The sequence below is a fragment of the Rhinoraja longicauda genome, chromosome 23 (genome assembly GCF_053455715.1).
Source record: "Rhinoraja longicauda isolate Sanriku21f chromosome 23, sRhiLon1.1, whole genome shotgun sequence".
NCBI lineage: Eukaryota > Metazoa > Chordata > Chondrichthyes > Rajiformes > Arhynchobatidae > Rhinoraja > Rhinoraja longicauda.
In genome coordinates this window covers 32,311,118-32,455,296 of record NC_135975.1, presented here as the reverse complement: position 1 = coordinate 32,455,296, position 144,179 = coordinate 32,311,118, and the positions used below count along the sequence as shown (strand labels likewise).

The following is a 144,179-nucleotide window of genomic DNA, read 5'->3' as shown; positions in this document are numbered from 1 at the left end:
GGAGTGGATGAGAAAGTGGGAGGGAATACATTCAATGAGTGTGAGTGGGTGATCGATGGTCGGCGTGGACGCGGTTTGTACGTTCCTTAGGGCAGCACAGTCGCACGGCGGATGTGCCACAGTGCCAGAGATTGGGGTTGTGAATGCTAAACTGAGGTGCTGTCTGCGTGTGTGGGGTTTGCATGTTCCCCCTTTGACCGCGTGGGTTTCCTCCGGGTGCTCCGGTTTCCTCACACATCCCAAAGACGTGCGGACCTGCAGGTTAATTGGCCCTCTGTAAGTTGCCCCTAGTGTGCAGGGAGTGGATGAGAAAGTGGGATAACACAGAACTAGTGTGAACGGGTGATCGATTGTCTGCATGGACTCGGTGGGCTGAAGGGCCTGTTTCCATGCTGCATCTCTAAATTTAAAAGAGAGTCAGAGCTCTGGGGGCTAGTGGAATCAAGGGATATGGGAAGAAGGCAGGCACAGGTTACTGATTGTGGATGACCAGCCATGATCACGATGAATGGCGGTGCTGGCTCGAAGGGCCAAATGGCCTCCTCCGGCACCTATTTTCTATGTTTCTATTTTTCTATGTAAAGCTAACCTCGGTTAGATCACAGGTAGACACACAATACTGGAATAACTCAGCGGGTCTGCTAGCATCTCGGGAGAGAAGGAATGACCCGAAACGTCGTGACCCGAAACGTTACCCATTCCTTCTCTCCCGAGATGCTGCCTGACCCGCTGAGTTACTCCAGCATTGTGTGTCTACCTTCGATTTTAACCAGCATCTGCAGTTTTTTTTCCTACTGTATCAGATCACCCCAGGCCCTATAGCTGTGTAGACCCAGTCTGCTCAATCTTTAGATTTTAGATTTAGAGATACAGCGCAGAAACAGGCCCTTCGGCCCACCGGGTCCGCGCCGCCCAGCGATCCCCGCACACTAACACTATCCTACACACACTAGGGACAATTTTTACATTTGCCCAGCCAATTAACCTACATACCTGTACGTCTTTGGAGTGTGGGAGGAAACCGAAGATCTCGGAGAAAACCCACGCAGGTCACGGGGAGAACGTACAAACTCCGTACAGACAGCGCCCGTAGTCAGGATCGAACCCGGGTCTCTGGCGCTGCATTCACTGTAAGGCAGCAACTCTACCGCTGGGCCACACGTGCCGCATCCCAGAGCCGTGCAAACAGCAGCAGAGGAAATGCTTTACCTCTCTGTTGCACATCACAGATGTAGAAGATGGTGTCCATCAAATCCTCCTCGCAGAGCAGACTTGCATCCTCTGTATCGTCCATTCTGTTCAGCACCGCAGGCTTGCTTACTTTAGGGGGGGTAAGCAGAGAGGCTGAAGTTATCAGAGTTTTCACACAGTGTCCACATCTCAGACATAGCCAGTAAGATATTTACCTCCCTCGTTACCAGTTCCCAAGTATTCCACCGCCCGCAATGCTAAAGGTTTTGATTGAATTGAAAGATACAGCTTGGAAACAGGCCGACAGTGACCATTGATGGACCGCTCATGCTAATTCAATGCAGCGATACTTTAGTCAAGTCAAGTCAATTTTATTTGTATAGCACATTTAAAAACAACCCACGTTGACCAAAGTGCTGTACATCAGTTCAGGTACTAAGAAAACGAACATACAATGGCACACAAACATAACAGCACATACATAAACAGTTCACAGCGCCCCCTCAGAGGGCCTCAAACGCTAGGGAGTTGAAATAGGTTTTGAGCCTGGACTTAAAGGAGTGGATGGAGGGGGCAGTTCTGATGGGGAGAGGGATGCTGTTCCACAGTCTAGGAGCTGCAACCGCAAAAGCGCGGTCACCCCTGAGCTTAAGCCTAGACCGCGGGATAGTGAGTAGCCCCAAGTCGGCCGACCTGAGGGACCTGGAGATAGAGTGGTGGGTTGGAAGATTTTTGATATGGGGGGGGCAAGCCCATTTAGGGCTTTGTATGTGAATAGGAGGAGCTTGAAGTTGATTCTGTACTGTACTGGGAGCCAGTAGAGAGAGGCCAGAATCGGGGTGATGTGGTCCCTTTTACGGGTACCCGTCAGGAGTCTCGCTGCGGCGTTTTGGACCAATTGCAGGTGGGACAGGGATGATTGGCTGATCCCAGTGTATAGGGAGTTGCAGTAGTCTATTTTGTAGTTTACTTTATTGTACCTCTGTCTGTCTCTGTCCCTCTCTATCCCCGCCCGCTTCCCAGTTCTCCCACTTGTCTTCCAGTCTCCTGCTGTATCCTATCTTTGACCCGCCCCACCCCTGACATCAGTCTGAAGAAGGGTCTCGACCCGAAACGGCGCCCATTCCTTCTCTCCAGAGAGATGCCGCCTGTCCCGCTGAGTCGCTCCAGCTTTTTGTGTCGATCTTCAGTCACGGGGGGGGGGGGGGGGGGGAAGAACGTACAAACTCCACACAGACAGCACCCGAGGTCAGGATGGAACCCGGGCCTCCGGCGCAGTGAGGCAGCGGCTCTATCACTTGCACCACTGTTGTAGCCCGTTCCATCATCTTGACTGGAAACTTTGCACTGGGGAGAATCTCACACACAATCAAGGCAATATCAAGCACAATAGATAGAACAAAGGGGAAGATACAAAATACAGAATATAGTTGCTGGCATTGTGGCACCACCCTGCTAACACTACTTGTTTTGCTTAGATCAGACCACCATAACAGGCTAACGTTTCACTTGCATGGGCCACAGCTGGAGCTGCTGCTGCTGCAAGGCCCCGGAAACTCCTTAACAACCAAGCTGGCCAACAAAATACAATGTATAATCATTCCCATTGTGTCTACCGAAAGGAAGCACTCACAGGGCGACACGGTGGCGCAGCGGTGGCGCAGCGGTGGAGTTGCTGCCTAACAGCGCCAGAGACCCCGGATCGATCCCGACTACGGGCGCTGCCTGAACAAAGTTTGTACGTTCTCCCTGTGACTGCATCGATTTTTTTCCAGGTGCTCCAGTTTCCTCCCACACTCAAAGTACGTACAACTTTGTAGGCTCATTTTTTTAGATTTAGAGATACAGCGCAGAAACAGGCCCTTCAGCCCACCGAGTCCGCACCGCCCAGCGATCCCCGCACATTAACAGTATCCTACACACATTAGGGACAATTTCTACATTTTACCCAGTCAATTAACCTACAAACCTGCACGTCTTTGGAGTGTGGGAGGAAACCGAAGATCTCGGAGAAAACCCACGCAGGTCACGGGGAGAACGAACAAACTCCGTACAGACGGCGCCCGTAGTCAGGATCGAACCTGAGTCTCCGGCGCTGCATTCGCTATAAGGCAGCAACTCTACCGCTGCGCCACCGAGCCACCATTGGCCTCTGTGCATTGTAAATTGCCCCTAGAGTGTAGGATGGTGCTAGTGTGTGGGGTGATCTCTGGTCGGGGTGGACTCGGTGGGCTGCAAGGCCCGTTTCCATGCCTTATCTCCAAAGTTTAAATTTCCATTATATTCAATTTAGATCATCACTTAAATGAATGAATATTAGTCCATTAAAATGATCACATCAGTCAAAGTATTTTTACCTGTAAACTCAGCTCGCAAGTACACAATACTCTGCACCATAGTGAACTATATCCTCATGCTGGTGCTAATTTCCCCAACTCCATACCCAGGCTAAAAAGCCACCCATCGAGACCATGTCGGATGACAAAGCTATCCCTGTGGCTCACTCTCCCAACATTCGTCTCAACTCAAAGTGCCGGAGTGACTCATTGGGTCAGGCTGCATCTCTGGAGGACATGGATAGATGGATAATGTCTCGGGCTAGGATCATTCTTCAGACTGACAGGGCGGGACAAAGTCTAAGAATAAAGGGGAGGCCATTTAAAACTGAGATGAAAAAAAAAACTTTTTCACCCAGAGAGTTGTGGATTTGTGGAACTCTCTGCCACAGAGGGCAGCGGAGGCCAATTCACTGTGTGAATTTAAAAGAGAGTTAGATAGAGCTCTATGGGCTAGCGGAATCAAGGGATATGGGGAGAAGGCAGGCACGGGTTACTGATTGTGGACGATCAGCCATGATCACAATGAATGGCGGTGCTGGCTCGAAGGGCCAAATGGCCTCCTCCTGCACCTATTTTCTATGTTTCTATGAGGAAGGGTCCTGACCCAAAACATTGCCTCTCCATGGACTCGAGACGCTTCTCTACACACCGAGTTACTCCAGCACCTGATTTTCTATACAAGATTCCAGCAACTGAACCATCCTACCAACAACTAGAGGGCAGTCCTAATCTACCATCTACCTCATTGGAAACCCGTGGACTATCTTAGACCAGACTTTACTGGACTTTACCTTGCACTAAACGTTATTCACATTATTCCCATTAACATGTGTCTGTGCACTGTGGACGGCTCGATTGTAGTCACGCATTGTCTTTCCGCTGACTGGTTAGCACCCAATAAGTGCTTTTTAATGTACATCAGTACATGTGACAACAGACTGAACTAAACATCGCACTTAGCTACGCACCAGAGACCATTTACACAAAGCTGCTAGTCAATGGAGGAAACTGGAGCACCAAACAAGCCACGTGGTCTCGGGGACAACAAACAAACTCAGAGACAGCACCCGAGGTCACTGGAATTTAGAAGGATGTGAGGGGATCTTATCGAAACGTATAAGATTATTAAGGGGTTGAATACGTTAGAGGCAGGAAACATGTTCCCAATGTTGGGGGAGTCCAGAACAAGGGTCCACAGTTTAAGAATAAGGGGTAGGCCATTTAGAACTGAGATGAGGAAAAATGTTTTCAGTCAGAGAGTTGTGAATCTGTGGAATTCTCTGCCTCAGAAGGCAGTGGAGGCCAATTCTCTGAATGCATTCAAGAGAGAGCTAGATAGAGCTCTTCAGGATAGCGGAGTCAGGGGGTATGGGGCGAGGGCAGGAACGGGGTGCTGATTGAGAATGATCAGCCATGATCACATTGAGTGGCGGTGCTGGCTCGAAGGGCCGAATGGCCTACTCCTGCACCTATTGTCTGTTGTCTATTGTCAGGATTGAACCTGAATAGTTGGAGTTGGAAGGCAGCAGGTCTACAAGATGCGCCATGGTGCCAATGATACAAGAATAGGTGGCAGGCCGTTATGATAAGGATATCCATTCTGCAACAGGATGTAGAGAGGGAAATTGGGCAAAAATGGATAGGCAACGACCTGACCCAAAATGTTGCCTGTCCATTCCCTCCACAGATGCTGCCTGACCCGTTGAGTTACTCCGGCATCTTGTTTTCCTCAAGATCTCAATGAGGTGTGGCACGGTGGCGCAGCGGTAGAGTAGCTGCCTTGCAGCGCCAGAGACCCGGGTTCCATCCTGACTACGGGTGCTGTCTGTACGGAGTTTGTACGTTCTCCCCGTGACCTGCGTGGGTTTTCTCCGGGTGCTCCAGTTTCCTCCCACACTCCAAAGACGTACAGGTTTGTAGGTTAATTGGCTTTGATAAAAAATGTAAATTGTCGCTAGTATGTAGTGTACGCTAGTGTAGTGGGGACCACTGGTCGGCGCAGACTGGATGGGCCGATGGGTCTGTTTCCGCGCTGTATCTCTAAAATGCACAGTGCACACCTCAAAATCGTTAATGTAAATAATTCTGTGCCACACAGTGCCCACCGCCAAAGCTGCTGGTCAGGCCACATTTGGAGTATTGAGAGCAATTTGGGGCCCCTATATCTGAGGGTCTAGAGGAGATTTACGAAAATGATCCCAGGAATGAGTGGGTTAACAGACGATGAGCGTTTGTCGGCACTGGACCTGTACTCGCTGGAGTTTAGAAGGATGAGGGGGGGACGTCATTGAAACTTACCAAATAGTGAAAGGCCTGGATAGAGTGGACGTGGAAAGGATGTTTCCAATATTGGGAGAGTCTAGGACCAGAGGGCACAGCCTCAGCATTAAAGGATGTTCCTTTAGGAAGATCAGGAGGAATTTCATTAGTCAGAGGGTGGTGAATCTGTGGAATTCTTTGCCACACAAGGCCGTGGAGGCCGACAATGGATATTTTAAAGTCAGAAATAGATAGATTCGTGATTAGTAAGGGTGTCAGGGGTTATGGGGAGAAGGCAGGAGAATGGGGTTAGGAGGGAGAGTTAGATCAGCCATGTTTGAATGGTGGAGTCGACTAGGCCTAACTCTGCTCCTTTCACTTTCACTTATGACCTTATTAATGTAAATAATTGTGTGCCAGACGGTACACAACTCCAAATCATTCGTGTAAATAGTTGTGTGGCACGCCCTAGGGAACCTCCATCCAGCTTAAACTGAACAACACGTATTCCCACTGTTTATGAGACTGCCAGTTTACAGTGGTTTCTGATACTTCCTCCTACACCTCAAGGGCGGTCACGGTGGTGCAGCGGTAGAGTTGCTGCCTTACAGCGAATGCAGCGCCAGAGACCCGGGTTCCATCCTGACTATGGGTGCTGTCTGTATGGAGTTTGTACGTTCTGTATGGAGTTTTCCCCAGGTGCTCCAGTTTCCTCCTGCACTCCAAAGACGTACAGGTGAGAAGGTTAATTAGTTTGGTAAATGTAAAATTTGTCCCTCGAGTGTGTAGGATAGTGTTAATATGCAGCATTCACTGGTCGGCACGGACTAGGTGGGCCGAAAGGCCTTATTCTGCTCTGTATCTCTAAACTAAATTAAACCTTGGACTTTTAATTTATCCGCCAGCCTCTTATGTGGCATTTTGCCGAATGCCTTTTGGAAAAAATTAAATATACTACATCCGCAGGGTCCCCCTATAATCTTCCTTTTGATTTCTCAAAGACTCCAAGCAAAGTTGTCAAATGTGATTTATCTTTCAATAAAACTATGTTGACTATATATAATTACAGTATATTCAACCTCCCTGAACAATTTGTGATTTCCTCTTTAAGTACTGATTTTAGCATGTTGCCAATAATAACTTAAATGAACAGATAAGTCGCTCCTGCCTTGCGCCTTGTTTTTGAATGGGGAAGTTGCATTGGCTGATCTCCAGTTTCCTCCCAACGTTTAGCGAGTTATGAACATTTTCAACTAATGAGATGACACCTGTAGTCAGCATCGGGTCTCGGGCACTGTAAGGCAGCAACTCTACCGCTTGCCCCGCACCCGTTCACACTAGTTCTACGTTATCCCACTTAATCATCTCCTCCCTATACACTAGGTACAATTTACCAGAGGGCCAGTTAACCCTCTTTGGGATTTTAGTTTAGTTTAAAGATGCAGCGCGGAAACAGGCCCTTCGGCCCACCGGGTTCTCGCCGCCCAGCGATCCCCGCACATTAACACTATCCTACACACACTAGGGACAATTTTTACATTCACCAAGCCAATTAACCTACAAACTTGCACGTCTTTGGAGTGTGGGAGGAAACCGAAGATCTCGGAGAAAACCCACGGGGAGAACGTACAAACTCCGTACAGGCAGCACCTGTAGTCGGGATGGAACCCGGGTCTCCGGCGCTGCATTCGCTGTAAGGCAGCAACTCTACCGCTGCGCCACCGAGCTGCCCGGAGCACCCATGGGAACCCCAACCAGTCACAGGGAGAACGTGCGGACTCCACACAGACAGCAGCTGAGGTCGGGATTGAACCTGGGTCTGACTCTGTGAGGCAGCTGCTCTACAAGCTGGGCCACTTTTGAGCTTTGTAGTCTTGTGTAGCCGAAAAAGGTCCCAGTCCCCTGGTCTACCACCAGCCCTTGCCACTTTGTGTAGTTTAGAGATACAGCGCGGAAACAGGCCCTTCGACCCACAGAGTCCAGACCCTTCGTGTCGAGACCCTTCGTGTCGAGACCCTTCTTCAGGGTTAGGGTTAGGGTCATGGGAAAGGGAAACAAGAGATGGAGAAGACAAAGAAGAGTCTGAAGGAGGGTCTCGACCCGAAACGTCACCCATTCCTTCTATCCAGAGATGCTGCCTGACCTGCTGAGTAACTGCAGCATTTTGTGTCTACCATCACACCTTAAAGCACTGCCCTCTAGACTCTCGGCCCTCCCGACCCCAAACGTCACCCATTCCTTCTATCCAGAGATGCTGCCTGACCCGCTGAGTTACTCCAGCATTTTGTGACACCTCCAATCAATGTATAAGTGAACACGGCGGTACATTTAGTCAACTTACCACCGGTCTTGTCTGAAGCGAGCGTGTTGGATGCAGGAGATGCTGGCGGCCTGTGCAAGTGGGTGCAGAAGGTGACGTTGGTGGAGTTGAGCGGGCTGCACACACAGGTGCAGTCTGCGCCGGTCAGAAAGCGGTGCTCAATGTTAATGATGGCCGAGTGGGAGCGGCCCAGCACCACGTCGCTCCGCCCCGCCTCCGCCTCCGCCAGCGGCGTGGAGCAGGTTCGATTCCCGCAGCAGGGCAGAGGCCTGGAGGCTGCACCTCCTGCGGAGGGAGTCCAGCCTTCCCTGCCGGCCTGGCCCGAGGTGACCAGCCTGATCTCGGGCGACAGCGCTGGTCTGGGAATGGCGATCTCCTGCTCTGCCCCTTGACTCTTCACCGTCCTGTTCTTCAGAATCACCTCCATGTTCTTCTTCAGGCTGGACTGGGGGCTGTCAAAGCTTCTCGAGCAGAACTTGGGAATCTGCAGCGTCGGGTTCGATACCTGGTCCCGCATCTGTATGGTCTTGAGTTTTCTGCAAATGCTCTCCACAGGATTGTGCCTCTTATAACTCATTGTTTGGCCTTGGATTTCTTTGATTAAATCCTCTTCGTCGAAGTGTCTGCAAGTAACGGGGAAAAAAAAAGAAATTCCAATATACCATTCACTGGACGTATTCAAGAGAAAGTTAGATATAGCTCTCAGGGCCAACGGAATCATGGGATATGGGGGGAAAGCAGGAACAGGGCACTGATTCTGGACGGAAGACAGACACAAAATGCTGGAGTAACTCAGCGGGACAGGCAGCATCTCGGGAGAGACGTTTTGGGTTGAGACCCTTCTTCAGACTGATTCTGGATGATCAGCCACGATCGCATTGAATTTCGGTGCTGGCTCAAATGGCCTACTCCGGCACCTATTTTTTATGTTTCTAAATAGCAATCTTTACTGCATGAAGTCCCGATGAGGTCGAGATCGGCTGCCTCATCCAGCCTAGGCACCATATTTTCAGGGGACTTTCGAGGGAGGATTTTGTGCAGCGTCGGTTTACTAGGTTAATTCCCAGAATGGCGGGACTGTCATATGTTGAAATTCTGGTGCGACTAGGCTTGTATACACTGGAATTTAGAAGGATGAGAGGAGATCTTATCGAAACGTATAAGATTATTAAGGGGTTGGACACGTTAGAGGCAGGAAACATGTTCCCAATGTTGGGGGAGTCCAGAACAAGGGGCCACAGTTTAAGAATAAGGGGTAGGCCATTTAGAACTGAGATGAGGAAAAACTTTTTCAGTCAGAGAGTTGTGAATCTGTGAAATTCTCTGCCTCAGAAGGCAGTGGAGGCCAATTCTCTGAATGCATTCAAGAGAGAGCTGGATAGAGCTCTTAAGGATAGCGGACTCAGGGGGTATGGGGAGAAGGCAGGAACGGGGTACTGATTAAGAATGATCAGCCATGATCACATTGAATGGCGGTGCCGGCTCGAAGGGCCGAATGGCCTCCTCCTGCACCTATTGTCTATTGTCTATTGTCTGGATTAAAGTTGCCAGAACATCAGTGATGGACCTGTGCTTACTTAATGAATAATTACATCATGGAACCAGGTCCTTCAGCCGACCAAGTCCATGCCAACTATCAATCACCCATTCACACTCGTTCTATGTTGTCCCACTTTCTCATCCACTCCCTACACACCAGGGGCAATTTACAGCGGGCTGAATAACCAACAAACCCGCACGTCTTTGGGATGTGGGGGAAAACCGGAGCACCCGGAGGGAAACCCACAAGGTAAACGTGCAAACTCCACACACAGACAGCACCCGAGGTCAGGATCAAACTTGGGTCTCTGGCGCTGTGAGGCAGCGGCCCTACCATCTGTGCCACCCTGACAAAGTGTGAGCAGGTGAACAGCGTTTCCATAGGAGGGGAGCAAAGCTAGAAGCCCTCAAAAGGGCGGCACGGTGGCACAGCGGAGGAGTTGCTGCCTTACAGCGCCAGGAACCCGGGTTTGATCCCAACTACAGGTGCTGTCTGTACGGAGTTTGTGCGTGACCTGCGTGGGTTTTCCCCGGGTGCTCCGGTTTCCTCCAACACTCCAAAGACGTACAGATTTGTAGTTTCATTGGCTTGGTGAAATTGTAAACTGTCCCTAGTGCATGTAGTGTAGTGTTAACGTGCGGGAATTGGTCAGTATGGACTCGGTGGGCAGAAGGGCCTGTTTCCGCACTGTATCTTTAGAACTGAGATGAGGAAAAACTTTTTCAGTCAGAGAGTTATAAATCTGTGGAATTCTCTGCCTCAGAAGGCAGTGGAGGCCAATTCACTGGATGCTTTCAAGAGAGCGCTAGATAGAGCTCTTAAAGATAGCGGAGTCAGGGGGTATGGGGAGAAGGCAGGAACGGGGTACTGATTGTGAATGATCAGCCATGATCACATTGAATGGCGGTGCTGGCTCGAAGGGCCAATTGTCTATTGTCTATTTCTGAACTAAACAGGCACATGGAAGTGCAGGGAATGGTGGGAAGGGTCACATGCAGGCATATGTGATTAGTTTAATTTGGCATTATGTTCGGCACAAACATTCTGGGCCATAGGACCAGTTCCTGTGCTGGACTGTCCAATGATCCATGTTCTAATGTATTCGTGGAGAAGGTAGGGAAGATAGCCAACATCAAGTAGCTACAAGAAGATTATATTTGTTGCGGAGATGTCACAGAGGAAGAGCTAACAAAGCAGGAACCAGCACCAGTTGAGAAATCTGGAATTGTAACAACGATAAACGTTATGTTGAAATTTGGACATAAATTTGGAAATAAAACAAGAACAGCCTTGCATAATAATCCAACTTATACACGACAGCCCAACTTTTGTACTCAATTCCCCAACTGATGAAGGCCAGCAATGTCAAATGCCATCTTCTCCACCCCATCTCCCCGTGTGGCCACTTTCAGGAAATTGTGTACCTGTACTCCTTGATCTCTCTGTTCTACGCCACTCCCCTGTCACATTCACTGTGAACGTCTTGCCCCGGGTTGACTCCACAAAATACAAAACCTCACACTTATCTGCATTAAACTAAATTTGCCATTCCTCGGCCCACTTGGCCAGCTGATCAAGATACAGCTGCGGGTAGACACAAAATGCTGGAGTAACTCAGCGGGTCAGGCAGCATCTCAGGAGAGAAGGAATGGGTGACGTTTCGGGACGAGGACCCTTCTTCAGACTGATGTCAGCGGAGGGGGTGGGACAAAGATAGGATGTAGTAGGAGACAGGAAGACAGTGGGAGAACTGGGAAGAGGGAGGGGAAAGAGAGGGACAGAGGAACTATCTGAAGTTGGAGAAGTCAATGTTCATACCGCTGGGGTGCAAGCTGTCCAAGCGAAATATGAGGAGCTGTTCCTCCAATTTGCGGTGGGCCTCACTATGACAATGGAGAAGGCCCATGACAGAAAGGTCAGACTGGGAGGGGGAGTTGAAGTGCTGAGCCATTGGGAGATCAGGTTGTTAAGGCGGTCTGAGCGAAGGTGTTGAGCGATACGATCGCTGAGCCTGCGTTTGGTCTCGCCGATGTAGAGAAGTTGACATTTGGAACAGCGGATACAATAGTTGAGGTTGGAGGAGGTGTAGGTGAACCTCTGCCTCACCTGGAAAGACTGTTTGGGTCCTTGGATGGAGTCGAGGGGGGAGGTAAAGGGACAGGTGTTGCATCTCCTGCGGTTGCAGGGGAAAGTACCTGGGGAGGGGGTGGTTTGGGTGGGAAGGGACGAGTGGACCAGGGAGCTACGGAGGGAACGGTCTCTGTAATTCTTGATAACAACCATCACCGTCTATGAAACCACCCACTTAAAGTGTTGTATGCAAACTTACTTATCATTCTCATCCAAATGAGTACACTGTCACCCAAATCGTTGATGCAGATGACAAACGGCTGTGGAAGCTGCAGGATGAGAGATTAGGATAGCTGTACAGCACAACAACCTTTAGGCATTCATTGGTGCACATCAATGTTCCTGACAGATAATCATTGACGTACCCCAATGTTTGGCGATGGGTAATCTTAGGCACACACCACAAGGTTCTTGGTATTGAAAATTAAATAAAGGATTAGATAGCATGTAGGTACTAGTGTTATTGCATTTGTATATTAATGTCTTGAGAATGTATTGTTCTTGATGATAAGAAATTCTAAAGTGAGCACAATTTCAAGGGTCAAAAAGTGTAGTATTCATTGTGGAAAGGTCACAGGAAAAATGGTTAACATTTCCTCAACCAGCAACTGCTGAGAAATCTGGAATTGTAACACTGGTAAAGGTAAATGTTGGAAATTGGATAGAGGAAGCCAGTCTGAAGAAGGGTCTCGACCCGAAGGGTCTCGACCCGAAACGTCACCCATTCCTTCTGTCCTGAGATGCTGCCTGACCTGCTGAGTTACTCCAGCATTTTGTGAATAAACACCTTCGATTTGTACCAGCATCTGCAGTTATTTTCTTATCAAATCCTCACCAAGTTCCCAACAGATTAGTCGAACTAGAAAAAAAACATATTTCAACCATTTTCGAGAGGGGGAGGCAAGACACAAACTAATAGCAAATTCTACTTAAGCAATAAGTAGAGAATTCTTCCTCAGAACTCAACAGAAGTCTCAACAGGTGTGAAGGGGAATCTCAATTTCCAATTGAATTAAAACCCTGGGCAGACCTCTTTGGCAATGTGCGTCAGGGTTAGTCTAGTTTAGTTTAGAGATACAGCGCGGAAACAGGCCCTTCGTTCCACCGAGTCCCCACCAACCAGCAATCCCTGCACACTATCCTACACACACTAGACAATTTTACACTTACACCAAGCCAACTAACCTACAAACCTGTGCGTCTTTGGGGTGTGGGAGGAAACCGGAGCACCTGGAGAAAACCCACGCAGTCACGGGGAGAACGTACAAACTCCGTACAGACAGCACCCATGGTCAGGATCAAACCTGGGTCACTGGCGCTGCAAGGCAGCAACTCTACCGCTGTACCACCGTGCCACCTAGGTGCTTAAAAAAAACGATACTAAAATTACAAGATTTGATTTATAATGTTTCACATGCTCAAATGTATGCCCCCAAAACCTATTTCATAATTTCTTGAATGGGGGCAATCTGTAATCAACATCATGACAAAATGATTATTGGGATGTTTAAACTGGGAGCATAGCCTTCAAACAAATATAGTGTGGTAAAGCCCACAGAGGTACAGAGAATCCTATCAACGCAGTAATATTGGCCTAGCTGACGGCTGTACTGAACCCAGGTTTAACAGAGACCGAGTGAGAAAACCGATTCCCACTCAACACAGAATGTATCCTGAGTGTGTGCACACACACACACACACTTAAACACACACACTCAAACACACACACACTCAAACACACACACTTAAACACACACACACTCAAACACACACATTCAAACACACACACTCAAACACACACTCAAACACACACACTCAAACACACACACACTCAAACACACACACACTCAAACACGCACACACTCAAACACGCACACACTCAAACACGCACACACTCAAACACACACACACTCAAACACACACACACTCAAACACACACACACTCAAACACACACACACTCAAACACACACACACTCAAACACACACACACAAACACACACAGTGCTGGAGGAACTCAGCGGGTCAGGCAGCATCTGTGGAGGGAAATGTACAGAGAGGAAGACCTTGCTTGGTCTTTGCAGACACAGGGAGTAAGAATGGCCATCAATGTTGAATCCTGCTACCAGCCACACCCACCACACCAGCCATTGCACACAGAGTTTAACCTCCCCTGACCGAGGAGCCTAATGTTCAACTGCACGCTTTAAAACACACACAAACAACCCAGTAACTTGTTTGGGTGGATTCCGATAAAGAATAAATATTTTAAAAAGTGGAGACATTAATGTTTTGATACATTGTGGAGTTACTGGAATCCAGCCAGCAGACCAGGCTTGGACTAACCTGTTGTTCAGAGAGCCACTCGTTCAGCGTTAAACAGGGTCTCTCTGTGCATTAGTGACCTGTCGGGTTTCTACTTTTATCCGGTAAAATAATGCTCCCTCGGGCCGTGAAGATGCAGCTCCCAATCCACCGGGGGGGGGGGGGGGGCTGCTAGACAAGGTGCCCCGTGATTTACACTGACCCACACTCAACCTCACCTGGCCTCAACCTCACCTCACCTGGCCTCACCTCACCTGGCCTCAACCTCACCTCACCTGGCCTCAACCTCACCTCACCTGGCCTCAGCCTCACCTAGCCTCACTCAGCCTCACCTAGCCTCACCTAGCCTCAGCCTCACCTAGCCTCACCTAGCCTCAGCCTCACCTAGCCTCACCTAGCCTCACCTAGCCTCACCTAGCCTCACCTAGCCTCAGCCTCACCTAGCCTCACCTAGCCTCACCTAGCCTCAGCCTCACCTAGCCTCACCTAGCCTCACCTAGCCTCACCTAGCCTCACCTAGCCTCACCTAGCCTCAGCCTCACCTAGCCTCACCTAGCCTCAACCTAGCCTCAGCCTCACCTAAGCCTCACCTAGCCTCACCTAGCCTCGCACCGCACACATAGAGATAGAGAGAGAGAGAGTGTGGCATTAAAGGCACACCGACCACAGATTTAAACAGCGCGCCACATTGACTCGTCACCGCCCCTCGCCTCCTTGCTAGAGGGAGAGGGAGGGAGGAAGAGAGGGAGGGAGGAAGAGAGGGAGGGAGAAAGAGAGGGAGGGAGAAAGAGAGGGAGGGAGAGGGAGAGGGGGGAGAGGGAGGGGGGGAGAGGGAGGGGGGGAGAGGGAGGGGGGGAGAGGGAGGGGGGGAGAGGGAGGGGGGAGAGAGGGAGGGAGAGGGAGAGGGAGGGAGAGGGAGGGGGAGAGGGAGGGGGGAGAGAGGGAGGGAGAGGGAGGGAGGGGGAGAGGGAGAGGGAGGGGGGGAGAGGGAGGGAGGGAGGGAGGGGGGGAGGGAGGGAGGGAGGGGGGGAGAGAGGGGGGAGAGGGAGGGGGGAGAGAGGGAGGGAGAGGGAGAGGGGGGAGAGGGAGGGGGAGAGGGAGGGGGGAGAGAGGGAGGGAGAGGGAGGGGGGGAGAGGGAGGGAGAGGGAGGGGGGGAGAGGGAGAGGGAGGGAGGGAGGGGGAGAGGGAGAGGGAGGGGGGGAGAGGGAGGGAGGGAGGGGGGGAGAGAGGGGGGGAGAGGGAGGGAGGGAGGGAGGAGGCGAGGGAGAGGGGAGAAGGAGAGGGAGAGGGGGGAGGGATAGAGGAGAAGAGAGAGGAGAAGAGAGAGGAGAAGAGAGAGGAGAAGAGAGAGGGAGGGGGGAGAGGAGTAGGGAGGGAGAGAGTGAGTGAATGGGACAGAGGGGGGAGGGAGAGGGAGGAGAAGAGAGGAGGAGAAGAGAGGGAGGGGAAGAGAGGGAGGGGAGAGAGGAGGGGGAGGGAGAGGGAGGAGAAGAGAGGGAGGGAGAGAGGGAGTGAATGGGACAGAGGAGGGGAGGGAGAGGGAGGAGAAGAGAGGGAGGGGGGGGGAGAGAGTGAGTGTGTGTGAGTGAGTAGCAAGGAGTGGATCTGCTAGTCGAGATACCCTTTAGAGTGAGAGGGTGTGTTAAATGATATCCTGAATTGATAACACATCCAGGATTTTTAAAAAAAGGTGTAGGAAGGAACTGCAGATGCAGGTCAACACCAAAGATAGACACAAAATGCTGGAGTAACTCAGCTGGTCAGGCAGCATGTCTGGAGAAAGATTATGGGTGATGATTTGGATCGGGACTCTTTTTCAGACTGAAGAGGGAGAGCGAGGGGGGCTGGATCTATTACAAACCTACTGGCTTGGGTCTTTTCCTACCTTCAGTCTCCCCACCCCTCCCCTCCCCGCCCCTCTACTGTTAGTCTGAAGAAGGGTCCCCACCCTAAATATCACCTGTCTCTTTTTCTCCAGAGATGCTGCCTGAGCCACTGAGTTACTCCAGCATTTTGTGTCTGTCTTCCAGGAAAATATGCTCGGTCTTCGTTCATCCTTTCTCGCCCTCAAGACACTGGAGCAGGCCATTCAGCCCACAATGTCCTTGCTGGCAAGAATGCTAAATTAAACTAATCCCCCCTGCCTGCTCGTGATCCATATCCTCTCCCTCCTCTCCCTCTCTCCCATTCCCTTCAGGTACCTATCCAAACGCCTCTTAAATACCACTGTGTATCTTACCACCACCCCTACCAGGCACCCACCACCCTCTGTGTATAAAACCTGCCATTGCCCTCTGTGTGTTCTTTAAATATTGAATCTCTCACCTTAAACCTATGCTCTCTTTGACTTTTCTATCCTATCTTTCCGAACTATGACTCATGATTTTATAGACTTTTATCAAATCTCCCTTCCACTTCCAGCGTTACAGTGAAAGCAATCTTGACCAACACCTCTTTATAGCTAATCCTCCCTGATCCAGCAGCATTCCAGCAAACCTGTAATGCATCCTCTCCAAATCCTCCACATCCTTCTCGTAACATACAGTCATAGGGTTGCACAGCATGGAAACGGGCCCATTGGCTTACCATGTCTAGGCTGACCAATATCCATATACTAAAACTCTCGTTTGTTTGTTCCTGAACTACAGCCAAAACGGTACACGATAGCGCAACAATTTTAGGCCCACCTTACTCACCGTTGTCCCTTTGGGTCAAATGAAAGAAGTTTCATTGAAATCGGTGTTATATTTTTAAAGTTATTCACATTTTAAAGTTTAAATCTATCTCCGAGGGAGGGAGGGTGGGAGGGTGAGGGAGGGGGTGGTGGAGGGAGGGAGGGTGGGAGGGTGAGGGAGGGGGTGAGGGAGGGGGTGGTGGAGGGAGGGAGGGAGGAGGTGGTGGAGGGAGGGAGGAGGTGGTGGAGGGAGGGAGGGAATGGGTGGTGGAGGGAGGGAGGGGGGGTGAGAGAGGGGGTGGTGGAAAGAGGGAGGGAGGGTGGTGGAGGGAGGGAGGGTGGTGGAGGGAGGGAGGGAGGGGTGGAGGGAGGGGGGTGGAGAGAGGGAGGGAGGGTGGAGGGAGGGAGGGTGGAGGGAGGGAGGGAAGGGGGTGGAGGGAGGGGGTAGTGGAGAGAGGGAGGGAGAGAGGGGGTGGTGGAGGGAGGGAGGGGGTGGTGGTGGAGGGAGGGAGGGGGTGGTGGTGGAGGGATGGAGGGGGTGGTGGTGGAGGGATGGAGGGAGAGGGGGTGGAGGGAGGGAGGGGTGGAGAGAGAGGGGAGGGGGGTGGAGGGAGGGAGGGAGGGAGGGGGAGGAGGGAGGGAGGATGGAGGGAGGGAGGGTGGGGGGTGGAGGGAGGGAGGGTGGGGGGTGGAGGGAGGGAGGGAGGGAGGCAGGGGGGAGGAGGGAGGGGGGAGGAGGGAGGGGGGAGGAGGGAGGGGGGAGGGGGTGGGGGGAGGGACTGGGTGGAGGGAATAGTACCTGCCTCAACTACCTCCTCCGGCAGCTTGTTCCATACAGTCACCATCTTTTGTGTGCTGCCTTATCCAAAATCTAACCAAGAATCTGTCAATCTCCCCCATAGATTTTCCACAGATTCACCACCCTCTGACGAAAGAAATTCCTCCTCATCTTCTTTCCAAAGGTGCGCCCTTTTAATCTGAAGCTGTGCCCTCTGGTCCTAGACTCTCTCATCAGTGGAAACATCCTCTCCACATCCACTCTATCCCAGGCCTTTCACTATTGGGTAAGTTTCAATGAGGACCCCCCTCCTCATCCTTCTAAACTCCAGCGAGTACAGGCCCAGTGCCGTCAAACGCTCATCATGTGTCAACCCACTCATCTAACATCCTCATACACAAGTACCAAAATAACATTGACAGAACCCAAGCCAAGTTTGGGTGTCAGGAGCTGTGGGGAGAAGGAAGTCTTTGACAGGTGGAAGGGGGGAAGAGAAGCATTATGAGGATGTTGCCAGGATTAGAGGGTCTGAGCTCTAGGGAGTTGAGTAGGCTGGGACTCTATTTCTTGGAGCGCAGGAGGATGAGGGGTGATCTTATAGAGGTGTATAAAATTATGAGAGGAATAGATCGAGTAGATGCACAGAGTCTCTCGATTGTAGACGAATCAAGGACCAGAGGACATACTATAGGTTTAAGGTGATGGGGAAAAGATTTAGTAGGCACCTGGGGGGTAACTTTTTCACATAGTTTTTAGTTTTAGAGATACAGCGTGGAAACAGGGCCTTTCGGCCCACCGGGTCCGCGCCGCCCAGGTCAAAGGGAGAACGTACAAACTCCGTACAGACAGCACCCGTAGTCGGGATGGAACCCGGGTCTCCGGCGCTGCATTCGCTGTAAGGCAGCAACTCTACCGCTGCGTCACCGTGCCGCCCTATGTGTGGTGGGTGTGTGGAACAAGCTGCCAGAGGAGTTAATGTAGTTGAGGCTGGGACTATCCCAACGTTTAAGAAACATTTGGACAGGTACATGGATAGGACAGGTTTGGAGGGATATGGACCAAACGGGCAGGTGGGACTAGTGTAGATGGGTCATGTTGGTCAGCGCAGGCATGTTGGGCCGAAGGGCCTGTTTCCACAAGGTATGACTCTAAGACTCTATGATACCCAAGAAGAAGAGTTTCCTGGACGTGACTGAGGTGAGAAGGGGAAAGTTTAAAGGAGACGTGCGGGGAGATATTTTCAGATAGAGTGGCAGGTGCCTTGATCCCACTGCCCGGGGTGGTGGTGGAGGCAGATACAATGGGGATGTTTAAGAGGTTTTTAGACAGGCACATGGATATGCAGGGAATGGAAGGATGTGGATCATGTGCAGGAAGATGAGGTTAATTATCCTCGCATCATGTACGTCATAGACATTTTGGGTTAAAGGGACTATTCCTGTTTAGTTTAGCTTAGAGATACAGCACGGAAAGAGGCCCTCTGGCCCACCAAGTCGGCGCCGACCAGCGGTCCCTGCTCACTAACACAATCCTACACGCAATGGGGAACCATTTACAATTTTGCCGAAGCCAATTTATCTCTAAACCCGAACGTCTTTGGAGTGTGGGAGGAAACCGGAGCACCCATGCAGGTCACGGGGAGAACGTACAAACGCCGTACCGACAGCACCCGTAGTCTGGGTGGAGCCCGGGTCTCTGGCGCTGTGAGGCGGCAACTCTACCGCTGCGCCACCGTGCCGCCCCAATGTTCTATATAAATGATGGCATGCTGTGAGAAGTCTTTCTGCATTACTTTATCCTCTTTGCAGGTGACTGTGACCTTGCAGCGACAGTTGTTCTACTCGTGGAAGTAGTTTTAAGTAAATCGCATGACTGCAACCTAGCGATTTATTGTGCAACATGACCTGACTCAGCCCAGCAACGCGGTATTTCACCAGATTGATTAATTTCAGGATTGCCAGTATTTTCTTCCAGCAATTGGACACTATTTTAAAGGTTTCACGAACCCAACACTGAGTCATCATGAGGAAATGGCTGATTGCAAGGTAGATGTGAAAGACATTGAAAGCCATTGAGAGGGGGCAAAGTTTAAAGGAGTTTTTTTTCCACACAGAGGGTGGTGGGTGCCAGGAACTCGCTGCTAGGGGTGGTGGTGGAGGCAGATCAATACGACTGTGGCGTTTAAGATGCTTTTGGATGGGCGCCTGGAGATGCAGAGAAAGGAGGGATATGGATCAAGTGCAGGCAGAGGAGATTAGTTTAACCTGCCATTTTGTTCGGCATGGACATTGTGAGTCAACGAGCCTGACCTTGTGTTTGGAGTTTAGTCTGAGTCCACGCCGACCAGCGATCCCCATTACAGTAGCACACATTACACACTAGGGACAATTCACAGTTTTTACTGAAGCCAATGAACCTACACACCTGTACGTCTTTGGAGTGTGGGAGGAGACCGGAGCACCTGGGTTAGACCCACATGGTCACAGGGAAAACGTACAAACTCCGTACAGACAGTACCCGTAGTCAAGATCGAACCCGGGTCTCTGGCGCTGTAAGGCAGCCACTCTACCGCTGTGCCACCGTGCCGCAGAACGCTGTGGTTACTAGGTTAATTCCCGGAATGGCGGGACTGTCATATGTTGAAAGACTGGAGCGACCGGGCTTGTATACACTGGAATTTAGAAGAATGAGAGGGGATCTTATCGAAAAGTATAAGATTATTAAGGGGTTGGACACGTTAGAGGCAGGAAACATGTTCCCAATGTTGGGGGAGTCCAGAACCAGGGGCCACAGTTTAAGAATAAGGGGTAGGCCATTTAGAACGGAGATGAGGAAAAACTTTTTCAGTCAGAGAGTTGTGAATCTGTGGGATTCTCTGCCTCAGAAGGCAGTGGAGGCCAATTCTCTGAATGCATTCAAGAGAGAGCTAGATAGAGTTCTTAATAATAGCGGAGTCAGGGGGTATGGGGAGAAGGCAGGAACCGGGTACTGATTGAGAATGATCAGCCATGATCACATTGAATGGCGGTGCTGGCTCGAAGGGCTGTATGGCCTACTCCTGCACCTGTTGTCTATTGTCTATTGTCTATTGTCTATTGTCTATTGTCTATGTCTATGTTCTATTTCAAATAGGTCAGGTCTGTGTGAAAATACAGTAGCAGGCGCTCCAAGGAACAGAGCCGATGCTCAACCTCTCCCTATAGCTCAGACCCTGTCATCCTTGTAAAACTTTCCATCTTGACAACATATTTCCTATAACATGGTGGCCAGATCTGAACATAATACTCTAAATGTGGCCTCCCTGATGTCTTGTAGAACTGCAATATGATCTCCCAACTTCCTTACTCAATACCTCAATAGCCTCCTTGATCACCCTATCTACCTGTGACGCCACCTTCAAGGAACCATGTACCTGATACTGTTCTTGACACTAATGAGCTGTGTAGTATTTCCTAACAAGGTTTCTCATTGTACAACACCCATTTATCATCGTGCGCGTGTTCACAAGCTGAGGAGAACCTTGAATAAACCATATATATTTTTCGGAATCATAGTCACACTGAAAAAGGCCGCTCGGCCCACTTTGAGCTTGATGTTCCCATAGTAGGGTGACCAAAACTGAACACAATATCCAAATGCTGACTTATATAAAATCTTGTACAACTGTAACCTAACGGCCCAAATGCCGGAGACATGGGAATGAGATAGAGGAATGGGAATGAGATGAGATAGGAGGTAGAGGAATGGGGAGGAGTCACTGTGGTGGGTGTTCATGTTGGGGGGATGGGGAATCCTTTTTCAATCTCTTACCTTGCCGGAGACGCGATTATTTTGCGGATCGTATCTCCGGTCGCTCTGCGGCCTAACAGCGTGGAGCTGGCGGCCTTGCTCGAGACTGACTTTGAGCTCCACCGCGGGGCCGTGGACTTACCATCGGAGCCTGCGGTCACTTGCCTGGGATCAACGCTCCAACCGCGGCCTGAGGACTTCAACATCGGGGAGCTCGCAGTCTCGGGTAGAGAGTGATGTCGGGAAGCTCAAAGCCGCAAAAGGTTCGACCTGCCCCGACCTGGGGACCGATCGCCCGGCGCGGGCCTGAGACATCAGCCCCTCCCCCCCCCCCCCCCGATGCGGGAGCTTGATCGCCCCGATGCGCGGACCCGATCGCCGGCTAAGGGAGTGAGATTGCCCCGTCAATGGAAGGCTCGAGGCCCAAAGAAGGGAAGAAATAAAACTTTTTTTCACCTTCCATCACAGTGAGGAATGTGGAGGAGTCACTGTGGTGGATGTTCATGTTAAAATGTATTTTGTGCGGCCTGTTGCTTTTTATTGGTATGACTGTCTGGCAAATGAAGTTCCTCGAATGTTGCAAAACATGTGGATAAATGTGAGGTTATCCACTTTGGCGGCAAGAACAGGAAAGCAGAGTATTACCTGAATGGTGACCGATTGGGAGAAGGGGAGATGCAACGTGACCTGGGTGTCATGGTGCACCAGTCATTGAAAGCAAGCATGCAGGTGCAGCAGGCAGTGAAGAAAGCGAATGGTATGTTGGCATTCATAGCAAGAGGATTTGAGTTTAGGAGCAGGGAGGTTCTGCTGCAGTTGTACAGGGCCTTGGTGAGACCGCACCTGGAGTATTGTGTGCAGTTTTGGTCCCCTAACCTGAGGAAAGACGTTCTTGCCTTAGAGGGAGTACAGAGAAGGTTCACCAGATTGATCCCTGGGATGGCGGGACTTACATATGAGGAAAGACTGGATAGACTGGGCTTGTACTCGCTGGAATTTAGAAGACTGAGGGGGGATCTTATAGAAACATATAAAATTCTTAAGGGGTTGGAGAGGCTAGATGCGGGAAGATTGTTCCCGATGTTGGGGGAGTCCAGAACCAGGGGTCACAGCTTAAGGATAAGGGGGAAGTCTTTTGGGACCGAGATGAGAAAACATTTCTTCACACAGAGAGTGGTGAGTCTGTGGAATTCTCTGCCACAGAAGGTAGTTGAGGCCAGTTCATTGGCTATATTTAAGAGGGAGTTAGATGTGGCCCTTTTTGCTAAAGGGATCAGGGGGTATGGAGAGAAGGCAGGTACAGGCTACTGAGCTGAATGATCAGCCATGATCATATTGAATGGCGGTGCAGGCTCGAAGGGCCGAATGGCCTACTCCTGCACCTATTTTCTATGTTTCTATGTTTCTATACTTGGCTAATAAAGTATGATTATGATTATGATTGTGAAATTGTGTCTTTTTTGTAAAGCAGCATCTGCAGTTCTATGTTCCCATCTTCTAAGCACAAGTTCCTGATTGATGAAGGCCAATGTGCCAAAAGCCTTCTTCACTGCTCTGTCTACCTGTGACGCCTGTCTCAGGTAATTATGTATTTATAATTTGTCTGGATCATTGAATTGACAGGGTGTCAACTTAATGCTGTGTCATCTTCTTAATTTAGTTCACATTACAAGCGAAAGAAATGATATGTCTTTGCAAGACTACGCCTATTTTTAAATTTTAGCTTGGAGACGCAGCTTGTAAAGAGGCCCTTCGGCCCACAGAGTCCACACAGGGTACGGAGCGAGGAGGGTCGATCGGGAGGGAGAGATCTCCCTGTCGGTTTGCTCCTGGGCCTGGTCAAGATGGCAATCCGTGGGTCCAGGCAGCGGGCAGCCGATGGTCGCACCAAAGTCAGCTGCCTACCCCTCTCTTCCGGGCCTACGTCCGTGCCCACGTGTCCTTGGAGAGGGAATATGTGGTGTCCTTGGCGACCATGGAGGCCTTCTGTGAACGCTGGTCGCCACGGGGGGTGGGGGGGGAGGGGGAGGTCGAGTGTATTGCAGTTAAGGATGGTACTGTTGTATCATGACTGAATGATGTAATATAACTGTTGAAAGTCTCAGTACTTCCTGGTATACTATAAAGTGTAAACAATGAATAAAGCTCTGAAGAAGGGTCTCGACCCGAAACGTCACCCATTCCTTCACTCCAGAGGTGCTGCCTTTCCCGCTGAGTCACTCCAGCTTTTTGTGTCTATCTTTGGTTTAAACCAGCATCTACAGTTCCTTCATACACAATAAACCTCGTTAAGAAGAAAGAGACAGAGTCCACACTGGCCGTTGAATACCCGTTTGCACTAGTTCCACATTATTCCACTTTCACGTCCACTCTCTACAAATGTGGGGGCAATTTGCTTAGAGGCCATTCAATCTATAAACCCGCTCAATTTTGGGGGTTGTGGAAGGAAGCCGGAGCAACCGAGAGGGAGAAAGCAACAGTGAGAACGTGCAGACCCCACACAGACAGCACCCGAGGTCAGGATCTAACCTGGGTCTGTGGCGCTGTGAGGCAGTGGCTCTACCAGCTATGCCACTGTGCCACCCTTGTACAACTGCATGGCTCGGTAGTAAATTCACAGAGAGCGGTGTGGCAGAGTGGGTCAGCTCGTGGACCTGGTTTCAATCCTGACCTCTCACACTGTGTGTGGAGTTGGCATGTTCATTCCCGTACCTTAAATTTGATCTAGTTTGAAAATCTTCCGCTTTACAGAAGCACCTCATTGGTTAGAAATCACGTTGAGCAGCAGATTACAAATCTTTCTTCTTTCATTCCTTGTTTTTCTGTCAAAATTGACAGTTTTATGCACCTTCGTACCAGAACAACAACTGCCTCACAGCGCCAGAGATCCGGGATCGATCCTGACTCTGTGGGGGCTGTCGGTGTGGAGTTTGCACGTTCTCCACGTGACCGCATGGGTTTTCTCCGGGTGCTCTGGTTTCCTCCCACACTCCAAAGGCGTAGCCTCAGAATTAAAGGGTGCTCTTTTAGAAAGGAGGTGAGGAGGAACTTCTTTAGTCAGAGGGTAGTTAATCTGTGGAACTCACTGCCACAGAGGGCTGCGGAGGCCAAGTCAGTGGATATTTTAAAAACAGAGATAGACAAATTCTTGATTAGAACGGGTGTCAAGGGTTCTGGGGAGAAGGCAGGAAAATGGGATTAGGAGGCAGAGATCAGCCATGATTGAATGGCGGAGTGTACTCGATGGGCCGAATGGCCTAATTCTACTCCGATAACTTGTGAACTGGTGAACTAAACTAAACTAAACTAAACTAGGTTGAAATCAGTACCCAAAAATGTAGGGTGTGAGAAAATCTAAAATGGAGAAACAAGGAACTAGCGATGCTGGAATCTTGAGCCCTACACCACATGCTGGAGTGCAGTTTGGTTCAGTTCAGTTTAGTTGAGTTTAGTCTATTGTCGCTTGTACCGAGGTACAGTGAAAAGCTTTAGTTGCGTGCTAACCAGTCAGCGGAAAGACAAAACGTGATTACAATCGAGCCATTTGCAGTGTACAGATACATGATGAAGGGGATAACCTTTAGTGCAAGGGAAATCCAGCAAAGTCCGATCAAGGATAGGCCAAGTTGTGTAGGAAAATAACTGCAGATGCTGGTACAAATCAAAGGTATCACAAAATGCTGGAGTAACTCAGCGGGTCAGGCAGCATGTAAGAGAGAGGGAATGGGTGGCGTTTCGGGTCGAGACCCTTCTTTAGACTGATGTCAGTGGGGCGGGACAAAGATAGGCCAAGGGTCACCAATGAGGTAGATAGTAGTTCAGCACTGCTCTCTGGTTGTGGTAGGATGGTTCAGTTGCCTAATAGCTGGAGTAACTGAAAAGCATCTCTGGAGGGAATGGATGGGTGATGTTTAGGGCCAGAACTAAACTCCACTTGGCAGGCAATATTTGCATTGATTATTCAGGCCGACAGTACATTTCTGATGCCTTTTGTGTTACCATTATAGTTTTCAAGCATGTTCCGCCTGATCTTTGATTGAGTGTGTTTGTGTTTGTGTATTTGCCATTACAGATTGACTTAGTGTTAACTCCAGCAGCTTGTGGTTCCAAGTCTCACCTCCCATGTTGAGAGCTTTTGTTCTTATCCCCGATACCTCGCCCAGAGACGGCTTCTGAAAGAGGGCATCAGCTCAAGATTTGTAGGAAAAAATGCAGATGCTGGCTTAGGCACAAAAGGCTGGAGTAACTCAGCGGGTCAGGCAGCATCTCTGGAGAGAAGGAATGGGTGAAGAAGTGTCTCGACCCGAAACGTCACCCATTCCTTGGAATCAGGAGTAAAATCTTCTCCGTTTGCACGGCACGGATTTCAAATCGCTTGGGGCTTTTTAATCTTGCGTAATGTGAGCTGGATATCATTAATGATTGCGAAACTCAGTGGGAAGCTTTTAATAAACAGTTACCAAATAAGCAAGTCATACTGACAGGGCAACTATTTGTTTGATTAACTGGAATGAGAAGGAAGGGTTTTATATCACAGGGGTTTGTTATGCAGCTACCTTTGTGTGGACAGATCTGATTAGATATACCTGATTAGATTGACTCAGAGCAGTGGAACCAACTGACCCAGTAGATCCAGTAGATCCCAATAGCTTGTGTGAACAGGTGATCAGTGTGAAGAAGGGTCCCGACCCAAAACGTCACCTATCTATGTTCTCCAGAGATGTGTGGGAACGAACTGCAGATGCTGGTTTAAATCGAAGAGAGACACAAAATGCTGGAGTAACTCAGCGGGACAGGCAGCATCTCCGGAAAGAATGAATGGGTGACGTTTCGGGTCAATTCTAGCTATTGAAGGCGTGCAGCGTAGGTTTACTAGGTTAATTCCCGGAATGGCGGGACTATCATATGTTGAAAGACTGGAGCGACTAGGTTTGTATACACTGGAATTTAGAAGGATGAGAGGAGATCTTATCGAAACGTATAAGATTATTAAGGGGTTGGACACGTTAGAGGCAGGAAACATGTTCCCAATGTTGGGGGAGTCCAGAACAAGGGGCCACAGTTTAAGAATAAGGGGTAGGCCATTTAGAACTGAGATGAGGAAAAACTTTTTCAGTCAGAGAGTTGTGAATCTGTGGAATTCTCTGCCTTAGAAGGCAGTGGAAGCCAATTCTCTGAATGCATTTAAGAAAGAGCTAGATAGAGCTGTTAAGGATAGCGGAGTCAGGGGGTATGGGGAGAAGGCAGGAACGGGGTACTGATTGGGAATGATCAGCCATGATCACATTGAATGGCGGTGCTGGCTCGAAGGGCCGAATGGCCTCCTCCTGCACCTATTGTCTATTGTCTATTGTCTATTGTCTATTGAGACCCTTCTTCAGACGGCTCCCCAGAGATGCTGCCTGACCCGCTGAGTTACTCCAGTGCTTTCTATCTTTTTTACTGTAAACCAGCATCTGCAGTCCCTTGGGTCCCTGTCTTCATCGATGGTCGGTTTGGACTGGGAGGGCCGAAGGGCCACCTTCCTTGCTGTATCTCTAAAACAAAACTAAATACGTTCTGGCCAAGAAAATAATGGCTCCTCTCACTGTTCAACCCTTCAGTGGTGCTGTTGATTTAATGGCCCTGACCCAACTTTACATCCAAGTGATCCAAGTGGTGCCGCGGTAGAGTTGCTGCCTTACAGCGCCACAGACATGGGTTCAATCCTAACTATGGGTGCTGTCTGTACGGAGTTTGTACGTTCACCCCGTGACCGTATGGCTTTTCTCTGAGTGCTTCAGTTTCCTCTCATACTCCAAAGAGGTTAATTGGCTTCGGTAAGAAAACTGGTAAATTGTCCCTAGGATAGTGCTAGTGTACAGGGTGATCGCTGGTCAGTGTGGACTCGATGGACTGAAGGGCCTGTTTCCGCGCTGTATGGCGGGACTGTCGTATGTTGAAAGGCTGGAGCGATTGGGCTTGTATACACTGGAATTTAGAAGGATGAGGGGGGATCTTATTGAAACATATAAGATAATTAGGGGATTGGACACATTAGAGGCAGATAACATGTTCCCAATGTTGGTGGAGTCCAGAACAAGGGGCCACAGTTTGAGAATAAGGGGTAGGCCATTTAGAACGGAGATGAGGAAGAACTTTTTCAGTCAGAGGGTGGTGAAGGTGTGGAATTCTCTGCCTCAGAAGGCAGTGGAGGCCAGTTCGTTGGATGCTTTCAAGAGAGAGCTGGATAGAGCTCTTAAGGATAGCGGAGTGAGGGGGTATGGGGAGAAGGCAGGAACGGGGTACTGATTGATAGTGATCAGCCATGATCGCATTGAATGGCGGTGCTGGCTCGAAGGGCTGAATGGCCTACTCCTGCACCTATTGTCTATTGTCTATTGTCTATTGTCTAAACCAAACCAAACTAATCATTATTCTTTTAATTCCATGAATTCTCTTTCTACAGGTGAGTTTATTACATATAAAGACAGAAAGTGCAGGAGTAACTGTGAGTTAAGTAGCATCTCTGGAGAATCAGTTTATTACACTAAATGACACAAAGTGCTGGAGTAACCCAACGGGTCAGGCAGCATCTCCGGCGAACATAGATAGGTGACGTTTCACAGAGTGCTGGAGTAACCCAACGGGTCAGGCAGCATCTCCGGCGAACATAGATAGGTGACGTTTCACAGAGTGCTGGAGTAACTCAGCGGGTCAGGCAGCATCTGTGGAGAACATGGATAGGTGACGTTTCACAGAGTGCTGGAGTAACTCAGCGGGTCAGGTAGCATCTGTGGAGAACATGGATAGGTGACGTTTCACAGAGTGCTGGAGTAACTCAGCGGGTCAGGCAGCATCTCTGGAGAACATGGATAGGTGACGTTTCACAGAGTGCTGGAGTAACTCAGTGGTTCAGGCAGCATCTCTGGAGAACATGGATAGGTGACGTTTCAGGTCAGGAAACTTCTTCAGACTGATTGCCTCGACAAATCTAAAAACCCATCAACTAACTTTGTTACTTCACCAAAAAGCTCAATCCAATTTGTCCAACGTAAACTAACTTCTGAAAAAATCCATGTTGATATTCTCTCCTTAGTTCATGTTTGCTTAAGTAAATTAAATCTTGATTATTGGCACGCTAATCACACGCAATGTGGAAACATTGCCGATATCTGCTCTGCTTGTCATTCTTTGCTTTTATTAAACAGGGGCACAACATTTACAATCTTCTTGCAGCCATCGATCAAATATGTTTTTGCAGGACCTCCCGTTTGGTATACACGCTGCAGGCACATTGAAGTAGCACCGACGTGGTCTGGTGGTGATAAGGACTAGCTACTGAAAGCAAACCTACACGTGCTTTCCAACAAGATTCCACCACCATACCTACAATCAGTCCCATTTATTCCCCTTTCAATACGTTGGAGAGTTTGCTACTTTCACAACTCCCTGGTGTGCCTTTCAATCCCCGCCTGCTACCCCATCCTGCAAAGCCCCTCCCCTTACACCATAAGGCCACCAGCATAATCATAATCATCAGTACATCATCAGGATGTACATCATCATAAGCACATGATGATAAGTACATCATCAGCGTAATCAAGGACGAGCCGCACCCTGGTCACTCCCTCTTCCTGCCTCTCCCATCGGGCAAGAAACATCGCCCATTCCTTCTCTCCTGAGATGCTGCCTGACCTGCTGAGTTACTCCAGCATTTTGAATAAATACCTTCGATTTGTACCAGCATCTGCAGTTATTTTCTTACACTACCCACAACTAGAGAGCAGTCCTGAGCTTCTATCTACCTTATTGGAGACCCCTGGACTATCTTTGACCGAACATTACTGGACTTTACCTTGTACTAAACGTTATTCCCGTTATTCCCTTTATCGTGTATCTGCACACTGTGAATGGCTCGTTTGTAATCATGTATTGTCTTTCCGCTGACTGGTTAGCACGCAACAAAAGCTTTTCACTGTACCTCGGTACACGTGACAATAAACTCAACTCAACTAAACTAAACTAAACATCACTCTTCCCCCCTGCCATTCACTGCCCCAGCAGCCTGTCCAGCAGAAGCAATGAATCACCTGCATGTCTACAGTCTGATGCACTGCCCTTGGTGCTCACAGTGTGGTCTACTCCTCATTGGAGTCACCAAGATACTGCCCGGTCCATCACAGGTACCGATCTCCCCACCACCGAAAGAATTGTATACACTGGAATTTAGAAGGATGAGAGGAGATCTTATCGAAACGTATAAGATTATTAAGGGGTTGGACATGTTAGAGGCAGGAAACATGTTCCCAATGTTGGGGGAGTCCAGAACAAGGGGCCACAGTTTAAGAATAAGGGGTCGGCCATTTAGAACTGAGATGACGAAAAACTTTTTCAGTCAGAGAGTTGTGAATCTGTGGAATTCTCTGCCTCAGAAGGCAGTGGAGGCCAATTCTCTGAATGCATTCAAGAGAGAGCTAGATAGAGCTCTTAAGGATAGCGGAGTCAGGGGGTATGGGGAGAAGGCAAGAACGGGGTACTGATTGAGAATGATCAGCCATGATCACATTGAATGGCGGTGCTGGCTCGAAGGGCCGAATGGCCTCCTCCTGCACCTATTGTCTATTGTCTATTGTCTATAACCCCAACCCTAACCCTATTGAGGTCCTGCCTCAGAAAGGCAGTCAATATCATCAAAGATTTTATTTACTTCTCTTTTGCTTTATCTCTCTTTCACCAATACCTCCTTCCTGATTTTTCTTCTGCCTCTGGGCCAAGCACTTGCATGTCCCTTTACTGATGAGCTACCTGTGGCCAATTCTCAAATAATATTCAAGTCCACTGGGCGGCACGGTGGCGCAGCGGTAGAGTTGCTGCCTCACTGCGCCAGAGACCCGGGTGCTGTCTGTGCGGAGTTTGTACGTTCTACCCATGACCCGCGTGGGTTTTCCCCGGGTGCTCCGGTTTCCTCCCACACTCCAAAGACGCACAAGTTTGTAGGTTAATTGGCTTTGGTAAGTTGTAAAATTGTCCCTAATATGTAGGATAGGGTGAGTGTTTGGGGTTTCTGCTGGTCTGTGCAGACTCGGTGGTCCTATGGGCCTGTTTCTGTGCTGTAGGTAACGTCTAAAAGTCCAAAGTCACAGGTAGCAGATTAGATTCAGCTTTGAAGTCAACACCTCTTCATATCATATCATATCATATATATACAGCCGGAAACAGGCCTTTTCGGCCCACCAAGTCCGTGCCGCCCAGCGATCCCCGTACATTAACACTATCCTACACCCACTAGGGACAATTTTTACATTTTACCCAGCCAATTAACCTACATACATACCTGTACGTCTTTGGAGTGTGGGAGGAAACCGAAGATCTCGGAGAAAACCCACGCAGGTCACGGGGAGAACGTACAAACTCCTTACAGTGCAGCACCCGTAGTCAGGATCGAACCTGAGTCTCCGGCGCTGCATTCGCTGTAAAGCAGCAACTCTACCGCTGCGCTACCGTGCCGCCCTCTTGATTAAGTTGTTATCCTTCTCACGCTAAACTTAAATGGTTGTTTAAGATGTTAAAAGCAATTTGTGATAAAAGTAATTCCAAGCTGTTATATTTCCACTTTGGTGTGCCATTGGGAATCTAGGTTCAAATTTTGCTTGAGCTAATAATACACTTTGTCTTGTACTTCAGTTACTTCCCTGCTAACAAACACCAAATATTTCATGAACCAGTGTATTCAGTGTCACAGAATTGAACGGATGTTAAGCATAGAATTGAATCTGCCTGGGCCCCCAGCACAATAACTCAGTCACAAAGAGAGTTCACTAATGCGTCTGATTCATCCGAAGATTGAGTCGGTGAATACTCTATCGAATCTCCACAGGTGTGTGGTGGAAAGTATTCCTTGTCCAGGAACAAAGGCGTCTGCAAAGAATGGTAGACAATGCTTAGTTTAGTTTTATTGTAGTTTGTTAGTATCACGCGCACTAAGGTATGGTGAAAAGCTTTTTGTTGCATGCTGTCTAGTCAGCAGAAAGACTATACAAGAATATAATTAAACCGTCCACATACAGGATAAAGGGTATAACAATTAGTGCAAGAAAAACTCCAATAAAGTCCAATTAAAGTTAGTTCAAATATCTCCAATGAGGTAGATGGAAGGTCTGGACTGCTGGTGAGAGGATGGTTCAGTTGCCTGATAACAGCTGGGAAGAAATCGTCCTTGAATCTGGAGGTATGCTTTTTCAAACTTCTGTACCTCTTGCCTGATGGGAGAGGGGAGAAGACGGAGTGACCGGGGATGATACTGGTCCTTAATTATGCTGGTGGCCTTGCCGAGGCAGCGTGAATGGTCTGGGCTACATCCGAAACCATGCCGTGATGCTTCCCGATGCAATGCTTTCTACGGTGCATCTGTCGAAGTTGGTGAGGGTGGTTGGGGACAAGCCGAACATCCTAAGCCTTGGAAGGAAGTGGAGGCGTTGCTTTGCTTTCATGGCCATTGGCACAGGCACAAAGCTTCCTTAACAGTACACCACTTCAGTGTTGGGCTTTATTACAATACAATACAATATATCTTTATTGTCATTGTACAGGAGTACAACGAGATTGGGAATGCGCCTCCCATACGCTGCAATAAATTAATTAGCTAAATTTATACAACCCAGTGAAACTAAATTAGAAACAGTTTTAAAACAGAATAAAGTGCAAGTAGATCTGTGCCGGTTCACTGTGCGATGTGACCATCCGGCTCAGCAGGACCGGTTCATAGCAGCTGTGGCCCTGGGGATGAAGCTGTTCCTGAGTCTGGAGGTGCGGGCGTAGAAGGCCTTGTATCGTCTGCCCGATGGTAGAAGTTCGAACAGACTGTTGCAGGGGTGTGAGGAGTCTTCGTGGATGCTGGTAGCTTTTCTGAGGCATCGTGTGTTGTAGATGCCCTCCAAGGCTGGTAGCTGTGTTCCGATAGTCTTCTGAGCTCTATGGACTACCCGCTGAAGTAAATGAATGTTTAGCCACAGAGAGATACAGCACATAAACAGACCCTAAAGCCCACTGTGTAGGAAAGAACTGCAGATGCTGGTTTAAATCGAAGGTAGACACAGAATGCTGGAGTAACTCAGCAGGACAGGCAGCATCTCTGGAGAGAAGGAATGGGTGACGTTTCGGGTCGAAACCCTTCAGACTGATGTCAGGGGAGGGGGTGGGACAAAGATAGGATGTAGTTGGAGACAGTAAGACTAGTGGGAGAACTGGGAAGGGGGAACTGGGAAGGGGGAACTGGGAAGTTGGAAGGGATGGAGAGAGAGGGAAAGCAAGGGCTATTTGAAGTTAGAGAAGTCAATGTTCATACCGCTGGGGTGTAAACTACCCAAGCGAAATATGAGGTGCTGTTCCTCCAATGTGTGCAGTACCTCACTCTGACAATGGAGGAGGCCCAGGCCAGAAAGGTCAGACTGGGAGTGGGAGGGGGTAGTTAAAATGCTGAGCCACCGGGAGATAGGTTAAAGTGGACTGAGAGGAGGTGTTTCGCGAAACGATCGCCGGGCCTGCACTTGTTCTCGTCGATGTACAGGAGCTGTCATCTGGAACAGCGGATACAGTAGATGAGGTTATAGGAGGTGCAAATGAACCTCTGCCTCACCTGGAAAGACTGTTGGGGTCCTTGGATGGGGATGGAGTCGAGGGGGGAGGTAAAGGGACAGGTGTTGCATCTCCTGCGGTTGCAGGGGAAAGTACCTGGGGAGGGGGGTGGATTAGAGTGGGAAGGGACGAGTTGACCAGGGAGTTACGGAGGGAACGGTCTCAGCGGAACGCAGAAAGGGGTGGAGATGGGAAGATGTGGCCAGTAGTGGGGTGCCGTTGGAGGTGGTGAAAATGTTGGAGGATTATATGCAGTATGGGGTGGAAGGTGAGGACAAGGGGGACTCTGTCCTTGTTAGGGAAGGGGGTGCAAGAGCGGAGCTGCGGGATATCGAGGAGACCCTGGTGAGAACCTCATCTATAATGGAAGAGGGGAACCCCTGTTTCCTAAAGAATGAGGACATCTCCGATGCCCTGCTATGGAACACCTCATCCTGGGCGCAGATAGACGGAGGAATTGGGAGATGGGGATAGAGTCTTTACAGGAAGCAGGGTGTGAAGGAGTATAGTCTAGATAGCTATGGGAGTCAGTGGGTTTATAATAGATGTTGGTCAATAGTCTGTCGCCTGTGATGGAGACGGTGAGATCCAGAAACGGTAGGGAGATGTTAGAGATGGTCCAAGTGATTTTTGAGTGCAGGATGGAAATTGGTCGTGAAGTTGATTTCATAATTTTCGCTCATTTCCATCAAATTCACCTGGACCATCTCCGGATCAGCCTCAGCACTTTGAGGTGGCACGGTGGCGCAGCGATAGAGTTATTGCATTATAGCGCCGGAGCCCCGGGTTCGATCCTGACTCAGGGTGCTGTCTGTACAGAGTTTTTACGTTCTCCCCGTGAACTGCGTTGGTTTTATCCGGGTGCTCCGGTTCCCTCCCGCTCTCCAATAACATATAGGTTTGTAGGATAATTACCTTTGGTAAAAAAAAAAATTAATTGCCCCTAGTGTGTAGGATAGACAACAGACAGGTGCAGTAGGAGGCCATTCGGCCCTTCGAGCCAGCACCGCCATTCAATGTGATCATGGCTGATCATTCTCAATCAGTACCCCGTTCCTGCCTTCTCCCCATACCCCCTGACTCCGCTATCCTTAAGAGCTCTATCTAGCTCTCTCTTGAAAGCATTCAGAGAATTGGCCTCCACTGCCTTCTGAGGCAGAGAATTCCACAGATTCACAACTCTCTGACTGAATTTTTTTTTCCTCATCTCCGTTCTAAATGGCCTACCACTTATTCTTAAACTGTGGCCCCTGGTTCTGGACTCCCCCAACATTGGGAACATGTTTGCTGCCTCTAACGTGTCCAACCCATTAATAATCTTATACGTTTCGATAAGATCCCCTCTCATCCTTCTAAAATGCTAGTGTTCGGGGTGAGCGATGGTCGGCATGGACGGTGTGCTGAATGGCCTGTTTCTGTGCTGAATCTCTAAAGGTTAATAAAAGTGTAAAGTAAAGTGGTGACGCTTGGAGCTACTGTTGATAGAGTTCACACCCTTCCTTGTATTTTCATGGACTATACTTACTGTTGCCTAAGGAGCATTAAGTCAATTTTTTAATGGAAAATACACAAATGCAAATACACTCGATCCAAGATAAGGAGGACCATGCTCGATAACTATGATGATAACACAAACAGTATTAGAATGTATTATGGGAACATTTAAGCAATGCAAATATTGACCCAGGCAAGAGGCGTTGGAGCCACAAACTACGCTGTTTTTCAATGGAAGTTAGAGTTGTGAATTCTTTCTTTTCCCAGTGTGGGAACAAACAGGAGCACCTAGAAACATAGAGACATATAAAATAGGTGCAGGAGGAGGCCATTTGCCCCTCCGAGCCAGCACCACCATTCATTGTGATCATGGCTGATCATCTACAATCAGTAACCCATGCCTGCCTTCTCCCCATATCCCTTGATTCCACTAGCCCCTAGAGCTCGATCTTTCTTGGAGAAAACCCATGGGCTCACTGGGAGAACGTATGTACATCCTCCCCAAAGACACTTTGGCTTCTGATTTCAACCTTGCCCTTGAATGAAGGCACATTGCAATGAGTCTAATTGAAAAGATAAAACTGGAATGAAGCCATGCTATCTGCTACCAAGTTTTCTCAACGTGATCTCCAACCAATAAGATAAATCTGAAACCAGACGATTTTCAAAAATTGATATATTTCAGGTCTCGAGAAAGACAAGAGGAGGTGTCATCAAAGGGCAGGTCATTTCCTTATCTTTGAATATGCACTAAATGTATCGTGACGTTATTAGTGCTGGCTTTGTGTGAGTCACTGGGCCTTAGTCAGAACACAAAACAGGGGACAGCACAGCATAGGCCCGTCTTCACACCCATCCCGAAACGTCACCTATTCCTTCTCTCCAGAGATGCTGCCTGACCCGCTGAGTTACTCCAGCATTGTGTGTCTATCTTTGGTGTAAACCAGCATCTGCAGTTCCATCCTATACACAGGGAAATAAGGTTTGACACTTAAATGCATGTGAGTCCAACATCAGTGGTTGGGAGGTTATTGGGAAAAGTTCTCAATGTATTGGTATTTGTTTATTACTGTCACCTGTACCGAGTGTGATGACGTGGTTCCCTTTAAGATCCGCTCCTCTCCCGGCCACAGGCAAACCGGCCACAGCCAAGTCCAATTAACGGTGAAGGTAGACACAAGACGCTGGAGTAACTCAGCGGGACAGGCTGCACCTCTGGAGAGAAGGAATGGGCAACATTTCGGGTCGAGACCCTTCCTCAGGCTGAGGGAGTCAGGGGAGGGGGAGTCTTGAGCTATGGAAGTGTGAAAACAACAGATCAAAGCAGACAATGAACAAGGAAACGTAGAATGGTTCCTTGGTGGCTGAGGGGAAGGTGACAATGAGGCATACAACCAGTAAAATTAACCAGGAGGACCGTGAAACTCGTTGGAGAACTAGGGTGGGGGAGGAATGGAAAGAGGGAATGCACGCCACCTCGTTTCCTGAAGTCATTAACAGTCTTGCTGACTGTGAGGGACAGGTTACAGCCTTGATTACTGAGCTCTCTAGCCCATTACCCTAGTACACAGTAAATGGAGTGAGAGCAGAATTTGGCCACCTAGTCGTGAATGTACAGGGTGTTTAGTATATAATATAGAACGTATATTCGGCAGAATTAATAATCATTTGGAAAGACGGGAACTAATTTGAGACAGCCATCTCGGTTTTGTCGAGGATGGAGACCCGGGTTTGATCCTGATCTCGGGGGCTGTCCGTGTGGAGTTTGCCTTTCTAACTGTGACCCCCCCCCCAGGTGATCCGATTTCCTCCCTCATCCCAAAGATGTGGGTTTGTGGTGTTCATTAGCCTTCTGTAAATCAGCTTCAAGTGTGTAGGGAGCGGACGCAAAAGTGGGACAACGTGGAACTGGGTGTGAACGAGTGGTCGGAGCAGACTGGGGCGGCCGAAGGCTGTGTCGCTGAACTAAATTAAACACCGGCAGAACAGGAGTGGGTAAAATGGCACTGGCTCTGTGACACAGGGTTCTCTCTACACACGATAAAACCAGAAAACTCTGTCAAATGCTCCTGAGAGCTTTATAGGTCCAATATGATGTTCTAAACACCACAGAATTTTGGCCCATTGTAGCCCTCCTCTCCATTTAAGGTAGATTCCATGCAGGCATCAGTCTACACTGCACTCAATGAACTTTTAAAGAAAAGTATATGCTCGGCCCAAAATTACCCACTGGAGTTCCTGTAATGACACATCAAAGGCTATATTGTTGCAGCAAGACTTATTATTATATTCCACATCCCTTGCAACGTCAGCAGTCAGTTTGAAAAGCTACAGCTGCAGATTAAATTTCATTTTAAAAAAAAGACACAAAGTACTGGAGTAACTGAGCGGGTCAGGCACCATCTCCGGAGAACATGGACAGGTGACGTTTAGGGTCGGGATAGGTGACGTTCAGTGTTTAGCTTCACAATTCTCACCTCGTATTCTTTTATCTTTTGTCTCTTGATCACGGCCTTTGTCCAAACGTCAACCTATTGAAGCCTCCACTCACCTGTATCCACCTATAAGGGCTGCCTTACAGCGCCGGAGACCCGGGTTCGATCCCGACTACGGGCGCTGTCTGTACGGAGTTTGTACTTTCTCCCCGTGACCTGTGTGGGTCTTCTCCGAGATCTTCGGTTTCCCCCAACACTCCAAAGACGTACAGGTTAATTGGCTTGGTATAAATGTCCCTAGTATGTGCAGGATAGTGTTAATCTGTGGGGATTGTTGGTCAGTACAGACTTGTTAATTTGTGGGGATTGTTGGTCAGTACAAACTCGCCAGGCTTTATCCTGCCCCTCCTATCTTCTAGCTTTCTTCCATCACCCCCAAACCACAATCAGTCTGAAGAAGGGTCTCGATTCAAAACGTCACCTAGCCATGTTCTCCATAGATGCTGGCCCACTGAGTTACTCCAGCACTTTGAAAACCAGCATCTGCAGCTCCTTGTTTCTACGTATTAAATGTTGTTGCTTTGCTTGAAAAGGCATTCATAACCCTGAACATTATAAAAGTCACTGTGCCAGCCTAATGCCTTGGGACGTTCAGCACCACCTCGACTGGACAACCTGAGTCTGTGCTGAACATGATGCCAAGATATAAGTGGATGCTGCCAACACTCGATATCTAGGGATATCTTGAGCAGGCTGGGTCACTATTCCTTGGAGCGCAGGAGGATGAGGGGGGATCTTATAGAGGTGTACAAAATCATGAGTGGAATAGATCGGGTAGATGCACAGTCTCTTGCCCAGAGTAGGGGAATTGAGTACCAGAGGACATAGGTTCAAGGTGAAGAGGAAAAGATTTAATAGGAATCTGAGGCGTAACTTTTTCACACAAAGGGCGGTGGGTGTATGGAACAAGCTGCCAGAGGAGGTAGTTGAGGCTGGGACTATCCCAACGTTTAACAAACAGTTAGACAAGTACATGGATAAGACAGGTTTGGAGTGATATGGACCAATCGCAGGTAGGTGGGACCAGTGTAGCTGGGATATGTTGGCCAGTGTGGGCAAGTTGGGCTGAAGGGCCTGTTTCCACGCTGTATCACTCTATGACTCTATAAACCAATCTCCTCTGCCTGCATGTGAGCCATATCCCTCCATTCCCTGCATATCCAGGTGCCTATTTAAAAGCCGCTTAAACCCTCCTGAACTATCTGCCTCCCCTGGCAATGCATTCCACACACTCTGTGTAAAAATCTTGCCCCGCACATTTTGTTTAAACTTTGCCTCTCTCACCTTAATGCTATGCCCTCTGGTCTTTCCAAAGCATTTCACTGTACCTTGTTACATGCTAGATAGAGCTCTTAAGGATGGCGGAGTCAGGGGGTATGGGGAGAAGGCAGGAATGGGGTACTGATTGAAAATGATCAGCCATGATCACATTGAATGGCGGTGCTGACTCGAAGGGCCGAATGGCCTCCCCCTGCACCTATTGTCTATTGTCTATTGTCTATTGACAATAATATGGTTAATAAACATAAACCTAACTTAAACCTTTGACACGCTGTATCATAGAGTGATACCGCGTGGAAACAGGCCCCTTGGCTCAACTTGCTCACACCGGCCAACATGTCCCATCTACACTACTTGCATTTGTCCCATATCCTGCTAAACCTGTCCTATCCAGGTACCTCCGCTATCCTTAAGAGCTCAATCTAGCTCTTTCTTGAATGCATTCAGAGAACTGGCCTCCACTGCCTTCTGAGGCAGAGAATTCCACAGATTTACAACTCTCTGACTGAAAAAGTTTTTCCTCATCTCCGTTCTAAATGGCCTGCCCCTTATTCTTAAACTGTGGCCCCTGGTTCTGGAGTCCCCCAACATTGGGAACATGTTTCCTGCCTTTAACGTGTCCAACCCCTTAATAATCTTATATGTTTCGATAAGATCCCTTCTCATCCTTTTACATTCCAGTGTATACAAGCCTAGTCGCTCCAGTCTTTCAGCGTATGACAGTCCCGCCATTCCGGGAATTAACCTAGTAAACCTACGCTGCACGCCCTCATTAGCAAGAATATCCTTCCTCAAATTTGGAGACCAAACCTGCACACAGTACTCCAGGTGCGGCCTCACTAAGGCCCTGTACAACTGCAGAAGGACCTCTTTGCTCCTATGCTCAACTCCTCTTGTTATGAATGCCAACATACCATTGGCTTTCTTCACTGCTTGCTGGTTCTCTGGTTCTCGATTCCACAGTAAGGCAAGGAAGGCTGTCGGATAATATAGAAACAGGAAACTACAGATGCTGGTTTGCAAAAAAAGACCCAGAGTGCTGGAGTAACTCTGCTGGTCGGGCAGACTCTCTGGAGAACATGGATAGGTGACGTTTCTGGTCGGGACCCTTCTTCGCCTGACCCGAAATGTCACCCATCCATGTTCTCCAGAGGCTGCTGCCTGACCAGCAGAGTTACTCCAGCACTTTGGGTCTATCAAATAGTATAATGGTTTCACCGGGTTTTGGAGGCAGAACCTTGCACATTGTTCGAGATATAAATATGAATTAAACTTGTTTGGTTTGGCTATTTTTTAATTTCGTTGTACTCGTTGCAATGACAATAAATGAATATTATTATTATTATTATTATTATTATTATAACCGGTTATGTTGGGCTTGGCTCAGGGAGTTAGCATTTCTATCTAATGCCCGCATAATCTTCTTGCTTAGTTTAGTTTAGAGATATAATCATCATAATCATAATCATACTTTACTAGCCAAGTATGTTTTGCAACATTCGAGGAATTTCATTTGCCAGACAGTCATACCAATAAAAAGCAACAGGCCGCACAAAATACATTTTAACATGAACATCCACCACAGTTACTCCTCATATCGGGAGCTCCGGCAGCGGCAGCGTGTTCGCCCGCCCCGGGTCGCGGGGTTTGGGTCGCGGACATTTCACCGTCCGGCGCGGCCTAAAATAGGCCGCGGGATTTTTCTCTGCTGGGCGGGGGCTTCAATGTCGGGAGCCACGACTGCCCCGACGTGCAGCAACAGCGGCAGCGGTAGCGTGTTCGCCCGCCCCGGATCGCGGGGCTTGGGTCGGCCCGCTGCGGACCGTCCGGCGCGGCCTGGAACCACAACAGCCTGACCGCGGGAGAAGACGGCAGGGGAAGGGAAAAGATATTGTGGCCTTCCATCACAGTGAGGAGAGGACTGGAGGAGACTCACTGTGATGGATGTTTCTTTTTTTGTGTGTTTTTGGGGTTGTGTAATTTGCCTATTTTAATGCTTTATTGTGTAATCTGCCTATTTTAGTGCTTTTATTGTTGGACTGTGGGTGACTGAATTTCGTCCAAAAAACTTTTTTGGATGACAAATAAAGCTATCTTGAATCTTGAATCTAGAACTGGCATGGAATAACTTTGCAAAGTACGTCAGCAATTGCTTACTACTATTACACATGATGAGCGTTTATCGGCACTGGGCCTGTACTCGCTGGAGTTTAGAAGGATGAGGGGGGACCTCATTGAAACTTACCAAATAATGAAAGGCCTGGATAGAGTGGATGTGGAGAGGATATTTCCACTTGTGGGAGAGCCCAAGAACAGAGGCCTTTGTCTCAGAATAAAAGGACGTACCTTTAGAAGGGAGTTAGCATTTCTATCTAATGCCCGCATAATCTTTTTGCTTAGTTTAGTTTAGAGATATAATCATCATAATCATAATCATACTTTACTAGCCAAGTATGTTTTGCAACATTCGAGGAATTTCATTTGCCAGACAGTCATACCAATAAAAAGCAACAGGCCGCACAAAATACATTTTAACATGAACATCCACCACAGTGACTGCTCATATCATATCATATATATACAGCCGGAAACAGGCCTTTTCGGCCCACCAAGTCCGTGCCGCCCAGTGATCCCCGCACATTAACACTATCCTACACCCACTAGGGACAATTTTTTTACATTTACCCAGCCAATTAACCTACATACCTGTACGTCTTTGGAGTATGGGAGGAAACCGAAGATCTCGGAGAAAACCCACGCAGGTCACGGGGAGAACGTACAAACTCCTTACAGTGCAGCACCCATAGTCAGGATCGAACCTGAGTCTCCGGCGCTGCATTCGCTGTAAAGCAGCAACTCTACCGCTGCGCTACCGTGCCGCCCTCCACATTCCTCACTGTGATGGAAGGTGAAAAAAAGTTCAATCTCTCCCTTCTTGGGCCTCGAGCCTTCCGTTGACGGGGCAATCTTACTCCCGTAGCGGCGGTCGCTCCTCGCGTTGGGGCGATCAAGCTCCCGCATCGGGGGGGGGGGGGGGGGAGGGGCTGATATCTCAGGCCCGCGCCGGGCGATCGGTCCCCAGGTTGGGGCTGGTCGAACCTTCTGCGGCTTTGAGCTTCCCGACATCACTCTCTACCCGAGACTGCGAGCTCCCCGATGTTGAAGTCCTCAGGCCGCGGTTGGAGCGTTGATCCCAGGCAAGTGACCGCAGGCTCCGATGGTAAGTCCACGGCCCCGCGGTGGGGCTCAAAGTCAGTCTCGAGCAAGGCCGCCAGCTCCATGCTGTTAGGCCGCAGAGCGACCGGAGATACGATCTGTAAAACAATCGCATCTCCGGCAAGGTAAGAGATTGAAAAAAGATTCCCCCAACCTCCACATAAAACAAAGCAGAGAACATTAACACAAACTTTTAAATCACACTAAAAATAACAAAAAGACAAAAAGACAGAAAGACCGTTGGCGAGGCTGCCAGAAATGGGTGTGGAAACAGGCCCTTCGGCCCACCAGGTCCACGCCGACCAGCGATCCCCGTACATTAACACTACCCTACACACACTAGGGACAATTTACACTTATACCAATTATACAAACCCAAGCCAATTAACCTACAAACCTGTCCATCTTTGGAGTGTGGAAGGAAACCGAAGATCTTGGAGAAAACACATGCGGTCACGGGGAGAACGTACAAACTCCGTACAGACAGCACCCGTAGTCGGGATCGAACCCGGGTCTCTGGCGCTGCAAGCGCTGTAAGACAGCAACTCTATCGCTGCGCCCTAAAATCTTAAAAACTTCTGACGGATCACCTCTCAACCTGCGCAACCAAGCAAACTGGTGGAGGAACTTAAACCTTTGACTGTGATCCTGGGAAAATAGTTCTCTCTACCCTACCTACGCCTAAAGAGTGCATAATTAATAAAATGCAGAGGTGTTCACTAACTATTGCATGTCAAGTTTTACAAAAGAAAGTGGAATCTCGATTGTCGATTATTTAGAATGTCGTCCAAATTGCATCATTTGGAATGAGGATTCAACAGGAAACTATAAAGACAAATGATAACTGATTTTCAGTGGAATCATAGAGTGATACAGCGTGGAAACAGGCCCTTTGGCTCAACTTGCCCACACCGGCCAACATGTCCCATCTGCACTAGTCCCACCTGCCTGCATTTGTCCCATATCCTGCTAAACCTGTCCTATCCAGGTATATGTCCAACTGTTTCTTAAACATTGCAATAGTCCCTGCCTCGACTACCTCCTAGGGCAGCTTGTTCCATAACTGACTCTCTCTTGACTCTTGTCTTGATGGAGTATTTTACAAATTATGAAAGGTTATGTGAGTGGTGTGAGAATATAAACTGATACAGCACAGAAACGGGTCCTTCAGCCCACCAGGTCCGCGCCGACCAGCTACCCCCCTACATGAGTACAATTATTATCAAAGTCAAATTCACCTCCACACCTGTAGATGTTGGAGGAAACCGGAGCACCCAGAGAAAATCCACGTGGTACAAACTCCATAATGACAGCACCTGTAGTCAGGATGGAACCCAGGACTCTGGCGCTGTAAGGCAGCAACTCTACCGCTGCGCCACCGTGCCGCCCTTAGTGTGTTGTATAATCTTGTGACTCTCTGGTTAGTGACATAGTTAAGAGTTGCTGCCTCACAGTGCCAGAGACCCGGGTTCAGTCCCGACTACGGGTGCTGTCTGTACGGAGTTTGCACGTTCGCCCCGTGACCTGCGTGGGCTTTCTCCGGGTGCTCCGGTTTCCTCCCACACTCCAAAGACGTGCAGGTTTGTAGGTTGATTGTATTAATATTGCGCCTTCCGTGATCTCATGCATAATACAGCACTTTACTAATGCAGTTGTAATGCCTCCAGACCAGCGAATTTACATGTGGCAAGATCTTATAAACGGCAGAGAGGTAACGTAATCTGCTGATGATATCAGCTGAGGGAAGAAGGTCAGAAGATCCTTGCTCCTTTGCAAATTGTACCACGGGATACTTTGAATCCAGTAGGTAGCGCTGCCATAGCAGCTGCGGCTTACCTGCGGTCCATTTGTCTTTGTGTTTTGTTGTTTTTTTGTGTCTTAATTGTAGTTGTGATGTGGTGTTTTTGTGTTTGTGTACTATGTGTGTATGTGGGGGGGAGGGGGGGAACTGTAAAATTGTAAATATGTGTCCCTTCCGAACGGAGACCCGACCTTTGTTTTCTGGGTGTTGTCTCCGTTCCTGCTGCGGCCGACCATCGGCCCAACTCCTGGAGCTGGCGGCCTCCAGGGCTCTGGTTCGCAGAGCCCGCGGATCGGACTTACCATCAGCGGAGCCGGCCGTCTTCGGAGGCTGCGGGAGCGGCTGCGACTCGCCTTAGGCTCAGGCCGCGTGGATGCCGACATCGGGAGCTCCGGCAGCGGCAGCGTGTTCGCCCGCCCCAGGTCGCGGGGTTTGGGTCGCGGACATTTCACCGTCCGGCGCGGCCTAAAATAGGCCGCGGGATTTTTCTCTGCTGGGCGGGGGCTTCAATGTCGGGAGCCACGACCGCCCCGACGTGCAGCAACAGCGGCAGCGGCAGCGTGTTCGCCCGCCCCGGATCGCGGGGCTTGGGTCGGCCCGCTGCGGACCGTCCGGCGCGGCCTGGAACCACAACAGCCTGACCGCGGGAGAAGACGGCAGGGGAAGGGAAAAGACATTGTGGCCTTCCATCACAGTGAGGAGAGGACTGGAGGAGACTCACTGTGATGGATGTTTCTTTTTTTGTGTGTTTTTGGGGTTGTGTAATTTGCCTATTTTAATGCTTTATTGTGTAATCTGCCTATTTTAGTGCTTTTATTGTTGGACTGTGGGTGACTGAATTTCGTCCAAAAAACTTTTTTGGATGACAAATAAAGCTATCTTGAATCTTGAATCTAGAACTGGCATGGAATAACTTTGCAAAGTACGTCAGCAATTGCTTACTACTATTACACATGATGAGCGTTTATCGGCACTGGGCCTGTACTCGCTGGAGTTTAGAAGGATGAGGGGGGACCTCATTGAAACTTACCAAATAATGAAAGGCCTGGATAGAGTGGATGTGGAGAGGATATTTCCACTTGTGGGAGAGCCCAAGAACAGAGGCCTTTGTCTCAGAATAAAAGGACGTACCTTTAGAAGGGAGTTAGCATTTCTATCTAATGCCCGCATAATCTTTTTGCTTAGTTTAGTTTAGAGATATAATCATCATAATCATAATCATACTTTACTAGCCAAGTATGTTTTGCAACATTCGAGGAATTTCATTTGCCAGACAGTCATACCAATAAAAAGCAACAGGCCGCACAAAATACATTTTAACATGAACATCCACCACAGTGACTGCTCATATCATCATCATATATATACAGCCGGAAACAGGCCTTTTCAGCCCACCGGGTCCGTGCCGCCCAGTGATCCCCGCACATTAACACTATCCTACACCCACTAGGGACAATTTTTTTACATTTACCCAGCCAATTAACCTACATACCTGTACGTCTTTGGAGTATGGGAGGAAACCGAAGATCTCGGAGAAAACCCACGCAGGTCACGGGGAGAACGTACAAACTCCTTACAGTGCAGCACCCATAGTCAGGATCGAACCTGAGTCTCCGGCGCTGCATTCGCTGTAAAGCAGCAACTCTACCGCTGCGCTACCGTGCCGCCCTCCACATTCCTCACTGTGATGGAAGGTGAAAAAAAGTTCAATCTCTCCCTTCTTGGGCCTCAAGCCTTCCGTTGACGGGGCAATCTTACTCCCGTAGCGGCGGTCGCTCCTCGCGTTGGGGCGATCAAGCTCCCGCATCGGGGGGGGGGGGGGGGGAGGGGCTGATATCTCAGGCCCGCGCCGGGCGATCGGTCCCCAGGTTGGGGCTGGTCGAACCTTCTGCGGCTTTGAGCTTCCCGACATCACTCTCTACCCGAGACTGCGAGCTCCCCGATGTTGAAGTCCTCAGGCCGCGGTTGGAGCGTTGATCCCAGGCAAGTGACCGCAGGCTCCGATGGTAAGTCCACGGCCCCGCGGTGGGGCTCAAAGTCAGTCTCGAGCAAGGCCGCCAGCTCCATGCTGTTAGGCCGCAGAGCGACCGGAGATACGATCTGTAAAACAATCGCATCTCCAGCAAGGTAAGAGATTGAAAAAAGATTCCCCCAACCTCCACATAAAACAAAGCAGAGAACATTAACACAAACTTTTAAATCACACTAAAAATAACAAAAAGACAAAAAGACAGAAAGACCGTTGGCGAGGCTGCCAGAAATGGGTGTGGAAACAGGCCCTTCGGCCCACCAGGTCCACGCCGACCAGCGATCCCCGTACATTAACACTACCCTACACACACTAGGGACAATTTACACTTATACCAAGTATACAAACCCAAGCCAATTAACCTACAAACCTGTACATCTTTGGAGTGTGGAAGGAAACCGAAGATCTTGGAGAAAACACTTGCGGTCACGGGGAGAACGTACAAACTCCGTACAGACAGCACCCGTAGTCGGGATCGAACCCGGGTCTCTGGCGCTGCAAGCGCTGTAAGACAGCAACTCTATCGCTGCGCCCTAAAATCTTAAAAACTTCTGACGGATCACCTCTCAACCTGCGCAACCAAGCAAACTGGTGGAGGAACTTAAACCTTTGACTGTGATCCTGGGAAAATAGTTCTCTCTACCCTACCTACGCCTAAAGAGTGCATAATTAATAAAATGCAGAGGTGTTCACTAACTATTGCATGTCAAGTTTTACAAAAGAAAGTGGAATCTCGATTGTCGATTATTTAGAATGTCGTCCAAATTGCATCATTTGGAATGAGGATTCAACAGGAAACTATAAAGACAAATGATAACTGATTTTCAGTGGAATCATAGAGTGATACAGCGTGGAAACAGGCCCTTTGGCTCAACTTGCCCACACCGGCCAACATGTCCCATCTGCACTAGTCCCACCTGCCTGCATTTGTCCCATATCCTGCTAAACCTGTCCTATCCAGGTATATGTCCAACTGTTTCTTAAACATTGCAATAGTCCCTGCCTCGACTACCTCCTAGGGCAGCTTGTTCCATAACTGACTCTCTCTTGACTCTTGTCTTGATGGAGTATTTTACAAATTATGAAAGGTTATGTGAGTGGTGTGAGAATATAAACTGATACAGCACAGAAACGGGTCCTTCAGCCCACCAGGTCCGCGCCGACCAGCTACCCCCCTACATGAGTACAATTATTATCAAAGTCAAATTCACCTCCACACCTGTAGATGTTGGAGGAAACCGGAGCACCCAGAGAAAATCCACGCGGTACAAACTCCATAATGACAGCACCTGTAGTCAGGATGGAACCCAGGACTCTGGCGCTGTAAGGCAGCAACTCTACCGCTGCGCCACCGTGCCGCCCTTAGTGTGTTGTATAATCTTGTGACTCTCTGGTTAGTGACATAGTTAAGAGTTGCTGCCTCACAGTGCCAGAGACCCGGGTTCAGTCCCGACTACGGGTGCTGTCTGTACGGAGTTTGCACGTTCGCCCCGTGACCTGCGTGGGCTTTCTCCGGGTGCTCCGGTTTCCTCCCACACTCCAAAGACGTGCAGGTTTGTAGGTTGATTGTATTAATATTGCGCCTTCCGTGATCTCATGCATAATACAGCACTTTACTAATGCAGTTGTAATGCCTCCAGACCAGCGAATTTACATGTGGCAAGATCTTATAAACGGCAGAGAGGTAACGTAATCTGCTGATGATATCAGCTGAGGGAAGAAGGTCAGAAGATCCTTGCTCCTTTGCAAATTGTACCACGGGATACTTTGAATCCAGTAGGTAGCGCTGCCATAGCAGCTGCGGCTTACCTGCGGTCCATTTGTCTTTGTGTTTTGTTGTTTTTTTGTGTCTTAATTGTAGTTGTGATGTGGTGTTTTTGTGTTTGTGTACTATGTGTGTATGTGGGGGGGAGGGGGGGAACTGTAAAATTGTAAATATGTGTCCCTTCCGAACGGAGACCCGACCTTTGTTTTCTGGGTGTTGTCTCCGTTCCTGCTGCGGCCGACCATCGGCCCAACTCCTGGAGCTGGCGGCCTCCAGGGCTCTGGTTCGCAGAGCCCGCGGATCGGACTTACCATCAGCGGAGCCGGCCGTCTTCGGAGGCTGCGGGAGCGGCTGCGACTCGCCTTAGGCTCGGGCCGCGTGGATGCCGACATCGGGAGCTCCGGCAGCGGCAGCGTGTTCGCCCGCCCCGGGTCGCGGGGTTTGGGTCGCGGACATTTCACCGTCCGGCGCGGCCTAAAATAGGCCGCGGGATTTTTCTCTGCTGGGCGGGGGCTTCAATGTCGGGAGCCACGACCGCCCCGACGTGCAGCAACAGCGGCAGCGGCAGCGTGTTCGCCCGCCCCGGATCGCGGGGCTTGGGTCGGCCCGCTGCGGACCGTCCGGCGCGGCCTGGAACCACAACAGCCTGACCGCGGGAGAAGACGGCAGGGGAAGGGAAAAGACATTGTGGCCTTCCATCACAGTGAGGAGAGGACTGGAGGAGACTCACTGTGATGGATGTTTCTTTTTTTGTGTGTTTTTGGGGTTGTGTAATTTGCCTATTTTAATGCTTTATTGTGTAATCTGCCTATTTTAGTGCTTTTATTGTTGGACTGTGGGTGACTGAATTTCGTCCAAAAAACTTTTTTGGATGACAAATAAAGCTATCTTGAATCTTGAATCTAGAACTGGCATGGAATAACTTTGCAAAGTACGTCAGCAATTGCTTACTACTATTACACATGATGAGCGTTTGTCGGCACTGGGCCTGTACTCGCTGGAGTTTAGAAGGATGAGGGGGGACCTCATTGAAACTTGCCAAATAATGAAAGGCCTGGATAGAGTGGATGTGGAGAGGATATTTCCACTTGTGGGAGAGCCCAAGAACAGAGGCCTTTGTCTCAGAATAAAAGGACGTACCTTTAGAAGGGAGACGAGGATGGATTTCTTTAGTCAGAGGGTGGTGAATCTATGGAATTCATTGCCACTGACGGCCGTGGAGGCCAAGTCGATGGATTTTTTTAAGGCAGAGATTGACAGATTCTTGATTAGTACGAGTGTCAGGGGTAATGGGGAGAAGGCAGGAGAATGGGGTTAGGAGGGAGAGATAGATCAGCCATGATTTGATTTTTGATTTAGAGTTACAGCGCGGAAACAGGCCCTTCGGCCCACCGGGTCCGCGCCGCCCAGCGATCCCCGCACATTAACACTATCCTACACACACTAGGGACAATTTTTACATTTTTAAATTAACCCAGCCAATTAACCTACATACCTGTACGTCTTTGGAGTGAGGGAGGAAACCGAAGATCTCAGAGAAAACCCACGCAGGTCACGGGGAGAACGTACAAACTCCGTACAGACGGCGCCCATGGTCAGGATTGAACCTGAGTCTCCGGCGCTGCATTCGCTGTAAGGCAGCAACTCTACCGCTGTGCCACCATGCCGTGATTGAATGGCGGAGTAGAGCTGATGGCATAATTCTGCTCCTACAACTTATGAACTTATGAACCTACTCTTGAGCTGGAGTCTCTTGTTACATTTAGCCCTCAGCTTCCTAGATATGGATGTAACTGGGAGGCAAGAGTGTTTCCACTTAGGTCAAGAATAAAACATTTAGTTCGTTGAAAGTTTACTGAAGATGTTCCTCACCAGAGTCTAAAAATTGCCAACCGTAGAAAACGTCCTTGATTCCGACGTCAAGAGAAATATTTTCACAAAAGTTGTCACTTGGTAAATATAGAAACATAGAAAATAGGTGCAGGAGGAGGCCATTTGGCCCTTCGAGCCTGTATGCACCGCCATTCATTGTGACCATGGCTGATCAGAAAACCCACGCGGTCACGGGGAGAACGTACAAACTCTGTACAGGCAAGCACCCGTAGTCGGGATTGAACCCGGGACTGTGGTGCTGCAATTCTACGGCTGCAGCACCATGCGCCTAAACACGTAGATACGTGGTACTTCCATGTATCTACGAGCTGTGGGAGCCTTTATGGCACATTAGGTCTTTTACGCCCTCTGATAAAAACAAGGACTTGTGTTTGTACTGTGCCTTTCACAACTGCGTCATGTCCCAAGGGAGCAATCCAGGTCACATTCACATTTTGTGTTGTGGTATATTGTCCATGGCAGGTCGCTTGTGCATGAGAGAGTGCTGGAAATGAGTCTTGAGAAATAAGTCATAAGATAGACGGGAATATAGCCCCAGCCTCTTATTCTGGCCAAGTCCACCGATCCTCGTGAATCCTTTCCGAGTCCTTTCCAGCTTACCGACATTCTTCCCATAGCTGTGTGACCAGAAGATGGTTAAGGCGGCAATGTGGCTGCAGCGGGTAGAGCAGCTGCCTCACAGCGCCAGAGACCCGGGTTCAATCCAGTGCTATGAAAACACTACATACCTCAAATACATGGACTATTATTATTATTGCACTGTTATTGTTTTTTGTGTGTGTACGTATGTGTGTATATACATATACATGATCTGTATACATGTGTATTTGTGAGTATGTGTGTTTACACACACACTGAACTTTTTTTTTCTCTCTCGTTTATTATATAGTTTACAGTGTATGATGTTTACATATTCTGTTGTGCTGCTTTCACTCTTCTATCTGGGACATCTGTGTACTAAAACTCTCGTTTGTTTGTTTGTTTGTTCCTGAACTACAGCGCAAACGGTACACGATAGCACAACAATTTTAGGCCCACCTTACTCACCGTCGTCCCTTTGGTGCTAATGGAAGACGTTTCATTGAAATCGGTGTTATGTTCTGAAAGTTATTCACATTTTAAAGTTTAAATCTACCTCCTAGGGAGGGAGGGGGAGGAGGAGGGGGAGGGAGGGAGGGAGGGGGGAGGGAGGGAGAGGGAGGGAGGGGGAGGAGGGAGGATAAGGGGGGTTGAGGGGGATGGAGTGGGGGGAGGGGAGGGGGAGGAGGGGAGGGGAGCGGAGGGAGTGGGAGAGGAGGGAGGAGGGAGGGGGAGGGGAGGGAGGAGGGAGGGGGAGGGTGGGAGGAGAGGGTGCTGCACCAATGCAGGACAGGTTTGGGCCCAACGGGTCCACTTGGTCTAGTATTACAATAAACCATTCTTGATTCTTGAATCTTGACCGTGTGGGTTCCAGGGAGCTATAGATGCTGCAATCCTGGGCAAAACACAAACCGTTGGAGGAACTCGACTGGTCAGGCAGCATGTGTGGAGCCCACATGGCCCTCGGGAGAACGTGCAAACTCCACACACAGACAGCACCCGAGGTTCAGGACAGAACCCGGGTCTCTGGCGCTGTGAGGCAGCAGCTCTACCCGCTGCACCTCCGCGCCGCCTGAAACTGTCTCCTGGTCACACACAGAGAAGGACGTCACTAAGCTGGAAAGGACTCAGAAAAGATTCACGAAGATGTTACCAGGACTGGAGGACTTGGCTTGAATCAAAAGCTGGGACTATGTTCAATGATTCAACTCAATGATACTTATTGTCACGTGTACCTAGGTGCAATGAAATGCTGGAGGACAAAGAAGGGAGAGATTGAACCTTCCATCACAGTGAGGAATGTGGAGGAGTCACTGTGGTGGATGTTCATGTTGAGATGTATTTTGTGTGTCCTGTTGCTTTTTATTGGTATGACTGTACGGCCATGATCGCATTGAATGGCGGTGCTGGCTCGAAGGGCTGAATGGCCTACTCTTGCACCTATTGTCTATTGTCTATTGTCTAAATGAAGTTCCTCGTATGTTGCAAAACATACTTGGCTAATAAAGTATGATTATGATTGTGATTATGATTATGAATGTTTAAAATACATGGAGACAGGTACTCGGGTGGGATGTGGAGCAAATGCAGATAAATGTGACTAGCACAGGTGGGCATTACAGCTATTTGTCGTGGCTGAGTTGAGTTGCAGAACCTGTTTCTGTGCTGTACAACTCTATGACTCTGTCTCTTCATGCCTCTTCAAATTCTTCTGCTATCTTCAGCGATTCCATAAAATGTTGAGATAACTCAGCGGGTCAGGCAGCATCTATGGAGAAAAGGGGAATAGGTAACGTTTTGGGTCGGAACACTTCTTCAGACCCCCATCTCAACCCCGATCTCCTGCCTTCTCCCCTATGACCCCTGACACCCGTACTGATCAAGAATCTGCCTATCTCCGCCTTAATAATATCCATTGACTTGGCCTCCGTAGCCGTCTGTGGCAATGAATTCCACAGATTCACCACCCTCTGACGAAAGAAATTCCTCCTCATCTCCATTCTAAATGTACATCCTTTTATTCTGAGGCTGTGCCCTCTGGTCCTGGACTCTCCCACTAGCGGAAACATCCTCTCCACATCCGCTCTATCCAGGCCTTCCACAATTCAGTAGGTTTTAATGAGACCCTCCCTCATCCTTCTAAACTCCAGCGAGTACAGGCCCAGTGCCGTCAAACGCTCACCATACGTTAACCTACTCATTCCTGGGATCATTCTACTAAACTTTCCTCAGGACCCTCTCCAATGTCAGCACATCCATCCTCAGATATGGCGAGACCAAGCGCAGGCTCGGCAATCACTTCGCTGAACACCTTATCGCAGTTCGCCTTAACCTACCTGATCTCTCAGTTGCTCAGCACCATTCCCTCCGCAACTCCCTGGTCAACCCGTCCCTTCCCACCCAAGTTCCCCAGGCACTTTCCCCGGCAAGTGCTGGCGATGCAACACCTGTCCCTTTACCTCCCCCCTCGACTCCATCCAAGGACCCAAACAGTCTTTTCAGGTGAGGCAGAGGTTCACCTGCACCTCCTCCAACCTCATCTACTGTATCCGCTGTTCCAAGTGTCAACACCTCCGCTCAGTCCGCCTTAACCTACCTGATCTCCCGGTTGCTCAGCACTTTAACTCCCCCTCCCACTCCCAGTCTGACCTTTCTGTCCCGGGCCTCCTCCATTGTCAGAGTGAGGCCCAGTGCAAATAGGAGCAAACAGCACCTCATATTTCGCTTGGGTAGTTTACACCCCAGCGGTATGAACATTGACTTCTCTAACTTCAGATAGCCCTTGCTTTCCCTCTCTCTCCATCCCCTCCCCCTTCCCAGTTCTCCCACCAGTCTTACTGTCTCCGACAACATTCTCTCTCTGTCCCTCCCACTCCCCTGACATCAGTCTGAAGAAGGGTTTCGACCCAAAACATCACCCATTCCTTCTCTCCAGAGATGCTGCCCAACCCGCTGAGTTACTCCAGCATTTTGTGTCCACCTTCGATTTAAACCAGCATCTGCAGTTCTTCCTTGATTTCCTGGAATCTCTTGCATTCTACAAGCAGCTGTGAATTTTGGTAAGCATCACGATGCAAATATCTGTGAGTGCGATCACACTAAGGCTTGGATACTTCTCACTCCACCTTGGTATATGTGAGGATAATCAACTACGCTAAACTCATTATTCTACCGCCAGACCTGTTCGACCGTCTGAAATAAATTCAGAAGGCCCTTCAGAGGTCTCTACCCACAAAGGTTCTGCATCAAATGGAGCTTTCAAGACAGACTATGACGTAGTAGGGGGTCCCGCATCAAGATCACAGCATCTGCAGTTTCCAGTCTCCTTGGCGTTTGGAAGAGTTAATTAAGGCTACGGTGCAAAAGACAAGGAAATGTTACTGAGTCAGCACTCAATAATGGTCTATCTGGTCAGAGGGTGGTGAATCTGCGGGATTCATTGCCACAGACGGCTGTGGAGGCCACGTCAATGGATATTTTGGGGTCGGAGATTAATTCTTGATTAGTACGGGTGCCAGCGGTTATGGGGAGAAGGAAGGGGAATGGGGTTGAGAGGGAAAGATAGATCAGCCATGATTGAATGGTGGTATCACAAAATGCTGGAGTAACTCAGCGGGTCAGGCAGCATCTCAGGAGAGAGGATATGGGTGACGTTTCAGGTCAAGACCCTTCTTCATACTCTACGTCGTACATCGTACATCATCCATCAGTCTGAAGAAGGGTCTCGACCCGAAACGTCACCCATTCCTTCTCTCCAGAGATGCTGCCTGACCCGCTGAGTTACTCCAGCACTTTGTGTCTACCTTCGATGCGAACCAGCATCTGCAGTTATTTTCTTCACACGTGAATGAATGGTGGAGTAGACTTGATGGGCCGAATGGCCTCATTATGCTCCTCTCACGTGAATTTATGAACCGTAAGTGTGGACTGTAATCTCCAACTCTCCCGCCTTTCAGTTTATCCTCACCTTAAAGCCTGTTACCTCATCAAGTGACATCACTTCCCCCTTGCTGTGGTAGATTATCATCCCACTGCACTCCCTCGTATGAAATGGTGTCTGCTTTCACCTCAGACTTTGCCTCCTACAACGTCAGGAGTCCTTGCACCATTCAGTCATCTCCCTCAATATCATCACCTCCACTTGCTGCCATCCGTACATTTCTTAACATTCCACTCTGGTCTTTTCTTTAACCGGCCCGGTGGCGCAGCGGCAGAGTTGCTGCCTCACAGCGCCAGAAACCCGGGTTCCATCCCGACTACGGATGCTGCCTGTCTGGAGTTTGTACGTTCTCCCCGTGGGTTTTCTCCAGCTGCTGCAGTTTCCTCCCACACTCCAAAGACATATCCGCTGTTTTAGGTGTGGACTCCTGTACATCGGCGAGACCAAGCGCAGGCTCGGCGATCGTTTCGCCGAACACCTCCGCTCGGTCCGCCTAAACCTACCTGATCTCCCGGTGGCTCAGCACTTTAACTCCCCCTCCCATTCTCAATCTGACCTTTCTGTCCTTTCTGTCCTCAATCTGACCTTTCTGGATGGGCCTCCTCCATTGTCAGAGTGAGGCCCATCGCAAACAGGAGGAACAGCGCCTCATATTTCACTTGGGCAGCTTACACCCCAGCGGTATGAACATTGACTTCTCTAACTTCAAGTAACCCTTGCTTTCCCTCTCTCTCCATCCCCTCCACCTTCCCACCTGAAAGGCGGGTGGGAGAACCCAGTTTCTCCCACCAGTCTTACTGTCTCTGACTACATTTTATCTCTGTACCACCCACTCCCTCCCCTGACATCAGTCTGAAGAAGGGTCTTGACCCGAAACGTCACCCAATCCTTCTCTCCAGTGATGCTGCCTGACCCGCTGAGTTACTCCAGCATTTTGTGTCTACCTTCAGATTTGTAGGTTGTGTGGAAAGGAACTGCAGATGCTGGTTTACACAGAAGATAGACACTAAATGCTGGAGTAACTCAGCAGGTCAGGCAGCATCTCTGGAGAAAAGGAATGGGTGACATTTCGGGTCGAGACCCTTTAGAGGTTTGTAGGACAATTGGCTTCGGGTAAAATTGTAAATTGTCCCAAGTGTGCAGGATAGTGGCAGTGTATGGGAATGCTGGTCGGCACGGACACAGTGGGTCGAAGGGCCTGTATCTGTGTTGTGTCTCTCAACCTAAGCCTAAAGCTCATGAGGGAAAATAGGATCAGTTTATATCCTTCAAACGGCAATGCTCGGACTCAGGACAATTCCCATTTTGGGGATCCGATGTTAAATGAACCATTGCTAGATTTGGCAGATATTGCCCACGGACAGAGTTGTCCATTCTCCCTGCACTAACGTTCAACCCCATTCCCGTAAGAGCACATCCCAAACTGGGGACACATGGAACTGCAGATGCAGGAACTTTGAGAGCAAAGAAACAAAGTGCTGGAGGAATTCAGTGGGTCAGGCAGCACCTGGGGAGTGAAATGGACAGCTGACATTTTGGGTCGGGACCCATCTTCAGCCAGACAATGTCGAGAGGAGATCGCCCGCAGATCCAACACTGGGTGTGACCCAGATAAATGGTGATCCAATTAAGTGGTATTTCTCAGGGGATGAACACGCAGTGAAAAATTGTAAAAAAAAAAAATTTTTTTTAAATGGCCTCAGATGCTTTTCGAGGATCGTGCCAAGAAAAGGTTCTGCCACGTTTGAAAGTGAACCTACCTTACGTATGTAGACCTAGTTGCCTGTTACGGATGCAGACTGCAAGCACATTTTGGTTGTCAACACTTTTGTCTTTCGACTTTAGAAATACTGCGCGGAAACAGGCCCTTCGGCCCACCGAGTCTGCCCTAACCAGTGACCCCCCCCCGTACACTAGCACTATCCCACACACTGGGGACAATTTACATTCTACAGAAGCCAATTAACCTAGAAACCTGTACGTCCCTGGAGTGTGGGAGGCACCTGGAGAAAACCCACGCAGGTCAAGGGGAGAATGTTGAATCTCCATACAGACAGCACCCATAGACATCGACTTCTCCAACTTTAGATAGTCCCTCTGTCCCTCTCTTCCCCTCCTCCTTCCCAGATCTCCCTCTATCTTCCTGTTTCCACCTAAATCCTTCCTTTGTCCCGCCCCCCTGACACCAGTCTGAAGAAGGGTCTCGACCCGAAACGTCACCCATTCCTTCTCTCCAGAGATGCTGCCTGACCTGCTGAGTTACTCCAGCATTTTGTGAATAAGCACCCATAGGCAGGATCGAACCTGGGTCTCTGGCGCTGTGTGGCAGTAACTCTACCGCTCTGCCACTGCACTGCCCCACACTGTAAATGTGTTGCCAAATTTGAAGGAGGAACACTGGAGGAACCATCTTCTCAGCACTCTCCCAGTCTTCATAAAGATCACGTTTCGTTCCTCTAAGCTCCAATGAGACCAACTTAACCGGCCCGCCCTGTTCAATCTTTTTTTCAATTACTTCCTTCCAGGAGTGCAATTTCTTGGCATTTCCCTCCAATACAATGATATCATTGTTTAAATATGGAGACCTGAATTTGTACTTCAGATGTAAAACATAGAAAACAGGTGCAGGAGGAGGCCATCTGGCCCTTCGAGCCAGCACTGCCATTCACCGTGATCATGGCCAATCATCCACAATCAGTAACCCGTGCCTGCCTTCTCAATAGACAATAGACAACAGGTGCAGGAGTAGGCCATTCGGCCCTTCGAGCCAGCACCGCCATTCAATGTGATCATGGCTAATCATTCTCAATCAGTACCCCGTTCCTGCCTTCTCCCCATACCCCCTGACTCCGCTATCCTTAAGAGCTCTATCTAGCTCTCTCTTGAATGCATTCAGAGAATTGGCCTCCACTGCCTTCTGAGGCAAAGAATTCCACAGATTGACAACTCTCTGACTGAAAAAGTTTTTCCTCATCTCAGTTCTAAATGGCCTACCCCTTATTCTTGGTTCTGGACTCCCCCAACATTGGGAACATGTTTCCTGCCTCTAACGTGTCCAACCCCTTAATAATCTTATACGTTTCTCCCCACATCCCTTGATTCCGCTAGCCCCTACAGCTCTATCTAACTCTCTTTTAAATTCATGTAAGGATAAGTGGAACGGATAGAGCAAGGGGAGTGGTGCAATACTGCAAAGTTGCGATGAAACTTCCTCCTCACATCTTGTTTACCCACTTATCCTTTCAACAACAAATTTGTCATGCTCCTTTTATCCAAGTCATTCCATAGAACTTTGAACACAGAACAGGAGTGGGCCCACTGGCACACGATGTTTGTGCCGAACATGATGTCTGTACATGACCCATGCCCCTCGATAAAGAGAGTAAGGCCAGGTGAAATCGGAACCGGCGTGAGAGGGGAGGTGAATGCCGAATTAAAAGTGTTATATACCAATGCGCGAAGCATGGGAAATAAGGATGAGCTCGGGGCTCAGTTAGAGATTGGGAGGTATGATGTTGTGGGAATTACAGAGACATGGCTGCAAGAGGATCGGAGCTGGCAACTGAATATTCAGGGCTATACGTCCTACGGAAAAGACGGACGGGTGGGCAGAGGGGGTGGGGTAGCTCTGTTGGCAAGGAATGAGGGGTGGCATAGAACCAGAAGATGCAGTGTCATTGTGGATAGTGAGGGAAAAATTTTCCACCCAGTGAATTAGTGGAATTCTCTGCCTCAGAAGGCAGTGGAGGCCAATTCACTGGATGCATTCAAAAGAGAGTTAGCTAGAGCTCTTGGGGCTAGCGGAATCAAGGGATATGGGGAGATGGCAGGAACGGGGTACTGATTGTGGATGTTCAGACATGATCACAATGAATGGCAATGCTAGCTCGAAGGGCCGAATGGCCTCCTCCTGCACATTTTTTCTATGTATCTAAAGGCAGTGACCTTTCCCTGCATTATAGCAGTGGCTACACTTTGATAAAGGGTTATCGTTCGAAAAAGGCAGGGGAGCCATGGCTTCACACAAGCCCTTTGGCCCACTGAGCCTAAGCCAACCATCAACTGCCCAGTTACGCTTGGGACTCCAAGCTTTTAGTCTAGTTTAGTTCAGGGATACAGTGCAGAAACATGCCCTTTGTCCCAGCGGGTCTGTGCTACAAGCGATCCCCATACACTAACACCATCCTACACACTGGGGACAATCTACAACCTTTACTGAAGCCAATTAACCTACAAACCTGGCTGAGACCCTTCCTCAAACAAGGTATTATCATTGGATGCAGCAGATGCTGGTTAATGCACAAAAAGGACACAGAGTGCTGGAGTAGCTCGGTGGGTCAGGCAGCATCTCAGGGTCAGGAGGACATGGATAGGTGATGTTCGGGGTGGAGACCCTTCTTTCCAATGCCTCCCATTGTATTTCTATGCCCCCAAACAAGAGACGGGCAGCATCCTGGTACTCTCTAATTCAGAGGCAGACACAGAGTGCTGGAATAACTCAGCGGGTCAGGCAGCATCTCTGGAGGGAGGCGATTTGGGTCGAGACCCTTCTTCACTAAGTCCGCCTGAGTTACTCCAGTATTTCGTGTCAACCAGCATCTGCAGTTCCTTCCCACATTCTCCCAGGAACAAGACATCTTATGCAACATCTGAACACACACACACCCACACACCCCACACACACACACACACACACACAGATACACACACACACAGACACACACACAGACACACACACACACAGATACACACACACACACACACACACACACAGATACACACAGATACACACACACACACACACACACAGATACACGCACACATACACACACACACACAGATACACACACAGATACACACACAGACACACACACACACACACAGATACCCACACACACACACACACAGATACACACACACTCAGATACACACACACACACACACACTCACACACACACAGATACACACACACAGATACACACACACACACACACAGATACACACACCCACACACATACAACCCCCACACACATACAACCCCCACACACACAGCCCCACACACACACACCACACACACACCCCCACACGCACATACACACACCACACACACACACCACACACACAGACACACACAGTTTGGGACATTCATTCCAAAAAAATGCGTTCCAAAGATACAAGCGAATGTTGATAAACACAGGCGTCCGGAGATGTATGTTGTGGGCAGCGGGTGCCAGCGAGGCTGTGCTCAGACGGGGAGGGCTCGGGGCTCGGGGTTCGGGGGGAGGCGGAGGTTTCTCGCCTTCTGCCTGCTGATGCAATCGGAGGCAGGTCGCATCATCCACCCTCAATAAAAGAGCCGAATGCAACACACAAGCTCTGCAAACGTGTCAACTCCCTTCTCCCAGCCCCGGCTGCGATCGCTCTTGTTGCCCGGCTTCTCGACACCAAAGCATGGAGGTAATGACCCGACTCACTGCCTTGGTCAACAAAGCCTTGGCTTCGCACTTGCTCGGCGTAAACGCGAACGAATGTCGGATGAATGAATGTTGCAGTCTGTAGGAATTGTACATATTCTTTTCTTTAAAATTGCAGAATTCAAAATAATGCCATCGTTTTAGGCGCTAACGTGCAAAATACAAAATTGCAGAGTGAAAAATTATTGCCCAGTTTTAGAGGCTAACATGTAAAATATAAAATTGCGGGGTTAAAAATTATTGCCCAGTTTTAGAGGCTAACATGTAAAATATAAAATTGCAGCAAGGTTAAAAATTATTGCCCAGTTTTAGAGGCTAACATGTAAATATATAAAATTGCGGGGTTAAAAATTATTGCCCGGTTTTAGAGGCTAACATGTAAATATATAAAATTGCGGGGTTAAAAATTATTGCCCAGTTTTAGAGGCTAACATATAAATATATAAATTGCAGGGTTAAAAATTATTGCATAGTTTTAGAGGCTAACATATAAAATATAAATTGCAGGGTTAAAAATTATTGCATAGTTTTAGAGGCTAACATATAAAATATAAAATTGCAGCAAGGTTAAAAATTATTACCCAATTTTAGAGGCTAACATGCAAAAATATAAATTGCAGGGTTAAAAATTATTGCCCAGTTTTAGAGGCTAACATGTAAAATATAAAATTGCGGGGTTAAAAATTATTGCCCGGTTTTAGAGGCTAACATGTAAATATATAAATTGCAGGGTTAAAAATTATTGCCCAGTTTTAGAGGCTAACGTGCAAATATATAAAATTGCGGGGTTAAAAATTATTACATAGTTTTAGGCGCTAACGTGCACACTATAACATTGAATTGAAATGTTAAAAAATATTGCATAGTTTTAAACGCTGGAGTGTAAAAATTAATATAAAATTGCAGGGTTAAAAATCATTGCCGTTTTAGGCGCTAACATGCACAATATAACATTAAATTGCAGGGTTAAAAACGATGACATAGTTTTAGGCGCCAGCATAACATAACATAACAACACTTTATTATCATTCGGTATAAATACCGAACGAAATTTCAGCAGTCACAAGACACATGCAAAATATAACGTAAAAATGCAGGGTTACAAATTATTGCATGGTTTTTAGGGGATGCCGTGAAAAATACAAAACATCAAATTGCAGGGTTGGGAAAAAATGACTGCTTGGTTTTCGAGTTTCATGTGTAAAATATAGAGTGGGATCATTTAAATCCCCCTCCTAATCATCTCCATTCGCGTTTGGCAGTGTGCCTGGAATGCATGGTTCCAGACGACGTTGGGATGTTGTGCACTGTTCTCTCTGCTGTGCCCTGTCCGCCTCTCCCAGCTGTGTTTTCCCAGCTCCTAGAGGGGCTGGAGCAACCAACAGCACCTCATATGTCACTTGGGCAGCTCACAAACCAGCGTTATGATATTGATTTCGCTCACTTCCAAGTAACCCTTGCTTTCCCTCTCCCTCTCTCCATCCTAGTTGTCCGACTATTCTGACTGTCCCCCAGATTACATTTTACTTTGTCGGCTTCCCCGAGCTAACAGTGAACCAGTCTACATTTTCCATGATTCGCGTCCGTTTGATAGACAATAGACAATAAGTGCAGGAGTAGGCACTTCGAGCCAGCACCGCCATTCAATGTGATCATGGCTGATCATTCTCAATCAGTACCCCGTTCCTGCCTTCTCCCCGTACCCCCTGACTCTGCTATCCTTAAGAGCTCTATCTAGCTCTCTCTTGAATGCATTCAGAGAATTGGCCTCCACTGCCTTCTGAGGCAGAGAATTCCACAGATTGACAACTCTCTGACTGAAAAAGTTTTTCCACATCTCAGTTCTAAAACGATCTCTCGTTTTCATGCTTTGCCCTTCCATATCTCAGTCTCCCTCTCCCCTGATTCTCAGTCTGAAGAAGGGTCTCGGCCCGAAACGTCACCCATCCCTTCTCTCCAGAGATGCTGCCTGTCCCGCTGAGTTACTCCAGCATCTTGTGTCTATCTCCGGTGTAAACCAGCACCGACTGATTCTTGCCACACTGTGTCAATGCAGCTTGTTTGGTGGGGTCTGCACCTTGCTCTGTTCATTCAGGAACTAGCTGGGGACGTGAGACGTAACAGGTCGATCCAATGAATGAAACATATCTGGGTTGTAAAATCAACATTGTGCATACGTGCACACTATAACATTGAATTGAAATGTTAAAAAATATTGCATAGTTTTAGACGCTGGAGTGTAAAAAATAATATAAAATTGCAGGGTTAAAAATCATTGCCGTTTTAGGCGCTAACATGCACAATATAACATTAAATTGTAGGGTTAAAAATGATTACATAGTTTTAGGCGCCAGCGTGCAAAATATAACGTAAAAATGCAGGGTTACAAATTATTGCATAGTTTTTAGGGGCTGCCGTGAAAAATACAAAACATCAAATTGCAGGGTTGGGAAAAAATGACTGCTTGGTTTTCGGGTTTCATGTGTAAAATATAGAGTGGGATCATTTAAATCCCCCTCCTAATCATCTCCATTCGCGTTTGGCAGTGTGCCTGGAATGCATGGTTCCAGACGACGTTGGGATGTTGTGCACTGTTCTCTCTGCTGTGCCCTGTCCGCCTCTCCCAGCTGTGTTTTCCCAGCTCCTAGAGGGGCTGGAGCAACCAACAGCACCTCATATGTCACTTGGGCAGCTCACAAACCAGCGTTATGATATTGATTTCGCTCACTTCCAAGTAACCCTTGCTTTCCCTCTCCCTCTCTCCATCCTAGTTGTCCGACTATTCTGACTGTCCCCCAGATTACATTTTACTTTGTCGGCTTCCCCGAGCTAACAGTGAACCAGTCTATATTTTCCATAATTCGCGTCCGTTTGATAGACAATAGACAATAAGTGCAGGAGTAGGCACTTCGAGCCAGCACCGCCATTCAATGTGATCATGGCTGATCATTCTCAATCAGTACCCCGTTCCTGCCTTCTCCCCGTACCCCCTGACTCCGCTATCCTTAAGAGCTCTATCTAGCTCTCTCTTGAATGCATTCAGAGAATTGGCCTCCACTGCCTTCTGAGGCAGAGAATTCCACAGATTGACAACTCTCTGACTGAAAACGTTTTTCCACATCTCAGTTCTAAAACGATCTCTCGTTTTCATGCCTTACCCTTCCATATCTCAGTCTCCCTCTCCCCTGATTCTCAGTCTGAAGAAGGGTCTCGGCCCGAAACGTCACCCATCCCTTCTCTCCAGAGATGCTGCCTGTCCCACTGAGTTACTCCAGCATTTTGTATCTATCTCCGGTGTAAACCAGCACCTACTGATCCTTGCCACACTGTATCAATGCAGCTCGTTTGGTGGGGTCTCCACCTTGCTCTGTTCATTCAGGAACTAGCTGGGGACGTGAGACGTAACAGGTCGATCCAATGAATGAAACATATCTGGGTTGTAAAATCAACATTGTTTTATTTTCCTTGCTTTGATTAGTTCGGGTGTCAGGGGTTATGGGGAGAAGGCGGGAGAATGGGCTTGAGAGGCAAAGATATCAGCCATGATTGAATGGCGGAGTAGACTCGATGGGCCAAATGGCCTAATTCTGCTCCTATCACTTCTGAATTTATGGACTGTAACAAATACCATTTAAGAGATTCACAATCTTCCTCCTTCTTTGTGTTGCCCCTCGCTACGACTCAAGTCAATCTTTTACCCAGCAGAGGGGAATCACAAATTTAACACGATCCTGAGGGGCAATTCTTTTCATTCTGAGGGTGGTGGGAATTTGAAATGAGCTGCTTGAGGAGGTAGTTGAGGCAAGTATTATGACAGCATTTTAAAGGGTGGCACGGTGGCGCAGCGGTAGAGTTGCACTCTTACAGCGCCAGAGACCCGGGTTCGCTCCTGACTGCGGGTGCTGTCTGCACGGAGTTTGTACGTTCTCCCCGTGACCCACGTGGGTTTTCTCCGGGTGCTCCGGTTTCCTCCCACACTCAAAAGACGTACAGGTTTGTTGGCTAATTGGCTTCGGTAAAGATTGTAAATTGTCCCTAGTGTGTAGGATAGTGTGCGTGTAAGGGATGATCGATGGTCGGCGCGGAATCGGTGGGCCGCAGGGCCTGTTTCCACCTTGTATCTCTTAATAAAAGGCACTTGGCAGAGTACGTGGACAGGAAAGGCTTTAGTAAGTCTTCCTAATGATCCAAGTTTTTTAAAGAAATGTTGGAAGTGAGCGATGCGGGTAGGTTGGTGGATGTTGTCTGCATGGCTAATGGGAAGGCATTTGAGAAAGTTCCCCATGGTAGGCTGATCCAGAAGATTAAGATGCGCCTAATTAATAGTGACTTGGTCACATGAAAGGACGTACCTTTAGAAAGGAGACGAGGAAGAATTTCTTCAGCTAGAGGGTGGATTTCGTTACCACAGACGACAGTGGATTTAGATTTAGATTTAGAGATACAGCGCGGAAACAGGCCCTTCGGCCCACCGAGTCTGCGCCGCCCAGCGATCCCTGCACATTAACACTATCCTACACACACTAGGGACAATTTTTTTACATATTACCCAGTCAATTAACCTACATACCTGTACGTCTTTGGAGTGTGGGAGGAAACTGAAGATCTCGGAGAAAACCCACGCAGGTCACGGGGAGAACGTACAAACTCCGTACAGATGGCGCCCGTAGTCAGGATCGAACCTGAGTCTCCGGCGCTGCATTCGCTGTAAGGCAGCAACTCTACCACTGCGCCACCGTGACTGCCCAAGACAAGGGCGTCAAAGGTTATGTGGAGAAGGCAGGAGAATGGGGATGAGAGGGATAAATAGATCAGCCATCACTGAACGGCAGAGTAGACTCGATGGGCTGAATGGCCTAATTCTACTCCTATGTCATACGGATTCAGAACTGGCTTGCTGAGAGAAGACGGAGGTTTGTGGTGGAAGGAGAGTGTTCAGGCTGGAGGCCTGTGACCAGTGGAGTTCCGCAGGGATCTGTGCTGGGACCTCTGCCGTTTGTGGTACATGTGTAAATGACTTGGATGTAAACGTAAGCAGGTTGCGTAGTAACTTTGACACCGATGACACCGAGATCGCTGGGGTCACAGACTGTTAGGAATGCTGTCAAAGTTTACAGTGGGATATAGATCAGCTACAGAAATGGGAGGAGAAATGGCAGCTTAACCTGAGCAGGTGCGAGATGTTGTACTTTGGGAGGTCAAATGTAAGTGGAAAATAGACAATAGACAATAGGTGCAGGAGGAGGCCATTCGGCCCTTCGAGCCAGCACCACCATTCAATGTGATCATGGCTGATCATTCTCAATCAGTACCCCGTTCCTGCTTTCTCCCCATATCCCCTGACTCCGCTATCCTTAAGAGCTCTATCCAGCTCTCTCTTGAATGCATTCAGAGAATTGGCCTCCACTGCCTTCTGAGGCAGAGAATTCCACAGATTCACAACTCTCTGACTGAAATTTATTTTCCTCATCTCAGTTCTAAATGGCCTACCCCTTATTCTTAAACTGTGGCCTCTTGTTCTGGACTCCCCCAACATTGGGAACATGTTTCCTGCCTCTAAAATATACAATTAATGGCAAGACTCTTAACAGTTTTAATGCCCAGAGGAATCTTGTGGTCCAAGTCCATAACTCCCTTAAAATGGCAACACTGGTGAATAGCTTAGTGGTAAAGAAGGCATATGGTATGCTTGCCTTCATCGGTTGGGCCTTTGAGTGCAAGAATCTGGAAGTTACAATGCAGCTTTGCAACACTTTGGTTAGACTGCATTTGGAGTATTGCGTACTGTTCCGGTTACCCCATTCCAGGAAGGATGTGCAGGCTTTGGAAAGGTGTTTAGTCGGAATGCTGCCTGGATTAGGGGGTGTTAGCTACTGGGAGAGGTTGGACGGACTTGGGTTGTTTTCTCTGGAATGTCGGAGTTTATGGGGCGACCTGATAACACAGGCACGCCCCGTCATGTGTAATAGGCGACTTACGTAAACTCTCACTTGCGAAAGCAATTCTTTCAGCCCACTAATGCCCCGTGGTCTCCACCTCGGAGCTCCCTCGTGGTCTCTGGGTCGGAGCTCCCCCCGTGGTCTCCGCGTCGGAGCTCCCCCATGGTCTCCGCAACGGAGCTCCCTCGTGGTCTCCACCTAGGAGCTCCCCCCGTGGTCTCCATGACGGAGCTCCCTCGTGGTCTCTGGGTCGGAGCTCCCCCCGTGGTCTCCGCGTCGGAGCTCCCCCATGGTCTCCGCCTAGGAGCTCATCCCCCTGGTGTCTGGGTCGGAGCCAAATATACTAGAGGAGCAAAATGAACCACTCCATTGAAATCGCATATACTGAAGTGTAGTACGCAAAGGAGCGTAACGTCCGCCATTTTAGTAAGCAAAACCTGCCGTTTGCTCTGCCTGTCGCAGTGTAATCAGTGTTTTGGGGGAACAGTATGTGTGATGATACCATTAAAATGCAGAATATATCTCATCTATCAATTCACAGATTTTTGTTATTTTTCTTTTTAAATGTTTCTGCAAGTTTCCGCCTAATAAAATGGCGCCGTGACGTACTACAGTTTTTAGGGTCGAGTGGTCTATCTTGCTCCTCTAGTATCTTTGGTCGGAGCTCCCTCGTGGTCTCCACCTAGGAGCTCATCCCCCTGGTCTCTGTGACGGAGCTCCCCCATTATCTCTGTGATGGAGCTCCCCCATGGTCTCATCCTAGGAGCTCATCCCCCTGGTCTCTAGGTCGGAGCTCCGTCTGTGATCCCAGCGTCGAACATTAAATTCACGTGTGCACAATAGGACCTCCGTTACATGGCACACGACTTACGCAAGGGTCAGTGGGGCGTATCCCTTACGTAAGTCAGGAGCGTGTGTATATAAAACTATGAGAGGAATAGATAGGGTGGACAGTCAGAATCTTTTTCCCACGATGGAAAAATCAAAGACCAGAGGGCATAGCTTTAAGTCAAGTCAAGTCAAGTCAATTTATTTGTATAGCACATTTAAAAACAACCCACGTTGACCAAAGTGCTGCACATCTGACTAGGAAAAAAAAGAAACATACAGTGGCAGGCAGCCAAACACAACGGCGCGGCCATCTTGAACAAAATGTTAATTCAATCACCCACAGTCCAACAATAAAAGCACTAAACAGGCACCCAAATTACCCAACCCCAAAAACCCCCCAAAACACAGTCCAACAATAGAAGCATTAAATAGGCATTAAGGTGAGAGGAGATTGAAGGAGACATGTGGGGAATGTTTTTTTACACAGAGGGTGGTGATTGCCTTGAATGCGCTGCCAGGGGTGATGGTGGAGGCAGATATGTTAGTAGTACTTAAAGGACTTTTGAATAGACACGGATATACAGGGAATGGAGGGACAGACTGTAGGTTATGTGAAAATCCCTGTAAAATACAAAGTGCTGGAGTAACTCAGCGGGTCAGGCAGCATCTCTGGAGTGCGTAGGAAGGAACTGCAGATGCTGGTATCCACCAATGATAGACTCAAAATACTGGAGTAACTTAGCGTGTCAGGCAGCATCTCTGGAGAGTGGGAATGGGTGATGTTTCGGGTCAAGACCCTTCTTCAGGCAGCGAGTCAGGGGAGAGGGAAACGAGAGGTAAGCAAGGGTAAGGTGTGAAAACGCCAGATCAAAAGGGATGAGGTTGAAGGAAAATGTAGAGTGGATCATTGTTAGCTCGGGGAAGGTGACAACGAAGCACACAAAGGTAACATTTAATCAGGACTAGAGATGTCAATAGTGAATGGATTGGCCACATTTCATGTCGGTATCGTGCTTCAGACTCCGAGTTCTTTTCCATAAACTGGAGGCAGGTAGCAATCTCATCCGAAGGATATCATTTCTTTCAGACAAAGGGATACATTGACTGGTGAAGATGCTAGAATAATAAAATATTTTTTAATTAAAAAAAACCATTACTTTATTTATAAAATGTGCAAAGATACCACATGGTACACTCATGCATCCTGGTACATTACATGAACCAGCCTGCTTAGGTGGTGTGCAGAAGGGTCTCGACCCGAAACGTCACCTATTCCTTTACTGCAGAGATGCTGCCTGACCCACTGAGTTACTCCAGCATTTTGTGTCTATCTGAGGTGTCTTAACATTGGATCCAGCCCCTCAGTGTGCAATGGGAGGAGGATCAAACGAAAACAGAACCCTAATGAATGAATGAATGAATGAATGAATAAGTTTATTGGCCAAGTATGTGCATATACAAGGAATGTGCCTTGGTGCTCCGCTCACAAATGACAACACAAACATACAGTTAACAATTAAGAATAAAGCATAAGCACATCAAAACAATAAGGATACAACATTACGGTCTAAACATGTGGGTGAAAATAAACCAGAGCAAAAAAGAGACTACAGACTTTGGTTATTGAGTAGAACTACCACTCGTGGAAAAAAAGCTGTTTTTATGTCTGGCTGTGGCTGCTTTGACAGTCTGGAGTCGCCTTCCAGAGGGAAGTGCTTCAAAGAGTTTGTGGCCAGGGTGAGAGGGGTCAGAGATGATCTTGCCCGCTCACTTCCTGGCCCTTGCAGTGTACAGTTCGTCAATGGGGGGAAGGTTGCAGCCAACAACCTTCTCAGCTGTGCGAACGATCCGTGGGTGTCGTGCTTGGTGGCTGAGCCAAACCAGACCATGATGGAGAAGGTGAGGACGGACTCAATGATAGCAGTATAGAATTGGACCATCATTGCCTGTGGCAGATTGTGTTTCCTCAGTTGCCGCAGGAAGTACATCCTCTGTTGGGCCTTTTTGACTGTGGAGTCGATGGTGGCCCCCCATTTAAGGTCCCTGGAGATGATGGTTCCAAGGAACTTAAATGACTCCACAGATGTGACTGTGGAGTTGTTGATGGTGAGTGGGGGGAGGGGAGGGGGAGCTCTTCGAAAGTCTACAATTAGTTCCACTGTCTTGAGAGCATTGAGCTCCAGGTTGTTGCGATGGCATCAGGGCGCCAGCTGTGTCACTTACCGTCTCTAGAGTCATTCTATAAAGAGGGCGCCACATGGCACAGCGAGTAGAGTTGCTGCCTCTTCGCGCCAGAGACCCAGGTTCGATTCTGACTTCGGGTGCTGTCCGTGTGCGCAATTTGCACCTTCTCCCTGTGGACCTCGCGGGTTTCCTCCGGGTTCTCCGGTCTCCCGTAACATTCCCAAAGACATGCGGCTCTGAAGGTTAACTGGCTTCTGTAAATTGTAGGTCGTCCCTGGTGTGGGAGAGAGTGGGATAACACAGAACTAGTGTGAACGGTTGATCAATGGTTGGCATGGACTCGGTGAGTGACGGGACTGTTTCCATGTTATCTTTTTCAATTTATACAAATATATAAAGAGCACACGGGTGAAACTCTGGCCCTTTGAGAATCAGGTGGGGATCTGTGGGATTAATCGTAGAAAATGGGTTATTCTCACCTGTATTTGGTGTAGAGAGGGACATGGAAGCAGGTGAGTTCAGGAGAGGGGATAGTGATATCCTGGATCATATCAATATTAGCAGGAGGTATACGATGTTTTCAAGTGCATAAAGTTGGATAAATCCCCTGGGTAGGTGTTTCCTAGGATGTTATGGGAAGCGAGAGAGGAAATTACTGGAGCCTAGAGACAGATCTTTCTATCTTTCCATCTGCCTGACCCGCAGAGTTACTCCAGCGCTTTATGTCTGTCTATCCATCTCTACCTGGGCCGCTGAGTTACTCCAGCACTTTGTGTCTATCTGTGCCTGACGCATAGAGTTACTCCAGCACTTTGTGTCTGTATGTGCCTGACCCACAGAGTTACTCCAGCACTTTGTGTCTGTATGTGCCTGACCCGCTGAGTTACTCCAGCACTTTGTGTCCATCTGTCTCTACCTGGCCCGCTGAGTTACTCCAGCACTTTGTGTCCATCTGCCCCTGACCCACAGAGTTACTTCTGCACTTTGTGTCTATATGTGACTGACCCACTGAGTTACTCCAGTACTTTATGCCTATATCTACCTGACCTGCTGAATTACTCCAGCACTTTGTGTCCATCTGTCTCTCCCTGGCCCGCTGAGTTAGACCAGCACTTTGTGTCTATCTGTGCCTGACCCACAGAGTTACTCCTGCACTTTGTGTCTATATGTGCCTGACCCGCTTAGTTAATCCAGCACTTTATGTCTATCTGTCTCTACCTGACCCGCTGAGTTACTCCAGCACTTTGTGCCTCTCTTTGGTATAAACCAGCATCTGCAGTTCCTTTCTTCGCATCTCCCTATCTTCGCTAGCCACAGATGAGGCATCGGAAGACCTGGAGTGTGGCTAATGTTATTCCTTCGTTTGAGAAGGGCCGCAGAGATAAGCCAGGGAACTGCAGGCCGCTGAGCCTTGCATCGGCGATGGGAAGGTTACTGATTGACAACAATTATTTGCATTTGGAAAAGCAAGTTCTTGGGTGGTTAACCGGAGGGGTGAGGAGGGTACCAGGGGGAAGGTCAGCTGTGTGTGTACGAGTTGGAAAAGCAAGGGCTGATTAGGGATGTCGGCTTGGCTGTGCGGTGTGGGGAAATGCGCCTCACACGTTTGATTGAGCCTAGGGGGCGGTACAGTGGCACAGCAGAGTCAGCGTGCTGCAGTTCTTCAGCAGAGCTGTGTCATTGGGCAAGGTCACTGGTATATTTGGGTGTTGGCATGGGTCCCACTCTGCACTCAGTGTTTGGCTCGGCTGACTCGCTGAGCAGCAGGCCCAGGCTTCTGCTCGTCAAGTGCCAGCGGGTGACGTCTCCCCGTCTCTGCCGCCATCTGTCCAGAGCCCTCGCACTGAGAACCACCCACTGCAGATGGGGAGAAGCTGGCTGTAAACGTCTCCTTCACGGCAGCGCAGCGGGTAGAGCCGCTGCCTCGCAGCGCCAGAGGCCCCGGGTTCCATCCTGACCTCGGGCGCTGTCTGTCTGTGTGTGGAGTTTGTACGTTTTCCCTGCGGATCACGTGGGATTCCCCCTGGGGCTCCGGTTTCCTCCCACTTCCCAAAGACGTGCGAGTGTGTAGTTTAATTGGCCCTCTGTGAATTGCCCCTCGTGGGGGTGTAGGGAGTGGCTGATGAAGTGGGAGAACGTAGAACTAGCGTGAACCGGTGAATGATGGTTGGCGTGGACTCGGTGGGACGAAGGTGTCGTGAGGAACTGCAGATGCTGGTTTCTAGCGAAGATAAATTAAATGCTGGAGTAACTCAGCGGGACAGGCAGCATCTCTGGGGAAAGGAATGGGTGATTCAAGATACCTTAGTATGAGGAAGGGTTCCGACCCAAAACGTCACCTATTCCTTTTCTCCAGAGATGTTGCCTGACACACATCTGAATTACTCCAGCATTACTGTTGTCCTGTTGAAAGGGCATGTTTTCGTGCTGTATCTCCAAGCTAAGTAAAGGCTAAAAACACAAAGCACTTGAGGAGTTCAGACGTCAGGAGCATTTATGGGAGGAAACTGAGATGAGGAAAAACTTTTTCAGTTTAGAATTGAGATGAGGAAAAACTTTTTCAGTCAGAGAGTTGTGGATCTGTGGAATTCTCTGCCTCAAAAGGCAGTGGAGGCCAATTCTCTGAATGCATTCAAGAGAGAGCTAGATAGAGCTCTTAAGGATAGCGGAGTCAAGGGGTATGGAGAGAAGGCAGGAACGGGGTACTAATTGAGAATGATCAGCCATGATCACATTGAATGGTGGTGCTGGCTCGAAGGGCCGAATGGCCTCCTCCTGCACCTATTATCTATTGTCTATTGAAATGGATAATCGACGTTTCGGTTTGGGACCCTTCGTCAGGCTGATTGTAATACAGGTCCTCCTCGACTTACAAAGCATCGACTTACGATATTTTGACCGTACGATGGTGCAAACGCTGGGCAACGGCAGTGAGCCGCAGCGCGCTTCCCGCCACGTGATCAGGTGTATTCAATGCATTTCGCCGTACGATATTTTGGGTTTGCGATGGGTTCCTCGGAACCTAACCCCGTCGTAAGTTGAGGAGCGCCTGTACAGGCAAGTGGGAACAGAGAGGAGATCTTATCAAAACGTATAAGATTATTAAGGGGTTGGACACGTTAGAGGCAGGAAACATGTTCCCAATGTTGGGGGAGTCCAGAACAAGGGGCCACAGTTCGAGAATAAGGGGTAGGCCATTTAGAACGGAGACGAGGAAAAACTTTTTCAGTCAGAGAGTTGTGAATCTGTGGAATTCTCTGCCTCAGAAGGAAGTGGAGGCCAATTCTCTGAATGCATTCAAGAGAGAGCTAGATAGAGCTCTTAAGGATAGCGGAGTCAGGGGGTATGGGGAGAAGGCAGGAACGGGGTACTGATTGAGAATGATCAGCCATGATCACATTGAATGGCGGTGCTGGCTCGAAGTACCAAATGGCCTACTCCTGCACCTATTGTCTATTGTCTATTATTGAGGTGGGGAGTGGGGCAAAACCAGGCAAGTCATTACTGCCGCCCATTGCCATCTGGTTTTGGGTTTTTATCTTGAGTTGGTCTCTTTGAGTTTTCCTGGTGGAAGTCGGTTGACAAAGGTCAATAGACAATAGACAATAGGTGCAGGAGTAGGCCATTCGGCCCATTGAGCCAGCACCACCATTCAATGTGATCATGGCTGATCATTCTCAATTAGTCCTGCCTTCTCCCCATACCCCCTGACTCCGCTATCTTTAAGAGCTCTATTTAGCTCTCTCTTGAATGCATTCAGAGAATTGGCCTCCACTGTCTTCTGAGGCAGAGAATTCCACAGATTTACAACTCTCTGACTGAAAAATGTTTTTCCTCATCTCTGTTCTAAATGGCCTACCCCTGATTCTTAAACTGTGGCCCCTTGTTCTGGACTCCCCCAACATTGGGAACATGTTTCCTGCCTCTAACGTGTCCAATCCCTTAATAATCTTATACGTTTCGATAAGATCCCCTCTCATCCTTCTAAATTCCAGTGTATACAAGCCTAGTCGCTCCAGTCTTTCATCATAAAAGAAAGGTCGGGCAAAGATACAGAGAGAAGTCACCTCCTTATCCAAGCTTCATGAGGTCCTGGATCCGAAGAACAGTCCCTGTTGTAACCTCCAGAGGTTGGGTTTGGTTGCATTACATGTGTTTAGAAATGTTCCAAAGTAAACAGAGAAACATAGAAAATAGGTGCAGGAGGAGGCCATTTGGCCCTTCGAGCCAGCACCGCCATTCATTGTGATCATGGCTGATCATCCACAATCAGTAACCCGTGCCTGCCTTCTCCACATATCCCTTGGTTCCGCTAGCCCCTAGAGCTCTATCTAACTCTCTTTTAAATTCATCCAGTGAATTGGCCTCCACTGCCCTCTGTGGCAGAGAATCCCACACATTCACAACTCTGTGTGAAAAAGTTTTTTCACAGGTCAGTTTTAAATGGCCTCTCCTTTATTCTTAGACTGTGGCCCCTGGTTCTGGAGTAGCTTGAGTATGGATGCACTGGTAAAGATGCGTTAAACGTGCTTTGCCAGGCGCTGTATCTCTGGGGGGGCATGACGGTGGTGTGGCAATGTGTCGGGGTTCTTGCCCTGGGTGTGCGCCGTTGGTCAAGTGGGTAATGGGGTTCTGTGCTCAGGGGTGTGGGCGCTGGTGAGATTGGCGTTGGGTTGCTGGTCTGGAGAAGGGGGCAGTGCATTGGACCCCTGACCAAGGTTCATGGCCAACAACGAGACTGGAAATTGGACTGTGCTCTTTAAACTGGGCGAGCGGCTGGCATTGTGCTGGGCACTGATTTAGGTGTGGGGCTGCCATAAATGGGACACTGGGTGTCTGGTCCTAGTGTGACACAGGCATGAGTTGATAATGGGTCAGGCACGGACTGGGCACTGGGTCTTTGACCCTAGGGTTGGGCTGGCATAGACTGGGCACCAGGACTATAACCTTAGGTTTAGACTGGCATGGGTAGGTCACAGGGTCTCTGACATGGGGTGGCATGGGGTGGGCAGGAGAACTCTGACCCTAGTGTGGGCCAGGCATGGGTTGACACTGGGATGGCATGGGTAGGTCACAGGGTCTCTGAACCTCGAGTTGAGCTGGCATGTAGTGGGCACTGGGTCCCTGACCATTGTGTTGGTGAACCTCGAGTTGAGCTGGCATGTAGTGGGCACTGGGTCCCTGACCATTGCGTTGGGCGGGCATGAACTGGGAACTTGACCTTTGACCCCAATGTGGGACAGGCATAATGTGTAGGAAGGAACTGCAGACGCTGGTTTAAACCGAAGATAGGCACAAAATGCTGGAGTAACTCAGCGGGACAGGCGGCATCTCTGGAGAGAAGGAATGGGTGACGTTTCGGGTCGAGAGGCAGGCATAGGTTGTCGGTGGGTCTCTGAGCCTACTGTTGGACGGGCATGATGTGGGTACCGGGTGTCTGACCTGGGTGTTGAGCTGGATACAAGGCATTCAATCAAAGACCAGCCCTTGGCTCTTGGTCCTCCAAAATATTCCAAATGGAATTTAAACTGGAGGTGGCGGAGTATGGACTTAAGCAAGAAGGGCTTCTTGGAGAAGCAGAGCTGCCTTAAATATAGTTGCGTCTGGTTGAGTAACTAGAGTAGGGTGAAGACTATTCCATGCTTTAATTGTGCGAGGGGAGAATGGATTGCTATACACATCTGTCTTGATAGCTGGTATCTCAAATTGAATCGAATGCCCTCGTCTACTGCTGATAGGTTTGGGTTTGGTGTAGATGTGGTAATCTATGTCGAGTTGACCATTTAACATTCTGTAAAAACAGGTCAAACGCTGGGCTTCACGTCTGTCTTGGAGTGGGTTCCACCCCAATGGATTTAGAAGTTCGGTAACACTCGCTTCTCTCTCATAGGTATTTGTAACAAAACGAGCTGCCTGTCTTTGGACACGTTCGATGGAAGAGATGTTTCTATTTGTGTATGGGTCCCATGCTGCAACTGCGTAGTCCAAATGTGGTCTAACAAGGGTGTAGTCTAACTTCTCCTTGATAGAAGTTGAACAATGATAAAAGTTGCGTCTCAGAAAATGTAGGACACCTGTTGCTTTCACCGTTGCGTGACGAGTCTGACCATTCCAACGTAGATCGTTTTTTGGATTTTTTTAGATTTAGATTTAGAGATACAGCCCCTTCGGCCCACCGGGTCCGCGCCGCCCAGCGATCCCCGCACACTAACACTATCCTACACCCACTAGGGACAATTTTGTACATTTGCCCAGCCAATTAACCTACAAACCTGTACGTCTTTGGAGTGTGGGAGGAAACCGAAGATCACTCTGTAATTTGATGCCAAGATACTTGGTCTGTTTGGTCTGACCTCTTCCTTTCTGTCCCATTCCTTCTCTCCTGAGATGCTGCCTGACCTGCTGAGTTACTGCAGCATTTTGTGAATAAATACCTTGGATTTGTACCAGCATCTGCAGTTATTTTCTTATATTATATATCTTGCTTTCTGTCATTTCTTGATCCCTCTTCCAAGGGGAGAGGCCAGACATTAGCTCAATGACTACTCATCCTGCAGAGGGAAACATAGCCAGAGGCTTTTAGATAGGCACATGGATATGGGAGGGGGGGGGGGGGGGGGGGGGAGGGGGGAGATATGGGTCATGCATAGGGATTGGTGTACGTTGGCATTATGTTCACCATTGGCATTGTGGGCTGAGGCACCTGCCCCTGTGCTGCACTGTTGTGTAGAACCAAAGAACTGCAGGTGCTGGTTTATACCAAAGAGAGACACAAAGTGCTGGAGTAGCTCAGCGGGTCAGGCAGCATCTCTGGAGAAAAAAAAGATGGGTGACATTTCAGGTCGGGAGCCTTCTTCAGACTGAAAGTGTGTAGGAAAATAACTGCAGGTGCTGGTACAAATCGAAGGTGTCACAAAATGCTGGAGTAACTCAGCGGGTCAGGCAGCGTGGACCCATTCATTCTCTCCAAGATGCTGCCTGACCTGCTGAGTTACTCCAGCATTTTGTGATACCTTCTTCAGACTGAAAGTAGGAGGTGGGGGTGGGGTGCACCCACCCATAATGGCATCATTGCGACTGATTGTGGCCGCCCTCAACACTGAAGGGCAAGTGACGGTATAAATCCTTGTTCGGGTTCCTTGACAAAACAGAATGGTTACTGCATCCGTGCGGGGTGTATGCATTTCATGGCCAGAACACGATGAACAAGTCCTTTCTGATGTGACGGATGCAAAGAGAACATTTGTTCCCACTGCATCACCGAATTGAGCAAGAAAATGTAATATAATAATTAGAGGCTGCACGGTGGCGCAGCGGTAGAGTTGCTGCTTTACAGCGCCAGAGACCCGGGTACGGTCCTGACAGGAGGAGGCCATTCAGCCCTTCGAGCCAGCACCGCCATTCAATGTGATCATGGCTGATCATTCTCAATCAGTACCCCGTTCCTGCCTTCTCCCCATACCCCCCTGACTCCGCTATCCTTAAGCGCTGTCTGTACGGAGTTTTTTCTGTGCCTTGCGTGTGTTTTCTCCGGGTGCTCTGGTTTCCTCCACACTCCAAAGACGGACAGGTTTGTAGGCTGATTGGCTTCGGTAAAATGGTAAACTGTCCCTGGTGTGTGTAGGTTGGTGCTAATGTATGGTGGGAGGATGGAGGATAAGGGGGTTGAGGGGGATGGAGTGGGTCAGAGTGGAAAGGTTGGCATGGACCAAAGGGCCTATTTTCAGCGCTCTATCTCTAAACTAAACTAAACTAAAACTGTTAGATTTTATTTGAACATTTTAAGCATGGATATATTGAAGCCGATCAGACGGTTTTGGGTGACAGTGATTCTTGAATCAGCCCTTTGAAGAGTTTCTGCAAGTTCCATAGTTTCAAAATCAATTCAATCAATCAATGTATGGTCACAGGGGGCACACAGTCAAAAGTACCTCTCCTTGGACTTTGATAACGCCCATAGAAGCTCTACCCTTGTATCTCTCCATCATTGACTGCATCAAATAATCGTACAACCCTCTAGAATTATCTCCCAATTGTTCTTTCCACTCTGACCCACCTATTGGTTGCCGAAGGGCCGAATGGCCTCCTCTTGAACCTATTGTCTATTGAAGTGCCGAATGGCCTTCTCCTGCACCTGTTGTCTACTGTCTATTGAAGGGCCGAATGGCCTCCTCCTGCACCTGTTGTCTATTGTCTATTGAAGGGCCGAATGGCCTCCTCCTGCACCTATTGTCTGTTGTCTATCAAAGGGCCGAATGGCCTCCTCCTGCACCTATTGTCTATTGAAGTGCCGAATGGCCTCCTCCTGCACCTATTGTCTATTGAAGTGCCGAATGGCCTTCTCCTGCACCTGTTGTCTATTGAAGTGCCGAATGGCCTTCTCCTGCCCCTGTTGTCTACTGTCTATTGAAGGGCCGAATGGCCTCCTCCTGCACCTATTGTCTATTGAAGGGCCGAATGGCCTCCTCCTGCACCTATTGCCCATTCTCTATGTTGAGCTATTCCAGCCCTTTGTGTCCTTTTGTGTATTAACCAGCATCTGCAGTTCCTAATTGCCACACATTTTAATTTAGTTTCGAGATACAGCGCGGAAACAGGCCCTTCGGCCCACCGGGTCCGCGCCGACCAGCGATCCCCGCACATTAACACTATCCTACACCCACTAGGGACAATTTTTACATTTACCAACCCAATCAACCGACAAACCTGTACGGTCTTTTGAGTGTGGGAGGAAACCGAAGATCTCGGAGAAAACCCATGCAGGTCACGGGGAGAACATACAAACTCCGTACAGACAGCACCCGTAGTCGGGATCGAACCCGGGTTTCTGGTGCAGCATTCGCTGTAAGGCAGCAACTCTACCACTGCGCCACCGTGACTGCCCATTTTGCCTAACTAGATTTCAGATAACAGTGACCAGATAACCAATCTCACATGTCCTTGCTTTAATGGGTTTCTGTGCCGACAGATGTAATCTCCCCAGATGCTCTTGATGTTAAATTTCATGCAGAAAGTGGCGTGGTGTAAATGGTAAGGACTAGATCTGTAGTATTTATAGCATCCATAGTATCAGCAATCAGATTACTTAATGAACTAAAGGAAAACAGTATAACCGTGAGCCTGACATCACCGGGAGATATTTTTAGGTCACATCAAGTAGTCACAGTGGACAGGCAATCTTGGGATAGACTGCGGAGGAGAGTTTGGGAGTACGGGGGTTTTAATGTTCAGTGATCCGGTGGTTAATTCACAGAATAGATAGCACACCAGTAAACACCACTGAGCTATGGGTATTGTAAGAAAATAACTGCAGATGCTGGTACAAATCGAAGGTATTTATTCACAAAATGCTGGAGTAACTCAGCAGGTCAGGCAGCATCTCGGGAGAGAAGGAATGGGTGACGTTTTGGGTCGAGACCCTTCCCCAGACTGAGCTATGGGTATGGGTTTTCAGAGAGAGGGACCTCAATGTCTATTTAGCAGGAAGACTTCAGACTTTATACAGAGTGGAAACCGGCCCTTAGGCCCATCAAGTCCATGCCGGTCACCCCGTGCACTAACACCATCCTGCACTCTAGGGACAGTCTACAACTTTACTGATGCCAATTCACCTCCAGTACAAAGCTGTACGCCTATGGGATGTGGGAGGAAACTGGAGCACCCGGAGAAAACCCACGCAGGTCAAAGGGAGAACGTACAAACTCCATAGAGATGGCGCCCGTAGTCGGGATCGAACCCAGGTCTCTGGCGCAGGAAGACAGCAACTCTACCACTGCACCACCGTGCCGCCCCAATGGATAAACTATGAGGGCAGGTCATCAAGTCATACAGCATGGAAATAGGCCCTTCAGCCCAACTTGGCCTTGCTGACCAATATACGCCATGCAAGCTAATCCCATATCCCTCTCTCTAAGTCTTTCCTATTCATTTATCCATCTGAGTGTAGTTATGGTACATGCCTCAACTACCCCCTCTGGCAGCTCGTTCCACATATCCCATCTGAATGGGAAAGTTGCTCTTTAATTTTCTATTAAATCTTGTCCCTCTCACCTTAAACCTATGTCCTCTTGTTTTTGATTCCCCTACACTAGCTAAAAGGTGGAACTGTTTAAGCTTACTCAGAGATGCAAGGGAATGCATCTTAGATAGCTCTTAAATAGTCACAAAGTTCTGGAGTAACTCAGCGGGTCAGGCAACATCTCTGGAGAAAAATAATAGTTTGAGACCCTTCTTCAGACTGAGAGTCGGGGGCGAGGGGAATCGAGAGATATGAAAGGCTACATAGAGCAAACTCATGAAAGATGTGCAGAAAGGCTGATGAAAGCCAGCAACAATGATCACGGAAAGGTGGAGCCCACAATGGTCCATTGTTGGCTGTGGGGAAGGTGGTGACGAGTTGATACCTCCAGTGAAACTCAGCAAGACGACAGTGAAACTAGTATGATGACTAGGTTAGAGGAGTGACGTAGAGAGGGGGGGATGCAGGTGTTACTTGAAATTAGAGAAATCAATATTCATACCGCTGGGGTGTAAGCTGCCCAAGCGAAATATGAGTTGCTGTGCCTCCAATTTGCGTTTGGTAGCGGAGGAGGCCCAGGACAGAAAGGTCTGTGTGGGAACGGGAAGGGGAGTTAGTGTTTCAGTTCATAGTCATAGTGTTTACCTCAGAATTTCAATGACAGAATTTCTGGCCAAGAAATATTACCTTATGTAAAGACGAATGCAAAAGAGAAGTGAAAGGGGAATCAGTCCTTAAATAATTAGCATTGTTGGCACAGAATTCTGACTATGGTGTTCAGGAAACATTTCCCTAATGAGTTGTACAAAGCAGGCACCATCTCTGGAGAAAGTGGAGAGGTGACGTTTCCAGTCGGGATTCTTCTTCAGACGCCTGTTCGTTGAGGGGAGGGGGTGTAGGTGGTTGGGGAGAGAAAGCTGGAAGAGAGGAGGGGCTGTAAAAGGTGGTTGATAGGCAGATGGTTGGACAAAGGCAAGAGTTAAAAAGAAAAGGGTTAGTTTTTAGTTTAGTTTAGTTTAGAGATACAGTGCGGAAACAGGCCCTTCGGCCAGCGATCCCCGCACATTAACACTATCCTACACACATTAGGGACAATTTTACATTTTACCCAGCCAATTAACCTACAAACCTGCACGTCTTTGGAGTGTGGGAGGAAACCGAAGATCTCGGAGAAAACCCACGCAGGTCACGGGGGGAACGCACAAACTCCGTACAGACGGCGCCCGTAGTCGGGATGGAACCCGGGTCTCCGGCGCTGCAATTGCTGTAAGGCAGCAACTCTGCCGCTGCGCCACCGTGGCCGCCCTAAAGGTGTGAGATGAAAAGATTGAAGAGATGCAGACTGTGAAGCCAGAGGAAAGAATGTTGGTGGAAGGGGGAGGGGAGTTGTGAGAGGTTATGTAAAATTGGAGAAGTCAATGTTCATACTGTTGGGGTGTAAGCTGCCCAAGCAGAATACGAGGTGCTGTTCCTCCAGTCCGCGTGTGGCCTCACTCTGGCAGTGGAGGAGGCCCGGGACAGAAAGGTCGGTGTGGGAATGGGAAGGGGAGTTAAAATGATCGTCGACCGGGAGATCCAGCAGGCCTTGGCGGAGCGAGCTCAAGTGTTTGGTCGAACGATCACCAAGTCCACGCTCGGTCTCGATGAAGATGTTTAAAAAGACTGAAATCTGTGGTGCGTTATTCGTTCTTGAGTAATTGGGGGTTAGGGTGGAGGGATAACAGGGGGGGGGACAGAAGTGAGCCTGGTTATGATCGAATTATGAACAATTTATTCACAAAATGCTGGAGTAACTCAGCAGGTCAGGCAGCATCTCAGGAGAGAAGGAATGGGTGACGTTTCGGGTCGAGACCCTTCTTCAGACTGAATTATGAACAATCAGAATTATGAACAATGATCAGTGGCTGAAAGGGTGGAATGATCAACTTCAGTTCATGAGTTCATACGTTAGAGGAGCAGAATTAGGCCATTCAGCACATGGCTGATCTATCCTTCCCTCTCAATCCCATTCCCCTGCCTTCCACCCATAACCCCCGACACATATGGAACAGGAGAGAGAGAGAGAGAAAACTCAGATTTGATCAGTGATTTCCATTACACTAGTCCGACCTGCCTGTGCTTGGCCTAGATCTCTCTAAACCTTTCCTATCCATGTACCTGTCCAAATGTCTTTTAAATGTTGCTATAGTCCCTGCCTCAACTACCTCCTCTGGCAGCTAGTTCCATGCACACCCACCACCCTCTGCGTAAAAAAGTTGCCCCTCAGATTCCTATTAAATCTTTCTCCTCTCACCGTAAACTTACGTCCTCTGTTACTTGATTTCTTTACTCTGGGTAAAAGACTCTGTGCATTTAGATTTTTTTAGAGATACAGCGCGGAAACAGGCCCTTCGGCCCACCGAGTCCGCGCCGCCCAGCGATCCCCGCACATTAACACTATCCTACACACACTAGGGACAAATTTTCACATTTACCCAGTCAATTAACCTACATACCTGTACGTCTTTGGAGTGTGGGAGGAAACCGAAGATCTCGGAGAAAACCCACGCAGGTCACGGGGAGAACGTACAAACTCCGTACGGACGGCGCCCGTAGTCAGGATCGAACCTGAGTCTCCGGCGCTGCATTCGCTGTAAGGCAGCAACTCTACTGCTGTGCCACCGTACATTCACCCTACCTATACCCCACGTGGTTTTATACCCCTCTCTAAGGCCACCCCTCCTCTTCCTGTGCTCTTAGGAATGAAGTCCTAGCCTGGCCATCCTCTCCGGGTAGATCAGACCCTCGAGTCCAGGCAACATCCTCGCAAAATTATACTGGGCGCGAAGCCTCAGAATAAAAGCTGAAGGGGAATTGCTTTAGTCAGAGGGTGGTAAATCTGTGGAATTCATTGCCACAGAAGGCTGTGGAGGCCAAGTCAGTGGATATTTTTAAGGCGGAAAATGACAATTTCTTGATTAGTGCGGTTGTCAGGGGTTATGGGGAGAAGGCAGGAGAATGGGGTTGGGAGGGAGAGATAGATCAGCCATGATTGAATGGGGGTGCAGACGATGGGCCGAATGGCCTAACTCTGCTCCTATCACTTACAAACCTATTCTGCACTTAGAATCCCTGGACCCTCCAATTTCGGCACCCTCAGAAACATTTAATCGAGAGAAAGACACGAGGCGACCTCTGTTTTCTTGTGAAAGCCTGATCTGACCCATTGCGCTTGTAAGTGGAGAGGTGGCGGCCATTTAATTAGCGGTTCAGTGTGGTCGGAAGCGAGGCGGGAAGTGGTTTGGAGATGGAAAGATATTGATTGTAAGTTGTGCAGGAAGGAACTGCAGAAGCTGATTTATGTTGTATTTCGTGGTCTAGTATCTGTTGTCCCTTTGTTGAGAATCTGGACGGACCACAAGTACACGTGTTTAAAAGGTTATAATGCTGGAGCTTAAATCCAGGCTGTTTATTCCGTGGCCACCTGGAACCAGAGTGGCCGCCCAATCACCTCACTCTCCTACATAGACACTACCACACAGGCAAACAAATTAGTCCTTGTGATACAACAAAGTAGTCCCTGCAATATCACAACAGTTTAAACCGAAGACAGACACAAAAAGCTAGAGTAACTCATCAGGTCACAGCGGGCCAGGCAGTATCTGCAGAGAGGAATGGCCAGGCGATGTTTCGGGTCGGACAGTTGAAGCGATGCAGAAATAGTTGGTCGAAAGAGGGGAGGGGGAGGGGCGGGGCGGGAGCTAGCATGTGTGCAGGAAGGAACTGCAGCTGCTGGCTTACACCACAGACTGACACAAAATGCTGGAGTAACTCAGCGGGACAGGCAGCATCTCTGGAGAGAAAGAATAGGTGTCATCTTGGATCGAGACCCTTCCTCAGCTCGCAGGTGAGTTGGTTCAGCTGAGGAGGGGTGCACTGGCAGACGAGCCAGGTGTGGGAGGGAAGGGTGGAGACAGTAACCGAGGCTGGAGATGAGGTGATGAGGGGAGAGGACAAAAGGGTTCAGTGGTGGAATCTGATAAAGAAGGTAAGTGGGGAGTGGAATGTAGGGTCGTTGGTCTGTGTCGTTCCTGTTCCATGGAGCTCTGCATGTATCATAGAGTCCTACAGCATGGAAACAGGCCCTTTGGCCCATCTCGTCCATTCCAACCAAGATGCCCCATCTGAGCTAGTCCCTTTTGCCTGCATTCAGTCCATATTCCTTTCCTATCCATGTACGTCCAAGTGTCTTTTAAACATTGTTATTTTGCCTCCCTCAACTACCTCCTGTGGCAGCACATTCCAAATACCCACCACCCTTTGAGTGAAACAATGGTCCACTTAAGTCTTGCCTATCTCATCTTAAACCAAGCCCCTGTCCCACTGAGGCGATTGTTTAGACGACTGCAGGTGACCAGGCTGTCGCCACACGGTCGCCAGGGAGTCACCTGTACGGTCGTGAGTCGTCCCCAAAGAGTCGTAGCGTCTTTCTGGTCACCGCTGGTCTGCGACAGTGGGTTTGACGCCAATGATCGTAGCTTGACGTCTCCTGACGGGGGCGCTGTCGTAGGTCGTCGCCAGGTGATGTAGGTTGTTGCCGGTGCTGACTTCGGTGAATTCCATTGGCGACTACCTACGTCAACCGGAAACAGGTACCGGCGTCAAAACCGGAGGCCAAAATGACATGAATTGGCTTCAGTTGTCGCCAACAGGATCGTAGCTTGTCGCGGGTGGAGGTAGGTTGTCGCCTGTGTGGACGTAGGTTGTCGTAGGCGCGGTCGTAGGTGGACGTCCTACGTCGCGACGATTGGGTCGCCGTAGCTTGATGTCGACTAGGTGGTGGGTTGTGTAGCTTGTCGTAGACATTGTCATAGGGGGGATCCAGTCGCCGGTTTATCGGTGACCTGCTACGACTATGGCAGTCACCTAAGTGGGACAGGCCCCTTATTCTTCCGCATTCTCCCACCCTGGTTAAAATACTCTGTACATTTACTTTATCTATTCCCCTTATGACTGTATACATCTCTGTACGATAACCCCTCAGCCTCCTGCGCTCTACGGAATAAAGTCCTAGCCTGCCCAACCTCTCCCTGTAGCTTAGGCCCTCAAGTCCTGGTAAATCCTCACTGCACTCTTCCCTGCTTAACGATGTCCTTCCAATAGCAGTGTGACCAGAATACAGTACACCAAATGTGGCCACAAAGACGTCTTGTACAACTGTATCACAAGACATCACTTGGCTACATTCCCGGGACAGTTACACTTCAGAACTTGTGGCAAACTACGAAAATGCTGAGACAAGTCTGAGGGGCTGTTTAATTTTCCTTGTGACTTAGAAGGAGACCTCTCCAGAGGAGAGGACATTGGTTTAAGGTGAGAGGGGAAAGATGTAATCGGAACCTGAGGGGCAACTTTTTCCCACAGGGGGTGGTGGGAGTATGGAACGAGCTGCCAGAGGAGGTGGTTGGGGCAGGTACTCTAACAGCATTGAAAAGACACTGGGACAGATATATGGATTGGAAAGGATTTCAGGGCGGCACGGTGGCACAGCGGTAGAGTTGGTTGCAGCGCCAGAGACCCGGGTTCGATCCCGACTACGGGTGCTGTCTGTATGGAGTTTGTACGTTCTCCCCGTGACCTGCGTGAGTTTTCTCCGAGATCTTCAGTTTCCTCCCACACTCCAAAGATGTACAGGTTTGTAGGTTAATTGGCTTGGTGTATGTGTAAAGATTGTCCCTAGTGTGTGTGTAGGATAGTGTTAGTGCGCGGGGATCGCTGGTCGGTGTGGACTCGGTGGGCCGAAGGGCCTGTTTCCGTGCTGTATCTCTAAAGCTAAAACTAAAAAAGGGATATGGGCCAAACACAGGCAAATGGGACTAGCTTAGATGGGACATCTTTGTGGGAATGGGTGAGTTGTGATGAAGGGCTTGCTTCCTTGCACTATCACTCGTTAAGTCCGGTGCACGTCAGCACAGTTAACCCTCGTTATAACGGACCATGGGGCAGGGAATGGTGTCTGTTATTGCCGATTGTCCATCAGAGCCAAGTAAGACATTATCACTCTATGTCATTGAATCAGAGAACTACGGAGTTTGTACATTCTCCCCGTGACCCGCGTGGGTTTTCTCCGAGATCTTCAGTTTTCTCCCACACTCCGAAGATGTTCAGGTTTGTGGAATAATTGGCTTGGTATAAGTGCAAATTGTCACTTGTGAGCGTAGGGTAGTGTCAATGTGCGGGGATCGTTGGCTGGTGCGGACTCGGGCCGAAGGGCCTGTTCCTGCGCTGTACCTCGAAACTAAACTAAAGGTTCTCCCTCATTAGCTCCCCCTCACATTTAGTGATTGAATTTATTTCTGTACGTGTACAGAATATTAAAGCTTTGTGTAGGAAAATAACTGCAGATGCTGGTACAAATCGGAGGCACGACAAAATGCTGGAGTAACTCAGCGGGTCAGGTTAGGGTTCTTGGCTCTTGGTCCTCCAAAATATTCCAAATGGAATTTAAACTGGAGGTGGCTGAGTATGGACTTAAGCAAGAAGGGCTTCTTGGAGAAGAAGAGCTGCCTTAAATGTAGTTGGGTCTGGTAGAGTAACTATAGTAGGGTGAAGTAGAATCCCATGCTTTAATTGTGCGTGAGAAGAATGAATTGCTATACGCATCTGTCTTGGTAGCTGGTATCTCGAATTGAATCGAATGCCCGCTGAGTTACTCGAGCATTTTGTGACACCTTCGTATATTAAAGCTTGCTCAGTCTCTTTTATTCGTCTGTGGTTGTTTGTGCCTGTCATTACAAAATGCCTGGTGCAATGTGTGTTGACAAATGCTGCCTTCCAGCCAGAGAGGGTCACGCATTGCAGTCCTCTTCCGAGAGTCAGCGTTTACGTTGCCCCGGGTGGATGGAGAGAGTCAGTTGTCAGCAGATCTCGGACAATTGTTTATTTGGACTTGACAAGGCTTCTTGCAATAGCCTCGGTATTTAGTTTGTGAGATACAGCATGGAAACGCGCTCCTCGCCCCTCCCCGAGCCCACGCTGACATTCGGTCACCCATCCACACCAGTTCCACGTGTGGGAAGGAACTGCAGATGCTGGTTTAAACCGGAGATGGACACTAAAGCTTGAGTAACTCAGCGGGACAGGCAGCATCTCTGGAGAGAAGGAGTGGGTGACGTTTCTGGTCGGGACCCTTCTTCAGACCATATTGTGTCACACTAGTTCTATGTTCAGTTTAGTTTATTGTTACGTGTACCAGGGAACAGGGAAAAGCTTTTGTTGAGTGCTAACCATTCAGCAGCACGACGATATATGAATACAATATGATTACCAGTCTGAAGAAGGGTCTCGACCCGAAACGTCGCCCATTCCTTCTCTCCTGAGATGCTGCCTGACCTGCTGAGTTACTCCAGCATTTTGTGAATAAATACCTATGATTACAATCGAGCTATTTACAGTGTACAGATAGATACATGATGAGGGAGTAACGTTTAGTGCGAGGTAAAGCCAGCAAACTCCGATCAAGGATAGTCCGAGGGTCACCAATGAGGTAGATAGTAGTTCAGCACTGCTCTCTGGTTGTGGTAGGATGGTTCAGTTGCCTGATAACAGCTGGGAAGAAACTGTCCCTGAATCTGGAGGTGTGCGTTTCCACACTCATCCACTCTGTACATGCAGCTTATCTTTTTAGTTTAGTTTAGAGATAGAGCATTGAAGCAGGCCCTTCGGCCCACCGAGTCTGCACTGACAAGCAATACCCGATACACTAGTTCTATCCGACACACTGGGGACAATTTACAGAAACCAATTAACCCGCAAACCTACACGTCTTTGAGATGTGGGAGGAAACCGGAGCTCCCGATAAAAATTGGGATCACAGGGAGGATGTACAAACTCCACACAGACAGCTCCCGACGTCAGGATCGAACCTGGGTCTCCGGCACTGTGAGGATGCAACTCTACCGCTACGCCACCGTGCCGCACGGATTACTTCCTCTTGGATGCAAAATCCAATTTTATTGAAGCTTGATGCAGTGCATTTTCCAACCATTTACTGTTCTCTTTTCTTCCTGCAGACCACCAAACTCCCACAGACTGCTGCTGCCTCGTTCAAGGTATGGACTGAATCTTGGTTGGTGTGTGGTCACCATACACCGATCAGCCAAAACATTATGACCACTGGCAGAGGAAGTGAATAACATTGTCTATCTTGTTACAATGGCACCTGTCAAGGGGTGGGATATATTAGGCAGCAAGTGAACAGTCAGTTCTTGAAGTTGATGTATTGGATGCAGGAGAAATGGGCAGGAGTAAAGACCTGAGTGACTTTGACAAGGGCCAAATTGTTATGGCCAGACGACTGGGTCAGAGCATCTCTGAAACGGCAAGGCTTGTGGGGTGCTCCCGGTCAGCAGTGGTGAGTACCTACCGACAGTGGTCCGAGGAGGAACAAGCCACAAACCGGCGACAGACAGGGTGTTGGGCGCCCAAGGCTCATCGATGCGCGAGGGCAACGAAGGCTATCCCGTCTGGTCCGAAACAACAGAAGGTCAACTGTGGCACAAGTCACAGAAAATGTTAATGGTGGTCACGGGAGGAATGTGTCACAATACACAGTGCATCGCACCCTGCTGCGTATGGGGCTGCACACGGAGGACCAACAGCATATTAGGCAGGTGGTCATAATGTTTTGGCTGATCGGTGTATGTATTCAGTGTAAGAGTCAGGAAGTCATGATCCAGTTTTTACAGGACTTTGATTAGATATCATTTGGAGTATTGCGTGCACTTGTGGTCGCCCCCTACTGGAAGGATGTGGAAGCTTTGCAGAGGAGGTTGGTGGCGTTTCAGGTCTGATCTCTTCTTCAGACTGCAAGGTAGAGAAGACTCGAACAAAGCAGGGCCGGCAAAAGATGACCTCTGTTAGGGTGGAGTCCACAAGGGCCCATTGTTGGCTGGGGAAGATGTGCTTACGACAGGGATACAAGGAGGCCAACAGTGGAACTAGTGGGATGACGAGGGAGGGGGAGGAAATGAAGGAGTTATAGACAATAGACAATAGGTGCAGGAGGAGGCCATTCGGCCCTTCGAGCCAGCACCACCATTCAATGTGATCATGGCTGATCATTCTCAATCAGTACCCCGTTCCTGCCTTCTCCCCATACCCCATGACTCCGCTATGCTTAACAGCTCTACCTAGCTCTCTCTAGAAAGCATTCAGAGAATTGGCCTCCACTGCCTTCTGAGGCAGAGAATTTCAGATTTATAACTCTCTGACTGAAAAAGTTTTTCTTCATCTCTGTTCTAAATGGCCTACCCCTTATTCTTAAACTGTGGCCCCTGGTTCTGGACTCCCCCAACATTGGGAACATGTTTCCTACCTCTAACGTGTCCAACCCCTTAATAATCTTATATGTTTCGATAAGATCCCCTCTCGTCCTTCTAAATTCAAGTGTATACAAGCCTAGTCGCTCCAGTCTTTCAACATATGATAGTCCCGCCATTCCGGGAATTAACCTAGTAAACCTACGCTGCACGCCTTCAATAGCAAGAATATCCTTCCTCAAATTTGGAGACCAAAACTGCACACAGTACTCCAGGTGCAGTCTCACTGGGGCCCTGTACAACTGCAGAAGGACCTCTTTGCTCCTATACTCAACTCTTCTTGTTATGAAGGCCAACATTCCATTGGCTTTCTTCACTGCTTGCTGTACCTGCAAGCTTCCTTTCAGTGACTGATGCACTAGGACACCCAGATCTCGTTGTACGTCCCCTTTTCCTAACTTGAAGTTACTTGAAATTAGAGACATTAACATTAATACCACTGGTTGTAAGCTTCAATTACAGAGTGTTGCCTGGATTAGAGGGTATTAGCCCTGAGGAGAGGCTCGACAAACTTGGATTGTTTTCTCTGGACCACTGAAGGTTGAGGGGAGACCTGATGGGAGTATTTAAGATGATGAGAAGCATAGATAGGGTAGACAGTCAGAACTTTTGATCTCAGGGTGGAAGTGTCAAAGACTTTGTGGCGGTCACGGTGGCGCAGCGGCAGAGTTGCTGCCTTACAGTGAATGCAGCGCCGGAGACCCGGGTTCGATCCCGACTGCGGGTGCCGTCTGTACGGAGTTTGTACGTTCTCCCCGTGACCTGCGTGGGTTTTCTCCGAGATCTTCGGTTCCCTCCCACACTCCAGAGACGTGCAGGTTTTTAGGTTAATTGGCTTGGTATAAATGTAAAAATTGTCCCTCGTGGGTGTAGGATAGTGTTAATGTGCGGGGATCGCTGGTCGGCGTGGACCCGGTGGGCCGAAAGGGCCTGTTTCCTTGCTGTATCTCTAAACTAAACTAAAATGTGTGGAAATTAGGAACTGCAAACTAAACTAAACTAAACTAAACTAAACTAAACTAGAAGGCATAGCTTTAAGGTGAGAGGGGCAAAGTTTAAAGGAGATATCTGGGGCAGGTTTTGTTGCACAGAGAGTGAATGAATGAATGAATGAATGAATGAATGAATGAATGAATGAATGATACTTTATTGTCACATGTAACGAGTCACACTGAAATTCTTTGTTATGCGTACCCAAGGTATGCAAAGAGTCGCCACATAAAGGGCACCGACAAAGTTACAAAGGGCCACGTCCTCCTTTGTTGTCCCCCCCCCCCCTCACGGCGGAATGAATGAATGAATGAAAGTATTGGGTTCCTGGCGTGCGATGTATTGGGTGGTGTGGGATGCAGATACAATAATGGCGTTTAAGAGGCTTTTAGTTAAGCACGTATTAATGGAAGAATATGGGGCACATGCAGGCCGTGGTGATTAGTTTAGTTGAGTTTAGATATACAGCGTGGAAACAGGGCCGCGGTTTCCTCCCACAATCCAAAGACGCACAACTTTGTTGGTTAATTGGCTTGGTATAATTTATAAATTGTCCCTTGTGTGTGTAGGATAGGGCTAGTTTTCGGCATGGTCGGCACGGACTCGGTGGGCCGAAGGGCCTATTTCCAGGCTTTAACTAAACTACAGCATGCGCCAGTGAGCCGAAGGGCCCGTTTCTATCCCGTGCTTTCTCCATTGTATTACACACCAGTTCAGTTCAGTCTAGTTTGGTTCCGAGATACAGCGCGGAAACAGGCCCTTTCGGCCCACCGGGACTTCACCGACCAGCGACCTCCCCACACACATTAACACTATCCTACACACACTAGGGACAATTTTTACGTTTACCGAGTCAAGTATTTTACAAAACCTGTACGTCTTTGGAGTGCGGGAGGAAACCGGAGATCTCGGAGGAAACCCACGCAGGTCACGGGGAGAACGTACAAACTTGAGTTCGTAAGCGCTGCAAGGCAGCAGCAACTCTACCGCTGTGCTACCGTGACGCTGTTTTGTTGAACCGATGCTTTGGCATTTTCTGACTGTACATGCCTTGTGTCTTGCAGGCCTCGGAGGTGCAGATTGAGGCAGTTCAAAGTGTGGCGGAGAAGCCGGATGCGAAGCAAGTGCCGTTTGGCACGGTGTTCACCGACCACATGCTGGTGATTCACTGGACGCTGGCAGGAGGCTGGGAGAGACCACGCATCCAGCCACTGCAGAACCTCTCGTTACACCCCGCCATCTCCGCCCTCCAATACTCAGTGGAGGTGAGTTAGACTCACAGAGTCATAGAGTGGAACAGCGCGGAAACAGGCCCTTCGGCCCAACTTGCCCACACCGGCCAACATGTCCCAGCTACACTCGTCCCACCTGCCCGCTTTTGGCCCATATCAAGATTTCAAGAATTCAAGATCAATTTATTGTCACGTGTACCAATGTAGGTACAGTGAAGTTTGAATTACCATACTGCCGTACTAACTGAAAAGCAACATGACACACAGCCATATAGAGTAAAATTTAACATAAACGTCCACCACAGTGGATTCCACATTCCTCACTGTGATCGACAATAGACAATAGGTGCAGGAGTAGGCCATTCGACCCTTCGAGCCAGCACCACCATTCAATGTGATCATGGCTGATCATTCTCAATCAGTACCCAGTTCCTGCCTTCTCCCCATACCCCCTGACTCCGCTATCCTTAAGAGCTCTATCTAGCTCTCTCTTGAATGCATTCAGAGAATTGGCCTCCACTGCCTTCCGAGGCAGTGAATTCCACAGATTTACAACTCTCTGACTGAAAAAGTTTTTCCTCATCTCCGTTCTAAATGGCCTACCCCTCATTCTTAAACTGTGGCCCCTGGTTCTGGACTCCCACAACATTGGGAACATGTTTCCTGCCTCTAACGTGTCCAACCCCTTAATAATCTTATATGTTTCGATAAGATTTTTTGATGGAAGGTAACAAAGTTCCAACATCTTCCTCTTTGTTCACCCGTGGTCTGGGCTGTTGAACCTGCTGAATGGTAGCTCAAATATCATCCGAAACCTGTCCTATTCATGTACCTGTCTGAAAGTTTCTTAAACGTTGCAATAGTCCCTGGCCCAACTACCTCCTCTGGCAGCTTGTTCCATACACCCACCACCCTTTGTGTGAAAATGTTATCTATTAAATCTTTTCCCCTTCACTTTAAATTTGCAGGAGGGGACATTCCCATCAAGTCCCTCCCGATTCTACCTCTCACGGGTGACATTTCAGGTCGTGACCCTTCTTCAGACTGAAAGGCATTGGAAAGGGAAACGAGAGATACAGGCGATGATGTAGAGAGATAAAGAACAATGAATGAATGAAAGGCAAAAGAGTAACGATGATAAAGGAAACAGGCCATTGTTGGCTGGTTGTTGGGTGAAAACGAGAAGCTGGTGCGACTTGGGTGGGGGAGGGATGGAGAGAAAGGGAATGCCGGGGTTCCTTGAAGTTAGAGAAGATTCATGGTTTGAATTTGTTAGTCTTCTGGTTTCGGAATCCTAGTAAGTCAGTCTAATGCACAGTGAGTCAATGATACTGGGGCAGTTACAGGTTATGAAAGGGCTGAGACGGGGCCCTGTAAATGCACAGCTGGTTGGCAATGCAGTTGGAGATATTGGATGTGACGATATTGAGCGTGACTGGTGGATTGCGGGTCGTTTGATGGGCTGATGTTACAGGCGAACTCTGTTACCTGCTACCTCCACTAAACAGACAAAGACAAGGATCTTTTAAGAAACATTTGGACAAGTGCATGGATTGGACAGGTTTAGAGGGATATGGGCCAAACGCAGGCAGGTGGGACTAGTGTAGATGGGGCATGTTGGTCGGTGTGGGAAAGTTGGGCCGAGGGGCCTGTTTCCACACTGTATCACTCTGTGACTATGACTTGATATTCTGTGGCTCACTGCATCCTCTAGTGGCTATTAGCAGGCAGTGCAAGAGTGCTGCTCTCCAGAAGGAAAAGACGTCATAGAGTCTTACAGCATGGAAACAGGCCCTTCGGCCCAACATACCCACACTGACCAACATGCCCCATCTATACCAGTCACACCTGCCCACAATTGACCCATATCCTGCAAAACCTAGATGCAGAAACAAAGAAATGCAGATGCTGTTTTATTCCAAAGACATATATATATAAAGTCTGAAGAAGGGTCCCGACCCAAAACATCACAATAGACAACAGGCAATAGACAATAAGTGCAGGAGTAGGCCATTCGACCCTTCGAGCCAGCACCGCCATTCATCGTGATCATGGCTGATCATGCACAATCAGTACCCCGTTCCTGCCTTCTCCCAATATCCCCTGACTCCGCTATCATTAAGAGCTCTTCACCTGTCCGTTTCCTCCAGAGATGCTGCCTGACCTGCTGAGTTACTCCAGCACTTTGTGTCTATTATCCCTCTAAACCTATCCTATCTATGTACATGTTCAAATGTTTTTAAACGTTGTGTTAGTACCTTCCTCAACTGCCTCATGTGGCAGCTCGTTCCTACTAGCGTTTGTGTGAAAAAAAGTTGCCCATCAGGTTCCTATTAAATCTTTCCCTCCTCACCTTAAACCTGTGTCCTCTGGTTCTCGATTCCCCTACTCTGAGTGAAAGACTCTGTGCGTCTATCTTATTAATTCCCTTCATGATCTATACACATCTCTCGGATCACCAAAAATAAACCTTTATAGATAGACCCCTATAAGATCACCCCTCATCCTCCTGCGATCCAAGGAATAAAGTCCTAGCCTACCGAACCTCTCCCTGTAGCTCAGGGCCTCTAGTCCTGGCAACATCCTTCTAAATCTTCCCGGCACTCTTTCCAGCTTAACAACATCTTTCCTATAGCAGGGTGACCAAAACTGAACACAATAGTCCAAATGCATCCTCACCAACCTCGTGTACAACTGTAACATAACATCCCAACTTCTGCACTCAGTACTCTGCCTGATGAAGTGCCGAGAAGGGAATGGGTCTGGGGTGGGACAAGTCTTTGATTACGTTGGCTGCTTTTCCGAGGCAGCGTGAAAGGTAGATGGTGTTAACGATGGGAAGTCTTGTCCGTGTGACGGGCCGGGCTACGTCTATGACTCTCTGCAATTTATGTGAACACATCGGGAGATCAGCTTTTCTTGTTCACGGTGCGTGTGTTTGAGGTCATGGTTTGGATTCATATCTTCACCTGGCAACTGCCCACAGCTCTTCGAGGGACTGAAAGCGTATCGAGGCGTGGACGGCAAGATACGGCTGTTTCGACCCATGCTGAACATGGACCGGATGCTGAGATCTGCCATCAGGGTGGCCTTACCTGTGAGTACGTAGACCAAAGATACTAGAGGAGCAAGATGAACCACTCCGTCAAAATCGCCCATACTGAAGTGTAGTACGCAAAGAAGCGTAACGTCCGCCATTTTAGTAAGCAAAGCCCACCGTCTGCTCTGCCTCTCGCAGTGTAATCAGTGTTTTGGGGGAACAGTATGTGTGATGACACCATTAAAATGCAGAATATATCTCATCTATCAATTCACAGATTTTTGTTATTTTTCTTTTAAAATGTTTGTGCAAGTTTCTGCCTACTAAAATGGTGCCGTGACGTGCTACGGTTTTTAGGGTCGAGTGGTCTATCTTGCTCTGCTCTATTATCTTTGGCATAGACAGATCACGCGAATCGTCCCGGGAATGATTGGGTTAACATATGATGAGCGTTTGTTGGCACTCGGCCTGCACTCGCTGGAGTTTAGACGGATGAGGGGGGAACCTCATTGAAACTTACCAAAGAGTGAAAGGCCCGGATAGAGTGGATGTGGAGAGGATGTTTCCACTGGTGGGAGAGTCTAGGACCAGAGGTCACAGCCTCAGAATAAATGGACACCTTTAGAATGAAGATGAAGAGGAATTTCTTTAGTCAGAGGGTGGTGAATCTGAGGAATTCGTTGCCACAGACGGCTGTGGCAGACGGTTTTAAGGCGGTTTGTTGATTAGCAAGAGTGTCAAAGGGTTATGGGGAGAAGGGGGTTGTGAGGGCAAGATAGATCAGCCATGATCTCCACACATACAGCACCCAAGGTCAGGATTGAATCTGAAGGGGCTGCTCCTCAAGTTCTGGCTCCATTTTAGCCCTACGCTTTAAATTTTTGGGCACCCGGTACAGAGGGGGGAGGGTCAGGAGGGAGGAGGGGGTCTCCCTGTCGGTCTGCTCCTGGGCCTGGCTAAGATGGCCATCCGCGGGTCCAGGCAACGGGCAGTCGACGGCCTCACAGAAGTCGGCTGCCTATCCCTGTTCCGGGGTTACGTCCGTGCCCGCGTGTCCCTGGAGAGGGAACACGCGGTGTCCACAGGGACTCTGGAGGCCTTCCGGGAAAGCTGGTCGCCGCGGGGGGTTGAATGTATTGTTGACAGAGATCTGGTGTGTATTGTTGACAGAGATTTGTAAACTGCCGATACAGGCGGCTTTTGTTTGATCACATTTTGCTTAGTATGTTTGTATGGTTTTCTTTGGAATAAAACTTTTATATTTAAAGATTGAACCTGGGTAGTTAATTTAATTTTGTTTAGTTTATTGTCATTCACAATAGGCGCAATGAAGTTCCTTGTTTAAGTCAAGTGGAGTTTATTGTCCAATACACAAGCACCGTGAGGTACAGGAACAATGAACATCTTGCTTGCTGGAGCGCCACAGACACATAGTCTTACTCAGCACACAAAAACATAAATTACACCTAAATTCTACAAGAAAGTAAAAAGAAAAATAAGATAGGAGCTAAAAACAATACATTAGCGAGCAAAACACAATTAGAAACCAAGTCCAATAGAATCATGAGAGGTCTAGATCGGGATGATGCTCAGAGTCTCTTGCCCAGAGTAGGGGAATTGAGGACCAGAGGACATAGGTTCAAGGTGAAGGGGAAAAGATTTAATAGGAATCCGAGGGGGTAACATTTTCACACAAATGATGGTGGGTGTATGGAACAAAGCTGCCAGAGGAGGTAGTTGAGGCTGGGACTATTCCAGCGTTTAAGAAACAGTTAGACAAGTACATGGATAAGATAGGTTTGGAGGGATATGGGCCAAGCGCAGGCAGGTGGGACCAGTGTAGCTGGGACACGTTGGCCGGTGTGGGCGAGTTGGGCCGAAGGGCCTGTTTCCACACTGTATCACTCTATGACTCTAAGCTGGAAGTGGGGGCAGAGAAGGATGTTGCCACGACTCGAGGGCTTCAGTTACAGGGCGAGGTTGAGCAGGCTAGACCTTTATTCCTTGGAGCACAGAAAGCTTTTCTCTGTATCTCTGCACATGTGACAATAACAAACTAAAACAAATGTTTCTTTGCCCAGGCTTTTGACCGGACCGAGCTGTTGGAATGCATCAAAAAGCTGGTGGAGGTAGACAAAGAATGGGTGCCGTACAGCATCGAGGAAAGCCTCTACATTCGCCCGACGTTTATTGGGACAGAGGTGTGAATTTATGGTCGCACGCGCACGTGTGTGTGCGTGTACGTGAGAGTTTGCACACGGGTCCTCGTGCACTCGTGCTTGTATCTGCTTATATGTGTATCTTGGTGTGTCCGTATGTGTGTGTTGGCACACACCTGCATATCTGTTTCCCTACATGTCCAGGTGTGTCTGCTGTGCCTGGGTATGTGCAGAAACGCAAAGCACAAAGTGCTGGAGGAACTCAGCAGGTCAGGCAGCATCTGTGGAGGGAATGGAGAGATGACGTTCTGGGTCAGGACTGTTCGCACGCGCACACTTAGACGCACACACATGTGTTTATTTTTAAAAATTTTATAGATGCAGCACGGAAACAGGCCCTTCGGCCCACCGAGTCCATGCCGACCATCGATCACCTCTTCACACTAGTTCCATGTTATCCCATTTTCTCATCCACTCCCTACACACATGGAATGTTCATTCCCGTGTCTGGCTTCAGGTTTCCTCCGGGTGCTCCGGTTTCCACCCCATCCCGACGACGCGAAGGTTGAAGGTTTATAAATCAGCCCGCGGAGTAGAATCTCCTCCATCGTTTAGTTTATTGCCATGTGTCCACTTAGTAACAGGGAGAACGTGCAAACTACACACAGACAGCACCCGAGGTCAGGATCGAACCCGGGTCTCCAGCACTGTGAGGCGGCGGCTCTCCCAGCTGCGCCACTATACATGGGCCCCATATCTGAGGAAGGACGTGCTGGCTCTGGAGAGGGCCCAGAGGAGGTTTACAAGAATGATCCCAGGAATGAGTGGGTTAATCTATGATGAGCGTTTGACAGCACTGGGCCTGTACTCGCTGGAGTTTAGAAGGTTGAGGGGGGACCTCATTGAAACTTACAGAATAATGAAAGACACAGATAGAGTGGATGTAGAGAGGATGTTTCCACTGGTGGGAGAGTAGGACCAGAGGGCACAGCCTCAGAATTAAAGGGCGCACTTTTAAAATGGAGGTGAGGAGGAACTTCTTTAGTCAGAGGGTAGTTAATCTGTGGAACTCATTGCCACAGAGGGCCATGGAGGCCGAGCCAGTGGATATTTTTAAGGCAGAGATGGACAAATTCTTGATTAGAACGGGTGTCAAGAGTTATGGGGAGAAGGCAGGAACATGGAATTAGATGGAGAGATCAGCCATGATCGAATGGTGGAGCGGACTCGATGGGCCGAATGGCCTAATTCTACTATAACCTGTGTGAGCTTGTGAGTGTGTGTTTGAGGTAGTCCTCGCGCTCCTCTGGGCTCTCCCAGTGTCCGCAGCGGCCAGCCCTTTGGGAGATGATAAAGAATCAGTTCCTTATTCCCACATCTAAAAATACAGACAGTAACGCTATTTGAAGAAGGGTCACGACCCGAAACGTCACCCACTCCTTCCCTCCAGAGATGCTGCCTGTCTCGCTGAGATACTCCAGCTTTTTTGTGTCAATCTAACGCTGTTTAATTGACCGGCAATGGTCATGCGATCTCCCAAACGCTTCTGATTAAAGCTGCCACAAATTCCATCAACGTGAAGATTGTTCAAACTTGGTTTAGATTTCCAATGGCTGAGTTTAGCGATCAGTAGCGCCACCCGAAGGCCGGTGTGAACAATTACCAGTAGCTGGAATATTGGATCAGGAACTTCAGAGCAAAGATATAAGAGGGACAAGCTGAACCACTCCGTCGAAATCGCCTATACTGAGGTGTATTAGGACGTAAACGAGCGTAACGTCCGCCATTTTAGTAGGCAAAACCCGCCGTCTGCTATGCCCCTCGCTGTGTAATCAGTGTTTTGGGGGAACAGTATGTGTGATGATACCATAAAAATGCAGAATGTATCTCATCTATCAATTCACAGATTTTTGTTATTTTTCTTTAAAAATGTTTCTGCAAGTTCTGCCTACTAAAATGGCGCCTTGACCTTCTACGGTTGTAGGGTCGAGTGGTCTATCTTGCTCCTCTAGTATCTTTGCTTCAGAGCATAGAGTCATACAGCATGGAAACAGGCCCTTCGGCCCAAATTGTCCACGCCGACCAAGATGCCCCATCTATGCTAGTCCCACCTGCCCGCGTTTGGCCCACGTCCATCTAAACCTGTCCTATCTATCTACCTGTCCAAATGTCTTTTAAATGTTGTTATTGTACCTGCCTCGACTACCTCCACATGGCAACTGGTTCCGTACGCCCCTCTACTCTCTTTGTGAAAATGTTGCCCCTCAGGTTACTCCAGCACTTTGTGTCTATCTTCGGTATAAACCAGCTTCTGCAGTTCCTTCTGACACATTACCCAGGTATACTGCTGCACCACCGTGCTGCCCACTGACCTTGTGACTCTCATTCCCTTCAGCCTTCCCTGGGCCTGAAGAAGACGACCAAAGCCATGCTGTACGTCATCATGTGCCCGGTCGGACCATACTTCAGCACGGGCATGTTCAATGCCGTGTCCCTCTGGGCCAACCCGGAGTATGTCCGGGCCTGGAAGGGAGGAACCGGAGACTGCAAACTCGGAGGGTACGTAGGTCATGAACACAGGGCAAGCACAAACACAGGGCTTGATTCCACCCACAGAAACATAGAAAATAGGTGCAGGAGGAGGCCATTCGGCCATTCGGCCCTTCGAGCTAGCACCGCCATTCATTGTGATTCTGGCTGATCGTCCACAATCAGTAACCCGTGCCTGCCTTCTCCCCATATCCCTTGATTCCACTAACCCCTAGAGCTCTATCTGACTGATTCCACTAGCCCCTGAGTGCTATCTGACTGATTCCACTCGCCCCTAAAGCGCTATCTGACTGATTCCACTAGCCCCGAGAGCTCTATCTAACCTAGCCCGAGCCTTTCCCTTACCAGGGCCAGTGAGAGCTTGGCGGGCAAACTGCATGCACAGCAAGCTGCCACCGATGGCAATGTGACGTCCTATCCATCCCAATTAAAACCTTGTGTCTCACGCCCCTTTTTGCATCTCTGGCGTTTGTCCAATCATCTCCCCATCGAACAGTGAAAGGCCTGGATAGAGTGGATGTGGAGAGGATGTTTCCACCAGTGGGAGAGTCCAGGACCAGAGAGCACAGCCTCAGTATAAAAGGACGTTTCTACAGAAAGGAGATGAGGAATTTCTATAGCCAGAGGGTGGGGGATCTGTGGAATTCATTGCCACAGACGGCGGTGGAGGCCAAGTGGTTGGGTATTTTTAAAGTGGAGATTGACAGATTCTTGATTAGCACGGGTGCCAAAGGATACGGAGAGAAGGCAGGAGAATGGGGTTGGGAGGGAGAGATAGATCAGCCATGATTGAATGGCGGCGTAGACTCGATGGGGCGAATGGCCTAATTCTGCACCGATAACTTATGAACTAATAGACCCCCTCCCCTCTCGCCTGCGATCGTCTATGACCTGTGATGCTTTGCCCTGCGTCCTCTCTCTTCTCGTTTTCTTCCCCCCCAATCAATCTGAAGAAGGGACTGGACCCAAAACATCAGCGATCCATGTTCTCCAGGGATGCTGCTTGACCCACTGAGTTATAGACAATAGACAATAGACAATAGGTGCAGGAGGAGGCCATTCGGCCCTTCGAGCCAGCACTGCCATTCAATGTGATCATTGCTGATCATTCTCAATCAGTACCCCATTCCTGCCCTCTCCCCATACCCCCTGACTCCGCTATCCTTAAGAACTCTATCTAGCTCTCTCTTGAATGCATTCAGAAAATTGGCCTCCACTGCCTTCTGAGGCAGAGAATTCCACAGATTCACAACTCTCTGACTGAAAACGTTTTTCCTCATCTCAGTTCCAAATGGCCTACCCCTTATTCTTAAACTGTGGACCCTTGTTCTGGACTCCCCCAACATTGGGAACATGTTTCCTGCCTCTAACGTGTCCAACCCTTTAATAATCTTATACGTTTCAATAAGATCTCCTCTCATCCTTCTAAATTCCAGTGTATACAAGCCTAGTCACTCCAGTCTTTCAACATATTATAGTCCCGCCATTCCGGGAATTAACCTAGTAAACCTACGCTGCACGCCCTCAATAGTAAGAATATCCTTCCTCAAATTTGGAGACCAAAACTGCACACAGTACTCCAGGTGCGGTCACACTAGGGCCCTGTACAACTGCACACAGTACTCCAGGTGCGGTCACACTAGGACCCAGTACAACTGCAGAAGGTTGTGTCTAACTGAGTTACGTTGTGTCCAATTAACTGCCTAGCCTTCTGCATTGAAGGGGAAGAAAGCCTTTATGGATCGGCGCGGACTCGGTGGGCCGAGGGGCCTGTTTCCCTGCTGTATCTCTAAACTAAGCTAAAGGTAGCAAGGAAGGCAAAGTCAATGCTGGCATTTATATCAAGGGGGCTCGACGACAAAAAGGGATGTAATGCTGAGGCTCTATAAGGCGTTGGTCAGGCCACATTTGGAGCGCTGTGTGCAAATTTGAGCCCCAAATCTGAGGAAGGATGTGCTGGCTCTGGAGAGGGTCCAGAGGAGGTTTACGAGAATGATCCCAGGAATGAGTGGGTTATCATATGATGAGCGTTTGACAGCACTGGGCCTGTACTCGCTGGAGTTTAGAAGGACGAGGGGGGGCCTCATTGAAACTTACAGAACAATGAAAGGCACAGATAGAGTGGATGTGGAGAGGATGTTTCCACTGGTGGGAGAGTCTAGGACCAGAGGTCACAGCCTCAGAATAAAAGGGCGCTCTTTTAAAAAGGATGAGAAATGCTTAAAGAACTTCTTTAGTCAGAGGATAGTTGATCTGTGGAATGTATATATGTATCGGATGGTGAATCTGTGGAACTCATTGCCACAGAGGGCTGTGGAGGCCAAGTCAGTGGATATTTTTAAGGCAGAGATTGACAAATTCTTGATTAGAACGGGTGTCAAGGATTATGGGGAGAAGGCAGGAAAATGGGATTACGAGGCAGAGATCAGCCATGATTGAATCGCGGAAAGGACTCGATGGGCCGAATGGCCTAATTCTACTCCTATAACTTGTGAACTGAACTAAATGCGGGCGGAAAGTAGGCAGAAGGCATTACAGGCAGCAGTCAGGAAGCGTGTAGAGCGAGGAGATGGAGTGGATAAGGAATGAGGGCAGGATGAGACAGCGACTATCAGACATTAGAGATACAGCGTGGAAACAGACCCTTCAGCTGACCGATCCCTCGCCGACCAGCGATCGCCCGCACATTAACACTATCCTACACAACAGGGACAATTTACAGAAGCCAATTAATCTACAAACCTGACACGGTGGCGCAGCGGTAGAGTTGCTGCCTTATAGCACCAGAGACCCGGGTTCGATCCTGACCACAGATGCTGATTGAAGGGAGTTTGTACGTTCTCCCCGTGACCGCGTGGGTTTCTCCGGGTGCTCCGGTTTCCTCCCACACTCCAAAGACGTGTGGGTTTGTAGGTTAATTGGCCTCAGTACGAATTGTAAATTGTCCCTAGTGTGTCGGATAGGCCTAGTGTGGTCGCTGGTCGACGCGGACTCGATGGGCCAAAGGGCCTGTTTCCACACTGTATCTAAACTAAACAACCAAACTAAACTAAAGGAGAGAAAACTACTTAACTTATTACCCCACATACCTGTCAACTTCTCAGAGATTCTCCCGCTCGTCATTTAATAGGGGCCGATTAACCCGACCAAACCTGTGCGTCTTTGGGGTGTGGGAGGAAACCGGAGCACCCGGAGGAAACCCACGCGGTCACGGGGAGAACGTGCAAACTCCACGCCGGCAGCACCCGTAGTCGGGATGGAACCCGGGTCTCTGGCGCTGTGAGGCAGTGGATCTGCCCTATAATTTATGGGCAACAACTTTAAACAGTAAAAGCCAGGTCTGTAACACCTTATTCTTTCTTGTTTTAGGAATTATGGAGCTTCCCTGTACGCGCAGTCTCAAGCTCAGAATGATGGCTGCCAGCAGGTGCTGTGGCTCTATGGAGACGATGAGAAGATAACAGAGGCAGGAACAATGAATCTATTCCTTTACTGGATAAACGAGCAAGGAGGTGCAGTTATGCCAAAATTAAGCTTCATTCTTGCGGTGTTACGTATGTTCATACAGGCGCTACCTCATTTTGGGCGGCATGGTGGAGTTGCTGCCTCACAGCGCCAGAGACCCGGGTTCCATCCTGACCTTGGGCGCTGTTTGTACGGAGTCTGCACGCTCTCCCCGTGACCCGCGTGGGTTTTCTCCGGGCGCTTCGGTTTCCTCCCGCACTCCAAAGACGTGCAGGTTTGGAGGAATAATTAGCTTGGGTAAAAACTGTGAGTTGTCCCGAGTGTGTGTGTGTGTGTGTAGGATGGTGCTAGCGTGCGGGGATCGCTGGTCGGCGCCGACTCGGCGGGCCGAAGGGCCTGTTTCCGCGCTGTCCCTCAACTAAATATAATAGGCGACTAGCGTAAACTTGCACTTACATCAGCAATTGTTGGAGCCCGCTGCTTTCTTTCAGAGCTCTGGGGAGCTGTGTGTTGCCCATCAGACTGCGAAGGTTCTCCCTGTCAACTCCACACAGACGTTAATCCGAAGGGTCGCTCTGCTGTGAACCTAAGACGGCAATCGGACAATACAGTGGCGAGTCCTTCGGCAGTCTGATGGGCAACTCACAGCTACCCAGAGCTCTGAATTCACCACCCCTTTTTTTTCCTAATCAAAAATAATTATTTAAATATTAAAATAATATATACAATACCATAAAACTACCACAGAACCCACCATCGTAATACAAGACAAACAATAAAACTATTACACAACTATCTTACACTCCTTGTCCAGGGTGTATTCAACACCCGCGGTGCCCAGTTGTCCCGGAAATCCCCCAGGGTGCCCGTGGACAGCGAGTAGCCCCTCTCCAAACCCAACCCGGGCGCGGACGTAACCCCGGAAAAGGGGCAGGCAGCCGGCTCGGGCAGAGCCCTCTTCCGCCCGGCGCCGTGACTCGCGGACGGCCGGCTTGGCCAGGCCCAGGAGCAACCCAATCTTCGGCCCCCTACCCTCTCCCCTGCGCACAGGTTGTCCAAAGATGAGGATGGTGGGTGAGAAATCTTATCGAAACGTATAAGATTATTAAGGGGTTGGACACGTTAGAGGCAGGAAACATGTTCCCAAATTTGGGGGAGACCAGAACAAGGGGCCACAGTTTAAGAATAAGGGGTAGGCCATTTAGAACAGAGATGAGGAAAAACTTTTTCAGTCAGAGAGTTGTGAATCTGTGGAATTCTCTGCCTCAGAAGGCAGTGGAGGCCAATTCTCTGAATGCATTGAAGAGAGAGCTGGATAGAGCTCTTAAGGATAGCGGAGTCAGGGGGTATGGGGAGAAGGCAGGAACGGGGTACTGATTGAGAATGATCAGCCATGATCACATTGAATGGTGGCTCGAAGGGCCGAATGGCCTCCTCCTGCACCTATTGTCCATTGTCTATTGTTTATAAGTGCAGCCAGCAGGCAAGGAGCAGCCCCTTTAGATAATGGAACAGGGGCTGCAACCTCACACACTCCATGTACACGTGGTAACACAGACTCTTCTGTACATTCACCCCCCCCCCCCGGTGCTCCAGTGTCCTCCCACATCCCCAGACACCGTCAGCAGGTTGATTCTTGCTGTAAACTAGTAGTGTAGGTGTGTTGCAGTGAGAATCAGGGTGGGTTGATGAGTGAGAGGGAACAGGTTGCAGTAAGACAGATACAGTACGTGGGTCTGAGAAATGGCAGAGGCTCGATGGGCTGAATGGCCTTCTGCCTTCAGAGAAAACAGGGGAAATATCAGTTTTCCTTGCCTACTGAATGAATCATAAACATATTAGAGTTCTGAATGCATTCAAGAGGGAGCTAGATAGAGCTCTTAAAGATAGCGGATTCAGGGGGTATGGGGAGAAGGCAGGAACGGGGTACTGATTGAGAATGATCAGCCATGATCACATTGAATGGCGGTGCTGGCTCAAAGGGCCGAATGGCCTACTCCTGCTCCTATTGTCTATTGTCTATTGTCATAGAGTGATACAGCTTGGAAACAAGCCCTTCCTTCCCTGACTCTCAGTCTGAAGAAGGGTCTCGATGTATAACCAACATCTGCAATGTCTATATTTGTGTGTGTGTGTGTGTGTGTATATGTGTGTGTGTGTGTGTGTGTGTGTGTGTGTGTGTGTGTGTGTGTGTGTGTGTGTGTGTGTGTGTGTGTGTATATATATATATATACACACACACATACATGCACAATACACACACATATATGGAGACACACATATGTACAGGAAGGAACTGCAGATGCTGGTTTACACCGAAGACAGACACAAAATGCTGGAGTAACTCAGCGGGTCAGGCAGCATCTCTGGAGAGAAGGAATGGGTGACGTTTCGGGCCGAGACCCTTCTTCAGACTGAGACTCAGGGAGAGAGGGTCGAGAGATATGGAAGGGTAAGATGTGGAAACATCTGGCATTTTCATCACCTATTCAGGTGCTGTATCTCGACACTAAACTAATACTAAGTGTGGACATATATATATAAATCTATATATATCTATATATCTATATACTAAAACTCTCGATTGTTATCTTGTTTGTGACTGAACTTCAGCCAAAATGGTACACGATAGCGCGACAATTGTAGGCCCACCTTACTCACCGTTGTCACTTTAGTGATAACGCAAGTAGTTTTATTGAAATCGGTGTTATAATTTTTAGTTATTCACATTTTAAAGTTTAAAAGGAGGGGAGGGGGAGGGGAGGAGGGACAGGGAGGGGGGGAGTGGGGGAGAAGGGAGAGGGGAGGGGGGTTGAGGAGAGAGGGGAGGGGGAGGGTGCTGTACCAATGCAGGAGAGGTTTGGGCCCAACGGGGCCACTTGGTCTAGTATGTACTTAGATCTTGAAGCTCATAGATATCTTTATAGCAGAGATAAGCTTTGCCAGGTTTCTTTAGGCAGAGGTCATTCACTCGATGATTAGATTGCTTTACCACTTCCTGGTTGTGGCTGGTCCATTTTCGCTTTTTAAAAAAAAATTACTTTCAGAAATTTCGCCCCCTAAGCGAAAGTATCGTAAGCTAAATAAAAGCCAATTTAATCGCACAAAGTGCAAAGGGGGATGTCCGTATGGGTTCTCTCCATTTCATTATGAAGGTAACCATGCTCTATTTAAAGTCCCCCCTCCCCCCCTTCCCCCCCCCCCCCTGCCTTTAATAAAACCCGCTTGATCCTCACCGGTAACACAGAAACATCTGAACTGATGGCAGAGGTTTTTAAGTGAAAGATGGTGCTGATGAGGGATGGGAGATAAGATTGTGCCATTACCACACGGTGGAAAGCTACACCTAGCCGCAGTGACACACAGATTAATGCCTCGCTCTGTGCCTTAGCAGGCTGCTTTCTCAGGCTTAATTAGCAATGTGGTGGGGATTGTTTCGTCAGTGCGAGGAAGAAAGAGGCCTGGACAATGAGCTGGAGGGAGCCATTCAAGGGCATCGCTCTCCACCCCCCCCTCCCCCCCCCTCCTGCAGCACGCAGGGAGTTGCCTGAAGTCACACTTATTACACCTATTACGATAGCAGCATGCAATTTTTTTTTCCAGCGTCTTTTCTGAAGTCCTGCACCACTTTGCAGCCAAGGAACTACTTGTTCTGAAGGGCGGCCATTGAGGCAATGTGGTCAGAAAGGCAGGTGATCCACCTCCTGCAAAACGGCGGCAGATAGTAAAGTGAGCGAGTGGCGTTCTTACCTGCTGCCCACGGCTCTTCTGCACTGAGGTCTCATTGAGTCATAGAGTGTGGAAGCAGGACCTTCGGCCCAACTTGCCCACACCAGCCAACATGTCCCGTCTCTACCAGCCCCACCTGCCCGCGTTTGGCCCACATCCCTCTAAACCCGTCCAATCCATGTGCCTGTCTAACTGTTTCTTAAACGTTGGGATAGTCCCCGCCTCAGCTACAAAATCCTACGTGATTCACTTCAGAAACAAAGTGTGTGCTGAATCCAGCAACCTGTACAAGATCCAGCAGAAAATGACCATCAGCTGGAGATGACAGTTAATTACTAATTTCCGACTTCCTTTGCCACTCCATTCTCAAACGAAATGTGGAATTATAGTCATGGAGTTTTGCAGCCTGGAAAGAGGCCCTTCGGCCCGACTTGCCAATGCCGGCCAACATGTCCCATCTACACTAGTCCCACCTGCCTGCATTTGGCCCATATCCCTCTAAACCTGTCCTATCCTTGTACCTGTCTAAATGCCTCAACTACCTCCTCTGGCAGCTCGTTCTGTACACCCACCACCCTTTGTGTGAGAAGGTTACCCCTCAGATTCCTATTAAATCTTTCCTCCTTCACCTTAAACCTATGTCCTCTGGTTCTCGATTCCCATACTCTGGGCAAGAGACTCTGTGCGTCTGCCCGATCTATTCCTCTCATGATTTTGTATACCTCTGTAAGATCATAGTCCTCCTTACATCTTTACAGTTGCCACATTTAAGATGATAAAAGACACGTCTCTAACCAAGCCTTTGCTCACGTCTATGGTAGTCTTTGTCTGAACAAGCTTCTGTGAGAGATCTAGGGCTGTTTTGTTACATTGAGCACCACATAAAGACAAGTTGTTGCTGGTGTGTGACAGCTTTATTAAAACTTTGTACGACTGAACACAGCAGGGGACATCAGTGACATTTTATGTTCAATCTACTCAGCAGTTGTATTCTCCATTATAAGGGCAATCAGTTTGCAGACACAGACACACACAGACAGACACACACACACACACACACACACACACACACACACACACACACACACACACACACACACACACACACACACACACACATACATAAACACACAGACACACACGCAGTCACACACACACACACACACACACAGACAGGCAGACAAAAAGACTCGCACACACAGACACATACACACAGTCTCACAGATACACACGCGCACACAGACACACACACACACGCACACAGTCAGACACATGCACACAGACACATATACACACACACACGCACAGACACACTCATGCACACAGACATAGACACACAAACACAGACACAGGCACAGACACGCATACAGACACAAAGACACACAGAGACAGACAAACGCGCACACACAGACAGACACACGCGCACACAGACACACGCACACACACAGACAGACACACGCGCACAGACACATATACACACACACAAACACACACACTCACACAGACATAGACACAGACACACACAGACAGACAAACGCGCACATACAGACAGACACACGCGCACACACAGACACACGCGCACACACACACACACACACACACACACACACACACACACACACACACACACACACACACACACACACACACACACACACACACACACACACACACACACACACACACACACACACACACTGCACAATAGAGAGCAAGGTTCTCCTTCCATTCTCTAGCTGAGCTTGAATGCATTTTAAGTGAAGCTCAAATGGACCAGAAGTGTTAAGTTGCCACACAAGAGAACTGGTGTATCTTATCCCGCACTTAATAAACTTAATCATAGTCTGATTACACACCAAGCCTTGATAATAAAAACTACAAGTGCTGGAAAGAAGGAATTGCAGATGCTGGTTAATGCACAAAAGGGCACAAAGTGCTGGAGTAACTCAACAAGTCAGGCAGCATCTCTGGACAACATGGATAGGAGACGTTTTGGGTTGGGAGCTTTACAGGAGAGTCTCGACCTGATACGATACCTATCCATGTTCTCCAGAGATGGTGCCTGACCCGCTGAGTTACTCCAGCACTTCTGTAAGAGTCCCGACCCGAAACGTCACCTATTCATGTTCTCCAGAGATGGTGCCTGACCCGCTGAGTTACTCTGGCACTTTGTGTCCTTTTCTGCAAGGGCTGGAATTGCTCAGCAGGTCAGGCAGCATCTCTGGAGAGAGAATCAGAGTCAATGTTTCATGATGCTGACCTTCCATCAGAGCTAAGCAAAGTTAGAAGGCGGGCATCGTCTTACGTTGCAGATAGGTGGGAGGGTTGCTGGGGGACAGGGGGTGTCAGTGGAAGAGTGGAGACCAGTGGAGACTGAATGGTACAATTGGTGGCACTGGTAGAGGGTGGGTGGGCTTGTGGCTCACAGATGGAGATGATACTCGAGCAAGTGTGAGGTCTAGAATGAAGGAATGAATGAATGAATGAACATTTTATTATCTAGTGTGACAAGTTACAGTGAGATTCTTTGCTTGTATATCCGAGGGAATTAGATAGAGGTTACCCAAAATCAGAGAAATCAATGTTCTAACCATTGGGTTGTGAGACACCCAAACGGTTTATGAGTTGCTGGATTTCCATGGATTGTAACGGGTGAATCTGTCTTCCCATGATACGTTTTGCAAGTAGATTCTTTTCTGTTCTCCCAGAGGAAGAGCTCGTGACAGCGCCATTGGATGGCATCATTTTACCCGGCGTCACGCGGCAAAGCATTGTCGACTTGGCACGCGAGTGGGTCAGTACCGTGTTATGTATATACCACGTAACAACTTTCACCTCACTGCACACACACCTGACTTAATGGGTCTCGTGCCAACAGCCAATTTGCAGCTCTGAACGCAACTTTGGAGCACGACTTATCTGTTTTAATTTTGATTTGAACCATTAAAAATAGTACAGGTGCTCCTCAACTTACGACGCGGTTATGTTCCGATAAACCCATCACAATCCGAAAATATCGAACGTCGAAATGCTCTAATTCCAGAATCCCCTACACTGGGCAAAAGACAATAGATATTGTGCATTTACAATATCTATATTCCATTCATGATTTTATACACCTCTATAAGATCACCCCTCAGCCTCCTGCGCTCCAAGAAATAATGTCCAAGCCTGCCCAACCGCTCCCTATAGGTCAGGCCCTTGAGTCCAGGCAACATCCTCGTGAATCTTCTTTACACTCTTTCCAGCTTAACGGCATTCTTCCTGTAGTAGAGTGACCAAAACTGAACACAATACTCGAAATGCGTCCTCACCAATGTCTTGTAGAAATGTAACATAATGTTCCAAGTTGGGCGGCACGGTGGCGCAGTGGTAGAGCTGCTGCCTTACAGCGAATGCAGCGCCGGAGACCCGGGTTCGATCCCGACTACGGGTGCTGTCTGTACGGAGTTTGTACGTTCTCCCCGTGACCTGCGTGACTTTTCTCCGAGATCTTCGGTTTCCTCCCACACTCCAAAGACATACAGGTTTGTAGGTTAATTGGCTTGGTAAACGTAAACAAAAATTGTCTCTAGTGTGTGCAGGATAGTGTTAGTGTGCGGGGACCGGTGGGCCGAAGGGCCTGTTTCTGCGCTGTATCTCTAAACTAAACGAAACTAAAAAAAGTTCTGTACTTCAATACCCTGACTGAAGGCCAATGTGCCAAAAGCCAACTACATGTGATGGCACTTTCAGGAAAGGATGTACCTGGAAATCCTAGATCCCTCTGCTCCACAACAGTCTTCAGTGCCATTCCATTCACCGTAAAGGTCCTGCCCTGGTGTGACTTCCCGAAATGCAACATCTCACTCACACTTATCTGAATTAAACTCCATTCGCCATGAGACAGAGGTTCACCTGCACCTCCTCCAAACTCATCTATTGCATCCGCTGCTCCAGATATCAACTTCTCTACATCGGCAAAACCAAACGCAGGCTCGGCGATCGCTTTGCTCAACACCTGCGCTCAGTCCGCGATAACCAATCTGATCTCCCGGTGGCTGAGCACTTCAACTCCCCCTCCCATTCCCAGTCTGACCTTTCTGTCATGGGCCTCCTCCAGTGCCATAGTGAGGCCCACCGGAAATTGGAGGAACAGCACCTCATATTTCGCCTGGGCAGCTTGCAGCCCATCAGTATGAACATTGACTTCTCCAACTATAGATAGTTCCTCTGTCCCTCTCTTCCCCTCCCCCTTCCCGGATCTCCCTCTATCTTCCTGTCTCCACCTATATCCTTCCTTTGTCCCGCCCCCCTGACATCAGTCTGAAGAAGGGTCTCGACCCGAAACGTCGCCCATTCCTTCTCTCCTGAGATGCTGCCTGACCTGCTGAGTTACTCCAGCATTTTGTGAATAAAAGCCATTCCTCAGCCCATTCACTTGGCTGGTCAAGATCATGCTGCAATGCATGGTAACTGTGTGTGATGCCATCTACTGTGGTGTCATTGGCAACCTCACTTATCATAGTTATAAATGATTGAAATGTGGGCAATGCCGTTTCAGGCCCACAGCGGTGCTGACACGTGTACCAAGCTTATCGTTGATAGATATTGCTGATATGAACTGGTACTGATTATATTTTGTGTGTGGTCTTTCCCTTTGGGAATGAGAAGAAGAAGTTCAAAGTTGAAGAGCGCCCAGTGACGATGGCCCAGCTGGTCAAAGGTCTGAAGGAAAACCGGGTCAAGGAACTGTTCGGATCGGGAACGGCCTGTGTCGTATGTCCGGTGGGTCGGATCTTGTACAAGGGAGAGGTAAGGACACCGAATATTGGTACTTTGTAATGAGAAGCTACCTTCAACTGGACACACGGAACTGCAGTTGCTGTCTTACCAAAAAAGGCATAAAGTGCTGGAGTAACTCAGTGGGTCAGGCAACATCTCTAAGAGGTGTAGGAAAGAACTGCTGAGTTACTCCTGCTTTTTGTGTCTAACATCTTTAAGAACATGTGTAGGAAAGAACTGCGGATGCTAGCTTTAATCGAAGACAGACACAAAATGCTGGAGTAACTCAGCGGGACAGGCAGCATCTCTGGAGAGAAGGAATGGTGGACGTTTCGGGTCGAGACCCTTCTTCAGACTGAGAGTCTGGGCAGAGGGAAACTAGAGGTATGAAAAGGTACAGAGGACAAAAGAATGAAAGGAATGGAAAAAAACAAATCAATGCCAGCAAAGATGATCAAGGAAAGGTGGAGCCCACAATGAACATACCGCACAGGAACGGGCCCTTCGGCCCACAATGAACATACCGCACAGGAACGGGCCCTTCGGCCCACAATGAACATACCGCACAGGAACGGGCCCTTCGGCCCACAATGAACATACCGCACAGGAACGGGCCCTTCGGCCCACAATGAACATACCGCACAGGAACGGGCCCTTCGGCCCACAATGAACATACCGCACAGGAACGGGCCCTTCGGCCCACAATGTTTGTGCCGAACATGATGCCAAGTCAACCTGATGTCATCTGCCGATACATAATCCACTTTGTAGGTGGGCACTAGCTCCATTTTGTAGATTGTGCCCACCTACAAAATTTAGATAGTGCCCACCTACAAAATTTAGATAGTGCCCACCTACAAAATTTAGATAGTGCCCACCTACAAAATTTAGATAGTGCCCACCTACAAAATTTAGATAGTGCCCACCTACAAAATGAGATAGTGCCCACCTACAAAATGAGATAGTGCCCACCTACAAAATGAGATAGTGCCCACCTACAAAATGTCAGCAGTGCCCATCTACAAAATGTCAGCAGTGCCCACCTACAAAATGTCAGCAGTGCCCACCTACAAAATGTCAGCAGTGCCCACCTACAAAATGTCAGCAGTGCCCATCTACAAAATGTCAGCAATGCCCACCTACAAAATGTCAGCAGTGCCCACCTACAAAATGTCAGCAGTGCCCATCTACAAAATGTCAGCAATGCCCACCTACAAAATGGAAATAGTGCCCACCTACAAAATAGAGATAGTGCCCTCCTATAAAATGGTGAAAGTGCCCACCAACAAAATAGCAGCAGTGCCCACCTACAAAATAGAGATAGTGCCCACCTACAAAATGGTGAAAGTGCCCACCAACAAAATGTCAGCAGTGCCCACCTACAAAATGACAGCAGTGCCCACCTACAAAATGACAGCAGTGCCCACCTACAAAATGACAGCAATGCCCACCTACAAAATAGCAGCAGTGCCCACCTACAAAATAGCAGCAGTGCCCACCTACAAAATAGAGATAGTGCCCACCTACAAAATGGTGAAAGTGCCCACCAACAAAATGGCAGCAATGCCCACCTACAACATGGAGATAGTGCCCACCTACAAAATTTTGACAGTGCCCACCTACAAAATGGCAGCAGTGCCCACCTACAAAATGGTGATAGTGCCTCTCTACAAAATGGCGCAAAATGGAGCCAGTGCTTGCCTCAAAGCAGTAGCAGATCTACATTAAGGGCCTGTCCCACTTAGGTGATTTTAAGGCGACTGCCTGCGACTACGCTGTGGCTGACAGTTCGCCGGGGTGTCGCGGGCATGATCGTGAGGAGTCTTCAAAGAATTGTGGTGGATCTCGGCGCGTCGCTGAGAAATTTACCGGATAGAAATTTCTTGGCGACAGCTGGCTTGTCGCCAGGTATCGTTGCTTATTGCGGGCGCTGTCGCACGCTGTCCCCAGGTTTGCTAGGTTGTCGCAGATGCATTTAGAAGCACGTAATATTAAATCAAGTAAAGTCATTTGAAGATACCATAAAATACTTGTGTTTACCCAATTTATTTACCGTCAGGACATTTGACAGGTAGATTGGAGACGACAGTTTGATGGTCAGGTAAGCGTGGGAATTTCGCGATGTTTATGGCCATCAGCGATTACTTGTAAAGCAGGTTCCCAACCCAGATATGCAACCCAGAAACCTGATAAGCATCTCCCGTACATTTTCAAATAATGCCCACACTCCGCACAAAAATCAATTTAACCACGTTTAAAATTAAATTTCTTAATACTGCAATTCGTAAACTGGAAGTCAATCCAGTTTATGCCTTGTTACTGTGAAGCTCGGTTTTCAAGTAACCCGGGCAAGATGTTATATTTTAAAACTCTCAAGTAAGTACAGACTTGTCAGTGATTTCAGCGAAAATTAGGACGCCGGAGAAGCATTGATAAGCGTGGGAATTTCGCGATGTTTCCGAAGACGGTGTAATCTCTTAGCCAGGGGCATTGTCGTGGTCGTTGTCGTAGGATAAAAGAAAATTTCGGCGATCTGCTACGAAATTGCCTAAGTGGGACAGGCCTTTACAGAATGGTGGCAACGTTTGCTGTTAAATTGCATCAGTGCTTAAACAACTGATTTCAGTTCCAACAGTTCAAAGCTGGCGGGTCCTTTCCAGTTGATTCCTTTGTGGGGTTTTTCAAGGGTGCAACAAAGTGCCTCTGGTTTCCTCTCTGTGTTTCCCCAGAGATTCGACTAATGGAAAATGCCTGAACAGATAAAGGGGTAATCCCCTGCATTGACATCAGCAACAATGGCATGTGCCCCGGTATGGCCTTTCACAAAGCAAAATGCCAGTGAGAAAGATGGTCGAGAGTGACTTAAAGCAAGAGAGAAGGGGCAGTGGGTTAGGAAGGGAATTCTGGAGATTGGTAGCTGAAGATAAGGTCACCAAGGATGAACCAACTACCATTGTGGAATGATTGAGGAAAGTACAGATACTCGAGAAGGTCTATGTGCAGGAGGAGGTCAGAGAGAGGAGATGAGGTTCAGAGAGAACAAGGATCTCATGAAGGGAACTGAAAGCAAGATGAGAATTTTAAAACCAGGACATTACTTGCTTGTACCGGACAGTAAATTGGTCGTGTAAGACGTGTGCAAGAAGGAACTACAGTTTCTGGTTTACACCAAAGATAGACACAAAATGCTGGAGCAACTCAGCGGATCAGGTAGCATCTCTGGAGAAAAAGAATAGGTGACGTTTCGGGTCGGGACCCTTCAATAAATTGGTTGTATGGATTTGGAACTGCCTTACTGAGCCTTGTGGTGGAGGGAGAATATTCAGGCTGGTGGTCTATGACCAGAGGAATTCCACAGGGATCTGTGCTGGGACCTCTGCTGTTTGCGATATAAATATACATAACTGTCTTGGACGTAAGCATAAACGGGTTAGTTAGTGAGTTGGCAGGTGGCTTTTTCACCCAGAGAGTTGTGAATGTGTGGAATTCTCTGCCACAGAAGGCAGTAGAGGCCAATTCACTGGATGAATTTAAAAGAGAGTTAGACAGAGCTCTAGGGGCTACCGGAATCAAGGGATATGGGGAGAAGGCAGGCACAGGTTGATTGTGGATGATCACAGTGAATGGCGGTGCTGGCTCGAAGGGCCAAATGGACTCCTCCTGCCCCTATTTTCTATGTTTCTATGACATCAAGATTGGTCGGGGCGTGAACTGTGAGGAAGGCTGTCAAGGTGTAGATCAGCTACGGAAATGAGCCGTTTGGAGTTTAATCCGAGCGAGGTGTTGCACTTTGAGAGGTCAAATCCAAGGGCAAAATATACAATTAGAGGAATGATCCTTAACAGCTTGGATTTACGGAGGGATATTGGAGTACCAAATGCACAGCTCCCTGAATGTGGCAACACAAGCAAAAGGTTGATAAGGACAAAGCTGTAGTCATTGTCTACATGGACTTCAACAAGGCATTTGATAAGGTTCCGCATGGCAGGCTGTCTAGAAGGTTAGATTGCATGGGATCCAAGGCGAACTAGGATTAGTGTAGACTAGACCAAGTGGACCCGTTGGTCCCAAACCTCTCCTGCATTGGTACAGCACCCTCTCCCCCCCCCCTCCTCCTCTTCCTCCCTCTCCCCCTACCTCCCTAGGAGATAGATTTAAACTTTAAAGTGTGAATAACTTCAATGAAACTTCTTCCATTAGCACCATAGGGACGACGGTGAGTAAGGTGGGCCTAAAATTGTCGCGCTATCGTGTACCATTTTGGCTGTAATTCAGGAACAAACAAACAAACAAACAAACGAGAGTTTTAGTATATAGATGAGTAGTTGATGATCGGCACAAACTCGGTGGGCCGAAACTGTTTGTGTGCTGAATGAGTCTTAACTCCCAACAAAGGTTGTACATGTCTGTGCTATGGTTTCACAAACTTTTTATTCTCTTATTCCAGAACTTGCAAATTCCAGTCTTGGAAAACGGACATAAGTTGGCAAAACAGCTTGTGGGTAGCCTTGCTGATATTCAGGTGAGTGTGAAGTGTAGGAATGAACTGCAGATGCTGGTTTAAACCGAAGTTAGTCACAAAATGCTGGAGTAACTCAGTGGGACAGGCAGCATCTCTGGAGAGAAGGAATGGGTGACGTTTCGGGTCGAGACCCTTCTTCATACTGAGAGTCAGGGGAGAGGGAAACGAGGGATATAAATGGGGGTATAGAGAGATATAGAACAAATGAATGAAAGATATGCAGAAAAGTAACGATGATAAAGGAAACAGGCCATTGTTAGCCTGAAGAAGGGTCTTGACCCGAAAGGTCACCCTTTCCTTCTCTCCTGAGATGCTGGCTGACCCACTGAGTTACTCCAGCCTTTTGTGTCTACCATTGTTAGCTCTGTGGGCTAGGAGAAAATGAGTTACAGGCAGTGAAAGTCAACAAGATGACTTTGAAGCTAGTACATCGACTTGGGTGCTGGAGGGATGGAGAGAGAGGGGATGAAAGGATTTCTTGAAGTAACCCTTCAACCAGAGTAACTCTGGTGCAATACTGAAGTGCACCCCATAACACCCCCCAACATCTGGCAAAACCCAGGGCAGAGCTCTGCCAGCTGTGACAGCTGTGCAACATCTTACAAGCATTGAGATCTCTGACATTCAGAGATGCTTAAAAACTCATAAAAATTGAAATTAAAAAAAGTTAATTAAGGCACTTAAATATAATTCAGAACATTAAACCCAATGCAAAATTAATCTCTCAAAATGATCTTCTTTCTCTCAACATCACAGTGTCTCGAGATGATTTCTCAGTAAAGCTGTTTCTCATAGATACATAGATACACAGACAATTCAGCCTTCGAGCCAGCACCGCCATTCAATGTGATCATGGCTGATCATCCACAATTAGTACCCCGTTCCTGCCTTCTCCCCATACCCCTGGATTCTTCTCAGTCATTCATCTCAGAAACGGGCCCTTCGGCCCACCTTGTCCATGTACCCCAGGATGCCCTATCCACACCAGTCCCATTTGCCCGCTATTTCTAAACTGTTGATAGATACAATTTGCTGGAGTAACTCAGCAGGTCAGGCAGCATCTCTGGAGAGAAGGAATGGGTGATGTTTCCGGTCGAGACCCTTCTTCAGACTGAGAGTCAGGGGAGAGGGAACCGAGATATGGAAGGGTATAAAGAACATGTAAGGTGTGAAAAGAACAGATTAAAGCAGAAGTTGATCAAGGAAGTATACAACCACTCACCCTCCCATTCCCAGTCACAAAGGTTCACCTGCACCTCCTCCAACCACATCTATTGCATCCGCTGCTCTAGATGTCAACTTATTTACATCGGCGAAACCAAGCGCAGGCTCGGCGATCGCTTCGCTCAACACCTGCGCTCGGTCCGCATTAACCAAACTGATCTCCCGGTGGCCGAGCACTTTAACTCACCCTCCCATTCCCAGTCTGACCTTTCTGTCATGGGCCTCCTCCAGTGCCACAGTGAGGCCCACCGGAAATTGGAGGAACAGCACCTCATATTTCGCCTGGGCAGTTTGCAGCCCAGTGGTATGAACGTCGATTTCTCCAACTTTAGATAGTTCCTCTGTCCCTCCCTTCCCCTCCCCCTTCCCAGATCTCCCTTTATCTTCCTGACTCCACCTATATCCTTCCTTTGTCCTGCCCCCCTGACATCAGTCTGAAGAAGGGTCTCGACCCGAAACGTCACCCATTCCTTCTCTCCCGAGATGCTGCCTGACCTGCTGAGTTACTCCAGCATTTTGTGAATAAATCGATTTGTACCAGCATCTGCAGTTATTTTCTTAGTATACAATGAGGTATTTATTCACAAAATGCTGGAGTAACTCAGCAGGTCAGGCAGCATCTCGGGAGAGAAGGAATGGGCGAAATCGCAGTGGAGCAACAGGTAGCGATTTCTCAAGGTATGTCCACTTTGAAGAAGTTCTCCTCCTCTCTTCGACGAGTGTTTAGCAACATCCTCTCTCGCTGCTCCCCCTCTGTGATTTATCTTCCTGTCTCCACCTATATCCTTCCTTTGTCCCGCCTCCCTGACATCAGTCTGAAGAAGGGTCTCGACCGAAACGTCGCCCATTCCTTCTCTCCCGAGATGCTGCCTGACCTGCTGAGTTACTCCAGCATTTTGTCAATAAATACCTTTGATTTATACCAGCATCTGCAGTTATTTTCTTATACTTCTTAAGTGTCCACTGGTTCACTGTTGGCTGAGGGCAAGGTGACAACAAGGCATACAACACAGTAAAATGTAATCAGGAGGGCAGTGGAACTAGCCGGATTACTAGGGTGGGGGATGTACAAAGAGAGAGAGAAAGCAAGGGTTACTTGAAGTTAGAGAACTGTTCCTGTCCAAATGTCTTTTAAAAGCTGTTATAGTACCCGTCTCAACTCCTCTGGCATCTCATTCCATATACCCACCACTCTCTGTGAGAACAAGGTGTCCCTCAGATTCCTAGTAAATCTTTCCCTTCCCACCTTCGAAACATAGAAAATAGGTGCATGAGTAGGCCATTCGGCCCTTCGAGCCAGCACTGCCATTCAATATGATCGTGGCTGATCATCCAAAATCAGTCCTCCGTTCCTGCTTTCTCCCCACATCTCTTGATTTTGTTAGCCCTAAGATCTATATCTAACTCTCTCTTGAATACATTCAGTGAATTGGCCTCCATTGCCTTCTGTGACGGAGAATTCCACAGATTCACAACTCTCTGGGTGAAACAGTTTTTCCTCATCTCAGTCCTAAATAGCCTATCCCTTATTCTTAAATTGTGTCCCTGGTTCTGGACTTGTCCAACATCGGGAACACTTTTCCTGCATTTAGCCTGTCTAATCCCTTAAGAATTTTATATGTTTCTATAAGATTCCATCCCATCCTCCTAAATTCCAGTGAATATAAGCCCAGTCGATCCACTCTTTCATCATATGTTAGTCCCGCCATCCCGAGAATTAACCTGGTGAACCTACGCTACACTCCCTCAATAGCAAGAATTTCCTTCCTCAAGTTAGGAGACCAAAACTGCACACAATACTCCAGGTGCGGTCTCACCGGGGCCCTGTATAACTGCAGTAGGACCTCCTTGCTCCTATACTCAAATCCTCTCGCTATAAAATCTATGTCCACTGGTTTTTGATTCCTCTACTCTGGGTAAAAATTCTGTGCATTCACCCTGTCTTATTCCCCTCATGATTTTATACACCTGAATAAGAGGAGGACTTTGGACTATTTGTGTTTTCTGTTTTGATCCATTTTAAATTGAATTGAATTGAATTGAATAGGTTTATTGGCCAAGTATGTATACATACAAAGAATGTGCCTTGGTGCTCCGCTCGCAAGTAACAACACAAACATACAGTAAACAATTAAGAATAAAGCATAAAACATTAAAACATTAAGAATAAAACATATTTTAAACCTGTGAATGAAATAAAATACCAGAGCAAAAGGAGGCTACAGACTTTTGGTTGTTGAGTAGAGCTACTGCTCGTGGAAAAAAAAGCTGTTTTTATGTCCGGCTGTGGCTGCTTTGTCAGTCCGGAGTCGCCTTCCAGAGGGAAGCCAAAACTGTGGTGACTGTACATTTGTGGTTATGTGAAAGAATGTCACTGTGCTGTACATACGCGACAATAAAGAACCATTGAACCATTGAAGATAACATTGGTGGAAGCAAATAGATGTGGGGACAGAAATTCACAAGATAGGAAAACGTCGACATGTTGCACAATACAATAAACCCTCGTTATAACGGACCTTGGGGGGGGGGGTATTGTGTCCATTATTGACGATTATCCACAATAGTAGAGTGTGGGACCTGCTCCAACCACCCGGCGGTCACTCTGTGAAACAATGGGTTGCGTTCAAATACAAAGTGCTTTTGACGGCTAAAAATGTGTTTTTATTTCTGCAAGCTAAACATACTAAAGGCTGTTTGTTACATTGTTTAATGGAGTTAAGTGTCGATTGGAGCGATCGCTTGTCAATTCCAATACCTTGTCAATTCCAATGCCTTGTCAATGTCAATGTGCCTTGTCAATGTCAATGCCTTGTCAATGCCAATGCCTTGTCAATTCCAATGCCTTGTCAATTCCAATGCCTTGTCAATTCCAATGCCTTGTCAATGTCAATGCCTTGTCAATTCCAATGCCTTGTCAATGCCAATGCCTTGTCAATGCCAATGCCTTGTCAATGCCAATGCCTTGTCAATTCCAATGCCTTGTCAATGCAAATACCTTGTCAATTCCGACGCCTTGTCAATTCCAACGCCTTGTCAATGCAAATACTTTGACAATTCCAAATCCTTGTCAATGCAAATACCTTGTCAATTCCAATGCCTTGTCAATGCAAATACTTTGACAATTCCAAATCCTTGTCAATGCAAATACCTTGTCAATTCCAATAGCCTCCGCAGTGTAACTAACTAGCAGCCTGTGTTCTTGAACAGACAGTGTGCTCCAACCAAAATCCATCATGAAGAGACCTGTAATAACGAGGATTTAGTGTAGAGGAATTACGGAGAGGTGGTATGTTGATGATTACCCCATTGGTAAGACGTGAGACTTGATGCTTGTGCACTGCTTTAACCTACGCCCTCGTGTTAATCGGATGTACATATCTTTGACAGTACGGCCGTAAAGCGAGTGACTGGACCTACCAGGTGGCATGAAGCTGGGTGCCCTCATCGCGAGCCGTCCGGGCAGTCGAGCGAGTGCAATGTCTCAAAGTAACACCGACTCCTCTTCAACGGCATGGGGCGCGGAGCGACGGTTCTCTGGCCCTTTGCCAGCAGTAGAATAAAGCACAAATCATCTTGTAATATAAACCTGATTTCCAATTGTGTTGGATGCCAGTAGGTTTGTGTCCGGCAGCAGAGGCCGCAGGCACTACCTCCCCTTAGGTCTCTGTTTGGTTCTGCCGAACATCTCTATTTACACGTCTCCCGTATAGTGACTGTGTGTGGTGCTACCTCCTGACGTAAGACATGTTGTCACCTAGTAGTGTTCCCCATATCCAGGGACAGCAATACTACAAAGCATACCTATGTGTGCAAGTCTTTATTAATTGGGGTTAGTGACTCCCTATGTAGATAGCAATAGTACAAAGAATACATTTGTGTTCAAGTCTTTATTAATTGGGGTTAGTGACTCCCTATGTAGACAGCAATACTACAAAGCATACATTTGTGGACAACCCTTTATTAAATGGGGTTAGTGAACCCTTCAAAGTTTGATAGTTTCCTCAACCTAGGTAATATGCTGTAGGTAAAGGTCGACACTACATAGTCTATGCTTGTAAAATCCTACCTTCCTCAGAAAGTATTGGTATTGCTTTGCTACTGTGGTGTGCACCGCGATGCAGTTTTGTGTGCTACCCAGTCAAATTATACCATCCTCGTGTACAATCAAGCCATAAGCAAGTACTACAGGCAGTGCAAAGAAAAGAAATACCAGCCTGCGAAGTGTAGTGTTACAACTGCAGAGAAAATGCAATTTCTTTTAAAGTGCAAGGGCCTGCAAAGAGGTAGGTTGGAGGACTGGGAGTGTATCCTTAGCCTTTAGTGGACTGTTTAGTAGTGTGTAAACAGCGAGGAAGAAGTACTGTATTAGTAAATTGTGGTGCCTTCAATGTGTTTCAAAAAGTAAAACTATACCAGTTGAACATGCCAAATAGTAGATTTCTACAAGCTGTGTGCCAAACTAAGACTCGTGTGACATTATGTGACCATTTGATAATTTATATACAGCCTTTGGTAAATTTCTGATACAGGTTCACCACCGACTTTCCAGCAACTGGTGGTCCGGCACCTCCTTAAATCCTGACAAAGTTATGAGAGCGCGCTTAAAAATCCCCCCCCCCCCCCCCCCCCACAGATGTCCCCCCGGAAATGTGGTGCCCAGGCCAGGTGGGGCGGCCGATCTCGACCTCATCCAGACTTCCGTGGATCTATCGGCGGGTCGGATTTGCCGTCTGCGGCCGGAGCTCTGGAACTCCGGCCCGGCCGGAATCGGCAGATTTAGATTTAGATTTAGAGATACAGTGTGGAAACAGGCCCTTCGGCCCACCGAGTCTGCGCCGCCCAGCGATCCCCGCACATTAACACTATCCTACACACACTGGGGACAATTTTTACCCAGTCAATTAACCTACAAACCTGTACGTCTTTGGAGTGTGGGAGGAAACCGAAGATCTCGGAGAAAACCCACGCAGGTCACGGGGAGAACGTACAAACTCCGTACAGACGGCGCCCGTAGTCAGGATCGAACCTGAGTCTCCGGCGCTGCATTCGCTGTAAGGCAGCAACTCTACCGCTGCGCCACCGTGACCACCCTTCCCATCCCATCCCTTCCCATCTCCGACCTCCGAGGCCGACTCTGGCCGTGACCTCTGTTGGTTCGGCCAAAACGGATAATCTAATCCGGCGAAGCTCTGGAGCCAAGTGCGTTGGCAAATCGGTGGTGGACCTGTACTGTTAAATACATGCAAGATGCATCATGGTGTTGAGATTTAAAAGAGGACATATTAATGATATCTGTTCCTGTGATGTATTTCTTCTCTATTGCTTTCCTACATTGTGAAGATGATGACTTAGAAAGACATGCTTGAATTTGAAGTACGAACGGGTTATAGAACGTGTATGAATAGAACAAATATATTAGATTCTTCCTCCACAATTCTTTCAATAAATAGCTTTAAGGTGAGAATGGCAAAGTTTAAAGGGAATTTGCGGGATATGTTTTTTCCACAGAGGGTGGCGGGTACATGGACCACACTACCAGGGGTGGTGGTGACAGATACGATAGTGTGTTTAAGAGACTTTTGGAGACGGAGTTACATGGATGTTTGGATGCGGAGGTACATGTGCGGGTAGATAAGAGATGTTCATGGCATCATGTTCAGCACAGACGTTGTGGGCCGAAGGGCCTGTTCCTGTGCTGCACTGGTGCATGTTCTGAAATACTCTGCAGTGCTGGAGGTACGCAGCGGGTCAAGCAGCATCCGGCGAGGGCAATGTTTTAGGTCAGATCCCTTCTTCAGACAGGGGATCAAGGAACGTCGCCTGCCCTATTTCCCTCCACAGATGCCGCCCGACCCTCTAGAGTTCCGCTAGCACTTCTGTTGCATTTTGCCCAAGATGCCAGCATCTGCAGTCTTCAGTGGGATGGTTAAATGGGCACACTGACCCTACAGTGTAGCTCATGTTACCACTCCTCACACACACGGCACTGAGTTGTTGCACAATGGGATTGAACTGTACAGGCATAGCAGTGATCGGAGCCACTCATAGCCTGGATTGGATTGCATGCATGTCAAGAGGTTGGTTTTAAGGTAGGCATTTTGAAGCGGGCAGGCAAATGGAGCTCAGATGCAGGGCGAGTTGTAGTGTTGGTTCAGACTCCAAGGACTTTGTACAACAGGCACGTTGGCGAAGCTCGCAGTGCCAGAGACCGCAGGGGTGTGTTTTCCAAACAGAGGGTGGTGGGGGCCTGGAACACATTGCCCGGCGTGGTGGTCGAGGCAGATACGACAGAGACTTTTAGATAAGCTCATGAATGCGCAGGGAATGGCGGGACATGGGTTATGTGCAGGCAGATAAGCAGATGCTATTGCAACGTTTAAGAAACATTTGGACAGATACATGGATAGGACAGGTTTAGAGGGATATGGGCCAGACGCAGGCAGGTGGGACTAGTGTAGATGGGCCATGTTGGCTGGTGTAGGCAAGCAGGGCCTGTTTCCACGCCGTATCACTCTGTGACTCTAAGATCGAGTTGGTCTTGTCATCATATTAGACATTGTGGGCTGAAGGGCCTGTTCTGTTTTTCTCCCTGCACGTTCTGTCTTAAGATGCGTAGGAAGGAACTGCAGATGCTGGCTTAAACCGAAGATAGACGCAAAAAGCTGGAGTAACTCAGCGGGTCAGACAGCGTCTCTGGAGAATAGGAATAGGTGACGCTTCAGGTCGCGACTGGGAGTCAGGGGAAAGGGAAACGAGAGGTATAGACGGTGATGTCGAGAGATAATAGAACAAGTGAATGAAAGATATGCAAAAACGTAACCGGTGATCAAGGAAAGGTGGAGCCCACAATGGTGCATTGTTGGCTGTGGGCTAGGTGATAACGAGCGGTACAGACCTTTCAAGGACCGGTGCTTACAAGGAACAAGACCTTGTGGCCCTGGTGAGTTCTTGGAGATCCTACACCGTGCTTGTACGTTGTGTGGTGTGGAACAGTGCAGGGCTGTTGTGTGAGATCTATTGTTGTTTACACCTACACCCTCAAGATTAGCTCAATAAAGTACTTGTGTTGGAATCCTTTTACATTTTTGTACTGTCTTCAATACTCAGATTTTGTTCTAAAAATGTACTGTATTAAAAATCAGTTGTGATTTTTAATAAATAAAAGACGCGACACTTAAACGTGTGAGTCAGACATCATATAATTCTTTTCCAATAATGAATGTGCGGTGGCGAAGGGGTGGAGTTGCTGCCTTTCAGCGCCAGAGACCCGGGTTCCATCCTGACTACGGGTGCTTGTCCGTACGGAGTGTGCATGTTCTCCCTGGGACCGTGTGGGTTTTCTCCGGGTGCTCTGGTTTCCTCCCACACACGAAAGGCTTGTAGGTGAATTGGCTTCTGTAAATTGTCCCTGGCGTGTCGGACTGATCTAGTGTACGGTTGACCGTTGGCCGGAGCGGACTCGGTGGGCCGGTCTCCACGCTGTACCTCCAAACTAGACAGAGAAACAGAACGCTGGAAGATCTCAGTGGGACCAGCAGCATCTGTGGAGGCAAAAGGTAGAGAGCTTTGTCACAGTGTCACAGAGTGATACAGTGCGTAAACAGGCCCTTTGGACCAACTTGCCCACACCGGCCAACATGTCCCATCTACACTGGTCCCACCTGCCTGCGTTTGGTCCACATCCCTCCAAACCTGTCCTATCCATGTCCCGTTCTAACTGTTTCTTAAACGTTGGGATAGTCCCTGCCTCAACTACTTCCTCCGGCAGCTCGTTCCATACACCCACCACCCTTTGTGTGAAAAAGCTACCCTTCAGATTCCTATTAAATCTTTTCCCCTTCACCTTAAACCTATGTCCTCTGTTCCTCGATTCACCTACTCTGGGCAAGAGACTCTGTGCGTCTACCCGATCTATTCCTCTCATGATTTTATACACCTCAGTAAGATCACCCCTCATCCTCCTACGCTCCAAGGAATAAGAGTCCCAGCCTGCTCAACCACTCCCTATAGCTCAGACCCTGCACATACATGCCTATTGGGTTGTGTGTTGAAGATGGCCACAATAATTGGTCTTCCCTTGATTGTCACCACATCCGTCATCGATTCCAAGGCGTCAAAGTAGAAGTAGGAATCTCCCGGCATGGAGCAATTAAGATGGACTTTCAGGAGAGAAGTGCAGTATTTCTCCAGCTCCCTGTCATTCTTGCAAGCCCTCGCCACAAGAGAGAAGAGTGGTGGCGGGAAGAGGAAAGATTACTGGCAGAGGGCAGGAGGAGGGAAGGGTGGGGACAGAGATTGGTGGGTGAAGGTGAGTCAGGAGGGGAGAGGATGGAGGACAGATGTAACTAGGAGGGGAAGGGAGGCCAAAAAGGTGAGATTTACCACAATGCTGCCTGGATTTGGGGGTCATTAGCTACAATTGGAGATGCTGGTTTGGACTGAAGGTAGACACAAAATGCTGGAGTAACTCAGCATGACAGGCAGCATCTCTGGAGAGAAGGAATGGGTGACTTTTCGGGCCTTCTCTTGTTGCGTGTTAACCAGTCAGCGGAAAGGCAACACATGATTATAATCGAGCCAGTCATAGTGTGCAGATACATGATAAGGGAATAATGTTTAGTGCAAGATAAAGCCAATAAAGTCCAATCAAAAATAGTCCGAGAGTCACCAATGAGGTTGGTAGTGGTTTAAGACTGATCTCTAGTGATGGTAGGATGGTTCAGTTGCCTGATAACAGCTGGGAAGAAACTGTCCCTGAACCCAGAGGTGTGCGTTTTCTCACTTCGGTACCTCTTGCCCGATGGAGAGGGGAGAAGAGGGAGTGGCCGGGGTGAGACTCGTCCTTGATGATGCTGCTGGCCTTGCCGAGGCAGCGTGAGGTGTAGATGGAGTCAGTGGAAGGGAGGTTGGTTTGTGTGATGGTCTGGGTTGCGTCCACAATTCGCTACCATTTCTTGCGATCTTGGATGGAGCTGTTCCCAAACCACGCTGTGATACATCCCGGTAAAATGCTCATCTGTAGAAGTTGGTGAGGGATGTTGGGGACATGTCGAACTTCCTCAGCCTTCTACGGAAGTAGGTGAATAGCCTTGAACTGACCTGAACAACCATAACCCTATGTCGGCAAAGGAACACAGCGGCCCACCACTTGCTCTGCCAAGAATTGCTGTATATAGTTCTAGTTCATATTTACTTCATTCCCTGCAACTTATACGTCCCTATCCCTCTCCCACTCAGACACGTGACTGGACTCTTCACGCAAACAAACCTCCCTTCCAGTGACAGTAGACACAAAATGCTGGAGTAACTCAGCGGGTCAGGCAGCATCTCTGGAGAGAAGGAATGGGTGATGTTTCGGGTCGAGACCCTTCTTCAGTCTGAAGAAGGGTCTCGACCCGAAACGTCACCCATTCTTTCTCTCCAGAGATGCTGCCTGACCCGCTGAATTACTCCAGCATTTTGTGTCTACTTTCGATTTAAACCAGCATCTGCAGTTTTGTTCCGTTCCATTGACTCCATCTACAGTTCACGCTGCCTCGGCAAGGCCAGCAGCATAATCAAGGACCAGTCTCACCCCGGTCACTCCCTCTTCTCCCTTCTCCCATCAGGCAAGGGATGCTGGAGTTTGAAAACCATACTTTTAGACTCTAAACTTTGGAGAAACAGCATGGAAACAGGCCCTTCGGCCCCTCGAGTCCATGCCGACCAACAATCACCCCGTACACTAGCACGTCCCACACACTAGGGACAATTTACAATGTTTTACCGAAGCCAATTAACCTACAAACCTGTACGTCTTTGGAGTGTGGGAGGAAACCGGAGCACCCGGAGAAAACCCACGCGGTCACGGGGAGAACGTACAAACTCCGTACAGACAACACCCATGGTCAGGATTGAGCCTAAGTCTCTGGTGCTGTGAGGCAGCAACTCTACCGCTGAGCCACCGTGCCACACACTGACACCTCCAGATTCGGGAACAGTTTCTTCCAAGCTCTTATCAGGCAACTGAACCATTCTATCACCGAGCCTGGCCCACCATCCACTTCATTGGAGACCCTTGGACTATCTTTAATCGGTCTTCACTGGACTTTATCGTTATTAAACTAAACGCTATTCCCTTTATCACGTATCTGTACACTGTGGACGGCTCAATTGTAATTATGATTAGCCTTTCCGCTGACTGGATGGCACGCAGATGAAAAGCTTTTCACTGTACCTGTGACAATAAACTGAACTGAACTAAACTAGCAAACGTTCAGTGCTTTGTCCAACCTACTTTGTGCCCCAGCTGAAGATGAACTGATGAAATGAAGATCTTCCCACTCAAAGACTCCCACACACAAGTGTCCTTTCTGTATTTATTTTCTTAGGAATTGCTTGCTACGTTTGACATATTTTTGAAACAAGTGTCGGAAGGCATTGTCAGGCATTATAATTCGTCCTTGAGGCTTCATGGCAGACTACGTATTCATTTTTGCCTCCCGTTTTGCTAGTCCTTGCACTGGTATAGAATATAGAATATAGAATATAGAATATAGAATATAGACAATAGGTGCAGGAGGAGGCCATTCGGCCCTTCGAGCCAGCACCGCCATTCAATGTGATCATGGCTGATCATTCTCAATCAGTACCCCGTTCCTGCCTTCTCCCCATACCCCCTGACTCCGTTATCCTTATCAAGCCAGTGATTAGCAGAGTTCCGCAGGGCTCGGCCTGTCGGTCAGCTACTTACACCGATCAGCCAAAGCCACTGACAGGCAAAGTGAATAACATTGATTATCTTGTTACAACGGCACCTGTCAAGGGGTGGGATATATTAGGCAGCAAGTGAACAGTCCGTTCTTGATGTTGATGTGTTGGATGCAGGAGAAATGGGCAGGAGTAAAGATCTGAGCGACTTTGACAAGGGCCAAATTGTTATGGCCAGATGACTGGGTCAGAGTATCTCTGAAACGGCAAGGCTTGTGGGGTGCTCCCGGTCAGCAGTGGTGAGTATCTACCGACAGTGGTCCGAGGAGGGACAAACCACAAACCAGTGACAGACGGTGTTGGGCGCCCAAGGCTCATCGATGCGCGAGGGCAACGAAGGCTATCCCGTCTGGTCCGAACCGACAGAAGGTCGACTGTGGCACAAGTCACAGGAAATGTTAATGGTGGTCATGGGAAGAAGGTGTCACAATACACAGTGCATCGCACCCTGCTGCGTATGGGGCTGCACACGGAGGACTAACAGCATATTAGGCGGGTGGTCATAATGTTTTGGCTCCTCAGGTCATAATGTTTTGGCTGATCGGTGTATGTGATGTGGCTAACTGACCTCTGTGGGGATCTATTCAGTGGTGTCATCATTGGCAACACCTTCACTCCATGGCCTGCAGAATATATTGATTGAGAGATACCCCGTGGAAACAGGCCCTTCGGCCCACTTAGTCCACTGCCAACCATCCATTGTTCACACTAGTTCTCTGCTATCCCACTTTCCCATCCACTCTGGGCACATGGGAAGATAATAAACATAAACTAAAACTACACACGAGTGGCAATTTACAGAGGCCAATCAACCCGCCTGTCTTTGGGATGTGGAAGGAAAGCGGGGCGGCCGGAAAAACCCCGTGCGGTCAGAGGGAGGAGTACGTGCAAACTCCACGCAGACAGACAGCACCCGAGGTCGGGATCGAACCGGGGTCTCTGGCACTGTGAGACAGCGGTTCTACCCGCTGTGCTGCTGTGGAATATTAAGGAGAGTGGGGAGAAGGTAATTTCTCACGCCGACAATGGAACAATGAAATGGCGGCACGGTGGCGCAGCAGTAGAGTTGCTGCCTTACAACGCCAGAGATACCACTGGTGCTGTCTGAATGGAGTTCGTACGTTCTCCCCGTGACCGCGTGGGTTTTCTCCGGGCGCCTCACTTTCCTCCCACACTCCAAAGACTTGCAGGATTGTAGGTTAATTGGCTTCTGTAAATTGTCCCGAGTGTGTAGGATAGTGCTGGTGTACGGGGTGATCTCGGGTCAGCACGGCCTCGATGGGTCGAAGGGCCTGTTTCCACACTGTATCTCTAAACTAAACTGATATTCCTACCTGCAGGAGTTTCACAAGCCTGTAAATACAATAAAATTAACAGGAAGAGGACAACCGAGTGAATTACTTTGCTCAAAAGGAACAGACAACAGGATTTTAATGTTCGCAGGGCAATGGACCACTTGAAGTTCACTTCGCGGTCAGGGTAGCACGGTGGTGCAGTGGTAGAGTTGCTGCCCTTCGGTGCCAGAGACCCGGGTTCAATTCAGACTGTGGGCGCTGCTTGTATGTTCTCCAGAGATGCTGCCAGACTTGCTGAGTTACTCCAGCACTCTGTGCCTTTCTTTTCTAAACCAGCATCCTCAGTTCCTTATTTTTTGAATTACAGAGGGGGCAGTTTACCTTCATCATCATCATCATCATATATATATACAGCCGGAAACAGGCCTTTTCGGCCCTCCAAGTCCGTGCCGCCCAGCGATCCCCGTACATTAACACTATCCTACACCCACTAGGGACAATTTTTACATTTACCCAGCCAATTAACCTACATACCTGTACGTCTTTGGAGTGTGGGAGGAAACCGAAGATCTCGGAGAAAACCCACGCAGGTCACGGGGAGAACGTACAAACTACTTACAGTGCAGCACCCGTAGTCAGGATCGAACCTGAGTCTCCGGCGCTGCATTCGCTGTAAAGCAGCAACTCTACCGCTGCGCTACCATGCCGCCGTACAAATGCACTCAATGGGCTCTGAAGAAAGGTCCCGACCCGAAACATCATCTGTCCATTCCCTCCACAGATGCTGCCTGACTCGCTGTGTTCCTCCAGCACTTTGTATTTTGCTCAGGATTCCAGCACCTGCAGTTCCTTGTGTCTCCATTGGATGTAACAGGGTTGCACGGTGGTGCAGCGGCAGAGTTGCTGCCTCACAGCGCCAGAGACCAGGGTTCGATCCTGACCACGGGCGCTGTCTGTGCGGAGTTTGCACGTTCTCCCCGTGACCACGTGGGTTTCCTCCGGGCGCTCTGGTTTCCTCCCGCATCCCAAAGACGTGCGGGTTTGCAGGTTAATTGGCCCTCTGTAAATTGCCCCGAGTGTGTAGGGAGTGGATGAGAAAGTGGGATAACATAGAACTAGTGGGAACGGGTGATCTGGTCAGTGTGGGCCGAACGGCCTGTTTCCATGCTATATCTTTAAGAAAAGATCACTCCTCGTACTAATAAACAAAAGACAATAGACAATAGACAATAGGTGCAGAAGTAGGCCATTCATCCTTCAAGCCAGCACCGCCATTCACAATGATCATGGCTGATCATCCACAATCAGTACCCCGTTTCTGCCTTCTCCCCATATCCCCTGACTCCGCTATCTTTAAGAGCTCTATCTAACTCTCTCTTGAAAGCATCCAGGGAATTGGCCTCCACTGCCTTCTGAGGCAGAGAGTTCCACAGCTTCACAACAAAAGGTTTTTCCTCATCTCCATTCTAAATGGCCTAACCTTTATTCTTAAACTGTGGCCCCTGGTTCAGGACTCCCCCAACATTGGGAACATGTTTCCTGCCTCTAAATTGCAAAGGACAGGAGAGTTGGCGTGGTGCTGCTAGAAGGCTCAGCTGTCTTGATGTTCAGTCTGTCTTGATGCTCAGTCTGAACCTGTGTGACACTGATGGGCAGGCAGTGAAGTAATACTGACTGCCTGTCCAGGCAATCAGTTACCAAGAAATAAACTGCTTAATAGAGTGTGGAAATTTACACCTGACAGCTATTACAAGTCAGGAATCCATGAAATTCATCAACCATGAGCAGCAGACTAGAAAGGGCCATGAAGATTAAAAGATTAAAATAAATGCATAGGAGTTTAGTTTAGTTTAGAGATACAGCACGGAAACAGGCCCTTTCAGCCCACTGGGTCCGCGCCGACCAGCGATCCCCGCACATTAACACTATCCTACACCCACTAGGGACAATTTTTTTAAACATTTACCAAGCTAATTAACCTACAAACCTGTACGTCTTTGGAGTGTGAGTGGAAACCGAAGATCTCGGAGAAAACCCACGCAAGTCACGGGGAGAACGTACAAACTCCGTACAGACGGCGCCCGTAGTCGGGATCGAACCCAAGTCTTCGGCGCTGCATTTGCTGTAAGGCAGCAACTCTACCGCTGTGCCGCCGTGCCACCGACCGAGTGTGTAGGAAGGAACTGCAGATGCTGGTTTACACCGAAAATAGACACAAAGTGCTGGGGTAACTCAGCGGGACAGGCAGCATCTCTGGAGAGAAGGAATGGGTGACGTTTCGGGTCGAGTCCCTTCTGCAGACTGAGATTCAGGAAGGGTATGGGAAGTGACAGAACAAATCAGAGCCGGCACCGATGACTCAGGAAAGGTGGAGCCCACAATGGCCCATTGTAGGCTGGGCGTGAGGTTGCTGGAAATCCGAAATAACTACCTGAAAGTGGCAACATAAATAGACAGGGCGGTAAAGAGGTGTGTGATATGCTTGCTTACATAGGTCAGGGCATTGGGTATGAGAGTTAATAATAATAATAATAATATGCCTTTATTGTCATTGTACACAAGGTACAACGAAATTAGAAATGCTACAACTGATAACAGTGCGACAGTGCAGAGACAATTGCACAGACATACGAACCAACACAACAAATGCCAGTATCATATAAAAAACGATTTAAAATCCTAATAAATAATGAGGGGGTTAAACACTTAAAAATTCTTTTAAAAAAGTTTCTTTTTTGAAAATGATAGTAGCCGAATCATGTGCTTCCTTCCGTTCACTGTTCTTATTGCCCAGGGAAAGAAACTGTTCTTGAGTCGATTTGTCCTGGCCCTTAGGCTCCTCTAGCGCCTCCCAGAGGGCAGGAGAACAAACAATTCGTGTCCCGGGTGAGTGCTGTCCTTGATTATGACTCTGGCCATGTTCAGACAGCGCGAGCTGGTGATGTTCTTCAGAGAGGGTAGTGGACAGCCGATGATTTTCTCTGCTGTCCTGATGACCTTCTGGAGGGGCCTTCTGGTCTGTAGTCGAGCAGCCAGCATACCACACAGTGGTGCAGTATGCCAGTACACTCTCGATGGTGGAGCGTACAGCCGAGCAGCCAGCATACCACACAGTGGTGCAGTATTCCAGTACACTCTCGATGGTGGAGCGGTAGAAGGTCACCAGCAGATTCTCCTTCAGTCTGTTTTTCCGAAGTAATCTTAGGAAATGCAGTCTCTGCTGTGACTTTTTCACTACCGCCTTGGTATTTGCAGTCCAGGTGAGGCCCTGGGAGATGGTGGTCCCTAGGAACTTGAAGGTGGAGACCCTCTCCACTTCCTCCCCATTTATATGAAGTGGGGTGGAAGCCGCTCTTTGTTTCCTGAAGTCCAGCACTATTTCTTTTGTCTTGCTAGTGTTTAATGCTAGATTATTTGCCTCGCACCATCCGGACAGAGCACAGACCTCGTCTCTGTACGCAGACTCATCCCCTCCAGTGATCAGACCGACCACAGTTGTGTCGTCTGCAAATTTGATGATAGAATTGGAGGAGTGGATAGGAGTGCAGTCGTGTGTGTACAAGAGCATAGAGGAGGGGGCTCAGCACACAGCCCTGCGGGGAGCCAATGCTAAGCGTAATGGTGGAGGAGCTGTGGGGGCCGATCTTAACAGATTGTGGGCGGTTTGTGAGGAAGTCTCTTATCCAGGCGCAGATGGATGGGGGAAAACCCAGGTTATTGTACAGCTTGTCCACTAGTATGCCTGGGATGATCGTATTGAATGTCGAACTGTAGTCTATGAAAAGCATTCTTACATAGAAAAGCATTCTTACATTGCTCCGGGCTCTCTAGGTGGCTCGGTGCAGTGTAGAGGGCAGTATTGATGGCGTCTTCTGTAGATCTGTTTGCTCGATAGGCAAACTGATGAGGGTCAAAGCTGGGAGGAAGGATGGCGTTGATGTGTTGTGCCACAAGCTTTTCAAAACATTTCATCACAACAGATGTGAGGGCTATTGGTCTGTAGTCATTTAGACTACTGACAGAAGGCTTTTTGGGGACAGGGATAATAGTAGCCGATTTTAAGCAGGATGGGACGGTGGCTTGTGTCAGGGAGATGTTAAAGATCTTTGTGAGGACCTCTGAAAGCTGGTCAGCACAAGCTTTCAGGACTTTACCAAGTACTCCATCAGGTCCTACTGCTTTACTTGGATTCACCATCTTTAGTACACGTCTCACTTGGTGTTCCTGTAAGGTGAGTGTGTTAGGTGTGATAGATGGTGGGGGCAGGATGGCTGTGTGTGGCACTGCAGTCTCAAAACGGGCAAAGAAATGATTTAGCTCCTCTGCCAGTGAGGTATCCCCGCTGGAGATCACAGATGTTTTGCCCTTGTAGTTGGTTATCTGCTGTAAACCCTGCCACAACTGTCGTGGGTTGTTCTGAGTTAGATGGTCCTCTATTTTCCTCTTGTAGTCCTCCTTGGCTGCTTTGATGCCCCTCCTCAGCTCAGCCCTTGCCGCGGGTATTGTGCTCTGTCTCCAGACTTGAGGGCAGAGTAGCGTGCTTCCAAAAGACATTGTACCACTCTAGTCATCCAGTGTTTGCGGTTGGGATATACCCGGACGTGTTTATTAACAGTCATATTATCAGTGCAGCTTTTTATATAGGACAGAACAGTTTCCGTATATTCCTCTAGGTCCTGGTGTTCAAATATAGTCCATTCTGTGCGTGCAAAGCAGTCCTGAAGCTCTGTGAGTGCTCCCGATGGCCAGGTTCTTATAACCTTTGTGTCTGTCTTAGTTTGCCTCCTGAGTGGGATGTATGCTGGGATCAGGAGCAGTGAAAGGTGGTCTGAGAGACCTAGATGTGGGAGAGGTAATGCTCTGTAAGCGTGCTTTAAATTGGAATAAACATGGTCCAGTGTGTTTGCCCCTCTGGTGGCACACTGTACATACTGCACAAATTTGGGGAGTACTGTCCTTAAGCAAGCTTTATTAATGTCCCCAGCAATGACATGCACTCCTTCAGGGTGAGCCTGTTGCTGTTTGTTTACAGTGTCATGCAGCAGGGTGAGAGCTATGCTGGCATTAGCATCTGGCGGTATGTAAACCGCAGTAATGAGTACTATAGTGAACTCACGCGGCAGATAGAAGGGTCTGCACTTAACAGTCATTGCTTCCAAATCAGGAGAGCAGTGGCTGTATATGATGTTACTGTTAGTGCACCAGTCATTGTGCACGTAAATACACAGACCCCCTCCTCTGCTCTTACCAGAGTCGCCGTTCCTGTCCTGCCGGTGGATAGAGCGCCCCACGAGCTGTACTGCTGCGTCCGGGATTAGCGGATGTAGCCAAGTCTCCGTTATGATCATCACACAACAGTCGCGGATGTTGGAGTTTCCAGCGATTAGCAGCTCCAGTTCGTCTGTTTTGTGGACGATGGACCTGGCGTTGGAGAGGAAGATGCTCGGTACCAGTGGCTTGTGTGGCTGTTTCCTCAGACGAGCTGGTAGGCCCGCTCGACAACCGCGCTTCCTCCTGCGCTCACAACGCCGCCTGCGCCGTCTCCCTGGAACGGCCGCAATCCAGGTAGATCCCGGTAGCCTCGCTATGTTCTGCGGGATGTCATGAGCTCGGTGGAAAGTGCTCGTAACATCGGTCTGGCACCGCAGTCCAATGTTTAGCAAGACCGCTTTTGCGGTTGCAGCTCCTAGACTGTGGAACAGCATCCCTCTCCCCATCAGAACAGCCCCCTCCATCGACTCCTTTAAGTCCAGGCTCAAAATCTATTTCTACTCCCTAGCGTTTGAGGCTCATTGAGGAGGCGCTGTGAACTGTTTGCGTGCTACTGTATGTTTCATTTTTTTCCTTAGTACCTAATCAGATGTACAGCACTTTGGTCAACGTGGGTTGTTTTTAAATGTGCTATACAAATAAAATTGATTTGACTTGACTTGACTGTAGACGTGGGCGTATCTTGCTTGGTAACGGGTTCTAACACACACAACATTCACTATACATACAATCAAACAACACCATATCAGAGAGCCAAAAGCTGCTGCGCCCGTGCGTGCCGCCATTTTAGGAGGTGACTCTAGGGTGGCGCAGCGGTAGAGTTGCTGCCTTACAGTGAAGGCAGTGCCAGAGACCCGGGTTCGATCCCGACTACGGGTGCTGTCTGTACGGAGTTTGTACGTTCCCCCCGTGACCTGCGTGGGTTTTCTCCGAGATCTTCGGTTTCCTCCCACACTCCAAAGACGTACAGGTTTGTAGGTTAATCGGCTTGGTAAATGTAAAAATTGTTCCTAGTGGGTGTAGGATAGTGTTAGTGTGCGGGGATCGCTGGTCGGCGCGGACCCGGTCGGCCGAAAGTGCCTGTTTCCGCGCTGTATCTCCAAACTAAACTAAACTAAGTCATGATGCAGCTTTATAGGATGTTGGTTAGGCCGCATTTGGAGTAATGCACGCACTTCTGGTCACCCTATTACAAGAAGGATGTGGAGGCTTTGGGAAGAGTGCAGAGGAGGTTCACCAGAATGATGATAGATAGAACACAACGATCTGAAGAAGGGTCTCGACCCAAAATGTCACCTATCCGTTTTCTCCAGTGATGCTGCATGACCTGCTGAGTTACTCCAGCATTCTGTGTCTATCTTCGGTGTAATCCAGCATCTGCAGTTCCTTCCTACAGAAGGATGCTTGGAATAGAGGGTATCAGCTATAAGGCAAGATTGGACAAACTTGAATTGTTTTATTTGGCGTGTCGGAGGTTGAGGAGAGATTTGATAGAAGTTTATAAAATTATGAAAAGCATAGATAAGGTAGACGACAGTCAGAATCTTCTTCCCAGGATAGAAATGTCAAAGACTAGAGGGCATTGTTTCCAAACGAAAGGGCAAAGTTTAAAGGGCAAGTGTTTTACAAACAGAGTGGTGTAGGGTTGCCAACTTCCTCACTCTCGAATAAGGGACAAAGTGACGTCACCGCCCCGCGCCCCGCGTGACCTCACCCAGCCAGTGGCGGGTGGCTCCCGCTCCACCAATGGCGGCCGCCTGGGCCGGGGGGCGGATTGCTATGCAACCTCCGTTAGGCAGCGCCTGGGGCTCCGGGCCCACACTGTCCAGGCCTACAGCGGCCCCCGGGCCTACAGTGTCCTGGCCTACAGTGTCCGGGCCTACAGTGTCCAGGCCGACAGTGTCCGGTCCTACAGTGTCCGGGCCTACTGTGTCCAGGCCTACTATGTCCAGGCCTACAGTGTCCGGGCCTACAATGTCCAGTCCTACAGTGTCCGGACCTACAGTGCCCGGACCTATAGTGCCCCCCGGGCCTAATACGGGACAAGTACGAGACAAGCCAATTTAGCCCAATATACGGGATGTCCCGGCTAATACGGGGCAGTTGGCCACCCTAGAGTGGTGGGTGTCTGGAATGTGTTGTCAGAGGTAGTGATGGAGGCAGATACTATAGCAGGGTTTAAGAGGCTTTTAGACAGGCACGTGGATATGCAGGGAATGGATGGGTATGGAAACAGACACAAAATGCTGGATTAACTCAGCGGGTCAGACGGCATCTCTGGAGAAAAAGGAACGGGTGATGTTTCAGGTCGAGGCCCTTCTTCAGACAACTAAGAAGGGTCTGAAGAAGGTTTTAGTCTGAAGAAGGGTCTCGACCCGAAACATCACCCATTCCTTCTCTCCAGAGATGCTGCCTGTCCCGCTGAGTTACTCCAGCATTTCGTGTCTACCTTCTACATAAAAGAGAAAGCAGGTTGTCTTGGGTACAGAGATAATGGGAGGAAGGATGGATAGAACAAAGGGAAAGCCTTTACTAGGATGAGAGAAGATTACTTACATGACATTTAACTTCAGCTGGGGCATCTTTGAGTATTTGTTGCCAATGGTGAGACTATGCCACAAAAAATTAGAAAAATTGAGCTAAAATAATAACAGGTAGAAAAAGCCAGTTCCAATAAAAAAAGAAAGACACAAAAGTGCTGGAATAACTCAGTGAGTCAGGCAGCATCTGTGGAGAGAAAGGATGGGTAATGTTTCGGGTCGGGACACTTCTTCAAGATGAAAGTAGAGGGGAGGGAAGTGGAGGTAAGAATGGACCCGCTGAGTTATGTAAGCATTTTTATATCTTCGGTGTAAACCAGCATCTTAGACTCCTTTCCACCCATTTCTAATATAAGGCTGGCACGGTGGCGTAGCGATAGACTTGCTGCCTTACTGCACCTGAGACCCAGGTTCCATCCTGACTACGGGTGCTGTCATAAGGCCATAAGGTCATAAGGAAAAGGAGTAGAATTAGGCCACTTGGCCCATCAGGCTTACCCCGCCATTCAATCATGGCTGATCAATCTCTCCCTCCTAACCCCATTCTCCTGCCTTCTCCCCAAAACCTCTAACCCCTGTACTAATCAAGAATCTATCTATCTCTGCCTTTTTCTGTTTATACAGTCTCCCCGTGACCTGCGTGGGTTTTCTCCGAGATCTTCAGTTTCCTCCCACATTCCAAAGACGTACAAGTTTGTAGGTTAATTGGCGTGGTATAAATGTAAAACTGTCTCTAGTGTGTGGAGGGTAGTGTTAGTGTGCCGGGATCGCTGGTCGGTGCGGACTCGGTGGGCCGAAGGGCCTGTTTCCGCGCTGTATCTCTAAACTAAACTATGGCTGAGTTACCTAAAGTTGGGTCTGAAGAAGGGTCTCGACCTGAAACGTCGCCCATTCCTTCTCTCCTGAGATGCTGCCTGACCCGCTGAGTTACTCCAGCATTTTGTGAATAAATACCTTCGATTTGTACCAGCATCTGCAGTTATTTTCTTACACTAAAGTCGGCGAGTTCGATAGTGAGTCCTGACGACTGTAAAAGGCGCTGAGTACCTCCAGTGGTTCCTGCTTTTGTCACAAGGGGCCCTCACTGGCTCACTCACATCTGACAAAATTGGATGACTTGTAAAAACACAGGCAGATAAAACGTCACCTTCTCCTGGCCTGATCCTGCTGCAGTACCTGTGGTGTTTTATTTATTGAGGGACACAGCGGTGGAAACTGGCTCTGCGACTGCTTTGATGATCACAGGAATCATAATCAACACCCGGTTTTATAATTTGCTTGGGCAGCTTATAACATGGCAGTATGAATATTGATTTCTCTAACTTGAAGTAACCCTGCCATTCCCTCTCTCTCCATCCCTCCCCACCAAAGTCGCACCAGCTTCTCGTTTTCACCCAACAACCAGCTAACAATGGCCCGTCTCCTTTATCGTCGTTACTTTTTTGCGTGTCTTTCATTCATTTTTCTTTATCTCTCTACATCATCGTCTATATCTCTCGTTGGCCTTTCTCGTGACTTTCAGTCTGAAGAAGGGCCTCGACCTGAAACGTCACCCGTTCCTTCTTCCCAGAGATGCTGCCTGTCCCCCTGAGTTACTCCAGCTTTATTTTTTTATTTATTTATTAAAAAAAATAAAAATTAAAGCATATGTACAAATAATAATAAACGACAAACTGGTTATAGAGTTCTTACATAGCTTCAATTTTAAATTTTTAAAGAAAAAATAAAGATGAAAAGAGACTGAAAAAAAAAGACTATAAACTAATAGAGAGAAAGCAAAGAAAAAAGAGAATTACAAACATAAAGATTATGGGGATAGATCCGGGAGTTAGTGAGTATAGTTGTACATCCAACCCTAAACTCAAGTTTTAACTTTAGTTTTAAATTTTAGTTTTGTGACCATACTCCAGCTTTCTGTGTCTACCTTCGGTTTAAACCAGCATCTGCAGTTCCTTCCTCAACAATGGACCGTTGTGGGCTCCACCTTTCCTCGGTCGTCGGAGCCGGCTCTGAATTTGTCCTGAACCTTCTCATACCTCTAGTTTAACCAGTCCCCTGTCTCTCAGTCTGGAGAAGGGTCTCGACCCCAAGCGCCACCTATTCCTTTTCTCCAGAGGTGCTGCCCGTCCCGCTGAGTTGCTCCGGCACTTTGTGTGTCTGACTTCAGCAGCTGCAGGCATTTTGTACGAAGGAGGTTTTGGAATGATGTTATGATGCCTCTTGTTATACAACAGCTGTCAGCTCAGATGCAGAGACTCACACAGACTCCAGGAGAGTCAAATATTTTGAAGAACACAAAGCAAAGATATACGTGGCTTACCGGAGGCTCGGGGGAAATCAGAAGCAACATCGCTGCGGCATAATCATCTTGTCATGTTCATGCGAAAGTTACCCATTTACAGATAAATTAAGCTCAAATTGCAAAGTCAATCACTTAATTATAGCAAACTCTCTTTCTCTCCCAATGTTCCAGATGACCTTTTGCTGCTATGACTAGGTTAATTGTCTGTTTTAGCCAATTTGATTAGCATGTTATTCTTGGCTCTAGACTTTAGACTTTAGAGATTCAGCGCGGACACAGGCCCTTCGGCCCATCGAGTCCGCGCCAACCAGTGGTCTCCCCGTACACTACCACAATCTGACACAATCGGGATCATTTACAGTTATTTTTTAACCAAAGCCAATTAACCTACAATCCCGTACGTCTTTGGAGTGCGGGAGGAAACCGGAGCACCCGGAGAAAACCCACGCGGTCACGGGGAGAACGTACAAACTCCATACAGACAACACCGGTAGTCAGGATCGAACCCGAGTCTCTGGTGGTGTGAAACAGCAACTCGACAGCTGCAACACTGTGCCTTGCAAAAAGAAAATAAGCTGAAAGATGTCCATTAAAACTGAACCCTCAGTAAATCCAGCTCTGAATATGTAACGCAGTTGAGGTGACTGGTATTGAGACACGAGGAAGTGCAGATGCTGGAATCATGAGTGGAACACAAAGTGCCAGAGTCTGAAGAAGGATCACCACCCAAAATGGTGCATATCCATGTTTAGGTTTGGGTTCAGGTTTATTATTGTCACATGCACATGGTACAGGTACAGTAGGTACAGTGAAACACTGTGTTTTGTATGCTATCCAGTCAAGCCAGGTAGAACTATGCACACAAGGAACTGCAGACGCTGGTTGGCAGAAAAAGACACAAAGTGCTGGAGTAACACAGCGGCTCCACAGAACTTGGACAGTCGATGTTTCAGCTCGGGAAGAAGGGTCCCGACCCAAAATGTCACCTTTCCATGTCCTCCAGGGATGCTGCCTGACCCGCTGTGCTACTCTGCACTTTTGTGTCTTTTTCAGATAAATCTGTACACAACAAGTACATGTCAGTTGTGAAGGGACCTTACATTAAGAGTTGTGAATTCACATTGAGAGTGAAGGGAAAGTTACCGAATGCAGAATACAGTTGTCAGCATTAGGGCGGCACGGTGGCGCAGCGGTAGAGTTGCTGCCTTCCAGAGCCAGACACCCGGGTTCGAACCTGACTACGGGCGCTGTCTGTACGCAGTTTGTACGTTCTCCCCGTGACCTAAGTGTGTGTTTTCCCCGGGTTCTCCGATTTCCTCCCACACTCCAAAGACGTACAGGTTTGTAGGTTAATAGGCTTGGTAAAAATTGTAAAATGTCCCTCGTGTGTGCGTAGGATATTGCTAGTGTGCGGGGAATGCTGGTCGGCGTGGATTCGGTGGGCCGAGTGGCCTGTTTCCGCGCTGAACCTCGAAGATAAACTAAACTAAATTATAGCGCCACAGTTCCGGAGACAAAGACAATGTCCTCCAGAGATGCTGCCTGACTCGTCGAGTTACTCCAGCACCTTGTTATCGCTATCGAGTTGGACATTACCTTGCTAGCTCCGGTCCTGAGGGTGGGGTGTAGCATTACTTTGCAAGCTGTCTCCCCTGGCCGAAGAGGGATGAGGCCGTCAGACATGAGCAATTTGGTCACAAGAATAATTGAAAAAGACCAAAAGCTAAGAAGAGCAACAGCGAACATGACAACACATGCGGAGTCCAAGCAGCAAGCATTTAATGGAAGCACAGACAATGCCACTTGGGACCAGTTCTGCTTTAAGAGGCACCATTCCTTTTGATTAAAGCTGAGGTCTTTCTGTGCATTACATGGGAACACAGAGGAAGGTTCATTATTTCAATTACTCCGAGGAGACTGTTTATAGGAAGGCTATTTAAGGTCACCGCTGATAGAAAGCAATATATATAACTCTGTGTTTTATCTTAATCGTCCCCAAATGTAGTCTTTCACATCAGGTGGATTGAGGCAGTCATTTCAATTCTCCCTGCGTTAGAGATGTGAAGATCCAGGCAAAGCCTAAAGTGACATTTATTTGCAACGAAACAACACTGATGAGGTGCACTCCCAAAGACGTAGGGGTTTGTAGGTTAATTGGCTTGGTATATAAATGTAAATTGTCCCTCGCGTGTGTCGGATCGTGTAATTAAGTGTGTGGAGATCGCTGGTCAGTAGGGACTCGGTGGGCCGAAGGGCCTGTTTCCGCGTTGTATCGCTAAACTGAACAAAACTTCTGGGGAACATATAACATCACAAGACGTTTTGTCTTCACGTTAATAATAAAATATTGACACTGAGCCGCAGAAGAAAGGTTTAAAACGTTTGGTCAAATGGGTGGACATTCGGGAGTGTGGAATTATGGGGCCCCGTACAGAAGGAAGACATGCCCTCCGGCCCACTGACCATCAAGTACCAATTAACTAATCCTACACTATAAACAAGACGCAAAGTGCTGGAGTAACTCAGCGGGTCAGGTGGGTTTTCTCTGGGTGCTCCGGTTTCCTCCCACACTCCAAAGACGCACAGGTTTGTAGGTTAATTAACTTGAGTAAAAATTGTAAAATTGTCCTTCGTGTGTCGGGCAGTGTTAGTGTACGGGGTGATCGCTGGTTGGCGTGGACTCGGTGGGCCAAAGGGCCTGTTTCCACGATGTATCTCAACTAAACTAAACTAAAGGGTCCCGACCCAAAATGTCACCCATCCATGTACTCCAGTGATGCTACCTGGCCCACCGAGTTACTCCAGCGCTTTGTGTCTTTTTTCTGCACACCAGCATTTTATCCTCCACACATTCCATTGAGACCTGGAGACAAGAGGCAGAGGCATTTAAGGAAGGAACAGTTTCGAAGGAAAGAAGGCGGCTTGGTGGCGCAGCGGTAGAGTTGCTGCCTTACAGCGCCAGAGACCCGGGTTCGATCCTGACTACAGGTGCTGTCTGTACGGAGTTTGTACCTTCTCCCCATTGACCTGCGTGGGTTTTCTCCGGGTGCTCCGGTCTCCCCCCATACTCCAAAGACGGGCTTCGGTAAAAACTGTACATTACCCCTAGTGTGTTGGATAGTGCTAGTGTACGGGGATCGCTGGTCACCACAGGCTCAGCAAAGCTTCTTACTGTACCTCGGTACACTTTTCAATAAACTAAACTGACTAGTGGGCTGAAGGCCCTGATTCCATGCTGTATCGCTAAACTAAACTAAACTAAAAAGATTGAAAGTAGACACGAAATGTTGGAGTAACTCAGCGGGTCAGGCAGCATCTCGGGAGAGAAGGAATGGGTGACGTTTCGGGTCGAGACCCTTCTTCAGACTGATGTCAGAGGAGGGGGCGGGGCAAAGATAGAATGTAGTCGGAGACAGGAAGACTAGTGGGAGAACTGGGAAGGTGGAGGGGAAAGAGAGGGGAAGCAAGGGCTATCTGAAGTTAGAGAAGTCAATGTTCATACCACTGGGGTGTAAACTACCCAAGCGAAATATGAGGTACTGTTCCTCCAATTTGTGCTGGGCTTCACTCTGACAATGGAGGAGGCCCAGGACAAAAAGGTCAGACTGGGAGTGGGAGGGGGCGTTGACGTGCTGAGCCACCGGGAGATCAGGTTGGTTAAGACGGACTGAGCGGAGGTGTTCAGCTAAACAATCGCCGAGCCTGCGTTTGGTCTCGCCGATGTATAGGTTTGCATCTGGAACAGCGGATGCAATAGATGAGGTTGGAGGAGGTGCAGGTGAACCTCTGCCTCACCTGGAAAGACTGTTTGGGTCCTTGGATGGAGTCGAGGGGGGAGGTAAAGGGACAGGTGTTGCATCTCCTGCGGTTGCAGGGGAAAGTGCCCGGGGAGGGGGTGGTTTGGGAGGGAAGGGACGGGTGGACCTGGGAGTTTCGGAGGGAACGGTCTCTGTGGAAAGCAGAAAGAGGAGGGGATGGGAAGATGTGGTGCTTGCCAGGTGGTGACAGGGCTTCGATGAAGTCGGCATTAAAATGTTGTTGAAGCCATGTTCATGTTGTAAACGCTTGTCCGTGACAGTTGCACTCTGCCTGATTCTCTCTGCGTCTGCCCATGGACGGCTGATCTATTATTTTTCCTTCAATTGTCCTCGTTCCCCCCCCCCCCCACTCCCTCCCCCAAAAGCAACATCATCCTCAGAAGACCGCCGTCGTCTTTCCATATTTGCATATTTTTCCAACTTCTACGGAGTTTACTCCCTCCATGTGGAGCCTGCCTTCACTTGCAGATTTTGTTCATCGCTGTGCGAGCTGCCTTTTTAAATGCGCCACATAGTGTTTCCTCATTGTGCCGGCCCAGAAACGGGAAGAGGACTACGTTTAAAACTTAATGAACTGATGTGATGCAGCGCGCTCTCGAGTGGACTTTAACAGTGGGAGATGACACTGAAAAGCCCAAAGGGCATTTGTCAAACATACTGACTCAAATTAATTAAGTCGCTGACAACACCCATTTAGGTTCTTAAAGGCAGTATCATTATCCCATCCTCAGTCATGCTGTCAGGCTCTGTGTTGCCTCTGTTGTTTTGGGGTCATTTGACAGATGGTATTCAAAAGATAATGAACTGAAGTAGGTGGGACAGTTATCTAATCTATTTTCGCACCAAAATCTAACTAATGTATATTTACATTCCTAAACTAAGGGGCCATTGTAGATTTTAGTGCTCATTCACCAATATTATGCACTATTATTGAGTTTTTTTGTGTGCACATATTTGTGTGCACATATGTGCGCGCACATACATGATATACAGGTGTGTATGGTATACGTATATATAATAATAATAATAATAATAAGCATTTATTTTATATAGCGCCTTATCGCATGCTCAAAGCGCTTTACAAAAACAATCAACATAAAAACAAACAGGCAAACTATCCTAACGGAAAAGCGGCGAATAAACAACGCCAGCGTCCTCTCACGTCAGGGTCCGGCAGTAGACAACAAAAAGCACAGGACACACAGATACAATTTTTACACAAACAGCCATCACAGCGATTGCTCCAGGCACACCCTCACTGTGATGGAAGGCAAAGAAAAGTCTTATCTCCTCCTCATTCTTCTCCCGTGGTGCCACGAGGTGATCGAGGCTCCCAACTTTTTGAAGCCCCCACCGGGCGATGGAAAGTCCCAGGGCCGAGCCGAGCAGGCCGATGAAAGTCCTGAGCCCCCACCGGGCGATGGAAAGTGCTGCGGCCGAGCCACGCAGGGCGATGAAGGGCCTGCGAGCGGGTCGATCGTACCTCGCGCTTCGGGGCGGTCGAAGCCGCTACGGCTGGAGCTCCCGAAAACCGGTCGCCAGCCAGGGACCTGCGAACTCCCGATGTTGCAGTCTGCAGGGCCCACGGCCGAAGCCTCCGGGATGGTAAGTCCAGGCCCTGCGACCGGAGTCTTCAAGGTTGATCCCAGCTGGAGGCCGCCGACTCCACGATGTTAGGCCGTAGCGCGAACGGAGATACGACACGGTAAAGGTCGCATCTCCGTTGAGGAAGAGATTAGAAAAAAAGGTTTCCCCCAACCCCCCCACCACCCCCCCACATACACAAAGTTAAAAATAGAACAAAACGTACATTAAACGATGACAATAGACAAAAAACAAAAAAAAGACAGAGAGACTGCCGGTGAGCCGCAGCTGCAGAACACAGCCACGCCCCCTTTTTATATATGATATATATAACCCGAAACGTCACCCATTCCTTCTCTCCTGAGATGCTGCCTGACCCGCTGAGTTACTCCAGCATTTTGTGATACCTTTGATTTATACCAGCATCTGCAGCTGTTTTCCCACACACACACACACACACACACACACACACACACACACACACACACACACACACACACACACACACACACACACACACACACACACACACATATAGATATATATATATGTATGTATGCATGTATGTATCACTCACAAATACACATATATATAGAGAGAAGGAATGGGTGATGTTTTGGGTCATATATATCACATATACATATATATTATATATACACACACACACACATATATTATATATATATATATATGTGTGTGTCTGTGTGTGTGTGTGTGTGTGTGTGTGTGTGTGTGTGTGTGTGTGTGTGTGTGTGTGTGTGTGTGTGTGTGTGTGTGTGTGTGTGTGTGTGTGTGTGTGCGTGTGTGTGTGCATAATATATATCACCCAACACATCACCCATTCCTTCTCTCTATATATATGTGTATTTGTGAGTATGTGTATATAATAATCTATATATATGTCATCTGATATATATATATATGTCATATATGAGTTACTCCAGCATTTTGTGAATCTATATATATGTGTATCTGTGAGTATGTGTATATATTTTTTCTCTCTCGTTTATTATATTGTTTACGGTGCACAATGTTAACACATACAGTTGTGCTGCTGCAAGTAAGAACGTCATTGTTGTATCTGGGACATATGACAATAAACATTCTTGACTCGTGACTCAATACATCACATGTAGCCACTGTCCTTTTGCATTTATCGTTTATGAAGGTGACTTACATTTAAATAAAGATTCATGGGAAGGTTTATGAAGTCAGTAGATAGTTCCATCCTAGTGTTCCAGCGCATTAAGGTTTATTAATAGGATTGCACCTGTATTCGGGTCAACAGGGTAAAGAGGTCTAAGATAGACACAAAAAGCTGGAGTAACTCAATGGGCCAGGCAGCATCTCTGGAGAGAAGGAATAGGTGACGTTTCGGGTCAAGACCTTTCTTCACACTCAAACAGGTAAAGATATCTGTTGGAACATGGCAGGGTGACGGTATTTCCAAGATAGGGACACATGGTGTAGCGGTAGAGTTGCTGCCTTACAGCGAATGCAGCGCCGGAGACCCGGGTTTGATCCTGACTACGGGTGCTGTCTGTACGGAGTTTGTACGTTCTCTCCGTGACCTGCGTGGGTTTTCTCCAAGATCTTTGGTTTCCTCCCACACTCCAAAGATGTAGGTTAATTGGCTGGGTAAATGTAAAAATTGTCCCTAGTGGGTGTAGGATGGTGTTAATGT

General features: G+C 48.5%; 1 protein-coding gene across 2 annotated transcripts; it reads left to right on the top strand.

Annotated features, from left to right (window-relative positions):
- Nucleotides 1-58,756: 58,756 nt before the first annotated feature.
- bcat1 (branched chain amino-acid transaminase 1, cytosolic) lies at nucleotides 58,757-122,115 on the top strand. 2 transcript variants are annotated; one of them, XM_078420003.1, is made up of 11 exons: nucleotides 58,757-58,910; nucleotides 85,951-85,989; nucleotides 89,313-89,513; nucleotides 92,467-92,577; nucleotides 94,602-94,721; nucleotides 97,075-97,238; nucleotides 100,599-100,741; nucleotides 107,132-107,217; nucleotides 109,077-109,217; nucleotides 113,635-113,709; nucleotides 118,324-122,115. In XM_078420003.1, exons 1-11 carry the CDS (start codon nucleotides 58,905-58,907, stop codon nucleotides 118,363-118,365), a joined length of 1,128 nt encoding a protein of 375 aa, XP_078276129.1. In that variant the 5' UTR covers nucleotides 58,757-58,904; the 3' UTR covers nucleotides 118,366-122,115. The 2 variants fall into 2 exon arrangements, with proteins under 2 accessions (XP_078276129.1, XP_078276130.1); XM_078420004.1 differs by lacking the exon at nucleotides 85,951-85,989.
- Nucleotides 122,116-144,179: the final 22,064 nt, after the last annotated feature.

Excerpts from the sequence above, each read along its gene's own strand:
- bcat1 (XM_078420003.1), top strand. Across the intron at positions 97,239-100,598 it reads GGAGACTGCAAACTCGGAGG|GAATTATGGAGCTTCCCTGT; the intron begins GTACGTAGGTCA and ends TTCTTGTTTTAG. Across the intron at positions 100,742-107,131 it reads CTGGATAAACGAGCAAGGAG|AGGAAGAGCTCGTGACAGCG; the intron begins GTGCAGTTATGC and ends CTGTTCTCCCAG.